Below are 144179 nucleotides of genomic sequence, written 5' to 3'. Positions count from 1 at the left end.
GCAATTGTTGTTTTGAAAGATTTCACAAAAGTGTCCAAGCTGTTAGGTGTAAGAAGGATTGTGTCAGTAAGCATTAAAATTCCTTCTTCCAGTGTGGAGCCAGCTCACTTCCTTATCTTTACTGCTTCTCAAATGAGAATCTATCTATGTCTTATGGCTATATCTTCAGATTTCAAGTGGGTTTATTTTGTTTTTCTTTTTGATGCCAGTATCAAAAAGAAAGGAATTCATTTATCTTCAAAAGTCAACAGGTTGAGGATAGCTTTACTGTTATAAAAAGAACAAGATTAAGGCTTACCTTGAAAGGGCAAAAATTGGAAAAATGAGTCAAATAACTGTTTTTTTACAGATCACATAAACTTACAGTAGATTCAGAAATTATGATGAGGATTCCTAAGCAATGATCCATCAAGCGTTTTATAAAAATAGTGAGAAAGAAAAGATAAAATTTAAAGGCCAGCAGTTGCCCAGGTAAGACATATGGAGGAAAACAGATGCAGAACTAAAATAGGGAAGAGAGGACTAGAAAGGAACTAATTATTTGAACTGACAGCATCTCCATGGGAGATACCAGAAATGTGAGATGGTTGTCAGTAACAATATGACCCTAACACAGGTTTTTAGCAAGACAGTCGTGTAACAAAGCCCTCAGTTTTCTGACACAAATCTGCTTCTACTTACTTTATGTGGGTCTGTCTCACCACACACAAGATACAGTCCAGCTTCCAGGACACTTGTGAAATTAAATTCCTTTTTAATGAGGAATCACAGTAAGTCTTTTGTAAATTACACCATTTTGAGTTAAACTAGCTCTGAATTAACAATTTCACCAGAGTTAACAAGCAACGCTTTACAAACCAAGAAATATTTATTCCTATTTTTGTAAGGAATTTGAAAGTGATCTGTTTCAAATGCAAAACAAGTTAGATGAGATGGTGAGAATGAAATTGGGCCCAACCCTATTCTTTTCCTCAATTTTTTTTGTATTTCCTTACCTTCCCATCTATTCATACCTGTTCCTTGTCTCTCCCCTACCACTGCACTCCATTCCAAAGACATCTTATGGTGTATATAATAAATTCATTCATTATTAAAGACAGTTCATTAACTTGGGAGTGAAAATTTTTTACCTTTTTTACTTTTTTCATTTCAGCCATACATTTTGCTGATGCCCAGCCTGATGATTTATTAGACATTTCTCTATTAAGCATGTTTTCTATTGCTATCTTCCTACTTGCTGTGTTTCACAATAGTCCAAATAGTCCAAATTTTTCTTGAGACATAACTAATACCTGCAGAAGAGAATGCATCCTTGCATTCTCTATGCCTTCAATCCTCCTATGCATCATAAAGAAATCAAGAAAATCAGACTCTTGTGCAGCTGTATAACAACAAATACATTTTTTCATGGAACAGCATGTCCTAATAAATGACAATGACATGAAACCTGTCTCTGATGACGTTTAGGTCTTCTGTACTCCAAGTTCATAAGGAATTCAGCTGTCTGCTCTTCTTAGGTAAGTTGAAAGTACAAGATTACTAGTGCAATATTTTAAAATCATATAAGATGACCTTCGGAATGTAGGCAGGCTCCATAACTCATAATGCCCTTCAATTGTTTTCACATGGAAAAATGGAATCAATAAATGAGCTAATATTATAGCATTTACATGCCTTTAATTATTATTCTTCCCTTTCTCTGTATATTGTTGATCATCTTATACCAAAATAAGTTTTTTTAAATCAAATATTGAGGCATTGGTGAAAGATGAAAAACTTACAAATGTTCAGATTTGAGGTTTTCCATGTGACAGCTGACCACTAAAATTAGAAAAGGAGAAAAGACAATTTTTATATCTGCAAGTCACAAGGTTTTCACATTTTCTATTTGTTTCACCTCAGCAAGAATAGAGATGGGAGATGTAAACCAAGCAGGTGTGTTTGTATCACCTTACTGCCCAGGCTCTGGTCATAACCCCTACAAGCAAGCCATTTGTTAATGAAATAGTTCCCTCAGAATGCACACTGGAAGACAATACCAAGAGATTCAAGTGATACTCATATGTAGGCCTAATATTTTCCTTAAGATAATATAAGGCTCAAAAATCCTTTCCTAAGTAAGGCAAGACCCAATCTGATGGACAAGCTGAACAGGAGCCTCAGGATGCTTACTTAGTGTATTAGCCCCCATAAAAATTTCCTTAGGCTAAAAGAAATGAGGACCTTTTTTCAGTATTATTTTCTATTTTTGATATTTATTATATAAATGTTGGCTTCAAAAGTGTTGCATTAAATTTTTAACATTAAAAATTTTAAATAAAACTTCTACTTGCAGCAATTCCAAGGATAATCTATACTTCTGTTTGTAAACACCTCTTGCAGAGGTGTCTGACTGCAGCTGCATAGAAAATACCTTCTGAATGAGAAATGCTTGGCCACATTGCAGGACTGTTACCAGAATAACTTAAGAAGAGATAACTGAGATTTTCAAAAAGGGTACAATTTCATATAGTCCTCATCATTCACCCTGACAGGCGCTGAGACTTATGCTGTAAAGCAGCTCATCAGTCTCAGCAAGGACAATAATAATAAACAGTCACAGGTTTAGGAGGTTTAAGCTTGTAAAATACACTTCCCCAGTGGCAGGGGTATGATGGCTCTCACACTAAGTATTCAGACATCTAAACTTAGCAAACAACCCTGGTGTATCTTAGAAATAAGGTTCCTGTCTTCCCAGTGAGACCATTTGACTTATTGAGGAGAAGAAGAAAAAAAACTAAAAGGCATCTTTTGGTGTGTTTTCGTGAAGCCTGACAAAATTTCCATAAATCCACATAAGTAGTCCACTGAGGCTGCATGACAATAATGTGGCTGGCAGCTGGAATGGGTGCTGTGGGTAACATCAGTGACCTCAAAATGCATGGATCTGCAGACAGCAAAGGCACACACACAAATGAAGGGAAAGGATGAGAAGCATCATCTCAGAGACTGAATTACTTTAGCCCATAGTGGACTTGACCATCCTCTCTATTTTGCCAATCACTGATCGACTCTCCTGAGCACAGAGCCATAGAAAAGCCTAGGGTGGAAGGGAGTCTGGAAATCACCTGGTTTAATCTTCTGTTGCAAATAGGGCTTTAGGTTATGTTATCCAGGGCTCTATGCAGACAAGTCTGAAATATTTCCTGTGAGAGGCACTCCACCAATTCTCTGGGTAAACTGTTCAAGTGTCTAATTGCTCTCATGAAGAAGAGTGACAAAAGAGTGACAAAAGAACCTCTGTCTTGTCCATAAAAACCCTCCAGTATTGCAACACTGTGATACGATTCCCTCCTCTGAGCATCCTTTTCTCTAGATTCAACAAACCTATTTCCTTCAATTTTTCTTCATTTTTTTCAAGTTCTAGAACCCTCTAATCATCCTGGTAATTCCCTGCTGGATTCTTTCCAGCTTTATAATATCCCTTGAAACAGGGAGACCAAAACTGGACCGTGTTCCATGTATGGCCTAACAAGTGGTTGAGAAGAGCATAAAAATCACATCCCTTAATACCTTGGTTACACTTCTGCTGACACAGCCCAGGCCATGGATGTGTGGATGTGTACACCAGAGACTTAACTACATGTAACTATGTTTACATATATAAAAATTCCAGAAATGGTATCTTGACATTCCCAGCCTGGCTTATTCCTTACTTGGCCTATGGCAAGTTCTTCTATTTTTTGGTCTCCATGGCAATTCAGGTTGTTTTTAATTAGAAGGTTGTTACAGTATCTCCAGGCCGCATTGTGCAATAGTAAAGGAAATGAACTTTGAAAACAGCAAAGGCTTGTGTTAACTAGATTGAGCAAATACTCCTTTTTACAAAAAATAATTTTCTCCCTGTCCTAAATTATAATTGCTCTGGGTCTACTGATTCTATATGAGTTTTAGTTTTGTAGGCAAACCACAAAGCAAATTACATAAATAAATCTATCCACTGTGTACTGAACATCTTACCCAGGGATTGAATAGAATATATGCACAAACCAAGAGAAAAATGTTCATCTTTTTAGAACTACTTAGTTTTGAATCAATTGCCAGCAATGCTGATCTCACAAATTACACTTTTAAGTGACCTATTTCCAAAGGAGCATTTGTGCCACCATGGTAATCCTAAATCATCACCATTCACAATTAGTGATTAGTTACTGATGCTGTACAACATGGAACAGCAACAGCAAAGAAAGTCTAGGAGGCTTAGACCAGAATTCAGTACAGGATATGGCTAGGATATTAAATCAGAAGCTGATCATAAACAGAATTTCTAGTAATCTCTTATACCATCAGATTATTAGAAACCTACTGTTAACCTAGCAACACAAAGAAATCCCTTCACACAGCACAGCCAAAAGTATGTAAAGTATGTCCTTGGCACATGCAGTCCTTTCAATTTCAGTACATCCTGAAGCAGATGGAAGCTCTCCTGATGAGACTTTTCCTTCCTCTGCATAGGAGTCCCCCATATCAAAATAGAGCTGCTTCTTTCCTGTCACTCATTGTTCTGGCCCTGCGGGGTTAGGAGATCATTTTGCAGAGCCAGGCATCTCTATAATTAAAGATATCCTTTTAGGAGATAGCTCCACAGCATCTTCACAAGGGCTAGACTGGGTGGGGTTGGATCAGATATAGCTGATTTTAAAGAGCATTCTCCTTCAGGGCAGCACTATGGCACATCAAAGGAATGCATTTCAAGCTATTGCAGCTTGTGGAGGCATGTGATTACTAAACTACTCAATTGTGAAAGTTTTATTGAGTTGATACTCATATAAACATCTACCGTAAGCCATAAACTTTGACAGGAGGAACTCATAGCTTACACTTTAAAAGCTGCATTTCAATAAACATAAAAAAGTGGAACTGTAAATCTAAGAGCTCCTCTATAGATAACAGAGATGTCTTTTTATGCGCTTGCTCAACCTTTGCCTTTAATATTTACGCTTAAATTTGCATTCCACAATTTAATAACTGTCTTTTTCCTATACATAATTAATAGATTTCCTCTTAAATAACATCTGTTGGAAGGTAGACTCTATTAATTCACTAGTTTAGACTTTCCTGAATTTAAGTGACTAATTTGAAAGACAGCTGTCTCAGCCAGAGAAATGGGTCAAACAGAAATTTAATACACATTGCAAGATGGATTTTTTTATGACTTTACTAAAGATTCTCTGAATCGTTGGTCAAATTCAAAATACCACTATGTTATCATAATTAAAAGTTTTTTACTGCTGGAGTTTGATGTAGAATCTTTAATTACTCAAGGATTACTCAAAAGGTTTCTCATATTCCAAGGTAACTGCTTTTGAATTTTGTGCCTTTCTGAAAAAAAAACAAAAAACCACAAGCCAAACCAAAGCACAACTCAGCCAGCTTCGGTTGTGTTCATAAGTATTTTGCAAAGCTGCATTATTTAATTAGGAAGGGATTGTATGGCATAATATCTAGTTGAGCAACAAAGAGTACAGGCCATTTTTTGTGGTATGTTTTAAGATAAAAGTGGCTTCAAAATGCTGAAGCTTTTCAGCTGAGCAATCTAATTGCATGTCTTTCATTAGCATATATGCCAACTTCACAATAGAGGACCTCAGGACAAAGCCTGTCTTAAAAAACCTGTAGTCTTTCATTGAAAATGCTGAGGTGCTGTGTAAGGAATCTGCACAGGGTTTCACATTTCAAATAATTACATATAATGACATCTAATATTTTACACAATGAAATACACTGACAGCCACATTTGAAAAGCATTATGCTATTATAGAAATTAAGATAATTGGAAAAATTAGGAAAAAAACCCTTTAAAATATTCTGATTCTCTTAACTCCAGGCATTATCTTCAGTGCAATAAGAATGAGAAGGCAGTGGAGAACTTACTGGTGAAAAAGCAAAATGTAGATGGCTGTCATTTAGGTCAAAGATAATTCTTCACTGATTGGCTTCCACAAGCAATGTGAACCTATACAGGTAAACAATATTAATTGTTCTCTATGAGTGACATTTAAAATTGGCTGTTGTGAGATAAATGTATAACCCTGTTGTCCTTGTTCATGGTTTCACTTGCATGTCTTGGACTTTAAAACACAAACGTGCCTCAAAAAAAGCTATGGAAGGATGTGGGGAATCTACCTGGAATTTAGTGTTAACAGAACAAACCATTTCAATGATCAACATAAATACATGGAAGTAGGAGTGGCTATAGAGCAAGCAAAGAGCAGTACCTGAACAAGACTATAACCTTTTCTATCTGTAATTATTGCACATGCAGCTGAAGGTATTCTCTTTGGATCAGCTGTGAGTCAGTTCTCAGTGTACTCCTGACTCTGGCCCTCAGTCACTTCAGAAGTGCTCATTCTATTTTTCTGTCTTTCAGGAGAGTGCAGAGGGAATGCCTGTATTCTCACATCAGCCACAACAGAAAATCCCACACTCTCTGTGGCTGCCTGTCAATGCCTTGGTGACAATGCAGCACAATGCCCTGCACATACCCACAAGGTATCCCAGGAAGGAGCACCCTGGATGCACCCTGGCCAAAGGGGGTGTCAGGAGAAGAGACTGACAAGGGAGCTGCAGTCTGATCTGGGCAGCCATGCACACCAAATTATTGGAGCTCTAGAACATGGTATGTACCCAGAGGCCACCAAGAGATTTTGAAGCCTCAAATTTTTCAAAGAGTGGCAGTCTCCATTTGCAGCGCTGCACTCTGAATGTGGCATACCTCTCAGAATTCTCTGAAGGAAGAAACATGGAAAATCCTTTTATTGTGGTTCTAATTTACTGTGCAAATTGCATTTTTCTGAACAGCTGGTCAAATCCTTAAATGGAAGACCACTAGTGACATTTTCAATCTCTAATTTAGAAAAAAATCCCCAGGAAAGAGAACCCAAAGAGAACCTATTATCTTGTGATAATCCATAGCAATGATTTTGCATTTGGTACAAACATCACAAGGTATCTTTACAAACTGCAGGCCAAACACCACTACAAAGATTTTTAGTATTAATGTTAGACAACTTCTTAACTTCAAATTGTAACAGATTTTTTCAAATGCTCCAGATGTGCATATATCTGCAAGTAGAAAAGAGGGGCAAAAACAATCTATGCCCTTTTTTGAACCTGAAATATTAAAAAAAAAAAAATGAACCTTAAGAAAACAGTGCATGTGTCTGGATTATTTCAAAATCTAATTTACCAAACTTGAATATCCTGTGGGAGATTCCTATATTTTCAGATTTCTTATATATTATATTCCTATATTTTCAGATTTCTTACAAAAATAACCCAAAGACTTTAGTGGGTACAGTTAAAAGCCACCAACAGCTCATGAGAATATTTTGATTCCATTCATAAAGAATATCAAACACATAAATTAGAACACAGGAAGAAATTATTCCCTATGTATTTGTTCCTAAAAACTATACTTATTACTTACTGCCCACTCTACATGCTAAGAATAATTTTAACGTAAATAGTGAACATCTTCTTGGAAATGTCACAAAGTTTATATTTTCTCTCTACTTTAAGAGAAGGTACTAAGCAGGCTGAAGAGAAAGTAGATATCATCTGAAGTGAAGGAGCTGTTGCAGGTATGCTCTCCTTTAAGGTATTATGGAAATGCATTTCATAGGGCACTTTAGGGAAGTAAAAGGACCCTTTTTTGGTACCTAGTGAGACTAATGTTTGAGCTTTACATTGGTAGAAAATGTTATTAGACATAGATGATAAAACTATTTGCATGGTTCATTAAGCAAAGAAATTGAAATATTAGCAGCTAAATTGTCAAGGAAACCAATCTACCAGAAGTAATGCCTTAGAGCTACCTGCACCCTACATACATTGCCCTGTATGTGACTCAGGAGCAGGTGGACTCTGCTGCTGCTGATAAATAGAACATTTTAAACACAGGACAAACACTTTCTGCTCCTTTCTAAAGCAAAAGAATTTTTCTCAGAGGCCAGCACTTTCTCAGAGCATTACTGGCTCCTGGTGAGCAGTCCAGAGCATTTCTACTCCGAGGGACTCCCACAGACTTGCAGAAGGCATGAACAGCTGGCTCAAGACCCTGGACAGCCTTCAAAATAAACCATGAGTACAGTTCTAAGCCAGCAACCATAAACATGTGTAGGGGGAAGGGGTCAGAGAGGCAGTTTGGCATGTGTACAGGTCACTGCACAAGCCCAGGCATAATAAGCACCATTCATACCAAACTCATAATGCAGCTCAACACAAGTTAATCTTCTGACACTGTTGTTTCCCCTGCCTTATTCATTCCTGTCATGCAAAACCAGACTTTAATATAAGTTATGTGGGGATTTTTGGTGGTTTTTGCAATTATTTGGTACCACCAACCAAGATAAACTACTCATTATTTTACATATACATATTTTACATCTTTTAAAGAGAGAAACTTGTTAGAGACTATGGAAGATGTGCATTTAAAACCCTTCTATTACCCCTTCAGCCATTTGCAACATTTCTACTTCAATATGCTGAAGACCAATAGAGAAAAAGGCACCAGCCTGGGGAGAACACAAGAGCAGGCAAGTGTGGTGTCAGCACCTCTGTTCTGTCCAGGACAGATGTGCTGACAGGAACAAGTGGCTTTCCAGCAGCATGGATACTAAATTTGCCTGTACACACTGGAGATAACATGATGGTTCCAAAACCTAACTGTGTGTGAGATCTAAAATAGTCTTTATATACAACGGTCTAAAATTATGGAGCTGTATTATTTACACCAAAAAGGAAAAAAATTTAAATAATTTCCCCGTCTTTTAGAATTATCTAGCCTTGAGGAAAATTCATACAAGCCAGAAGAAAAGAATTTTATCATATACATCATAAATCAATTAACTGAATAATGGCCTGCCTGATGGTGAGGCCGCTTTTAGGCTGCTGTAGTAGCTCTTGAACAAAAATAGTGAGAGGAATTTTGCCTTTTTTTTTTCCTTATTATGGGATATTGATGCATTTTTATGCCACTTGTATACTCTTTGTGGGCTGTTCTTTCTGCTACTGCTCTTATGAAACAAAATATTAAAATGAAGAGCTGCTAGAAATGAGCATATTACAGATTTCCAGATCTAGTATTATAATTGAAATGTGGTATTATGAAGGAAAAGCTTAATGAACAAAATCTGTTTAGACCAATGTTTTTCAGTTTTGAATAAAAATTACTTTAAAAAAATGCCCACATAGAATTGATGAAAAAATATGCAGTTTAGAAATTACTGTATGTGACAATCAATAGGTGGTTCTTAAATCACCATTAAAAGATCCTTGAACCACTCAGAAAATATAATGCAATAACTTCACAAGAAAGACACCTAAGTCCATGTGGTCCAACTGACTTCCATCCAGATTTCTGATGGAACATCAGGGACAGCTGCTTGAGCAATGAAAGCTCTTCCAAATTCAAAAGCCTTCTCTTGTGTGTGCCGTAGCTTAACACAGTTGCTGCCAGCTACAGTTGCTGGGGCAAGGAAACAGCCACTGAAAGAAGCAGGTGCTGGTGTTACAGTGAGATGTAAAGTCCTCCAGAAAAATGTGGAAGGAAGGAAAATGTGTCCCAGGGAGATGGTGCACCATTTAGATTTGCCTTTCACTCTCTGAGATACAAGCACATTTATCTAAATGGCTGCAGAGCTTGGTCATAGAAATGTTTAGTCTGAAAAGAACTTCTGAAGTGTTTCTCATGAATGCTACCCAGATGTCAGTTTTGTGTCATGTATTATGCCAGGCATTAAAAAAACCCGAATATTACGTATTATTCTTTATTCTGTGTGCCAGGAGAGAGATTAAACTGAATCTAATAATATTTTTTTCATATGCTCTCACCTGTTATATAATGTAAAAACATTTTATACAAAGATGTGATCAATATGTTGATCACCAAAGAGGCAAGGACAGGAGTGTAAGTACATGAAGCAGGCATTCACATCACCAAAGCTGTCAGACAAGAGGAGCACAACAGTCTCCCCACTACTCATGAAGGATGACCAGCAAAGCCAAAACCAAGAAGAGCCCTGTGACACCCCTTTGGGAAGGGAGAGGGCATTAGCACAAAAGCATCACACACAGTCAAGGAAAATCAGAGAAGAAGTGATCACCTTGGTCTCAGCTGCTAAGAACCACAAAGGATTTAATCAATAGTCCTAACTACAAAGGACCAGCTCTGCAGTATTGTGTGATCAGTGATAGTTTGCTATAAACCAACAGATTTGTAGAATTAGTAAAGCATAAGGATTAATCATTGACAAGAAGTGTGTTGTTGATTAATTGTTTTGGTAAAGTTAATCTTCTAAATACTCATTACAGCAAACTGTAATTCCTTTTTCTATATCCACATATATGGACCAACAACAGCATTATAATAAAGGTGCACTAGGTGAGCTATAGAATGCATTGGTTGGTCTCCAGTAAATCATTTCAGTGCACAACAAGCTGTCAGCACATCTAGTCCCACTAAATGCAATACAATTATTTATTTTAACAAATGTAGCATTAAGTTTTGCTTGTCATGGGAAGTTTTGATGTCAGATCTTTAATCCTAACATTTTGTCTTTGAATAATCAGAAAAAAAAACCAAAACACTAGGACCACAGAATCACAGTAGTGACAGAGTAAACTCCCACCATGGACCCACCTTCCCACAATAAAAACAAATTAACTCTGCCCCGTAGAGAAGGAACTACAGGATCTATTAATTTTATTATTTTGGATATCTCAAGTTACGATAATTTGTGAGATTACTCTGATGTCTCTAAAGTCTCGTAACTGTAGAAGATTTATTCAAAAAGACAAGAAAAGAATTAAGGAACACATTCCCAAAATTTATAGGCATACTTTCTGCACAATTCCTAGGGAATACTTTTCATCTTATATTATCTCTTGAAACTTAACTTTTGGAACAGTGTCTTGCTCTAGGTAGGGCCAGCATCACAAACTGATTTGAAGTCAAAGCAGGCTATGAACAGGCAAGAGCAAAAGTTAGGGTAGCAGCAGAGAGAAAACCACCAAGCCCTATCCAAACCAGTCTGCACAGGTCACAGTCCTCCACTGAACTGGGAAGGAAAGTAAGGAGACTCCAGCCAGTTGCATATATTTAATTTGTCAGTTTTCAGACCTATTCTCCAGGTGAGCTCAACACAAGCATTCAGTATTAAGGAGCTGAGAGACAGGGGCATGAACAGAGTCACTAACTACAGTTTTAAATATTTTCAGTCTACAGTAGCTACAAAATATCAAAATCATAACACTGCGATTTTGCCAGAGAGGTGAAACAGTAGTTGTGCTCTAAGAATTTAGGGCATAGAAAATTAAAGACATTATTTTGATTTCTATTTCTTGCTGCTTTGCTTTTTTTGGAAATTCTCCCAGGACATTTCGGGTTTGTCTCTTTGCACTTCCTCAATTGGTCTATGGGGATTTCCAAAATCCAAGCTACAAATGAAGACATGTATTTTATTATCACATCTAACACTAGGCACTATTAATAAAGGAAAATGTGATGTGTTTATGTTAGTCAGAATCACTAAATTTACAGGGGCAGACACAGCAGCTCAGGAGGACTGAAAAAAACTGTACTCTCTGTAGACAGAGCATGATTAAAACACTGAAAAATTCTCCCATCTTTTCATAGCATTAGCCAGGGGTCTGATTATAATTTGAAAATTAAGCAGCAAACTCAATAAAAAAACTCCACTCATTCCTTCATCTTTCCTAATACTGTAGTTACACAGAGAGCCCTAAACCTGTTAGAAATCACATGGAATCATCGAGCTTACTGTTGGCTAGCCATGAGAAACTGTTCCAAAGGTTGGATTTTAAATCACTGATTCAGTGGTTTTAAGTAATTTGTTTTACTGAAATGCTGAAGTTTACCAGTTTTCTGTTTCTGGAAAAATGGAATAAAAGGCATTCTAGGATTCAGGAGCAAATGCACTTTTATAGGATGTTTTTCACCTGTCATCTTGACCATTTATTTAATTCCTTATATGTCAGTGTTTCTTACTTTTTCCCCTTACCTGTAGATTAAACTCATTAAGACAGGACCAATCACTTGGAGTTTATGCTCCCCTGCATGGCACAATGCATGCAGGGTCCAAGAGCCAAGTTCCTAAGCACTACAATAACACCATGAAATACCACTGACAGTCATTAGTTGGACTGTATGTCCCTGATGAACACACTGCATCAGTTTAGCTTTGAATGAATGACAGAACAAGGTCAAACTGAAGAGCAGAGCCCACCTTCAATGTAGTGCTTTGTGCCTTCTTTTAAAAGCTGTGCTGGGTTCTAGTATTTTAATGAAGCACAGCAACTATGTACAAGTTTTAGTAAAAGTCCATTTACAGTCGGAATGGCTATAATGTAATTGTGTGGTTCTCCATCAAGAAAAGCATCTAGCCAGAATTACAAGCATGCATCAAATATCCTACAGTTGGAGGAGGAGGGAGGCAAAAGCAAGCCCTTTCCTCTCTCTGTCTGGTATATTAAAATGTAAAGTCTTTAGAGCCAGCTCAGTCTTTTCAATATGCTCTTGGACAGTGCCCAGCACGAAGAGCCTGAGTCTCCAATTAAAGTGTCTATTCTCCATCACAAGAGGAATGAATGGGTATTGAATATATTCAATGGGCATTAATTCACCAAATAGCTTAGGGTGATATTTCTGTTTCCTAAAAGGAGAGCTCGAAAGGAAGTCACTTGGGCTGTAAACAGAATTTTATCATATTCCACTTCCTTCTGTGACGATTTTTCTTTTTATGGCTACTTGATTTATAGCACCATACAAAGCTCAGCTGCCAAGTAAAAGGGAATCTGAGCAGCAGCAGAGGCTCCTCTCCCAGATTTTAACTCCATTCTCACTGTGCCCCACAGTGTCCACGCAGCACAGGTTTGCAGCAAGCAAAGCAGCCTATAGATGGAATAAAGATAATCACAGCACTCAGGAGAAAGACACTGCTTTCCCACATTCTGAGGGTGTGCCTTCCCAAAGAAACAGGAACAAACCACAGAAGCAGCACCTCTAATCCTTTTCTCACTCCAATTCTATGGTAGGAAGGAAGATACAGTTTATGCCAGTGTATCTAACATCTGAACTTTCAACTCACACCGGCACTAAGGCACCTCTAGCCTGATCATCTGCATTTCTGTCTGATAAAAAGAACAGATGGTGATATTTGATACAAACTAATCAGCTAACTTAGCAAAGAGTTGGGTACACATTTTCATAACAAGGTATCTGATGAGGCTTGATAAATAAAATTTCCCATGGGAACAGAATACTGGAAATACCACCCTTATAATAGAAAAATATAACTAATTCAATAAAGAGCAAATGAAGGTAACCTTAATTATAGAAACCTCAGTGCTTACAATCTTTATGCTACTAGAATTACATTTGCAAAATATAATTGCCAAAAGGTGACTTTCCCACAGCTAATGTCAGCAGATAAATCAGTCATGAGTGTTCTGTTCTTTTCCTAGAGAACCCTTTTGCAGTATTACAAGCATTATCAAATAAAATAACTATCTAAAGCTGGTCAGGAAAGTTTCATTAAATGCTCTTCTTCAGAAAGTACTAATTTTTATTATCATTAACATTGGAGATTTTGGCAGAGAAGACTTGATTTATTCATGCCCTCCCCCCCCAAAAAAAGTCCCCAAATCTGAAGTGTCTAATATCTATTATGGTTTTCACAGAGAAAATTAACCCATTTGTTTTTGTTACTTTTGGCTGTCAGAAGAATAGTGATCTAAAAAACTTCAGGGTAACAATAGACAGCTTTGCTTGCTGATTTTCCTCTTTCATTTTAGAACTAAAATATATTTCAAAGATTATTTTGCCCTTCCTTCTGAATGTATTTTTACTCAGGAAAATATTAGAGCTATTATTATGGCATCTCAGCTGTGCTTAGAATGAGTAAAGAAGTTTATTTAGCAAAACAGGATACAATAAAACTTGATTTTTTTTTGTCTGATCTCTTGCATATGAGAGGATATCCATTACTGACCAAGAGCCAACAATAAGTTCAGCTATAAATTGAGTTAGCAGCTAACTGCACATCTCAGAATGCTCAGCTTTCTTCTGTGCACTCTTTGAATGGGCTTTCTCAAATGCACACTCTTGACTGATCAATTCATATTTTAAGTGCTGTTTGTATTATATTCCAGAGCAGCTTAGATTGTTCTTCTCACAGGATATTCAAGATCACAGGGTAAAATTGTTTTGGTGCTGGTGCAAATTCATGAGATTCTGATATTCCAGAGCTGAACACTTAATTGTGCCACTGTCACTCTAGCTGGTCCATTGCTCAGAATGTAGATGAATTTCACCTAAGAAAAACAGGATTTCCCAATGCAACAGCTTTCCTGTCTGCAGACCACAAAAAGGCAACATGAAAACAGTAACTACACAACAGGAGCAACAGCTGACAGGCCCATTTGGTGTTCCATCAGGTTTACCTGTCTAGGATAAATGGATTACTCAGTAATCCATGCAGCATCAAATAATAAAGTCACTAACTGGAAGGAACTTATGGTTGTTTTAGGAAAACCTCCTGCAGAAAAACTGTGTCAGCAAAACATATATTTGTCTTAAAAGATATACAAACCTAGTTAGTTTCCATGGTAACTTTTACCCTTTGAGGCTCTTTAAAACTTGATATCTTTAATACTGAAGACAAGAAGTGAACTAACAGCATCAGTAGAAAGGTCTTCCAAACAAAATGCTATTCTGCTTGGTAGTGTAGTATGACACCTGTTTCTTTGGGCTCATGTACTAACTTCTCAGCAGGAAGGCAAGAAGCAGAGGTATGTTTATTTGAACAGCTGAAGAGCAGTGCAAAGACTTTATGATGGGAAGACCATGACCTACAAAATCTTCTCTACTGCCAGCTGTTTTTAAAACCTGCATCAATTTGAAACTCTATCACAAAGAACTAGGATTTTCTTACTTAGTGAAGATAAAAAGTCTCTACCTGATGTTTTGAAGAGAAATTAAAAACAAAAATTTACAAAACATTTTTTTCTTTTTGTCCCCATGGATCCTATTCTTAGCAGCAATAATCCCCACCAAAATAAAAAGGGTTTTTAGCCTTCTTCACATCTTTCAGCTAGGGATCAAGGTCAGGACAAACAATAAGCTAGGAGAAGGCAAATGGGGTGTACTCTGGTGGACAGCCAGTGCCTACACTTAGATTTAGAATTCTTGGTCACAATGAAGTAGTGCTGAAAAAAATCTTCATGTCCAGGCTCTGTTCTAAATAAAATAAACACTGTTAGGAAAAAAAAAATTTAAAAATTCTACAGAGGAGAATTGATTGCAAATGAAAGAAAAAGTATTGCTGACTCGAAAACAAGAGGAGGAAAGAGTCCTCATTTTACTGACAGAAACATGGCAGAATTAATGACAGTATCTCATAAAACTCCAATTTATGAATGTTACATGTCACATTTCAAACATGAAACGACACCATGGACATAAGCAAGCACCAGATAGATTGCTTCACTTGTGGGAAAAAGAAAAGTGTGGGAAAATACAAATGGGAGGGGTAGTGAAACTAGTGCTGACCTTTGTTCAAAGTTCCCAAGAGTAAATACAAAGCAAATCACAGCTTGCATTGTGGCAACCGTTTATGGTGCCCTACATTTGATTTGTGAACTCTGCTGTACTCAATAAAAACAGCAGAAAAGAGTGAGGATATAATCCCTCTTCAATTCATCAGTAATTCTAAGACAAAACCCACTTAAGTGTGAGCTATTTTGTTTACCACTGCAATGCCCATGAAATTTTTTCTGTTATTCTTTTTTTTCTCTCTCTCTTTTTTCCTTTATTATTTTTTTCTCTCTCTATTTTCCCTTCTTTGGTTACAATTCTCAACAGAATATCAAAATGAACTAAACAAAGTTGAAAAGGAAAAGTTTTGTTCTTTTTCAAGAATGAAAAATAGGCCTCTATTATGCTGTAGCTCACAAGAGATGCATACATCTGCTGCCTATATGCTTTCACATGTGTTAACAGTGTTTAAAAATTATTCTTCATAATTTTGCATTCATTATAATTAGCGTTTCTCAAAGTATATGTGCTGCTGCCTTGAAAATCATCTCTCTCCTAAAACTACTGGATTTTTTGTATTCTATTATTTTAGTTCTCAGAAAACTCACACAATATTCTCAGACACTGAAAACATTAAGGCATAAAACAAAAAAGCCACTGCCCCCGCCCTGCAAAGCCACTCAGCTGTGTACAGAGATCTTCCAGAAGCATTGTTGGTGTTTTAAAACACTTGAATTGCTGCCAGATATGCAAGATATGAAATCAGTTTATTGCTGCAGGGTGAGATTTTCTAGAGAAAGGTCCAACCCTCATGATGTTTACAGGCATTCAATACGACACAATAGAAACTCAGAATGTGGCTAATGTAGATATGAATGAGAAAGGTTTTCTAATAATTAAGGCACATAAACCAATATTTCAAAGAGAAATTACTAAATTCTTCCCAGAACTGGAAAGAGCAAGGAGGTTTACATCTCCTCACAGACAGAAACAGGATTTCTACATTACCTTTCTTGCATCATAATAATTCACTACTGACCAAACAAAGACTTTGCAAACATTTACCATTTCAGACAAGTTTTTTTTTTTCTGCTGTAAAGCTGGAGATCAGATCCTTCCAGAGCTTTTATTCATTAGACATGAAAGACACTGCCTCCTCAGTCACATCATCCTAGTCCACTGGGAGAGGTGTGGACAGCCATTCTCCCAGCACTGTGTGCTATGAAATATACTCCTCCTTCTGGGTCTGCATGCTAAAAGGGGAAGGAATGAGGCAAGCATTTATAGAATCCTCCAAACTGCCAGACCCTTCAGAGATAATCCCCCAAATAAAATTGGATCTAGAGTTCTACTGTTACCTTTTTGAAAACCTGCTCAAAGTTAGCATTCCAAAATAGGGCAATATTTGTCACTCCATTACAAAGCAAGGACAGACCCTTTAAAAAGGATGCTGGCATGCTAAAAATACCAGTAAAAAAAAAAAAAAGGGATAGTGTCTCAAGTGGACAAAGAATCATTATTTCATTTACTTTAGCTTGGACAGCTTAGACAGCTCATGGCTTGGGCTTACTTCATGATGGTTCCCTAAAGAAATACAGTTTCTCACTGAGATTTTTTTCACAGCTCCTCTTCTATGAATTTCACTGCCAGTCAGTATGACCATGCCCAAGAATCCTTTTTACATCATTATTTTTGCAATTATGTATCTGGCATCAAGGTACAAAAACCTGAATAGAACAACTGGTTTCTTAGCAAGTGCCTTTTCTTATTTAACCTTTTCAATAACTTTTGAGTCTATTCTTAAAAAACAGTACAATCCAACAAAAAACCCATAAGGGAAAGACTTCCTTTACCCTCACAAAAAATAAGATCAACCAACCAACTAGAAGACGTTCAGTTAGTTAAAACAGATCAGCTTTCAGTCATTGCAAAGAACTCCAGCCCCCTCTTGTGACAAATCATCAGAAGACAAGCAAAGTCTCATAGTGTGACACTGCACAGTTTGAAGCTGTTTCCATCCCAATAAAATTCCTTTTGAAAGATTGTGAGGGTGGAAGGAGATAACTTGGCTTCCTGCAGTCGCAATCCTCCCTGTCTTAACTTAGATAGAAATGTAACATTCAGATGAAATTGCACCAAGTCTTTTTTTTTACTTGAAAATTGCAATAAATCTTTTTTTTTAACCAACCAGCATTAATTCCTTCCATCTCTGTCACTTAAGGGCTGTTAAGCCTATTGGATATAAAAAGTAGTTTTGGTATAACAGCTTGCTCCAGTGGTGCACAACCAGCACAGCTTTTGGGACCACAACATTAGCAAATTCTCTTTAATCAGAACAGTTGTAGCAGAAATTCTACATGAACATGGTTGGCAAAAGGGCAAAGGACTAAGAAAAGAAGAACACATGGCAAAATGCCCATTAATTTTTGACCTGGTCTGACTAGATATACATCTGTCTAATAATATATACATAAAACTACTTGTAGACTTTTTATCTCAGAAATTACAGTCCAGCAGTGAAGAGAATACCAGCCTGCAACACTGACTGACTGAGTCAACAAATGGAGTATTGGGAAACCAGCGGCAGCCATTTTCACTGCTGTAAAGAAAATGTGTTAGAGACTTATTTAGGGTATGAAAAAGCTAATAATTTTCAGGACTCAGGCAGGATCCCAAACATAGGGTTAACTATCATGGTTCAAAAGGACTGGATTGACCCTTCCTGTATAATATAATTTCTAGTCCAGGATTTCACCCATAGGTAGGTAAAATACATTGCAGATGTTCTGCAGATGCAGAGAAGGGGTTTGTCTCTGCTATGCAGACTTGAAGAAGCATTTGGGGTCCTGAACATGACCAATATTCAGAGCTGTCATGAGCTAACAACTTGTTCAGATTACTGATCAAAGCTAACAAACCTTCTACTGAGCACACCTGGAAAAGAGTCCACTGCATTCAAATGCACAGCAACGTTTAAAGTGCAAACCACTTTCTAAAAACTTTCCAAATACAACTGCTCTGAACCAGCCCCTCAAACACTGATGGTGCTCCAAAGTAATCAATATAACCCTTCATAACAAAGACACATCCATTAAGACAGAAAAGCCCTCTTAGTTATTTCATGTACAGGAAAGTGCAGTCATCAGATGTGTTTGGAAACTTCTGCAGTTCAGAGCATCTCAGCAGCTCCAGCTTGCATGCACATACAGTGCAGAGTTTCACTGGAGGCTAGAGAGATCTGTATTAAGCTGCACAAAGCTTTGAAGAGAATTGCTAAGAATCAGTCTTCTAGAATATCAGAACTGTGATTGTTTAAAACCATTTCTGTGAACTACAGATAGACAAAGATCAAAAGCTTCAGATTAATTAAGATGATCAGTTGTACATACAAACAGGTTACCTACTCACTTCAGATCATATCAAAATTAAGTACCAGATCTCAGCACTTCAAATTAAATTGCTCCATTGACTAGCTTTGCTCAAAGACTGAGCACACAAAAAAATTCAAAAATGGCAGAAGAAAAATAACATAACTAATGTTTATTGTAGAACCACAAGCATAGTCCTCTTCCCTGAGTGAGCAATCTGCTCTGAATAGGCAGTTTAAATGCCAATTCACTAAAAGGTTTCCCTCAGCCTCATCTCTTGTTTCTCAAGTTTCACCATCTGTTTAATTCTGGTCATGTCCTCACTGACACCTTCTATCTTTTACTCTATCAGTGAGTACAGATTATTCAGCACTTGGATTGTAGCTAACACAAAGGGATGCCAAGTACGACTTACAGATTGCTGTAGCAATGGATAATTCAGTTTGAATTCATGGAAAAAGGTATTAGTTTAACTCAAGTTTAAAGCAGATGTGTAATGGCATGGCAATAGGCTTGGCTAAAACTATAAGTGCTATTTAATTTTTCATTCAATATCCTATTTTCAGTTCTGGAGCTTGCCCTTGCTCCTACCTCTAGCCATGCTTGTCACTGGTACAGGTGCATATCTACTCATTATGTCAACACAGCCTCAAGCTCTGTAATGTCATGTGGTCACACATCTCTTTTCCAGCTGGTAGAAAATATTTTATCTATTAACAATCCACTTTCTCTCCCACTTCTTTTCCACCAGCAAAATCCTGACAAAGCTTTCTGATGTGATGTAAACCCAGACATTTACGCATACACAAAGTGTGCAGTACTGATGCAGACCTTAATATAAAATAATGTGGAATCATTCAAGCATTTTCAAGTAAAACAGAAGAGATTTACAGGATTATGGCAGGATGTGACAATGGCTAGGTTATATTCACAGCAGTAACACTACAGTGGAACAGCAAGAGTTACTTGCCATAATGGTCTATTTCAGGATTGAAAGCTCAAGTATTATTGTTACCCTCATTCTCCACCTCAGAGCAGTGACCTAAAGTAGTGCTTAATGCCAGAAATCTTTAGGGACAACCTCTAGCCCAGCTGCTGCCATCCCTTGTGTGAGATGAAGAGTTTTGCCAGCAGTGTCTCTGAACTTCTGTTGCTATAAATACACCATTTCTTGCTCTTGGTGTCCCCTGCCAGACATACAGCCAGCTTAGGAGCGCAGAAGGTTGTGTTTGAGTCACAACATGATCCTGTTTACTCATCTATCACACCTCTTCACCAGACTTTCACAGCTGCTTGCTGTTTCCATCCACACAGCACCCCAAAGTGGAAGGACATGAGCACTGGAAGCAGGATCTACACTTCTGAATTGCAAAAGCTCACATGCTGGTTTCTCTTTTAAAGTAATCTAGTGATCTCAGTAGAGAAAGCAAACCATTTTAAGGCCCTTCTGAAAGTATATTAAGCTCTTGGCATAGCCACTGATAGTGTGAAAAAGAGATCCAACAAGTAGAGAGATGAGATAAATTGGAGTGAGGCACTCACTGGCACTGTATCAGACCAAAGACCCCATTCCTGACTCCCCTGAAGGCATGGACAAGCAGTCAACATAACTCAAGTTCTTTTAGACTTACTCTAGTTCTTTCATACATGACTCTACTCTATTCCCACAGATATCTGTGTTTGTTATTTATGGTGTGGCCTAGAAATTCCAGGTAGAGGCAGTGCATCATAGCAGAGCTTGAAGTGGTCCTTAGAGACAGAAGCTGGAACTCAGTGTGCTGACCTGATTTGTTCTGTGCTGAGCAAAAGCCAGAGGATAGGAACTAATATAATGTATTGGGAAGACTTTCCTGAAGCAGTAAACAATGTACCGGAAGCAGAAGAGAAGCTGCAAATAAACCCAAATTTAGCACTCATTACTGTGGTTCCAAAATACTGGATTATCAGTGCTGATATATAAAGGTTCTTTTAAACCACCTTTCCCATTCCAAAATTACAGAGAGACGGAAAAGGCACTTTTCCCAGAACTATGCTGTCATGACTCACAGCATTTCACTAGATGAGCTTGCTAATATATTGTACATCATTTTATCTTGATACACAACAAACTGTATGTTAAAATGAGGAAACCCAGAACTAATGTAGGGCACCTTCCATCCTGTTTGTTAATTGACAGAGTGAGATTGTGTCTGGTCAGGAGAACTTCACATTCAATTCTTTACCACTTAATCCCACTGCAGCTTTGCTCTCTATTACCTAAGCAATTACTCTTCTAATGCAATGTAGCCCCACCACTGAAGATGATCTCACCTGTAGAAGGTTTAAAATGGATACCTGCAGTTGTTATAACGATATTAAACCAATCAGCAATAGATAACCACCCTCCCTTGAACTGAAACACCGCTAGCATACAGAATGGGATTGTTGGGTTATAGTACTATTAGCTCTATCCTACCTTAGCACAGCTCCCTCAGCTTTTAACCAACCTGACGCTCTTCCTGCATTTGTACTTTGCTGGACACAAGCAGGCTCACAGCTTCCTGTGTGATGGTGATAACATATGTCTGACTTTGTTATTGTCAGCTGGAGTGAAGGGGAAGACAATGCCCTTTGAACTGTGAAAAGCAGTATAAAGCTTATCAGATCCTCTCCAGATATCACTGAAGGAAATGGGCTGGAAGAGTTGGCCCCACATAGGAAATATATATAAAAACCTGTCAGTACTAATCTTTCTGAAATGTCATTAAAAACATACTTTTGAAAATCTGAGTCCCTGCTAGACAATGTCATTTGTACAAAGTGAACTGAAGTAAAAGTGGTGAGGAAGAACTGTACAGCACACATTAAACTTAAGTACATATCACTCAGTAGTCAGTGGTACCAAGACTCCTTCATTTTACAGAGCCAAAGTAAACTTTTCTTAGTGATTATTTCTCTCTGGTCATTTTCTGAAGTCGAGCTTTAAAGGTCATGTACTGTATAAATTATACACAACTTTTCCCACTGAACAGTTCATTCGGGGGTTTTGTTTATCTGCAAAGCCTTCTAGATGAACTGCAGCAAAGTAAGATCATGGAATGACCCTCACAAAAACCCCATACTTAATAAAAAAATATATTTTCAGGCTTGTGTTAGGGTATATGTCCTTACTGCCCTGCCAGATACTGCAGGTAACATTAGTATATAAAACTTTCATATGAATCATGCACTTTTATAATGATAAAACACCTATGTGACTTACCTTGTACTATATAGTACAAAAACAGTTACAGAACAAACACAGAAGTTGTAGAAGAAAAAAAAATCACTTGGACATTTTTATATGATAGTTGGAAAAAAAAAACCAAACAAAATACTAATAAATGAAAAGATTATGAGCAGAGATCCAGGAAACTCAATTGTTCCTTTTGATGTGCTCACTTAGTGGTTATGGCAACACCAGCTGAAAAGCAATTTTTCAGTATCTTCACTGATATAACTGGGGAATATTTCTAGTCAATACAACTGGAGATGAATACAGAGGTGGGGGGGGGGGCAGGGAAGAAAACAGTATAATCCCTATTGCTCAATTTAGGTAACTGAAAAAATTAAACAACCAAATCTGCAGATGTCAGGTGAGGCATGAGCAACAGAAGTGCTTCACAATCTCTCCATAGAAAAGATTTTCATTTGCTATGGGTTTTTGTTGCCCCTATAGCAGTATTAATATACAGTACATAAGAAAACCTTGTGTTTCACACTCAGGACACTCCTTCTATTTAGCAATGATTAAATAATTTAGGAGTCATGAAATCTCACTGGAGATCATTCTGTTGGTGCCTATATAAGAATGTAAGCAAGAGTAAATATTATTCTCCATATTATTTAAAAATACAACCCAGGCAAGTTTATTGGCAGGACAACATTGCAGTGCAAATCTGCCCAATTTATCAATGCTGTTCTCTTTTCCAGCTCTCTGTCACAATGCAAGCTTCATGTTTCCGGTAGAGAGGAAAAAGAGAAGTCAGTTTTTCTGATTTGGGGTCTTTGTTGATTTTTTTCCTTATATTTATAGCTCTTGAAATTATGTGGAAAGAATGCAGCTGGCTGATGTCAGCCAGAGACCTGTACCCATGTGGCTTTGCTCAGAAACTACTGCCCAGTTTCAGGAGCTCAGTGTTCTACTGGACAAATCCAAATCCCAAATATCTTAGGACCACTACTTAGTGATTGTTGGTAAAGCTGGAAGGAGCTGATCAGAACTCCACAGTGTCACTGCCAATATATACTGAGAGCCCTGAAAACCCCTGCTTGAAAGGGGGGATCGGTCTATCAAACCAGGCAGGGAAGAAGGGAAAGGAAACACTCCTGAGATAAAACTGAGGCTCTGAACTATTTTGCTCAAAGCCCCTCAGGAAGCCTATAAAGGAACCAAGATGAGCTTCTCCCTAGTCCTGGTCTACCACAAGGTCATCCTAATTTTTAAGTCTCACAATACCTAGCTTTTTTCGCTGTCTCTGATAGGAGTTATATATTCTGTTTTCATTATTTGCAGGAGATTTCAGAAATATTAGGATTAAATGATTTTTTTTTTCTTTCTTGTATTTTGTTTATTAGAGAGACTTTCTCAAAAAAAAAAAAAAAAAGTCCAAGTGTTCACAGACCAATATATAAAGTAGCAAGGTAAAAAAGTCAACTTTCTGCTCTCTGACCCAATAAATCTTGAGAAGGTGACAAGAGAGGAGCAGGGAACAGGAAAGTTCCCTTTCCTGTATTATTTCACATAGCTTAAATTCTGGAAATCAGAGACATCCCAAGTATACAGAAAATAGAGATTTGACCTTCCACAGAGGTGGGAACTCAATTTTTTCTCTTCATTCTATTTCAAAATGAAATTCAGAACTGGGATCCCACAACATTCAAAATTGCATCCCATGAGGACAAAATAATCCACTGTTACCTGGACACTTCATGGTAAGAATTCAGAGAGATGAACACAGACAGCTGATGCCACTCAGCTGTACCTTTTACACAGCCAACAAACCCCAGGAGTTTAGGAAGCTTTTGTGCAGTGACACTAAATATGAAGCTGGCACTGCCTTAAAGTGCAATAAAAAAAATTAAAAGGCATGTGCCATCTCAAAAAACATTAGGACAAAACCTACAAGAGTTATTACTTTTACACACAGTTATTTCTGAAGACCATTAATGCAAGTGAGACAAACCATGATGGTGCCCATAGTCAGAATATGCTATTCAAGCTCTGCTGGCAAAAATCAGTACAGGCTGATCTGTTCTAATGGGGAATAAACCAGAGTCATTTCAAATTCTGTAATGTTATAAGGGACTGAGGGATAAGAACACTTGTACTCTGAGGCCAGTAAAGCCAGAGAGAATAAAAAGTGAGTAAATACCAGACCAGCTCTGGAATGGGAATAGTTTAAGAGGCAAAGAGTTTGTAAGAACAAATTGATGCATCTTTTATCACGTCATGTAATTTTGTAACTGCAAAAGGGAACTGTTTGTGATGTGTTATATATAACAAACAAAACAACATTCCCTGTGTTCTCACTAAATGGGCTCCCAAGACAATGACTTGGGAAAAACATGTCCAAAATATGCTCAATGCAGCTGTTAATCTGTAACATTTACAGCTTCTTTTCTGAAGCTCTTTCTGTGGAGAAATTTGAAATAATCTGTGACTTAATCATTTAAATGTATTTGTAATTCCATGGTTCAAAAGTTTTGCAAGGTACAAGCATTGTGAGGTACCATTCTCAAACCTAGGATTAAGAATTGAATAAATCACAAGGTCATGAACTGATCTTATTCACTCTTAGGATTCCTCTTCCCACACAGCAGGTGCAAACATTTCTTCATGGATGTTAACTCTATAACATCTCATGCCTAGCAGGGAAAGAAAAATGAAGAATAACTTTTTATTTACTAAAACATAATTCAGGAGAGATGATGCTGTGGTAAAGACAAGGAAGAGAAAATGAACAAGCTGATCCATGAGATTTTACAAGAAGTCTGTGATACATAGCTAAAAATTGTATCTTGAGGACTTTAAGAACTTTGCACCTAGGGATGTTGTCTACTGATCCTCTTCCAGCTCCCTTCCCTCTGTCCTCATTCTGCTGGCAGGATTAGTTTAAAGATTATTTAAAATTAGACTAATGAATTAACTCTGAGGACTATTGGATACACAACTCAGTCAGAAACAGCCACTTCAGGTGCTCCAGTTTGATGTGCCCACTTGAGCTGACTCAAGTGACAGCTGTGAGCAGCTCACCTGGGCTGTTCCCTGTTGTGGCTGTACCAAACCCCTGTGCAGTCGGTGCCTTTCACACGACAGTTCTCTCTCACTCAGGCCCCTCTTTCCTTCATGAGTCTAGCATTCAAAAACCTCTCTGTCTAACCTTGTTCTCACCTCTACACTGATCTGGATTCTGCAGCTTGATCAGCTTTTCTTCATCAACACTTCTCCTTCACCACCTGGCACAGGGAGTGTTTACCCATTTTGGCGTGGCACAGTGACAGAACCTCATCCCGCCTCCTCTGGCATCCCCGAGCCCCTCTGCTGACCCTTCCTGCCTGTCTGGGAGCTCGGCTCCATCTCTGTCACATTCCAGCTGGATCCAGTCACTCCTGAAACAAAAAACCATTTCAGAGAAGCCAAGAACAGGGCAGGAAGAATTTCTTACGCCTTAAAAAACATACATGGGACTGAAACCTCCATTACCACATGATCATAGAATGGTTTGGGTTGGAAGGGGCCTTAAAGGCCATGGCTAGGGACACTATCTCAGGTTGGTCCAAGTCTTGTCCAACCTGGCCTCGGACATTTCCAGGGATGGCATAACCACAGCTTCTCTGGGCAACCTGTGCCAGGGCCTCGGCACCCTCACAAGGAAGAACTTTTTCCTAATATTATATATATAATATATCATTTCCACAATATTATAGTTATTATAATACATATTGTAATACTATACTATATTATCCTATATTTTATTAAATATATTTATTGCATTATATTATATTATTATGTATATTCTATATTATTATATATAATATTTTATATATATACTGTAATATATTATAGGTTATATATACGTGTGTGTGTATATATATATACGCACTATTAAAAACCACACCAATTATATATATTGCTACTATTATACACTGGTGTGTATATGTGTAAAAACTACATCAATTACTCTTTATTACCGAAGGACTGGTAACTATCAACTGGTTGAAGAACTGTTACAAACATTTAAGACGCGGTAAACAAACGCATTTTTGCAGGCTGGAAGGAGTGCAACAGCTCCTCCCAGCGACCGCCGCGCAGAGCAGAAACCCGGCTGGCGCAGGGTGCCGGGGCTGTTCAGCCTTTGAAAAGCACGCAATAAACCACGGTGTGTTTCCAGCGCGTTCCGAGCAGCGCCGAGGGCAGGACGGGCGAGGCGGAGCCCCCTCAGTGCCCGGGCTCGGCTGAGGCCCGGCCGCGCCACAGCGGCCGCGCTGAGGGGCCGCGTGGGGCCCGCCCCGCCGGGACCCGGCGTGTTCCCACCGGGAACGGGGGCTCCGTGTGGGCCTCCGTCACTGAATCACGGCTTCCACCGGGTGGGAAACACCTCCCAGGCCAGCCAGTCCAACCTGTGCCAAACACCTCATGGCCAGCGAGTCTGATGTGTGCCAAACACCTCATGGCCAGAGAGTCTGACCTGGGCCAAACACCTCATGGCCACAGAGTTCGACCTGTGCCAAACACCTCATGGTCAGAGAGTCCGACCTGTGCCAAACACCTCATGGCCAGAGATTCTGACCTGGGCCAAACACCTCATGGCCAGAGAGTTAGACCTGTGCCAAATACCTCATGGCCAGTGAGTCCAGCCTGTGAACACCTCATGGCCAACGAGTCTTACCTGTGCCAGACACCTCATGGCCAGCGAGTCCGACCTGTGCCAAACACCTCATGGCCAGCGAGTCTGACCTGTGCCAGACACCTCATGGCCAACGAGTCCGACCTGTGCCAAACACCTCATGGCCAGCGAGTTCAGCCTGTGCCAAACACCTCTGAGGCCAGCAAGTCCAGCCTGGGGCCTGGCACCAGCGCCCTGACACCAGCGCCACGTCCCATCTTTCCTTCAACACCTCTCTTAGCATCCCATTCCAATGTCTAATCACACTTTATGTGGAAAAATTCTTCCTCATGTCCAAGCTAAACCTTCCCCAGCACAGCTTAAGGCTGTGTCCTCTCATCCTTGAGGTCAGTTGTTACCTGGGAGAAGAGCCCGACGTCCATCCGCCATCCTTTCAGGGAGTTGTAGAGAGCGAAAAAATCTCTGGATAAAAATCTCTGGGTAAACAACCCTAAGTCCCTCAGCTGCTCCTCATCACATTTGTGCTCCTGCTCCTGCCCCATCTCTGTTGAAGTAATAAGGATGTATTACCCACCTCAAAATTCAACAGGCTGAATTAAAACACACCACATCAACAGAAGATTGGTGGGTTTGGCTAGGTTTGTTCTTTCGGCAGTCTGGAGAGCTGGATCGGGTCACTGGAGAAATCAGTGACATGAATATAAGCTGGGAGGGAGACTAAGCCCTTGATTTAAATTTAGTTTTTAAAACTGATTTAAATTTATTAAACTGAATTTGCTACAGTAAGATTACTCAGCTTCTCTCATATAATCATACAATTTCTCTGTAAAACAGTTTAAGACTCTTACAAGGCAGAGAATGACAAATGCATTGATCAGGGAGAAATTGATGAAGAGGATATTTGTCCCATATGTCAGGAGGTGTTATTAAGAAAAATGTTTCAGTTCCCTTATTACAGGTTAGGCACAAAATTTGTCCTCTGACTTGCTACACTTCTAATGATAGAATAAATACACAAGAAAAAATACCTGACAGTTGTTACAGCCCTTTTGCAATCTGGGAAAATGTGGCAATCTTAGAAGCAAAAATGTGGGTGGAGAGGAATGAGGAAAAGAAAAGTGAAGACTATTTAGTATGGCTATGTGATTTTTCTTAATTTTGAATTCATTTTCTGTAGATACATCTGTGGTAATGTTCACATTAAATACATAAAACTTTGGGCCGACCACCAAGATGAACTAGAGAAGGCTCTGCAGTGAAGTGTCCACTTTACAGTGAAAAATGTGCACCTCTTCTTCTCATTCTAATAGAATTTAGAAACTAAACAACTTGTGAATGCAACAGAAAAATCAAGACTGAACAGCCACCTTGGAAACCCTTTTTAGCTTAGCTCCTTATTCTGCCGATGTGCTTTTGTTTGTTTGCAAGGAAATTGTCTCCAAGGTCCAGCTAAAGACTACAAGAAGTTTTTCTTCACAAGAAATAGAATAGAGAATGTGACTCTATTAGAACTGGTAACCTGAAGGAGGATGACATTCTTTTGTAATGGGAATTATGGTGATGACAGAAATACCTTTAATGATATTTGGAAAGAAAGTGTTGAGAGATGTCCCTAAATAACATATGGTTTCAAAGATAAACAAAATTTCAGACATAGATATTTTTTTCAAATTTTTATTATATTGCATAAGCTGTAACATTTTACAAACCTTAGTTACATTTTCAGCAACAGATACACTGATACTGTAGTAAATACAGAGATGAAAAGACACCTCTGACAAAATATAAAAAGGTAGAAATACTTAAAACCAGGATGCTGAATATCAAGAATGTTTTACATAAACAATATCCATACTAGAGAGATTTTGAAAATAATTGCTGAGGTCATGAAGCGTTTGTTGAATATGAGGCTCCAGAATTCAAGGTGGTGAGCACAGTCAGTGCCATGAGTTCACCTGCCTTGCAACACCCAGAGCCAGGCTTTGTATGAGTAACATGCTCTAATGAGCACTAAAATCTGCCTTTCTACACAGTGACATGTAAAAATATACTGTTCTAATGTGGACTGAAGTGCAACAAGTGCTTCAAAGGAACTAAATCCATTACCTGGGGAATAAAGTACCAGGATGTTTTGGGGAGGGGGAATATAGGAATGTTCAGTAAGTCCTAAAACTGACTGAAAAAATTCATTTGGTAAAACAGTTTTCAGACTGAGAGTGAGTGAAAAATGACAGAGTTTTGTCCTGCCAGTCTTAAAAAAAAAACCTGAAGCTTTTTTTTTCAGAACACAATGAATACTGCTTTTAAAAGAAAACAAAGCTCAGATTCAAATCATTTAAACCACATTTCATATAAATTCTTTAACTCAAATGTAGTGCCTACTGCTAGAAGTGTGGCACAAATTAGTACAAATTACTATAAAAGAATGCTCATCTTTAGCTCCGTAGGCATAGTACTGTGTTTTCATAATACCACTGAATTTTTAAAAAAAATTAAAAGCCATTAAAAAACAATGCAGGTTAGGCTCCAAATTGAGATAAAAATTGGTTCTAGAAAATAAGAATTACATACCCATCTCCGTACAATTTCTGCTGCTACTGACAAGCAAAGTTAGCAGCTGAGAAAAGGACTTTTATTGTTATAATAGTATTTGTATATAAACAAACGTTAATTTCATTTTTGAAGTTAATATCCCAGTCAGTTTCATACCTGTAAATCCAGTGACTTCAAGATGCTTGCACTTGACGCACAAAGTTGAATCAGATCCCGTATGAGCATTTTTAAAAGACACTACTGTTCAGATTGCTAAAGATATATTTTTAAAATTTCTTTTCAAACATAAAATACAAAAGCTAGGTTTTACAACAATTACCATCATCATCAACATGCAGAAGTCAGTATTTCAACATAAAAAGCACTAGATCTGCCTCTTAAAATATTATAAAAGCTGCATAATTGTATGAATTCAGGGGGTTTTGGCTAACAGAAAAAAAAAAAAACATAATGTGCTTTTCAGATAGTCAGGTGTCCCACTGATAAAATAAGTCTGATGAAAGAGAAAGGCACTTCAGCAGGCTAATTTATCTCCAGATTTTCCTAATGTAAAGCACTAGACAACAGATGTCGTGCACTGCCTTTTCATTTGCACAGTGTTTGATCAGTAGTGTTGTGAGACTTTGTCACTTTTTAACTAACAAGAATTTATATTGGTGCCAGTTCATTTCATCCTCTTTGGTACAAATTACTGCATAAAAACAAAGGAGACAACTAAACATTCCTACATCCTGTATTATTTTTGGTGTCACCTCTAGCTTTATGGTGGTAAATAATGTCCCTAATCAACACATAATTTTTACTTTCAGGTTTGTAATACCAGAGCTCTATTTTCTGATTGCACTATAAGGACTTTTTTCTCTTAATCAAATGTGATTTTTAAGTGATCCCCCACCTTTTTTTTTCATCTATAATATCTAGCATTTTGGTAACAATCTAAAAATTACTGTCAATGAGCTTGCACTTAAAACTATATGTACATAAATAAGGGCTTCTCTTGCAAAAGCTGACAGCTCAAGAAGTGCCTTGTGAAGAACTGAGACGTAAGTGTTGCAAACATTTGTGTTCTTCAGAAAGAACTGATTCCACCAAAGCACAAACACATACCAGTTTGCAAACTAGCATCAGAAAGAAGCTGTAATCTTTCCAATTTTCCTTATTCATTCCCCTCTCCTTAGAAGGGGCTCACAGGCATTTCTCCCTTCTTATTCTCAAGGTTAGCAACCTCCAGATTCAAAGAAGTGAAAACCTCTGAATGTTTCCCCAGCCTTTCCAAGAGCTGTGTGCCACAAATCCTTACTAATTTTTGTGTAGGCCTTATTCTGGAACCAGCATTTTAACAGTCTGTTAATGGCACAAAGAGCCAACAGAAAAAAAAGTCTCAAAAAATAAATTCAGTGACTCCTATAAATTCATATGTTGAAATCATATAAAGAAATATAGAAAACCATTAGTTTGTGACACTGCACTGTGACATTCTGTCTTCTCCACATGTTACACATGTAGAATGTTTTGTGGAATTCAAATTTTTAGAGCTCAGCATAGTCAAACTCCTGCTTTAAATGCTCTAAAGCGATAAAGAATTCCAATCTCTAGCAGGCTCTACAAGTTTTTCCAGTGCATAAATTCAAACATACAGCTGGAATGTGAAGACTGATATATTTGGAAATATTCTGTATTAATTAAATCGTAATAATTTTAGAGTTGGATTGCTAGTCCTTTTTCTTTAATAACCAGATACTCTGGTTGGCATATCTGTCAGAGAATGAGAACAACAGAGTGCCAAACTTGTTTCCTTTAAAATCATGTAAATAAAGCCATTTATAGTAGTCTGTATTTTTTGATGATACTAGTAAGTTTGAGAAATTAGGTCTTTTTGGTATATACAATGTAAACTGCATTTTAAAAACCTGAAATATTACTCTAGGTGAACAAAATTTAAAGTAAAGGCATATGAACTTAATATGAATTCCTCAAAACCATTATCTTGTCAGGTATTTTCTATTATGTTCAACAGAATTGAAAAGGAAGGCATCAGAACCAATGCAACTCTGCAAACAGGGCAATATTGAACCTCAAGGGCAGCTTTCAGAAGAAATGTTCATATACAAATTGATTCCCACTAATGTATACAACAAAACAAAAGATGAAGTGATCAATATCTGGGCCTAGAAAGCAATATAAAAAAATCCAGCAGAACTGTACTTTAATAAAAAAAATTGTGAAAATGTATTTGGTATTGGACAACAAAATTCCTGTTACCTAGAAAGAGAACCAAAGGCATGCTAATATGACAAGCCATCTTCACATCTGAAATAGATGAATCATAATTAAACCTCTTTTAGGTTCTTGAGGCCAATTTAATTACAGACTTATTTGCACACTGTAGTGGTTTGGCCCTGGCTAGATGCCAGGCACCCACCAAAGCCACTCTTACCAATCCCTTGCACAAAGTGGACAGAGGAGAGAAAATCCAGTGAAAGGTTCCTGAATTGAGATAAGGAAAGGTCATTCACTGAATACTGTCACAAGCAGAACAGACTTACTCACCTTGGGGATATTAACTGAATTTATTACTGGGAAAACCAGAGCAGGATAATGACAAGTGAAATAAATCTTAGAAACCCCTCCCCCCCACCCCTCCCTCTTTCCCAGCTCTACTTCCTCCCCACAGTGACACAGGGAGACAGGAATGGGTCAGAACCATGTGTGGTTCCTGAGACAGGAACGGGTCAGCACATCACATGTGGTATCTGAGACAGGAATGGGTCAGTCCATCACGTGTGGTTTCTGCCACTGCTCAAGGACAGAAGTCCTTCCCCTGCTCCAGCACAGGGTCCCTCCCACAGGAGGCTGCTCTCCATGAACTTCTCCAACTTGAGTCCTTCTCAAGGGCAACAGTTCTCCACAAACTGCTCCAACGTGGCTCACCCTTCCACAGGGTGCAGTCCTTCAGGCACAGCCTGCCTCCAGTCTGAGTCCCCCACAGGCCCACCAGTATTTCCAGGATACTTGCTGCTGGGGCTCTTCTCTCCACAGCTCCTGCCAGGAGCTTGCTGCAGCACAGTTTCCCATGGGCTCACAGCCTCTTTCAGGTACCCTCCACAGGCTGCAGGTGGATATCTGCACTCCATGGGTTGCAGGGACACAGTTGATTCACCATGTGAATTGGGTTTGGGTGGCCAGGTTTTGATAGTGGGGGGTCTACAGGGGTGAGAAGCTGCCAGAAGCTTCCTTGATGTCCAGTAGTGCCAATGCCAGCAGCTCCAGGACAGAGCCGCTGCTGACCAAGGTTGGGCCAGTCAGAAATGATGGTGATAACAGATTTGAGAGGGAAAAGAAGTTACTGTGCAGGTGGCCAGAGAAGAGCAGGGTGAGAACATGTAAGAGGAACAACTCTGCAGACACCAAGGTCAGTGCTGAAGGAGGGGAAGCAGGTGCTGCAGGCACAGGAGTGAGATTCCCACCTGTGATGATGATGCTCATGGATATTGGGTGTGGCTGAGCTGGAGTTCATTCCCCATAGCAGCCTTCCCAGTGCTGTGCTTTGTACTGGGAGCTGGAAAGGTGCTGATAACACACCAGTGTTTTGACTACTGCTGGTCAGGGCTTGCACAGCATCAGTGCTGACTCCCAACATTCCCTGCCAAATAGCAGGCTGGGGGTGGGCAAGATCGTAGCAGGGGACACAACTAAGCCAGCTGACCCAAATTAACCAAAGGGATATTCCATGCCATGTGACATCAGCTCAGATATAAAAACTAAGGAAAGGAGGAGGAGGTGGGGGGTATTTGTTACTTACAAGGTTTGCCTTCTGGAGCAACCACTATAAGTGTTGAAGCCCTGATTCCCAGGAAGCAGCCACACATTGCTTGCTGATGAGAAGTAGAGAACAAACCTATTTTTTTTTTCCTCTTTGTGCACATGAAAACATTTGCTTTTGCCTTAGCGAAATCTCAATCCAGGAGTTGTTTTCCATCTTATTTTCTCTCCCCTGTCCAGCTGGGAAAGGGGAGCGATAGAGAAGCTTGATAGGCACCTGGCATCCAGCCAAGGTCAACCCACCACACACACACCTATCTCAAGCTTAATTTGCACTTTCTTACTTGTGAATTCAATAGGAACATTTTGTTCATGAAGCAAATGCTCAATTTGGACTGATGCATTCCTGGTACCATCCTTGTTACCTTCCATATTCTTTAGAAAAGCACCAGACAACTGACAATCCCAACACCACAGACATAATTCACAGTAATATTTCCTGAGTAAATATTCCCAGAAGCCCAGCTGCATAGGATACTTCCCAACTCTTGAGTGTACTACAGGGCAGACAACCAAGCACCACTCACCTCACAATTCAAATATAGGCATTGCATGTTTGGGTCTTGGTACAGACCCTTAACCAAGCTCTAAGGTAAATATTTATAAAGCTTTTTTAGGATGATTTATAATCAAACTGCCAAAGCCAAAATGCTGGAACTTATTTCACCAGGGAAACAGCCTCAAAGTCACAGAAATACATTCTGTTTACTATATGAAGCACATTAAGAGATGCATCCATTTTTCTGTTAGCCAAAGTTGAAATGATCACTTTGACAAGATGAACATTGAAATTAATGAATATTCTGATGGCCTTTCCTTCCTCTATACATATCTTAGTTACAATTCATGCATTCATGACTTTTGGTAAATTTAACTCTAAGATGAGTCATAAATAGTATTTATATTGCATTATAGACCAAATTTTGCAATCTGCTGTCTCATGCTCATAACCCTCCCCCCGAACTTTTAAAGCCTGTTTAACTCCTCTGCAAACCTAGACAAAAGCAGCTCAGGCTGGCAAAATGTAGGCACATAAACCTCAAATGATCTCTCATTGTTTTAAACATGAAATAAAAAGCAACGGTGCCGAGCTTTCCTGCTCAAGAAACTCTTTCCAAGGCATAATTTGTCTAATCTTGCACACTTCTCCATCATGGGCCAAGCTCTCACTTAGAAACAGGCAGAGATTCAAGGCTGTATTCTGGAGCACAGCTGGCCCAACAGCATACAGAAGAGATGATGTTCACTGACAAAGAAGCCAAAACAAGACACTGGGATCAGGAGTAGCTGCAGCTCCAAATGCTACCAGAACCAGTCCGGTTCTGCTGGACGTGCACCCTTCATAGCCCATGCCAGTCTTCAACATCCACGGGCCATGACAAAGCAGGTCTACACAAAGAAGATGGGCAACACCTTAAGATAGTGGGGACCATGAAGTGCAGTGGCCACACTTGTACACTTCCCCTTCTCCCAGTGTTGTATGGAATTGCACATGGATGGGCACACAGGGAGGGCGGTAATGCTATAGAGCTCTGCTGATAAATCCAACAGAGCTCATCTGCTGGTGTCGAGGGACCAATGGATGAAACATTTCTCATTGTACAAAGAAGTAATAACAGACAGCTAGAAAAGTTCACATATAAAATACTGTACAGATGGTCATGTTGATTAGGAACAAGGCTAGGAATGGCTTTAACTAGGCTACCATTGCATTAGCAACAAGTACAAAAAAACTAAATCATGTGCCTACATTTCTCACTGTGCATTCCCAAAGGTGTGTCCAAGAATGACAGGCTAAGTAAAATGTGGGCCTTCCTCATACTGCCAGTAAAATTAGGAACTGGAAAAGTTTAATAGTAGCATTTCCCTGTTTTCAATTCACATGGACTATCAGTTGCCCAGCTGAAGTGGTACCTCAATCTGTATGCTAAAAAATGAAACTTTTCTTGATACTAGAAAACAACATTTCCCTTGTAAACCCAACACTGCAGAATTACAGAAGCAGGCAAGAGATCAACAACCAGCAGGGAGAGCAACAGCACAAAGCACATTGTGTTTTAATTTATAGGAATAAGCGGCCTCTCCTCTCTTTTCTTCCAGATATTGGTTTTGCTATCCCTTTTCATGAGAGGTGGTCTATCCCTTATTTTAGCAGAAGGGATACCAGATTCATGACTTCCTGGTAGAGATTTTTTCCTTAGACCTTCCTCATTATGTTGTTCTAGGACTGACCCTTTCCCTCCTTCTATAATGTGTCTCACAGCCTGGTCCTCTGGAGTGCAAACTGTGGTCCCACTTTCACTGCTACTCAGATCCAGATCTTCCAAGTAAAGAATCTTAGAATGTGGCATACTTTTAATGAAAGTTTTCTCTCTCTCCAGTTTCCTGTTAGGATGATGCTCATTCATGTCCACACCAGAGTCCAGACTGGTATCATTACTCTCAGTTTTTTTGCCCTTTTTCAGATCTATGAAAGAATGCCTCACTTGAGCAATTGGCTTCCCATCCAAGGACACAAACCATGCTCGAGGATGCGGAGATGGTTTTCCTTTAGAGAGCTCCAGCAGCGTTTGCTCTGAAATCCCTTGAAGTTCGGATGAAAATGGAGTCATTACAACTGCTTCGTTCAGTGTCCCAGGAACAGAGACAGATTCCAGTAAGCTGTTAGTGTACCGGCCCCAGTTGGTTGTTTGGGAGGGCAAGCCCTCTTCACCATCCAGGGCACTGTTCTCATCTCTGCAGGCAGAAGGCTGGGGATGAGAGTGCACTGGCATTTTGGGCAGTGTTTGCATGTAAGTGTCCCGATTCATGGGTTCCATCATGGGGCCATACACCAGCTGCCCTTTCCTTGGCAAAGTTGCTGATTTAGCAGGATGCAGTTGTTCTGGGGAGTGGAAAAGGTCTGAGGTTTGAAGAATAGCAATGGGCTGATTGTAAATATGCATTAAATGTTCTGGGATATGGGAAAGCCCATACATCTCCTCTTTCAGTGAAAGGTACCTATTTTGGTCTGGAATGTCCCTAGGAGCCTGGGAAACAGTACTGTTACTGTGCTTTGGCTGCTGTAAAAGCCTCACTCCAGCACTAGGCTCCACTGAATGGGCTGAATTTCCTGCCTGACCAGTCTGACAGGATGACTGATAAGAAGCATCCTCTGAGTAGATTTTAAAATTGTCTTGTGATTTTCCATCTTCTGTGTCTATGGACAGCCTCCTTTGAGGGCTGTATGAAGAAATCTTCGGTGTATATAACTGGGATTTATCCTCCAGCTTCAGAGACCCTTTGACAGCACTGATGTGATTTATGTGAGTTGTTGACGTTGTCTGGTCTTTTTTTATGACCTCCAGCTTGGTTGAGTTTTTTTCCTTCTTCTGTGTCCGACGACATTTATCCCTATGCAAAAAAGAAGCAAGGTGACTGCAGAGCATATTAGGAAATACTGGATTGTTGACTACCAAAGCTGAAGGTTAGACTTTGGTTGAGAAGTTGTAATGTAATTTGACATCACAAACTTAAAATGAAGTTCTGTAACAACTATAATTTTAAAAAAAATATTAGGCTAAATGTTACAGTTTAGCTAAGAAAACAGGTCTTAACCTCAAAAGACTGTTTTATCAACCTCAAATTCCACTCACAATGAGCTCACTGGAACTTCTTTTGCTTACCTGCAGTAACAAAGAAGAACAGCAAAAAATCCAATGATAATGACAACAGTTCCTCCCAGTATGGCCGTAAGGAACACGGTGTGATACGCTGTTATGTCCTTGGAAACAGCACTAATAATGGATTCTAGATTATCAAACAAAACCAGACAAGCATTAGTTCTTAAAACCAAATTATTCCACTTGATGTGCACAGCTAATAAACTGAACAGTACTTTTCCAGTGATTTTGTGTTCCAATGGCATAATGTTCAGCCTTCCCTCTTCACCTTGCTGTTTCAGCAGGATAGGTGAAAATGACATGTTCATCTTGAATACTAAAGGCTTACCATGACATCTACTTCATTCCAGACAAATTATATTTGTATTAATTGTCCAAACTAACTTAGAAAAGTGGTCTACATTTTCTACCTAGCACTCTGTTGGAGAGCACTGTCTGTTTCTGCAATTAGCCACACTGTTTCTCTGATAGATCCCTTCATGTGAATTTACAAAACATGCAAGAAAATCGCTGTAAGGACTCAAACAAAAGTTATCCAAGTGGAGAAGTTGCATGTCACTTCTCCCTTCCTGCTGTTAAATGAAGCAATCAAACTGACAGCCTTATGGAGCATTCAGCAGTCACTTGGCCAGTTGTTGCCATACCTCTTGTTCCAGGCAGTGGAGCTGCTATCCAGTAGCCCAAGTGCTGAGCAGTGTATGTCCATACTAACTGGCCTTCCAGTTCCTTCACCATTCCTAGCCCACGGTTTACCCAAGCACCTGGGGGGAAAAAAAAGGACAAAACATTGCACATGCCATGCAGGATTCTTCTGTACCTCAAACCACTAGCAACTGGGCCACTATCAAAGATATACAAGGTCACAGGAAAAACTGCAACTTCTCACAGCCACTGTTTATTACACAGCTTTAGCTAAACAGGCAAACTTCCTCTCCTGACATCCGTCTGTAGCCATTTACTTTGAAACAAAGCATCAACATTACTCACTAGAAGTAAACTTAATATGATTCATTTTCTATTAATAACTGTCTTTCACAGATATGCACATAAATAAAACCTATTATACAACCTTCAGCATGCATGAAAGCAAAGACTAAAAAACGAGGGAGCAGGTAACTGATGCATATGAACACAAGTTTAACATCAGCTAGCAGAACTTAGTGGGAAAACATTTTAATCTTATTAAGCCACAATAGGATAAACAATGTTTGTCTTGGATGCTTCTCTCCTCCTCCCTGCCCCGAGGCTGTAACAGTTCAGTTAGCCCAAGGAAATGCTATTGTTAGGACACAGATTCCACACCATCTGTTTGGCAAGGCAACAGAAAGGTATTGTGGTATGCCAGCTTCTGCAATTAATAAAGCATCCATTAGAAGAAAGAGAACTACACTTAATTCACTTAAATATGTTTATTGTGGGCCATTTTTGAAATTCTAAGGACAGAAAACAGCCTCATGTAACCAACCCTATATATTCAACCTGGAAATACTGAGAGGTAGAGAGAACCACCAGCTTTTTTAAAACATCACTAATTAAAGTATGGAAACAGTATAACTCATGTAAGCTTATATGAATTTCAATTTGATTTTCTTCCAGGACCCTTCTTTCAGCAAAGGAAAAGTAAATATGTCCCAGCCAGGAGGTAAAGATGAGGATGGACACCTGCCACAGATGCAGAGAAAATAAAGCATCACTCTTCTCTTGGTGCTTGTGACGGCTGGCAGAGGGGAAAGGCAGCAGCAGTGACCTAGAGCTCTCAAAGTGCTTTCTTAGCCACCTGAGAAATCTTGTCCAGAGTCAGAAGTAATACCAGCAAACCTTGTATAAAAGGCAAAAAAATGGTCTGGATCTCCAGAAGTTCTATCTTGACTGAACAAATCCATAAGAAGCTATACAATGTTTGCTATCCTTTTCAGCAAATTACATCTTCCCCCAATATACTACACAGAAAATACTTGGTATTAAGGAAAAATAGTAAATTGTGATTCATGAGTAAGCCCATTTTCTCTATGGTTTACTGCCATTCAAGCAGAAGGATATAATTTTCAATTTAATGTTGAATGCAAGCTTTGTATTTTTTGTAATTCTATTAAAATCCACAAAGTACTTTTAGCATTAATGCAGCAAAATATTTCCTAAGAAGGAAGCCACACTCAATACAGATGAACAAACTGTGCATTTACAGCAGCTGAGTACAATTACCAAAGCTCATTTTCCAGGAAGTCTCAGTACTCCGCTTGGAGTAAGCCCCAGGAGCACTGCTCAGGCAGACCTGTGAAAGCAGATTCTATCTTTTTCCTGCTGCATGTGGGTCTGCCCACAGCACACACAGAGCTGTTCCCTTGCCACTATCAATGCTGACATGGGAGCCCTGATTACCATCATAACACATTACCCAAGGACTTCAGAGTTAAAAATTGTGTCAGTGTCTTGCTGGGGAGATCCCACATGCAGCATCTTGGAGGCCAGAGCTCATTACCGAGTGCAGCAGGAGCTCTGCATTCAGCTCGGATGGGAGCCTGCTGCTCCGTATGGATGCTCTGCAATGCCTGCTGCAGAGCTGAGGTGTTCAGCTACCCTCAGTCACCAGAACCTTGACTAAAACATGCCTTGCTATTACTCAGTTACCTTGGGAAAAAGTCATTTTGCGTGTGTCAGAACAAAGGTAAAAAAATAAAAGCAACATACTTAGAATCAACATCCAGAAAGCAAAGACAGTTGCAAATTTTTACTGTCAGAGGGAAAGAAATGGGAGAAAAAGTACAAGTTAATTTATATCCCAAAAGTTGCTGTCCTTTTTCACCATCCTTCTGTCCCTCTCCTCAGCAAGCAGCAGTGAACAGTACACCTCAGAGAGCATCCATTAGAAACAGCTTACCTTTATGGAATCTCTGTAAAGTCCATCCCATTGGAGAGGAAGAAACAACTGGTTTTGTTGGGGTTTGGATCAGCAGGCCATGCTCCTGGCTCCTGTTTTACTCCCAAAGCCAACATGCCCATGTAGAGATGCTGAGTAGGACCTTCAACCCCCACATAAACACCTTACACTGGTTTATATCCTAACCTCATCCTGTGCTGCTCCAGTTCTGTCAACTCCTTGTTTAACAACAGTGTTGATTTAGCTTTGTTTAGGGAGGTAAAAAAGCTCAGCACAGGATGAGCACAGGAGCTGGCAAAAGTGGCTGTGGAAATAAGAAATTTAAACCCTGGGTGATATTTTACCACCTGAGACTAAAACCCTCTGAAATGCCATCTCTTTCCACCAATTACCCCTCTAAAGTCTTCTAGGTGTATAGACAGACCGAATCCTCTATGCCAAAACTTATCCTATTTACTTTTTCCCCACAAGACAGCCTAGCCAAATTTTATTAGCACATCCTTAATTCAAATCCATGTTCTTCAGGTTTTTTTTCCTTAAGGTGATCAGTTTCTTTCTTGACCATGTAAACAACACTTTGTTAGAGCTGGTATCCCTCTCCTGTACTTCCAAACACTGAACAAAAGCTTTTTGCCTTGATAAGGAGCAAGATGTGACCTCACTCACTTGCATATTTCAAGCCTGTATATTCAATGTATACTCATATTTCAGGTGTGATGGTGACTGTGAGGTGCAGTGCAGGACAATCAGGACACTAATGCACCCACACCTAATACAGGTCAGCTAAATGGGTTACATGGACATAGCTCATTACTCACTCCTGACTAAAATTAGATGTGAAGGGATGACAAAAGGTTTAGAATGCCTAATCCCCAGCCTCCTCCTCTTTGCATACTGGAAGAACTATGTTGTTCCCTTGGATAACTCTCATTTCCCCTTCATTTCACTTTCTGAATTGTTTTTGTTAACTGAAGCAATATCTATTCCAGTTCTAGCATCAAAAGATCTTTAGAGCTACACTCTAGGAGACAAAGCATCCAAACTTTCGGTTCTGGTTTGCTTTCTTATAAGAAGGAATTCACAAAATTACTAGGCTTGAAATTTAACATCAACTAAAATATATGTTCTCCCATGAAAATAAAAATCCAGTACACTAAATGCAGGCAAGAGGAAGGCTAAGGAATTTTACCAAAGCTTTTTGAACTAATGAAAGCAGGGAAATACCTTTGAACAATTCAAGCTAGTCCATTAAAATAAATGACCACCTATTGACCATCACCTCACAGAATAATGCCATCACTGTTCCATGACCCACAGTGCCATGTGCCCAAACCCACAGGCATGTGCTAGATGGAAAAAATAACAAATAACCCACTTACCAATTTTCATATCAAATGTCCAGGCAGGTACAGCATCTCCTGATTTTACAGTAGTTGTGGGAAGAGGAAGTGTAATCTGAATGGGACCCTTTATGTTCAGTTCTTTCCCAGCCAAAAGAACATTTGCACATATGGCAGCAATAGGAGTTAATTCCATGCTTTTGAAACCTGAAGGCAAGAAATATCTTTTAATTCTCCTTTTACAGTTTATTTTAAAAGAAATACATTAAGAATTAAGCTACTACAGGCAAGTCCTCATCCACATCCAGCTCCACAGTCAGCTGTTACCAACTGGGTCAAATAAAAATCAACATTACTTTTCTTCTGAACTTTTATCAACTTATGATTAAAACAAATCCGAGTCATTTCTATACCAATGCTATGAGAGAAGCACATTTGCAACATCTGGATTATGTGCTGACCACAGAACTAACTGTGAGGCAAAACTTGTTTTGGGGTGGGGGAAGAAGGGTTTTTCTGCTCAGATCATCAGATTACAAAGCCCCTAACTGATGTGAAATACAGATCATACAGGAAATTTGGTATAATCACAATATGCATAACATTGAATGAAACTGAAAGCATATGGAACCTCTCCTGTAAGAATTAATTTCCTAATTTGGCAGCCAGAATTAACTGAATAGTTAATCATGAGGCTTGTCAAAGCACTCAGAGGAAATGTTGCATTTACAAGGCAGCCTGAAAGTTTCTTTCCTTTGTTTTCCTTTCACCAGTTTGCAAATGCTCCAGAATGCCCAGTATGACAGGATGGTGAGAGAAGCTGAAACAGAATTACTAAGTAGCAGAATGATGTTAAATCTATGCAGGCTGTTAGAAGCTGGTTGTGAGAGAACTCCTGGCACATCAGATATCAATTAGCTTCCACCTGCCCTAAAAGGAAGCCTATTCCTTTAGGGGTATATGAATAATTTAAAACACATGCCAGACAGATTGAAGGGAAAACTCAAAGAGGATAAACACTGCTTATTCTTCTCTGCTTCTTTCCTTCTGCCTTCCATTTAAAGAGGTGAAACACAGATAAGAAAGATTTTAAAATATCTTTGTCAAAATATCAGTATATATGCTGCCATTAATGGAATGAAAATCAAAGAATAGGGTATGATGACTTGAAATAAGCCATGTAGTGCCCTCTCCCTGCACCACAATGAATTTAAGAGCCTCATGGCTTCAGAGCCACTGGGAATAGAAAGAAAAGAACAAAAGAAAGATGGAACTGCACACACTACAACCTACCAGAGATCACTGTACCTATACAAATTTAAAAACCATCTGATAGAATGACAGATACTAACAAAATCCAGTGGTATAAGAGCAGAGTTACGACTCATGAAACCACTTAGTGCTTCTCCAGTGAAACAGATGCACAGAAAACATTATTACAGCTGTGCTCTGTACACACAGGAACCACTTGGTCCCAGACTTGCCCATCCTGACTGACTGTGAGCCCAGCAGGGGCTTCCATGCAATCTTTGTGCTGGAGGTAACCCCCAGAACCAATCACCCCAGTGAAAATGCAGGAACTCCACAGCTGAAATTAACTGCTGCTGTTTCACTGATTTCTTTAGCTTGACCTGCTGTACAGTCTGGCTATAATTGCTTTTTTGAAGTGTTTGCTAAACCAGTTCCACAGTCTCATGAAACCCTGAGCATAAATACATATACATACATAAAAATGTAAAAAGCAGATTCTGAAGTTGTATTTCAGTGCAGCAAGATATGTTCTCATGCTGCGTGGCCCAAAATAGAGTAACACTGATTACAAACCCGATGTGTTCATAGCTCACTTCTGAGAGCTATGAGCAACAAAGCTTTCTGATCTACTACAATGGAAGCAGGTTCAGGCCCTCTTAAATTAAGCATATGTTTTTCTGAAACACTGTGCACTCATATGCATTATAATATTATAATCTTTCTTTATAAGAATTCCTAAGCATCATATTCACATACCTGATTTATTTAGAATAATTCCTGTTGTATAGAGAAAGCTGTCCACTTTCAAAAATTGCTCTGGCACTGTCAGATAGGCTGTAACATTTGCAATGTGATTTGTTGGAAGCTTCATTAAAGATTTTGGAAACTGAACACTCGGTTGAGATCTGGCATCTGTAAAAGAGTAATATTTTGTCTTAGTCACAGTAAAACAGACAAACTGTTTTTATTACCCTTCAGAAATCCACTTAACATAATAACCTGTTTTCACCCATTTTCTCCATGATTTGTGTATTTCCAGTCTAGCACTTGTCACAGCCCCTCGTACAGCTACATAATTAAGCCAGAAAATCTGGCTTTAAGTAGATAGGTATTATATGAGAATAAGATGATGCAGAATTTTTTTAACATGTGGGTGCAGATGGCTATCACAAAGTGTTTAGTTACAGTCTGCATGCACAGAACTTACCAGACAGTTTCCCAGTAATTAAGACAGTATCTTCAAACAGCCATATATTAGCTTGACTTTGTGGGAATAATGAGAGCGTCACGGACGAGTAGACTGTGGAAAATGATAATATCTGTTATTACACTGTGCAACCAAAAAAAAAAATCCCCCAAGGTCTCCAAATCTAAAGATCTTTTGATCTTTTGAGAGCAGTTAATAAACCAGAGAGCATATGAAGACTAAATAAGTTACTCCTATTATACAGAGCAGATATATTAGTGTTTAGGCAGAAAGATCTCTGTTGAATGTTTGCTACTGTTTTATACATATGGATAAACAAGTGACTAGAAAGTCACTAGAGAGTGACTTAAAATGTCTCTTTTTTTAAAAAAATCCTGTGCCTTTTTAGGATCATGCAGTAGTTAAACAAGAAAACCTGTGAGGAAACACAGCTGAAGCAGAGCTGTAACAGGTTATATCTGCTTAGAGGAAAAAACCATTGGCATCCCAAGAATTACTCAGGTCAACAGGATTTTTGTCAGGACACATTAACAGCTCTTTGCTAACCCTAGGCAAAAAAAATCTAAGAAATCACTGTGTGTCACAACATAACCCACTTAGTTTTTAAGAGGGCTATTTTCTGCTTTAGAGTAATCAGAATTTTGACAAGTTTAACAGACCGTTCACCCTTAGATCTGCATTGACAGGCACCATCTCCCTTGACTGACTTCACTGCGTTGTGTTCAGCTGACAGCAACTACCCAGACAGCTTAGGAGAGAAATTTAATTACTGCCAGAGAGAGTTTAATAATAGGACCATAAGACGCTTACGTACTTGGCATTCTCGCAGTCTTCCAAGGCAAAGGTGTCAGCAGGTAGCCATCCTTGTATGAGACAATAGTTAGGCTTAATCCCAATTTGTAGGGGACTTTTACCAGCACTGCTCCATTGTTCCCAGTAAGAGTAGAATTTGTCAGGCTGTAGTTAACAAACACCTCTACCACCGCTTGTCGCAGGTACTGATGGCTGATGACGTCATTTACTTGAACTTTTAGGGTAAAAACAGATCCTGGTGACAAAAAGAAGAACAGGAGGTCATGATGATACATCACAGCTAAGGACCATAGTTTTGTAAAGAAGTCCTGGAGCTCAGGTCTTTGCTGTTCGTGCACTGCAAAGTGGATCCCTATCTCTGGCCAAATTATATATCCCAGAGAAGGGGGAAACAAAATACCTTAAGATAAGGCACAAAGGTGTCAAAAAGTTTATCAAACTCAGCAAATATAATAATTAACCAGTTAAAAAAAAAAAATTTGAAACCAAATTTCAAAATTTGTTTAAGCTTGAAGAATGCATCTGTGACAACGTGAGATTTACTGCGCTCTGCAGTATCACACTGATAATACAGATGGTTCTTCTTATCCAACTCTTGGCTTGAGACACACATTTCAAGGTGCACCTTGAGTTTGTAAAGGCAGAGAACCTGATGTCTACAGACAGTGGGACAACACATTTCTGTTTACACGTGTAACATTATTATAAATGCATCCAGACATTATTTTAAGCTGCCATCTCCCACCACACTTGCACTGGGCTACTTTTCACCTTCTTAGATTGCAACTTCTAAACAGTATTTCTCTACTCTAATTAGAGGATCTGATAGTTCATACCATACTCAGTGTGTTGCAGAGATCATAATTACAGTGACTAAAAGTATGTTGAAAATAATCAATCTACTTCAACAGTCTCGAGGTGCTCTGAATCACAATATCTCTCTCACCCTGATGGCAAATAAACAATTAGGGAGTCTTTTCACAGTATATGAAAAGGGACAGAACTCCACATTATTTCCAGAATAATTTGGTTTTAGAAATTAAAATACCTAAAATATTACTTTTAAAAATAGTTTCAATAACAGATTTTCCAGTATTTTGATTACAGATCTACTACTATTCAATATCACTGTACTGCTTTGAATCCTAATACTTTCAAATCCATTCATCATGAATATGTATTTCTATTTAGGTCAAATGTCAAGTTAAGTTATTTGACATGTATCTACCCAAAATCATACTTCAATTTCACTGTGTTGTCCCCACTATAATTGAGATTGACATTGCACCAAGAGATTACTGCCACTGGCCTTGATTGAAATGAATAGGTCTTGAGGAGCCCAGTGCATTCCATCAAAAAAACCTAGTATGTGGTGCAGATGCCCTCCAAGTTGGGAATAAGTATTTATTTAGATCTATTGTATGCATGGAGCATATTGTATATTCATGCAAAAAAATGACCTGCACAAAACAAAAGCTACCCTGGCCTCATTTATGTTTACCACATACACAGCAAAAACTCACCAGCTGTGCCAGATTGATTCTCTGCAATGTTATACAAAAATCTACATCTCCTGGAGCAAACTGATACATATTTTCAGAAAAAAATTTTAATAAACCCAGTGGCACACAAATGTATTTGACAGAATTAATCAAAAAATGCACAATAATCTTGGAACAATGTAATCTGGTTTTTTCTTTTCCTTATGTAAGATATTTCGAGAATAAAACTGCTTTAAATTGCTGTGCTGGAGGGGTTTTAAATCATGCGATAATGGGGGGAAAAAATTATGTCATGTCAGCAAATTACAGGCTCCAAACAGCTCCTCCAGGCATTGATCCAGTAATACAGAGACCAGCATCATTCCAGTGGCTGCCAAAACTTGAAAAACAGGTCATTTGCCCCTGGCCACTGACTAGTTATAAGGCTACAGAGAGGAGGAAACAGGCTGTGTACAATATTATTACCCAGTAATCATTTGGAAGTCAGGAGTCTATCATGAAATGGTATTTAAAAGTAAGAAATACAGTGGTTCAAAATTCAAGCTCATGCCAGTAAGAAGGAACACCAGAAATGCCTGTTATAAACTGGTATTTTAACAGCTGGAGTCAAGTTAGGAGAGAAAGAGCCTGGTTTTAACAGCTGAAATCAGTCATGAAAAATTAAAACCTAAAATGTACTCAAAGACACATTCTTTCAATCATTTCATATTTTAATGAGTATTTCCCATTTCCTGCTGACAAAAAAGCCTAACAAGAAAACACAGGAGAGAGGGCAAAAGCCACAGCCCTTGTGCAGATGTTGGTAAATTCAGAGGTTGTTCTGTGCCAAACTATTTCTTCCTCTCATCTCCTACAGTTACAGCCAGATTAAACCTCAATTTCTTAGAACCTTGGGGTTAAAAAAAAAAAAAAAATTCTGTAAAACTGTAGAAAGCTGTGCTGTTTTAACTCTTATGCTAAACTGAAGAATATGATTGCCTGGTTTTAGCCATGCTGAACTTTGATTAGTTCTTTCTCCCGTGGGTATAGAAATTGCCACAGCATTTCCCCAAAGTGATGCTCTGCCCAGAGGGGTGCTGAGCAGACACAGACATCAGGCTGGAAATGAGAATTGAAATGCTGGGGGTTGCTGGGACAGAGCTCTCCAGTGGCAGCTCTGGAAGAGTCCCCAGCTATGCGACTGTCACACACAGGAGTGCTCACTTCATGGCCCTGAACATCCAGGCACAGATTAAAGGAGACCCAACCCCTGCTTTCAGAGCCTTTGGCCTCATCTTTTGTGCCAACACAAGAATCTCCCTGACAAGAGGGGGTTGTGTCCTGCCTGCACTCGGATTTGCTAATATCAACTAGAATATACTCTGCCAAAAAGTCACTTTAAACTCCCACACAATGGTTTTGGAGAGACTTTTTTTAAAAGAATCCTTCTTTGCACTCCTAAAGAGTAACAGCACAGGAGACACGAGGACATCTCATCATGCCTCTACCCAAATGCTTGTGAAATGATAGCATGTGAAAAATCCACGTGAAAAAAAGCCAGAATCCAACAGTAACGTTTTTCCACTCACAGAGTCACCCTCACCACAGTTTTTCAGACCAGTTGTTGCAGCCCAGTTAAAAGCAGGACATTCCCAGGGCCCCAGAGCTCAGACTTCGTATGCAGTTCTGGTCCTACAGCACTTATCATTGCTTTCCAGTCTTGACCAGCTCCCTCCTCACAAGCCTCACATCCATTCAATGTGCAAATTTATCATTAATTTGTATGCAGTTTGGTCCTACAGCGCTGATCAGTGCTTCCAACCCTGACATCCCCTGACCAACCCTGACATCCCTCCTCGCAAGCCTCACATCCATTCAATGTGCAAATTTATCATTAATTTAATGGCACTCAGTTATTAACAATGTCACAGTAACATCCAAGACACGTAATTTGCCAAGGAAATACTCCCTTTCTTTTTCTTCTTATAAATACCTTAATTTACAAACCTTTAAGGACAATTTTAAGTCTCAGCTATGATGGAAACTGCAGTAGGATTTTTTAATCACGTATAAATATATAAAAGGAAACTCAACCCCTTTCCTTTCATATTGGACTCGACCCTTTTATATATCCTTTCAGTACACATAAAAAATACTGAAAAAACAGTCCAGATAAAAAAAATAATGAACACTTGGTTAGCTTTTTAACAAACCAAAGCTGAAAACTGAAACAATGGATGAACCTTGTGCTTTTTTCTGGTCACTGACATGTGCCAAACACAAGTGGGTCAGCTGTATCTCAGTATTAAACAGGTTTGACAGAACTCCTACAATTAGAAGAAAGAACTCAGTCCTTGCTAATTTGATTTGTGCTGCCTCAGAGGAGGGGATTCCTCTCTTGGCAGGTCCACTGGAAATGCCAGCTCCTGCAGCATTAAAATGCTTCTGATAAAGGTTCATACAAATGCAGCAGTTATTCAGACAGAGGGAAACAAGACCTTCTACCACATTTAGCTACTTCAGAAATGTCCTAGTCAGTAAAATTGATTTTACTGAATTTACACCTGATTTCTTTGAGAAGAAAATATCTAATGCCTGGAATTTGGCTTCATATCACTGTCCTAACTCAGAAATCCTATCACAGAATTACACCAAAGAACTGCTTGGAATTGCAAGCTGGTTACAAATGTAAAAAATCTCAATTATGGTCCATATAATTTGTTCTTAATTCTGCAGACAAGCATGTCATCTGGTTACCATTTATGTGAGATTTAATTAACATGGTCAAGGCCAGAGCCCTCACAGGAACCAATATGTTCCACACTACACTTATCATTAACTGAGATATGGTGGTGAAAACCCACACACAGGGCACTGCCCAGGAGGAATTCCTACACATTCTGCCAGCCATAAACCCCTTTCCTTATTAAACACCAAGTTCCTAGAGCCAAAGAGGTTCTGCAGCTGGAAGGAGGCAGTTGTTCTTCTCAAACTCACAGACAGCAACCCAGTTAGCAATTATCTTATAGGATGAACAATCAAATAATAGCCACAAATAACTAACAATCTAATAGTAACTACAATCAAATTATTCCTCAGTTCCTTCCTTCAGAGAGGGCTCCTCTCACCCTTGCCCAGAGGTGTTTAAACCAACATTTTCTGCCATGTTTAAACCCATGGCAGAAAAGGCACACAGTGATGTGAGCTCTGTGGTTCCCTCCTAACCAGGCAGAGAGAGGGAACCCAGGCTGTGCCATTTCCTTGGTCTTAGCTGACTGAACAACCCTTTTCCCATCTTTTAAATTCATGGAACACCATATTTTTTTGGCTTAGCGCAATTAGGGATATGAAAGGTGCACTGATCTGTAAAGGAAAAATGTGTAATAAGAACAAGGGGTTTTACTGCACATCCAGTATTGCAATGGGTATTGCCAAGGGGGGTGGAAATCAATCAAACACATAATCTAGACAGCCAACACACATCTGGCTCCAGTAGAAAAAGGTCATGCCAAAGCCATCCTCCTGCCCACAACCACCAATTGCTACTTCTTAAAATTCCCTTAAAATTACTAAAAATAATAGCAGTGACAAACTACAAAAGATGGGAGAGAAAAAAGATGGGGAGGGAAAACAAAGATGGGAAAAAAAAAAAAGATAAATGGAAAAAGTAGAAGGCACCTTCAGTTCATTAACAGTCCAAGTAGTTGAGGGGAGCCGTGGCAGCACCTGAGGGCTGGGGGTGACAGTGCAGGGCCAAGCCCCCTCCCCACGGGCACCATCCAGCTGTGGGTACCTCTGTTCTGGAGTCAGGCACAAAGCACTGACACAGGACTGAGCTTGCTGCCTTGCACAGCGCATTAAAATGACATAATAGGTGACCCCTAAACTCCCCTGACTGTTTTATGGGTGCGTTGTGAGAGTTATTGTCAGGCTGGGGTGAGCTCTCTGCCTGGTTTTCAATTATGCTTCTCATAGCTATCAAATAGCCTGCAAATCTAATTAATAACCACTGCAGCCAAATGGAGGCTTCATTTGTTAGCTATCAGTGTTCTTTTATCCTCTCATACTCCATGCAGTAATTTATAGACCCTAGTACAAATGGGCATGTACATGTATAAAGATCCTTCTAACTCTGCACAAATCATTCTATATATTCCAAATTGGTATCAGGATATCTCATTTAGAAACTAATTACGTGATTCTTCAGGAGGATGTTTTATGTGCTACTCCTCTGATTTAAAACAGAAGCAGAAAATAAATAGCAGAACATTATTTTTCCTCCCTAAAATGGAGCAGGAACTCTGCTAAAATAAAAAAATTACACTGCAAGTGTTTTGGTCTGTGCAATTTTCACTTTGTCTTTATTAATTAGTTGTAATTACAATCTGCATATTTCATTTTCGACAACCTAAGACTGAACTGAGAAGCAAAGAAGCTCACACTGTTCACAAAAGGTCTGAGAAATTCAGCAAATACCTAACCAGCTGTAAAAATCAGGAAAAGAGAAGCTTAGATTTAGATAAGAACAACACATGCTTAGGACAGCAAATGCAATCATTCCACCTGGCTACAAAAAGAAAATTGCAACTACTGACAGTCTCACTCTTGCACTTAGCAGGAGGTTAAGTTTGCACCACCTCTCTCCAGAATGACTCTGGGAGTTCAAACTTTCCAGCCAGGGACTCAACACTAACCCCAAAGTGATGGATGAAGAACAGGGGTACATAAGGACAGACAGACTGCAGCAATTGCTAAAAATTGCCTTATTTAGGTTGATCTTTAGGCAAAGAGGCAGCATTATGGCTCTAATTTTAAAGCAAGCGGAGGCTGCACCTTGAAATGCCCTTTGGAGAAAAGATATTGATGTTTTACTGCTTTTAAACAATACAGAAACCATAAAAGAGATTTTTAAACAAACTGAAGCAGAGGTGATCAGCATTTGCTGCATTTGAATATGAACAGCCAATCCACATTATCTATGCAGCACAGTTCTGTAGCTCTGCACTCCCTTAAAATATTTTAATGCAAAATCAAACTTTAGGATGTGTATTTAAGAGAAGCTTTGGAAAACATCTTTGCAGTGACACAGAGCACATTACCAGTTTTCAAGGACAAAGCAGCAAAACAGGGTCTGGAAAGTAGGACACCAGAGTATTCCCACTGCCCTATTTCTGGTCAACCAATTTCCACAGAAAGCATCTACAAAATCTCAATTACGAGGGAGCAAAAGGTAGGTTCCTGGGGGGAACAGGCAGTCCCTTTTACACAGAGAAAGGGTGTTACAGTAATTTTTGCTGTAGTTTAACCCAGTCTTGCCAGATCTAGGTGCTTCCACCAAGCTTCTGCTTCACAGTCAAGAAAAAGTATAACAGACTAGAAATTTAAAAAAATTTAGCACACTGTTGCCTAAGCTTTGTCAGGCTACTCAAGTGAGCTTTTGCTAGGAAAAAAAGCCCAATTATAGTCTAACTCTGAGAGTTTTTCAAGCAAATATATTATTATATTATATAATAATTTATTTGCTTGAGTTTTTCAAGCAAATAAATTATTATATTTGCTTCAAATAATTCTTCATTTCAGATACAGAGAAACACTTCCTTATTTCACCTTATTTCTCTGATGAGAATATCACAGCTATTCTGTGACAGGCACGTGCAGCCCACAGTGTCAGAATTGTCAGGCATCTGTACATGGGCTAGGAGGAAATGGAAATTATTTACTAGAAGCTCATTCATGTCAATACATGCACCATTTCAGCACACACTGCAGTATTCAGGAGGCCCTTCCTCCCACCTTGGGAAAATTAAAAATAGAGCCTAAGAACACCTTTCACACACTATTCTGACTGCTCAGTGCCACATCAAGGAGGGGCTGCATCTCTTGGAACAACTGGATGCTTTTGCTCTTAAGAGCTGAACAAAACAATGCAGGAAGAGACATAAACCCAGCAGTTTGCTGTCATCTCAAACAAAAATACAGCAGCTTTCTGCTCCTTCACTGTGCCCTGAGAAATCCCTTTCCCACCTCCTATTTCCCCTGGCCTTTCACAGTGTCCTCCTTCCTTTGCAGAACTCTGCTCAGTCTCCTTCCTCCACAATCCAATCCATCCTGGAGTTGTTTCTGTGATGAGGAGTCCCTGTAATATTTCAGCCAGTGAGATCACTGATCATGAAAAAAGACTTGTCTAAAGATGAGGTTTTTTTGCAAGCCTCACACTAAAAAGAGTGGTGAATTTATTACATGAAATTAAATGCATTGAATCAAACCCGTCAGGGTGAGCACTTTGAAGGGACACTCCTAATCTAGCAGACTGAAAAACTGCCAGGGGTTTGCCTCTGGGAAATTAGCATGATCCACAGAAAACTTCAAGGTTCTAAGTAAATTAGTAGGTCGAAGACTAGTTATTTATTTAGTTCAAAACAGACCCCAAATGCAGCTTCATATGATAATAAAACTGTTTCAGACAGCATGAGGAAGCTGACTGCCTACTAACACACTGGAGCAAGTGTTGTATATTTTACAGAAAAGAACAAAGCCTTTTTCCCTTCTTAAAGGGATTTTGATGGGAAACAAAAGTAAATAAACAAAGAAAAAAACCCAACACACCAGCAAAATAGAATGTTTATATGAGTCATACCTTGTCCATTTTTTCCCAGCCAAAGTATTCACAGACATGGCACCACTTATATAAGGAGTTAACACTGCATTTTACTTATGTTTTCACAAAAAGAAAGTTATTAGTTGCATTTATTTACTGACAACAATTTTGTTTCACTTCAGCAGAATAATATTTTTTCACTTTAACGGAATACTTTTTCTGTTCAGGGGTCTGTATTTTCTATGGAGTTGTATGCATACATAAATACAAATCTTAAGCAAAAAAACAAGAGGAAAAGGAGATTTGTTTTTTGAAGAGAGAGGTAAAGAAAACTGCAAAACATTCTTACTAGAAATCTTGTCCTTGAATACTTGTTGAAAAAATATTAATTTATGCCTCATTAGTACTTAGGCATTGAAAGAATTTCCCAAGTAGTCAATAGACATTAGGTCAGTGTAAACAATAAACTGTTCTCCCTACAACTTTTGCTATCAGTTCCTCCAAATGCAAAAACAACTGAAAGGCAAGATGAAATTTAATCAGGACTAAATATGGCCAATATCCAACTCTGGCAAATTTGAGCTGCCACACTTGGATGTGATATTTGCCCAGTATAATGACGTCTGTAGTTCCCAACAGACATTAAATTCCCATCCACCTCATTCCATGACACACTTGTACAGGTACTGATTGCAGCACTACCTTGAGTTCACATAAAAAAAAAATTAAAAAAAACCAAAAACAAAACAAAACAAAAAAACCCAAAAAAACATGTTAAAAATGCAAACTTTTAATGCTTACAATTATTTTAATGGATTTGGATTACTTTATAATCTGGATGGTCTCAGTATTCAAAATCTGTATGATTGCCTAGGAATATATAGCTTTTCAATTTGAAGATCTGCTGTATGTATGAGAGGACTGATCTGATGACTTATTTGAATAAATAAACAAAAATAGCCATTTTCTACAAGCAGATGTGTTCTGCCATTAGAAGGGTTACACTTCCACCCAAGGTCTGAGACCAGATGCATAAACAAACTGCATAAGCACAATAATCATTCCACAAACATTGACAGGAACCAAATATTGATGAAATTAAGGTCCTGCAAAATCAATGAAATAAACCAGATGATCATAGGCAGCATCCCTGATGATTACTGCTGCATAATCAATGAACACCTTCCTGGAAGGATCCTGCTTGTAAGAAGTGCAGCAGAATGCCATCAGGCTAATCCATAAAGCTGCTAACCACTCACTCTCCTATCCAGTGGGAACACACCCCCAAGCACTTTGAAGTGCTCCTGGTAAGAAATAGGAAATAGAAGGAAAATTCCCCTTGATATATTTTTATGGGCTACCTAAGCAAGAGCCATGAAATTCAGGCAGGAAAGCAGCCATGAAGGTTAGATGGGATTTCCCCCCCCGTACTCCTTTAACACTGCATGGCATTTATGTCATTTAAAAAATTCACTGGAATAATTTTAAGTGCACAGCATGTACTGCTGCAAGGTACTCATTTGGTAAGGAGTTGCAAGATGGTTTTTTTTTCACCATTTGTGCCTTCTTCACAAATTAAAATCAGACTGTGTCATCACCCGAGCCAGAACATGGGAATTCACAGGACACACTAAACCTATGAGAATTAAAATTGCCATAGCAACTCTGCATTTTGATTTGCTGCTATTTTGTTGAATCAGCCAGCCTGGCTCTCAGAGCTGTGGTTACTATGGAAGACTGAAGCAGAAATTCACCTTCCTGGGGCAAGGGAGACAGACAGCAGACAAGATGAAATGCTGCAGGCTGCAGAGCTTCACTTATTTAGGAGTCATTTATTTTAATATCATCTTCTGTAATTTGATATAAGTGAAATAAATTATTAATATCACAAGAATAAAATCTTAAATAAAATTTACCTTTCAAATTAAGATAAATTTGCAAGTGAAAAAGATTAAAATGAGCAAGCAAATGGTAGAAAGAGCTCCCAAAACCTACAAAATAAAACAGCTTTGCCCAGGCATTTCAGAAGCCATTATAAGGTTATTTTTTTCATTTCAGTTTACAGACTGGGTAATATTAAACCCATAATGCTGCTCTTTCTTTTTTTTTTTTAAATCACTGCCAGTATCATTTTACCTTGCATCAGAGCTCAGGGAATGAAAATATTAAAAATTCAGTTTGTTACAGAATATTGGGGGAAAAAGTACAAAGGGGAATATTAAAAAAATCTTCTTAATACTCTATTTTAAATATGAGGTTTTTATATAAACCCCACAATACATTGTACATCTTCACAGAAAACGAGCAAGTGCCTATTAGAGGGTAAGCCAACAACATGAATTTCCCACTGATGAGCTTTACAATTAAACCTTCAGCATTTACACAGCCAAAATAAATCAGCCAGCAGCAGCATCTTGACAAAATGTGACCATTTCTTGTAGAAAATTTAGAATGATTTGTCAAATCAACCCTCTAACAGTAATACACTTGGACAGAAAGAATATTCCACTACCCTCGCAACATGAATCCTCTTTTTTTTTTTTTTTTTCTTTTTTTTTTTTTCAATCCTAATGGGTCAGGTACAGGATTTGTCTTGTGGAATTCCTAGTGGTGGCTTGTGAGTGGAATTGGCAGAAAAAATCCCTGCAATTTTAAACATACCCTCAATTTGACAGAAGGAGGGGGAAAAAAAATCACAGGAAAACAAAGCAGCACCTGTTCAAACATGACATTTAATGCTGTGAAACCCTAAGACAGATATGCATCCACAGACTCTGTGGCATAATACTCACAAACCAGAAATTCAAACACCAGTGCACATTACTCACTAATTGCAAAGGACAACTACTGTTGCATTCAGAGATGTTTTTCAGTAACAACCTGGTCACTACCCTTGTCTGAGAATACTTTTCTTCCCCTAAAGCTCTAAAATCTCATACTACTCCTTCAATAAAGATATTTGTAATGCTGCTGCAATGTCTGTCTTTCACCTACAGGAAAAGATGCTTTAATCCCTTGGAAGAAGGGCAATGTATAAAGGCATATATGGAGAAAATAGAATTTAAAGTTTGAAGGACAATATTCCCTAAGGGTCGCTCTGTACACGTGCAATGGCAATTTCTTATTGCAAGAGTTAGGAAATCCATACTGCAGCAACAAAGCAAGAGCACCCAACAAGCTACAGTCTCTTTCACATAGAAATGTTCATTAAACTTGAGTTTCATAAAGTGAATGGTCAAAAATCACAAAACAACAAAGAACACAGCAGTTGGTATTAGAAAAATGACTGCAGATTCCTACTTATTTAAAATAAGTATTATTGCTCAGAGTTTAAAAAGGTTTAAAACGAGAGAAAGTTCTGTCACATCAGGTCACAGGCCAGAGCAAAACAAAGGCATCAGCACTGCAGCACAAGAACACAACTGCAGTGGGCCCAGGATGCCATCAGGTGAGTGCCAGTGCTCATTAATGGATTCATTAATGACTCGGGCACTGCTGCTCGGAATCCGTACTGCCTGCCTACAGCTCACCACCACAGCAAGTGCTCCAGCAGCCAGCTGAAGGCCCCAGCTGTGTTGTCTCCTGCACAAACACAAGTTCTCCCTTCCCAGCAGGTGCCCCAAGTCCTGTAGGGAGTAATGGGAAAACGACTTAGCACCATGGAAACCTTTCTAGGAGGGTGGAAATGGTTTTGTTGGCACCAGGCTAAGAACGGGGCAGTAAACAATTTCTTCTCCCTCCAAATACTCAAGATTCATTCAGCACCTCTGAGATTGTGCCAGCTGGACTGGGGGGAAGCAAATCCACTTAAGTATTTCTGGGACAATCTATCCCATGAAACACTGAAGAATCCAGCAGACAGCCTTGTCGAGGGACAGGTTTTCTCTACTGGTAGTGCTTAAGAAAAAACACCCAACAAAAACACAAGATGGGGAGAAGGAAGCTGACAACTAATTAAGAGGCAAACAGCCATGACAGATTCTTTTGCCCAACACTGCACCCAAACTATGCAGGGTCTCACAAATGTTTCACTGGGTCTCATGCTGAATTTAATTAGGGGATTTTCTCAACCTCAGTGGTCTGTAATCCAAAGAAACTCTCTACTGCAGCCCAGTGAGGGCATGTTTTCTCCTTTGCTCCCAGAAACAATGGAATGAGCTTCTGTGATATTTATCACATGCCATAATTCGTGTTATTAACAGTATTTATTGTTCTAAACACCCAAGCTACCAAAATCCTGCATTTACCCAACATAAAACTACTAATTTCTCTTGTTCAGTCACTTAATGAAATGCTTCAAAACAGAGGAAAAATATTTTCCACAATTACACGAAAAACCTTTTTAAAATCCCATTAGAGTCTATAATCGGTGGAGAGGGCAAGCATATCCCTCATCCCAGCAAAATGGACAATATTTTCAAATATCTTGACAGTATAGCTCAGATTAGCACATAGAAATTATCAACCAGATTTGCTACCTCACAGAAAATGACTTCCCCGAGAATGTTCCAATCAGTTTCATTTGGGAGCCTTGCTCATGCAGAGTCATTAATAATGAATAGATTTGGTGTTTTTGCCAAGATTCATAACCATGCTACACGCCAGTATCTATCTCAGCAGACTGAGCCAGCTGCATGCATCACATTTATGAAGCAGCCCCAAACCTGCAGCAGAGGATGTAACCCCACTTTGTCCCGGTTTGCATGCATATGGGGAAGCACAGGAAGGACATGAGCCTTGTTTGACCTCGCACAGGGAAGGTTTTGGGGGCTGATAAAGGGATAAAGGGCCAAAGGCACTGTTGAGATGCATGGCAGGGCAACAGTCCCCAGCTGCAGGCAAGGATCTGACTGGACAAAGGGTTTGCTTCTCTCTCTAAGGATAAACAACCACGGGAAGAGGTTGTCCAGAGAGGTTCCCCAATCCTGCAGCCTTTCATGGCCTGACAGGAAAGAGCTCCCAGGTGTGAGTTCAGTGCCAACCCTGCTTGAAGAATGCCCCTGATGGCCCCTCCAGCCTAAACACCCACCCACATCCTCAGTTACTCTCAAATCACAGACAATAAAACCAACAAGTATCATTTTCACTTATTTCAGCTGCTAATTTTAATACATTTAGCAAATCTGTCTGAAAGTTTTACCTGGAGTACACCATCCTATGATAATTTGGGACTCACAACTGGATGCAAATTCCTTGCTTCATTATGGAAAATGGGGTGAAAATATATACTTTGTCTTGCATGGCCTTACTTGATAACTCTTGCAGTAAGTGAAAACAGTAATGCCAACAATTCTGAAAGTAAAATCAGTTTGAGTAATGAAAGGGTTGCTCAGACCTGAAACTAAAACAACCTACAACACAAACCCTGAAAGCTACATGCACACACCAGTGGGAAGGTTCAAACATTAAATACAGGTGAAAGATTAATGAGAAATAAAGAAAAATAAAAGTATGTGAAATACAAGAAAAATTTTCAGAAGAGACAGATGAACTATTAAGGACCACACCAAAACCCACCTAAATTCAGCTCTTTCCTCCACAATAAGCTGTATCACAATGAGTCAGTGCTCCAGCTGATCTGTGCCTATGGCCACACTGTGTTTAGTGAAAGCACCCAAGCCAGAACTCAGAGGCACAGGCTGGAGCCCTCATCAATCCCACGACACTCCACAGACCTCAGAGCACTTTTGGGGAGCAGTGGGCACATCAATAATGGCTTTCAACCACAGGCTGCTGGGGACATGTGGAAGCAGCTCTGAGAGTCTCTCTATTCTTCTGTTTCATGACCTCCTAATGCACATTGCCTCACACTCATACCTATAAGCACTGCATCATGTTCAACACACACAAAAAATCCCCCAACATTCCCCACCAGAGCTGGCATGCAGCTTAACTTGTACAGCTGCCAGTGGTTCAGGTAAGGCCCACACTAAAACCAGCACATTTTTCAAAATGGGGCAAGGAAAAATCACAAGGTAGAGGGGCAAAACTGGTTTTTGCTCTCTAACCCACCACAAGCCACAATTTATTTCATGTAATCTCAATGAGAGGCCACCTCTTGCCTGTTCCCGTGGTAGAACTGCAGTTTCTTACATAGCTGGCACTGTCACAGTAAATGCAGGATGCTGGAGAAAGGGTCATGTGGAAGTCCAGCAGGAGGAACTGACCCTGCAACTGCCTCATTTCCACATTGTGACAATTGTGCTCTGAAGCCTGACTTCTTTCAGACAGCAGAGGCTCTCTTTGAGTCCATGGGATAAAGCATAAACAGGGAAGAAAAATAAGGACAAGAAATTGAGGGGAATTAATGAGGGTTCATGCCTGCCCTTGGTGAGACTTAGGGGACTTATGCACACACAGACTGGCAAGAACATCACTGCCAAGCCTGAGCTTGCCCACCCCAGTAGGGCACACAGGAGCTACATCAGACATGGCCACACATCACCAAGGGGATGCCATGCAAGTGCCATGAGCTGCAGACCTGTCACTGTGGCATTTACAAGAACACACGGCGTGCTTCCAGCCAGGGTCCTTTGGAAAGTTAGGGCAGCTGGTCCAGCTGAGACTGGAGGAGACTTTATCCACGTCCTCTACAAACAACTCACAGCTGCTTGTGAAGTCCACAGCACATGATTTTTTTGCTGGACAGAACTGCTGGTGCCACACAAGAGCTTTGGAGGGTTCTCCACACACAGGACTGCTCTAGAGCAAGAACCTCACACGACAGTCCATGAGTGCTCTCCTGTACGGAAGATCAAAGAGTCATCCCTTCCTGACCTAAACCCCCCAAATGCCAGGGCAGCAAGCTGCCCAAAGGTTACCCTCTGTAAGCTGCTGTAGATGTGAAAGGGAGATGTGGGGCTGTAGCAGCCTGTGCTCTGTGCTGCAGGCTCAGAGTGTGGAAGGACTGCTCTTTCCCAGGAACCCAGCTCTGCTGAAGGGATCTGGAATGCCAATTCCAACTGAGCACATCTTGAGTGAAACCTGCCCTACTAAACACCCGGCTTAGGGAGCTCTGCAAGACGAATCCATTCCCTTCAACTTTTGCAATCCCAAATTCCCTAGCACAGCTTCTCCCAGCAAATACACTTCCCTGCTTCTGGTAGGAAAGCTGTGCACACTCACAACCTCCACTCAAACGTGTGCTAGCAGGAAAAGTGCTCTCAAACCTGACGTGTTCTGCTACAACCAGTGCCAGAGAAGCAAGGCAGGAAATGCAGCAGCTGCTTTGCAGCCTGCTGAATGCAACTTCTTGCAGCCACGTGTGGAAGGTGACAGTCCAGGGGCACGCAGGAGCTGGCAAGCCAGGATGAGGCAGGAGGAACCAGACCTGGTGGTTTCAGCCTGCTGAACACAGGAGAGTTATTTGAGAGGAAACCAATTCCGATGGTTCCAGGGAAATGGTTGATCACAGAACCTGGGTGCTCCTGCAGCGCCCCAGATGTAAAACCTATGAATTAGGAATGAAACACATTATCAGAGTAATAAAGAGGACACATTTGCTCTGTCACATTGTGCCTCAAGTCCCCACACATTACAGATGGATACAGTGATGTAAAAATATGCAACTTTCAAGACAACAAAGTAACCTGTGCTGTTTTGCTAAGTTTGACACAACAAGAATTGAGTTTATTTTGAATAAACTTTCCTCTCAGATCTTTGCCTGTGCCTTCAAAGACTTCATCTACTGAGCTAGTTCACAGGGAAAGCTTGCTACAGATCCCCAGTGACCCAGATAGCAGCTGCATTCCAAATTCTCTGCCTTTTCCTCAGCCTGACAGTAATTCCGTGAATGTTTTTACATAGCAATTGCCCTTTGATGGTGTACTTTCTGCCAACAGATTGACAAGAAGCAAACTTTAGCAAAACAAATAAGAGCTGCAAAAAACTACCACCTTGCAATAGGTAGCTTCCTGCCATCATTAATCCCTTGTTTCCTGCCACTTCGGACCATGTATCCACGGGCCCTGATTCCATGAATGCTAAAAGACATTGTCTCTCTCAGTTCTTTACAATGAAAGCTACCATCAAGGCAAGTCTCTGGAAATCAAGCTTCCTGAAGTGCAGAGCATGGGGCTGCATAATGTATTACAGGCTTCAGTGAAAGCAAGCTTTCAGCTCAGGAGAGATGTCTCACTCTTCAGAGCTCCTCAGTACGCCTGTGTTTATGCTGATTCTCTTCTCCCAAAAAAATAAAAAGAAAAAAAAAAAAAGAAAAAAGTAGTACATTTTTTTTTAATGTGTGCTTTACCATGAAAAACCCCAAATTCCTCTTTTTCCTGTATTAGTGACCTATATCCTGGAGCACGTGCATTTATGAATATTTCTTTTTCCTTATTCATTCCCATTTCCAGCTGCAGATGCTGTATCCCATCTCAGTGTCCTAATGCCCTCACTGATATTTTGTTACTGAGTCCTAGAACAGCACAGAAAGCTCAGACACTTAAGAACATCATCTCCAACAAATCAGGACATGTCCAAGTCTTGCATTCTTTCTCAGCTGGCTGAGAAGCCATCATTGGAAACACCAGAGGCTGGGAATCCGGAGAAAAATGAACAGCAGATCAAAGGCCATTTTCTGAGTTTATTGCTATAGGTGGAGTTAGCTTAAACCACTAAACCATTTGGCTGGGGTGTGCATGTAACATTTCTAAGTTGAAAATAAACCTTTTCCCTGACACCAGTTATAAACCAGTATCTACAGGATAAGAGGGTTGTGCTGCTGCTTGTGTAAAACAAATAATGCCAGCTCTGATCAGGAGCCTCTACTCAGACAGCCCTGGCTTCTTGAGCAGGAACTGTATCCTACATAACTGCTGAGCCATGAAAATGACTGAATTTCCTTCCTTGCTGGAATGCTAAAGGATCTCCCACACAGCTTTTAATTCCTCACTCATTTTCTTGTGGTATCTGACTGCAACAAAAGCTCTAAAACAAAACTGGATTTATTGCTGTCCTACTAATCCCCAATCCAGTGACTTTGGGGACAGCAAATCAAAGATTATTCCATCAAGTGACAAGGAAGACAGTCACACTGCACCACGGGGTTAAGTGCATTATTATGTGTTATTGCTCAAATTGAAACCCAGACAAACGTAACAAGATATAAGAACCAAATGCTCCTCTAAACACCCAAGTATTACTATCAGCTACACACCAATACACAAGTCATTAGGAAAAATATTCTACAGCAAGAAAAAAGGAACACCATGATTAAAAAAAGCAGTAAGTCACACAAACATGCTGTTGTTTTGGGAAAATATTTCTCTTCAGGTATCTCAAATCAAAGGGAAGCATGAGAAAGTTTCCTCCTACTGGAATGATGAGGAAGAATAAGACAACACAGAAAAGAGTTTAGAAAACTCTGAACCATAAATGACTTGTCTACAGCACAGCTTCACATTCGGCAGCCACTGATCATCACATGCAGGCAGACATGGGCTCAGAACCAAATTCCACAGGCAGCATCCAGGCAGTGAATTTCTGTCCAGCAGGTAAAAAAAGTAACCTCTGATTTTCTTCTGGGTCTGTCAACAATCGAATCACACACTTATCTGCCTCAGCAAACAGGAGTTTGTGTATTAACAAATAAATACACCCAGCAATCCCAAATCCCCCCTCTCCTTTGTTCAGCACCACTGTTAGCTGCTGCAGCTTTTGACTTTCACCCTACAGAACCAAGCTAATCTCCCCATTGCATGCAAAGCCATCTGCTTAAAAAAAAAAAAAAAACACCAAACCGAAAATAAATAACCAAACCCAAATAAACTCTTTTTTCCCTTTTCCCTGAATTCTGGAATGAGAGGCAGATTGGGCATGACGAAAAACACCAAACCCAAAATAAACAACCAAATCCAAATAAACTCCTTTTCCCCTTTTCCCTGAATTCTGGAATGAGAGGCAGATTGGGCATGGTCTATAACAAATAACAGGGCAAGGTTTTTTCTTGTTCATGCTGGGATTACAAAAGGCACAGGAACTACCCATACTTGAAAAGAACACCTATTTTAAAACACTGTTCAAGTCTAATTTAATGTCTGCACACAGTAAAAAACCTCCAGCATGAAGATGCTGTGTGTCACCCTGAGTAAAGTGACAGCTGCCACTGCCACAGCTGCATGCTGTTCATTCAGTAGATGTCAGACCTGCCGCAGAGCTGATCCAGATAACTATCACTTATTCAATTAGTGGTCTCTGCTCTATTTATAGAGCAATATCTGCATTAGAAAGAGAATAATAATAATGCCCCACATCAGGATAGCCCAAGTCTCATGGACATTAAGGAACATAACGCTCAGCTCCTGTAAAGAATGTACCTCAATAAAGATAAAGAAAAGGGAACATGGAAAACAAAACCAGATTGGCCTGGACCAGAGCCAGGACTATAATTCACTGAATTCTGTGCTCAAGCCTGCTGACCTCAATGATGAATATCTGAAGCTCCCAGCAGCTTCTCTTCAATTGCTCCTGCACACCAGAGCCCAGATTTCCAAACTACCGCAAGGAAAATGCAAAATTTCAGTATGAATAAGGAAGAGTCAAGGCAGGTTCTCCCCTCCAGCAATCACCACCCTAACCAGAGAGGCCTGTCTCTCTTGCTCTCCAATTTTTTTTTTTTTTTGAATTTCCTTCTTTAATTTGGAAGAATGCCTGCATCTGTGAGATGAGAGGAGTCAGAATAACTCCATGGACTGGGTCCCTCTTGTATGTGTTCTCTGCCTTGTCACAGAATTTACTTATTTCTCTTGGCAGTGGCAAGTTTATTGTTGTTTTTAAGGGGAAAAAAAGATATGAACAAGAAACCCTTTTCACTCATGATGTGCCACTACCTTCTCCCTGCTGTGTGCACCCCAGACACTCCATACAGCTGTGCTGACTTCAGCATCCCTCCTGGGCAGCACAACAATCCCAGGGGCAGGAGCCAGCTAATCCGGGAGGGAATTGATCTGTAAAACGCTGTAATGAGCTTCGACAGAACAGGGCCATCGATAGGGGAACACACGTCAAACGGAGCAGGCTGTGAACTCCAGCCCTGCTCTGTGCCCTGCCAGCCAGGCAGGATAAACCTCCTCTGCTGGGGCAGCTCTGGGGTGCACGAACCCAAACTCACAGCCTTGACCCTGCACAATCCCAATTTCACAGCCATCACCCTGCAAAAACCCAGATTCTCAGTCTTGACCCTGCACAATCCCAAACTCACAGCCATCAACCTGCACAAACCCTAATTCACAGCCTTGACCCTGCACAATCCCAAATTCACAGCCATCACCCGGCACAATCCCAAACTCACAGCCATAACCCTGCACAAACCCTAATTCACAACCTTCACCTTGCACAAACCCAAACTCACAGCCATCACCCTGCACAAGCCCAAACTCACAGCCTTGACCCTGCACAATCCCAAACTCACAGCCATCACCCCGCACAATCCCAAATCCAGGCAGGCTCCTCCTGGCTGGCAGAAGGCAGAGCCTGCCTGGCAGCTCCTGCAGCTGCAGGAGTGGCCCCTTGCCCTGAGGGATGGCTCTGCTGCCAGTCTTCTGCTGGAAAGGCAACAGCCATTTGTCCCTCCTACCTGGCAGCTGTGAACCATCCGATGGTTATTTAACATAAAAAGACATTAGTATCCATTATATACAAGTCTGGAGTCCTGTTCGCCTTCTAAAAATGTCCAAAATGTCAATAAAGCAAAAATTGCTTACATGCTTTGCTGAAATGCCACACAAAAAACCAAAGGTGCTTAGTAGCTTCTTCAGAGCAATAAAAATTTCAGAGCAGCAATTAGCTTATCTTTTTCAAAGTCTACCACTGGCTGTTTTCAGCTTTTATAGATGAAAAAAATTAATCAAGATCATTTAGAAATCCAGCCAATAAGTGAAATAAACCTTTAACTATATTTGAACCTCACATAAACAAATGCCGACAACCAACTCAAATGATAATTTTTAGCATTCACAAGTTGAGAGTGAACATGAAAGCTGTGGACCAGAAGACACTTTCTGGACTCTCAAACCTCAGAGTGAATCATGCCAAATAAGCAAATAAAAGAAATCAGCAAGAGCTGGGCATGTGGGCCTGCAAAAACAACAGCAAACCAACAGAACAGGCATCAAAACATTAGATACCAACAAAGACCTTGGCCAGGGCTGAAGGAGAGAAGGTAACAGAGCTTCTTGAAAAGAAATCAATACCTGAAACCAAAGAGGATCATTGAATTAGAAAAACTCTCCTTTTTTTTTTTTTTTTTGCCACTCAATTTTTAATGAGCAAAATGTTCACTGCCCAAGTCAGAAATGCTGCCAATGCCTTTTAAGTGGTGTTTGCTGGTGATTAATGGTATATTCTACTAAAAGTATGATAAGAAGCAAACTAATGAAAAATCATCAGTGGAAATTAAAAAAACAAGGACCAAGATGTTCATCAAATGCCCTTCTTCAAAATGCTACAGTTTTAATGTTTGGAAAATAATAATAAAAACAAACCCACCAAAAAAAAAAAAAAAAAAAAAAAAAAAAAAAAAAAAAAAAAAACAAAACTGAAGAGCAAATCAAGGCATTTTAAGAGTGTATAAAGAAAAATTTAAGACTCAGTTCATTTTCTATCAAATCTAGTTACTTGTCCTACATCTTAAAGAAGTTGCAAAGAAATGCTGCAATTTAATATCTTTGCTTGTATTTCCTAATTAACAAATATACTTCAGCAGCTTTGCAAATTGGCCTCAATTCAGGAAAATATTAACCATCTGCCTAAAACTAAGCACATTTTATACCTTCCTGAAGTCAACTGGAAACAGAAGCATGCACGCCTATATGCTAAAACTGAAACATATGCTCCAGTGATATGCTGAAATGGAGCCTTGGTGTGAAAAGGTCTTAATTCATGCTTGAAACCATCTTGAAATTCTTTGGTGAAAGGCAGCATGGCAAGAAAAATACTGGGTTTATCCTCATCTGAGCCACTAAACTTCATACTGTACACATATTTTTTTAACCAGATGACAGTACATCATTCACTCTGGTTCTGCAAAGGGGTACCCCCAAACATTTGATCGCAAAACTAAGGCCTGAAGCTGAAACATGCACATTATTTTCGTGGTCTTGGGTAAGCATCTGCAGAGGGGCTGCAAAAACTAACGAGCTCAGCAGCCCCATCACTCCTTTGACAGGCTCAAGATGCTCACACATGTAGCAGCTGGTTTATTTTTAAAGCGACACAGAAATATACACGGAAATAACCACCCGTCTATGATCCATACGTACATATTTCTATTCCACGGACGCTCGGCTATCTCCCTGTGGCGATTCCTGCCAGCCAGCAGGATTCCCTGGAGCCCGGCTAGCCAAGGCCAGGCTTGTGTGGCCCGAGGTGCGGGTCAGCGCCGCTCCCGGCGGCTGCACTCACACCCGCGGGCTCCCAACACGGATCGCGCTCCAGCCCCACCGCTGGAGCCTTTTGGGGCTCCCGGGGCGAGCGGAGCCCGGGATGGGGAGAGCAGCCATCCCGCAGGGAGGGGACGTGGATGCAGAGGAGGCGTCGGTACCGGATGCAGGGATGAAGTCGGTACCTTATGCAGGGATGGGGTCAGTACCGGATGCCGGGATAAAGTCGGTACCGGATGCAGGGGAAGGTTTGGTACCTGATGCAGGGATGGAGTCGGCACCTGACGCCGGGAAGGGGTCGGTACCGGACACAAGGATGGGGTCGGTACCGGATGCAGGGAAGGGTTCGGTACCTGACGCAGGAATGAAGTCGGTACCGGGTGCAGGGGAGGGTTCGGTACCTGATGCCGCGGCGGGGGCGCCCCCGGGCAGCGCCGCTCGCTGCTGCTGCGGGCGGGTGGCGGCGGCGGCGGCGGCCGGCCGCCCCATCATCATCATCACCATCATCATCATCCTCATCGGCAGCAGCGCGGCCGCCAGCCCCGGGAGCAGCGCGGAGAGGCGCCCGCAGGTGCCCGGCATGGCGAGCAGCCCGCGGGCAGCGGAGGCATATTGCGGGAGGCCAGCGCAGCGCTCCGCACCCGCGGCCCCGGCGGCGGCTCTGCGGCGGCGAGAGCGCTGCTGCGTCCGCCCACGGACGTGCCGGGGCGGGGCGGAGCGGGGCCACCTCCCCCGGGTGCCCGGGATGTCGCCGCTCCGAGGCGGCAGCGCTGGCATCGCCCCCCGGGCCTGTCGTGGGCAGTGCCCGCTGGGGCCGCAGCATCGCCCCCGCTCTGGGAAGCGCGGTGTCAGCCAGCCACGGAACCCACGGAACCCGCTGGGCTGGGAAAGGCCTTCGGGGTCACCGAGTCCAGCCTGTGACCCAAGAGCACCGTGCCAAGCAGATCCTGCCACCTCCAGGCTTTCCTTCAACACCGGCAGGGATGGTGACTCCGCCACCTCTCCGTTCCGATGTCTGATCGCCCTTTCTGTGGAAAAACTCTGATGTCCAGCCTAAACGTCCCCTGGCACAGCTTAAGAGTGTGTCCTCTCGCCCTGTCACTGATTGCTTGGGAGCAGAGCCCGTCTGGCTGCTCCGTGCTTGCAGGGAGCGGTGAGGTCTCCCCTGGGCCGCCTTTTCTCCAGAATAAACACGCCCGGCTCCCTCAGCTGCTCCTCATCCCACTCCAGACCCTTCCCCCAGCTCTGCTGCCCTTCTCTGGCCTCACAAACACGTGTACACACATTCCAATTTTACTTATGTGCTTCCTTAGTTCTAAAAAAATGCGTTCAGGAGAGCTAAAAAATTTTATTCTCTGTATTGCTGATCAGCACGATGTTGGATATCAGGAACTGCTGGTAGGAATAAACATGCACATGAGGCAGAGAGATGGCTGTGTGTAGGATCAAGGCTTCAGGAGATGTAATGTCGTTTTCAAGGCTGTCACTGGAGCACACTCCTGATGAGGAGGGGCTGAGGGAGCTGGGTGTATCCACACAGCCCAGGGCAGGGTAATGGAAAAACCACTGCAGGTGTTCCCAGCGGATAAGGCTGGAAAAACCCCCAAACCCGAGGAAAGGCAGCACATCCAGACAAACCAAAGTGTCCCAGAGCAGGCAGCCACCTGTGTGCCTGGGGGCTGAGCACACACTGGCATCACCCCACGGGGGTCTCACACTGGTGGGGATGAGTGAGCCCATGCCATGATTCCGGAGGGGCCAACATCCCATTCTCTGTGAGCACTCACAGGACAGGTTAACGCTAAATCTTCAGTGTATGTTGAAATGGTGAATAGAAACTTCCTTGGAAAGTATAAAATTACTTGAATTGCTTTTTTACAAACAAAGATCAGTCAAGTAAATGGTTTATTTTAGACACTATGACATACTAGGCCAAATCTTGTTATTTTCAGATTGCAGAAAATTTCTTCATTGCAAGAGAAACAGAGGAATGGAGTCACAAACTATAGCAGGGTATAAATTTGGCCATGCTGAAAGTAAGAATTAACAGGTTACTGTGCATATTTTCAACATATCTCTTATAAAATCTGAAGAAAATATATTTTTCATTATGCCTCTATTCATTCTTTACAGTACAATGTAATTATTTCACTGCCATTAACAATGACTTGAAATAGATTTGGGATTGACATAGAAAATACAACTTGCTTTTATTGCAGTTGCTGACAGTCCATTGGCACCATTTTGGAACAGTCACTGCTCGTAGGATAATGCTGCAGTGGGAAACGCACATCCTCCTCAGCAGGTACTTCTCAGTATTATTCTTTATTGTCAATCTCTTTTTTTCTTCACATCAGCACCAAAAAAATCCTTTGCCATGAAAACCTGTTTTCATTTGACAGGACTTTTCTTGAAAGAAAGCAAAGAACCACAAAAACCAGACAAATAAAACAATCATTTATTTGATGTGAAACTCCTCCAGGAACTCATAAGCAAAAAAAATAAATTCTCTTTTTAGTTTAGCAGACATGCTCAGTGCCTATTTGCTTAATTAACATCCTCTCACCCAGCTTCCTATTTCAACCTTTTATGTGGGCACTGCAAAGGAAAAGTGGCTGTTCCTGCACAGCCACTCTTAGAGCTGAATTAATTTTGGATTCTCTGCAACTGTGTGTGGTCCCAGGTGGAAGAAAGGGACCTACAGGAAACCTACTGCTGCTGCTGCTCTGAGCTTCCTTTGTTCAGGAATTTGTCTGGTGACTGAGGGTGTGGCAGACCACAAATTCATTCCCACATGTTTGCAGACAAGAGCTTTTAACAAGATATAAATTATTTGGAGAGGAATAGTTGAACCAACTTGGCAGGAACATTTTAAATTAATGCTGATGATATAGATATGCACAATTATTCATTTATAAAGTTCTGGGGGGGGGGGGGGGGGGGGGGGGGGGGGGAAATAATCTGTTAAATGTGTGATAAAAGCTCTCTTGAAAATGGCTCCAAAGGGGGAATAACATGTGGAAATAAATTGTCTGTACTACATTTAGAAAAATTACTAGGAAAAATTAGGGTACACAATAACATTCATTTCAGCAAAAATATAATCAAAATCAGGATTTTCTTCTTAAACAAATTTTCTTTAAAGAAATGAAGGTTTGTGGTAATTTGTTTTAATTACCTGAGTATTTTCTTGAGGAACTGTGTCCAGCAGTAACTCCTGCAGTCTTTAAATGTTGCTACACACTCTTCAAACTGTAAACAAATTACAACCATTGCCATCAACCACTGAACATGGCATCTGCTGTTCTGCCAGGGCTGAAAATGTGTGCACAAATGACACAGAAATGTCAGTCTATGTGGACTCTGCAAAACTCCCAAAAGCAGTACCACACAGGCCTGGTCTGCATGTAAAATTACAAATAATGTAAATTACAATGGGGTATTTGACTGACAGTATTCTTCTCACATTTTCAAGGTGTGTGTTGTGCTTTTGTGTCCTGTAAACCTAGTCTTAGCATGTCCTGTGTGTTTGTCAAGAGGGGTAATAATTCAGCACCAGGAGTTTATCAGGAAGATGCAGCAGGACAGATTGATTCTAGGTGAAATACCTTGTGAGAAGATGAGCAGCTGACAGCACTAACCTCAATTCTTTATGTAGATCAGACAATCTATTGATGAGAAGTTCCTGTAAATACTTTTTCAAAGTATTGTTCACAATGTTCTTGAGAATGCCTGAACCAGCGATGTAAAAATATTAATGTACTGACATGCACTAAAGTGTTAATGTATTGGCAATGCATTTACAAGCTAACTAATGATCAAAACTCACAGTGAAGCATCACTCAGGTGTGCAAAGAGTGAAAGTACAGCTACTGTGACATCTGTGGAAGTTGTTAATTAAACCACAAATATCAGATTTTCATCTTTTCTGTCTCCTTTATTACTCTTCTCTTTAGGTTAACAAATTCTCTACTAGCAAGCCAGGGGACTCACTAGTTTGGAGTTTTTCTGAAGTGTTCACAATCACATTTACTTCTCACGGTTTGTTTTAGCAATAAAACACACTCATGAATGCCTTTATTGTGACACAAAATACTATTGTCACCCCACCCACACAGGGGAGTATGACTGGTAATCAGAAAAAATGTAACACTCAGATAAAATTAGACTAATAATACAACAAAGGAAAAAACTCCAGCTCCCTGAGAATTTTCCTGACCTGAGGACAAGATGTCAGCATTTTCAACAGGAATTTGGCACCTATAAAGTCTAAAATATTTATTTCTGGTATGTAGAAATTTCTGTTGGAAATCGGATTTGTGGTGATAGAATATAGTCTGTGACTAGATCATTTTTCTTGCTTGTAATTACAAGATTTTTTGACTCAAGGTGCCACTTGAGGTGCAGACATAAAAGCTGTGTAAATGTAAGGTTTTTGAACTTAGCACATAATTGTGGAGTACAAACATATACTATGAAATATTTTCTGGTGAATTAAATGCATTTTAAGAAATACACCTAAGGGGAAAAAAAAAAAAACCAAAACCAAAAAACCAAAAACAAGCCTACAGCAGAATTTCTGTTGATTAAGAGGTATTTTATTCCAAAATTCTAAATATCAGAATCAAATCAATAATTACATTTTTCGGTTTACCCAATCATAGTATTTTGAAATTGTATATATACATAGAAAAATACAACCTAATAAAAACACTCAAATTTGCATTAGGATGAAAAGAATGAGTTAAAAAGCAAACATAGCTATAATAGCTATATATTTCATATCAGTACAAAATTACTGTGCCACAATACCCACTTCTCTGCACAATTTATAATTTAATACAAAATAAGGTGACTTCAAATGTATATTGCTCTCCTTAAATGTACCGAAGACCTTTGAAACAAGTTCATGGTAACTGAAAATATTCCCATTTATGCTGCAAGTATTTACTGCATGACAAAGAAACATGAATCGCAGCACTCTCGTTAGTATGTTAATTTTCTGCTTGTGCAAATAATGCTCTACTGATTTACTGCACGAGCAAACACAAGAAAAAGGCAAAAAAAATCCATTATGAAGAAATAAAATGTTACATTTTCAGCATATTTGTGTCATAGCAAATACAGGTTTCCTTCATGGACTAGAAAAGCAAAACCTGCACAAGGATTTTTTAAGATGCAAATGCTGCATGAAATCTTCCATTACTTTGCAAAAGCCAAGGGTCGAGTTATTCACCTTTAATGCAGCACATCTGGAGAAGTTCATTGCATGAAAGGTTAGATTTCCTGTGCTATGTTAAAATTCTACACATTGGGAATTAAAAATAGACCTAAATACCACAATCACATGAAACAGCAGTAGTACTACAGACTCAACCCCAGTATTCTATAGTCTCCAGTCAAATTTTCCACAATGGGCTTAAAGAAGGTGGTACCAGTTCTGGAGAACTCAGGAGTTAGTAGTGGATAGACTTTAGAATATACAGCAAGCTTCACCCAATGTGGGTGATCAAAGACTTGCAATAGCATTAACTCATCACCTCCAGCGAGCACGCTGGCTCTGTCATGTCCTCACGCAAAAACAAAAACACCACGGCCCTTCTCAGGCCAGCAAAACCGGGCAGAGAGAGGACTTGGCAGGGAACCAGCTCAGACCATGGCATATTGCACCTGGGGCTGGAGGCTAAAGACTCAGTACCAAGGAGTTCAGCTCCCACAGGAGTCAGCAGAGCTCAGCAATAACCCTGATCCCAGCTGTGGCATCGGGCTGGGACAGGGGCCACGCCAACGGGGCACTCACAGCTCGGCACACCTCAGAAACCAACCAAAATCGTCTCATCTGGGCCCTGCCATCACCTTTTTTATTTTTTGGATTCCTGTTTTTCTGTAATAAAATACTTTTTTTTCCCCAACTCATTAACAGCCAGCAGCGTTGGACACAAAAGAATCACGTTCAAAGGACCACGTTAGTCTGGACCAAAGACAAAAACTGGTTTTTACCAGGGTAATGCTGCTCTGAGACTGTCTGGGAGGGTGTAGGAAAAAAATACTGCAGGGCTCTGTCAGGGTAACCAACAACAAACCCAAATGCTGCAAAAATCTAAGTGCAGCATCATTCCTTCACCAAGTACATGCTGATTATAGCTGAAACATTTTCAAAATACCCTTTAAGACTATTTAAGCATGGACTCAAGTTTAGAAACAACTAAATATTTAATACCTTTGCTTGGAATAAGTGTTTTATAAAGAAAGAGCACACGTAGTAAATTTCAGAAAGTTTCCACAAGCATTATGAGAATTGGAGATCAATGTGTAGATCAAGATTTAAAACAGAAAAAACCCTGATAACTTGGCAAGCAATGTCAGCAAACTTAATCAAAGATTTCAAATTACATTGATAAATATAGCCCGTATTTGACTTTACAGTCATGCTTAAACAAAAGCTATTTCCACAATTTCATAGTTTCTTGAAAGAAATGTAAACCTATAAATTAGGTTCCTTGCTTTACATTTTCTAAATATTGTCAAACATAGTAATAGATAATATGCAGTCTGTAATATAAATCACTTTTCAATATTGATCATGAGATGCTGCATTAATTGCAAACTGGAGCACTTACATAATTTCATATTTCATTATAAAAGATATAGCTCTTTAAAAATGTTTTTTTTTTTTGTCTAAATAATTACATAGCTCTTGATTTTATATTCATAAAAAGTCTGCTCCTGAAACATAGCTCTCAAAAGAGGGCTAATTCTCTGTTACTGTACTTGTATTTTTTAAATGCTTCCAGTATGCACCATGTGCATACCAATTTTGACTCAAGGGCATTAATTTCATTCTAAAATACCTTTTCTAAAGTTTCTCTAAAAGCTTTGACATCATTCTACAGTACTTGCTGCAAGAATACATCAATGCCTGTTAAGTCAGTATAAAATTTATATTGACACAAGTACATACATAATCTGGAATCTTATTGCTGAATCTAGAACACACTATCAAAAGTTTCCTGCACCCCCATTCAGGAAAATTTCCAATTTGGAATCTCCCTGAAACACAAATGCTACTTTAAATTGAATTTGAGGTGTTACATCTATGCTCACTAAGTAACCTGTATACTCCATTTACATATGCAGTGGTCTTTTAATCTAACTGGAAATTAATGGACATGGAAGAAGCAACTATTTGTTCTCATTCTCCAGCAGAAGGCAAGAAATAAAAATCACTTAAATAAGTCTTACTTTATGTAACTTCAAAAATGGAAGATACTTTCTATAGCTACAGTAGTTGTACCAATAAAATGTACCTTCTTATCCTGAAAATCAGCAGAAAGAGTTTCCAGTAAAATTAGGATGCGGTTAGCACAGACATTAGCAATGCTATGGTATCCCATCCCTGTGAGCAGGAGGGATCTTGACCATGCTTTTTTTTTTAAAATACTCTTTTTCACCTCCTAACAAAGCCTACACATGCAAGTAGTCTAATAAATTTCAAGTCACCACGGAGTGTACATGTAATGAAAGCACACACGTAGGAATTAGAGCTATAATCTGTCTGGCAGTCTCTTAAACCTCTTACCCTACTGAGATTAAGGCTGAGTAAAACCAATCTCCTTGCACACAGATAATCAGCTGGCACAGCGTGAGAACCACAAGCCCGTGTAAGTAACTGAAAATGCTGCTCTACCAAAGTCACATTTTGAGGCCAGGATCAAAGCCTGACTCCTGATTCTCTACTACATTACTAGCAACAATACTAAAAATAAGGACAAAAGCAAACATTGGCCACACTGAAGACCTCGAAAGTTCAGTGAAAGCGGAATCATAGCCCTATACCCTTTTGTGTAAACTAATTTTATCTAAACAAACAGTCTAAATCCAACCCATGTAAATGGATAAATATGCAAGCCTATATCTGGCGAACATACTGGCCCCCCAGCCTCAGTGCTCTCTCCCTGAAGGACTCAGATGCCATCACGGATCAGCGAGTAAGAATGGACTTAACAACAAAAGCCATTGGTGGATTTTAAACCTCTGAAAGGGTGCAGAAATCAGAGTTGAAACAAACTGCCCATTTCAGAAAATTCTGGGTTTAGTGGGTACTGCTGTATTTATGGGGGAGATGCAGCTGTGGACAAAAACCCCAAGGTACAAAACCAAACCAGAGCTTTTGCCCTTTCAAGAACTTGTCTACATAGAAATCTCACTGGTGTAAGTACAGTAGAAGTCTTGGAAAAGAGAATAAACACATCTCATAGAAGGCACCTCAGTAATGGTTCAGGTATGTCCTCTGTAGAATCCGTGCAGCTTGTGGTTGCAAGCTGAACAACCTCCTGCTCTGCAGTTCCTTGTCCACTGAAATGCATAGACAATGCTCTTCTCTCAATCAGTGTAAGAAGCTTCCTTTTACTACACCAACAGTGAGGGAAATAAGCTGAGAGTGATGTAAAAGTGTGGCTTTAAACCACTGACCTTTTGGTATGTTCAAAAACCAGCAATGAATCAAGATTCTTAGTGTCTTTTCTGGTAATGAAATGCATTGAACATAATGAAATGTCTTGTGCAATGAAATGCCTTGTGCAATGAAACATGCAGGGCCTGAAACAATGAATGAATCAAATTAGACAAGCCAATGAAACAATGAATGAGTGAAGTGAAACAAGCTGAATCAACCTTTACTTTTTGAACCCTTGTGCACTGCCAGCTCTTCCCTGCTTCATTTGACTCCCTGTTTCTGAGGGCAGGAGGTGAGGGAGGTGTGAGTGTGGCTAAAGTGCGGGTGTAATCCAGATCCATGGATGTGGCTGGCAGAGAGACTGGTCTGAACAGCCCCTGTGTCATTCCATCCTGCACCTGGGCATGGTCAAGCGGGAAAGTGAGCATTAACAGCTTCACCAGGTAACCTGTCACACAGCGTCCCTCCAGGGTTCTGCTAGAAACCAAAATACAATCCAACTAATTTACAGCCTTCACCTCAAACCCTGCATAGGTTTGACTTGTGGACATCAAGGGTTTTCTCAGACACGCCTGTTGGCAGCCACAGCCCAGCACCTTGTCCCTGGCAGGGCATGAATGCATCCATGGTGCCAAGAACTCTGTGGAACACCTGGATCCTGCACTGTGGAAATACACAGCAGAGTCTTGGGATCTTGCCCTGAATCTTTTCCCCAAGTCCCACAGAAAATACGTAGAAGTCTTGGAAAAGAGAATAAACACATCTCATAGAAGGCACCTCAGTAATGGTTCAGGTATGTCCTCTGTAGAATCCGTGCAGCTTGTGGTTGCAAGCTGAACAACCAACTTCCTTTTACTACACCAACAGTGAGGGAAATAAGCTGAGAGTGATGTAAAAGTGTGGCTTTAAACCACTGACCTTTTGGTATGTTCAAAAACCAGCAATGAATCAAGATTCTTAGTGTCTTTTCTGGTAATGAAATGCATTGAACATAATGAAATGTCTTGTGCAATGAAATGCCTTGTGCAATGAAACATGCAGGGCCTGAAAGAATGAATGAATCAAATTAGACAAGCCAATGAAACAATGAATGAGTGAAGTGAAACAAGCTGAATCAACCTTTACTTTTTGAACCCTTGTGCACTGCCAGCTCTTCCCTGCTTCATTTGACTCCCTGTTTCTGAGGGCAGGAGGTGAGGGAGGTGTGAGTGTGGCTAAAGTGCGGGTGTAATCCAGATCCATGGATGTGGCTGGCAGAGAGACTGGTCTGAACAGCCCCTGTGTCATTCCATCCTGCACCTGGGCATGGTCAAGCGGGAAAGTGAGCATTAACAGCTTCACCAGGTAACCTGTCACACAGCGTCCCTCCAGGGTTCTGCTAGAAACCAAAATACAATCCAACTAATTTACAGCCTTCACCTCAAACCCTGCATAGGTTTGACTTGTGGACATCAAGGGTTTTCTCAGACACGCCTGTTGGCAGCCACAGCCCAGCACCTTGTCCCTGGCAGGGCATGAATGCATCCATGGTGCCAAGAACTCTGTGGAACACCTGGATCCTGCACTGTGGAAATACACAGCAGAGTCTTGGGATCTTGCCCTGAATCTTTTCCCCAAGTCCCACAGAAAATACATCAGCCCCAGATTTCTATCCCTCACTTGGTGCTTGCAGGCTCAGTCCCTACAGTAAGAGACCCAGGACATGGAGAACAGTATTTGTAAGGTCTAGAGAGAAACCACAAGACACATGACTGAGCAGGCAGGGGAACCGGTGTCAGCTGTGAACGATTCCACTGAATATTTCCTATTTCTTGAGCAGGAGAAAAAAAAAATCATCATCAGAGCTAATGGGTAAAGAACATTCTTCAGTACTGTAAAACAAGCTACATTCTTTTTTTTTTTTTTGTGCAATTGACTTTCAAGAGCTAGGCGATGAAATGTAGTGTGCTCCAACCAAAACCAACCACAGAATCCAGCCAGCACCTCCGGAGGCTGTTGGCTCCAAGGGCAAATGCAGAATCTGCGTAGCAATTCATGGAGAGTCAAGTCAGTACATGAACCAGAGAAGATGATGCGTCCTGTGTCCCAGCAAGCAGAATCCCAGCTCTGCTGTCCCTGGAGTTTGTCCCTCGGGGTCAGTGTGGATGTGTTAGTGGCAGGCAGGAAGGGGTTAATGCAGGAGGGAGGTTGAAGTGTTTTGCCCTTGTTTTGCACGTGCTGAAGCCTTCTGAGACCAGCAGCTCTGCAGTGGTGAGGGTTTGCTCATGGAGGGGGAAGCCAGTATTTGTAACCAAGATGCAGGCAAGTGTACATTTCAGAATGTCTTACAGATAAAACTCTGCTTAGGCTTCTGATGTTCCCTCCCCGTTCTCATGCGGTTGCAGTTGCTCTCTTTCTTGTTCTTCCTGAGGTGGCCTCACTCGTTTGAAAAAGCCCATCTGTGGTTCAGAGAACAATTAAGAAATTGCATTGTGACTTGCAAAACATACACACATCCTTTTTCTTTCCTTCATGATCAGATCTTAACTGATTAAGCTGTCTTTTCACTCTCGTCCCTCAGTTTTGACCTCCAGTAAATATCAGTTGAAAACTTAAACTGAGTTCAGCACCATCACAGACATGCTCTTTTTTTCAGCCTCTTCCTGACAAAGCTGAAAAGCTTTTACAGTTATTCCAAAAACTTAACTGATTCGGATGATCAGGGGAGCAAGGGCATTTCTGCAAAGTGCTAGTACTGTATGAAATAATACATCACTATCAAAAACTTAACTGATTCAGATGATCAAGGCATTTCTGCAAAGTGCTAGTACTGTATGAAATAATACATCACTAGTAGGGAAAAGCAAATGATACAAAACCCCCAGACACAGAACTTACCCTGTACATGACAAACACTAGAACAGCCAGGAGCAGTAACCCTGCTAGGACGGCCAAAATGATAACCCACACTGGCACAGGCATGGGCTGTGGCTGAATGCCCCACGTAATATTTGTAGCAACCTGATAGAAAAACACAATAAATCACATTTTGCACCGCAGTGATATGCTGAGTTCATCCATGCAGTTTGAATCTTGTATACCGTAATCCTATCATGATTATAATCTTAATCCAGTATAAATTACTTTTTCTCTCCAGAATGAATCAAAAGCCATAGATTCTTGGTGACATAAAGACTTCACTGACCCAAATTTAATAGGATTTTAAAATTAAATTATAGTAAGGGGTTGGGGATTGTTTTGCCTGGGTTTGCCCTTTTGCAGTCAGTGATAACACGGCAACATGTCTTCTGTAATTCTTGATGATTTTCAAAAAACTGTAGGAATGTGGAAATATTTTGGAATTAGAGAAAGATAAGTAAGGGCTTTTCCTTTTTTTTTTTTTTTTCAAAGGAATCTCTTTTTAGTGTATATTCAGTATACTTTGAAACAAAAAATCAACTCCACAAGGCTTGAGAGAAAAAAGCCCCAGCTAATAATAGGCTTTAGAAACCATATTCAAAAATGAGTTAATCACAATCATTTTCTGCCTTTTCCTTAAGATCTCTTAATCCTATAATGCTTACCAAAAACTCTCAATGTGGCAGTCCAAACAAATGGCCTATATCTTCCTTTCTCTTTGCACCCTGTCTCCTTTCCCTTTGAAACCCCCTGGGGCACAGAAGGTCTTTTTGCTCCACCCTCACATATATAAAGTTCATATATAGTGCTTTATATAATCCAATGAAAGTTCATTATTCAAGCTGCAAGTGCTACTACAGTTGAAAACAAATTTCAACTAAAATATTTCTCTAACAACAATGGCATTAACAGGAACACAAGGACTGTTCACCATCATTTTTTTCATTTTCAATTAAGTCTTTCAAGCCACAAATATTGTCAGCTTCAGTCTGTTTTACCCTCAACTGAATGTGCTTTACCCTCAACTGAAATAAATACATGAAACAAATAGCTGATAAAATTAAAATTATACCAAACCATAACAATGTTATTCAACAATAATTTTCTTTGCACTGATTTTGATGTGATTGTATATGGTAACTCAGGCTGGATGCAAATGACTTACAACTGTAGAATTGTGAATATCTTCAAAGGAAAGGTTCTTATAAGGGAACTCTATAACACTGAAGGAAGCAGATGATTTGAGAGAGTAGGAATGATTCTGATTTTCTTTCTGTGTAAGAGAAACAAAATTAGTATTGCATGTGGGTTCAAAAATCACTTTTACTGTTTCAGAAGCAGCGACAGAATATTCCCAGTCACTTACATTCATGAAAGTTTGGGTCCAAAGGCGTGATTTTAAATACAATATTGCACTCTTTCCCCTCTCCAGGTGGCCAACCTGACAGACAATCTTTAAACAGTCAGCAGTTCCACAGCCCTGTGTATAAAAATAGGAAGGATGTTCCAAGTATGAAAATATTTGAAAAGTCCTTAATGGCATTACTTTACCCATATACCTACACTGGCAAAGCACCATAAACTATTAAAATACATTGAATTACCTCCAGTATTGGATAATTACTTACAGCTTGCAGTTACAGAGACAGTGATATGGTAATATGTTAATTTCCTAGTAGAGATTTTTTTCCAGTCATGTTTAGGGAGGAAAAAATCTTCCTCACATTTGCTTTTAAGGACTGTCAGGTGTGGTGTCAGCAGCTCAGTGCTGGGAGCTCACCAGAGTGTGCACGTCCCCCTCCACGGCAGGCAAATCCCTGCGGCTGACGCGGTGCTCACGGTGATCCTCCCTGCCAAGGGTTTCATTCCTGTCATCGTCCTTGGAAGCAGAAATCTAGCACACACCAAGGGAACACAAACAATGACTCAGTATATTGCAGACTTCAAGCTTAAGGACAAGAAAATACCTAACTGCAAGTTTCTCTCTTTCTCTCCTAGCTATTCTTCAGACCCTGGCTGAAAATAAATCACTGCAAGTCATAGAGCAGAAGCACAGGAACTTTGTACTTACATATTCACTGAAGCTGCTTTTTGGTTATCAAAGATACACAAGCATTCTTTGTTGTTCTATACATTGAATATCTTCCCTCAGTCCTTTTTTTGCTCTTGAACTAACATACTGACATTTTCTTGAACTAACATACTGATTTCTTCTTGAACTAACATACTGATTTCTTCTTGAACTAACACACTGACTTTTATTGCTTGTTCTAAACTATCCTAGAAATCAACTCCTCAATTCAACTTGATGGGTTTTATCTGGTGTTTCTTTGCCTAGTCCAGCCCAGGAAAAAAAAGTTTCTTCTGCTCTGTAAATCCCATGTTTTGGTGGCAGTGATAGCTAACCCCTATTGTCCTTTGTGACCTTTGGATAGACCAATAGATAAATTCACCCAAATTGGAAGAATTTTATCCAATTGGATACATAGATAAAATGTAATATAAAAAAATAATACCATTTTCTTCCAAGAAACAAACCCCAGAAAATTTACATAAAGAGTCCAGGAGCATCTGGTTTTAGCTCATGACCACATTCATTATAATTCTGTTTCTTTGGACTTAGAACTCGTATACAGCCTTGAAGCTAAAAAAAAAAAAAAAAAAGAAAAAAACCCCACAATAAAAAGAAACAAGACAAATTGATCTTTGAGTTGACAATTTTCAGCTGCTGTTTACCTTTTATTTCACCTGCTATATACACTGACAGGTAGTGTGGAAAAGTGTAGACTTATTTGTCAGCCACAGATGAAAAACTATCTCAGTTTGTCATATTCTCAGGGATTTGGCTATTTTGAGAACTTACAAAACAACCAGACACACTTCATTCCACTCAAAGGGAAAGTCCTGCTTACCTTAATTTTCAGTGGGTTGATTTCCATGTCAGAAGTGCAGTTCATGGGACCATCAATTTCATACTGCACAATGTACAGCAGCGTGTTGTTTTTATATTTGTAAGGCCACTGCAGAGTCATCATCACCTTGCTGAATGCACTTGGGCCATTGTTTCTCAGCTGATTATGAAAATAAAATTTACAGATGTAAAAAAAATAATGCTACTCTCTCTGTTAATGTGCACATAACTATTACTTTATATTTGAGCCACAAATGTGATACTGCCACTACCCCCGCCCCCAACCACTTATGGCCACAGCATCAAAACTTTACCTAAAAGTGGTAAAACTTTTAACTATTAATATTCACACAACTCTCTCGGTAAGTTTTGCTTAATTACACAATCTAGATTAAATATGTGGTAATTCTTTAAAGGAAATTTTAAATACTTAATTTTTTTCACAGCAAAAGGCTTCAGGGTAGTGATTCAGAACAGATAGAGTACAATAATTAGCAGCCTTAAGCCACTGCCTGAGCTCACATTACTGCAAATGTTTCATCTAGATTTCAAAAGGCAATAAAATAAAATATGTGTAGTTATGTAGGTAATCAACCCCTGTCACACTAATTGCAGGCACTCCAACCCTTTCTTAGATATACCAGTTATTGGCCCAGCATTAAAAAAATAAAATCTCTCCTTACATACAAGACAAAAGAAAAAGAAAATCATAATTTACTCCAGAGTAAAGCTACACCAAAAGATTTATTTTCATTTATCATAGAACCATGTCACAGAAACCAGCAGTAATTCCACACCTCATAGATGTGCTGAACTAGAGGCCCAATATCATCTTCTGTTTCAGGATTCTCCTTTGGCTGCCAGTTTGCAATAGGAAGGAATATGTGATCAGGGGACGACACACTAAACAGCAGAGCAAAGGAGTTGTTATTAGCAAGGATGAAAAAATAAATGTGATTCTCTAGAATATCTAAAGGAAAAAAAAACAACATGCTTAAAATGCAATCTCCACTTCCTCATCCTCTACATAGGACCTGAAAGAATAGAAGTGGTTTAAATATTAAATGTTCAGTTCTGTTCTCTACGTTAAAAAAAGATAAAGGACACTCATGTCATCCAAAAAAAAACCAGTGTGAAATATTATGATAATGAGAAATATTGATGCTGTAGAGCCTTAGCAGTACAGTCCTAAGAGTAATTCAGCCCTGAAAGCAGTGAAGATACCAATCATGCTTTTCCAAGTGTGCCATGCCCCACCTCTCAGATACTGAACAAATTCCTCACAATAATGAATGTCGTGGAAAATTAAAAAAATTATGACTCAGGAATCCAAGTTAACTGGTTAAGCAAGAGGACTTTTAGGGGGGAAGTAGAGGTGATGGAGCAACCAAGTCATTACATATTACTACTATGCTTCAGACTGAAGGTGAGGACATTACAAACTTAAATTCTATAGAATCTGCAACTTTGGTTTCAGAGGTTTTCAGATAAAACCCCAGTCAGTTTGTGAAGGAGAAAAGTAACCTGCAGAAATGTAAAACTACAAACAAGAGCGGTGATTTTTTTCTTCTTCTAAAAAATATCTCTAGTAATGGAGGCACAGGATTCCTTTTTGGAATAAATTTTGTAATTATTTAAGACCCAAAAGTCCAAAAAGTTTTCTTAGTCTCTGGCTAGAGAAAAACATATTGTGATTAAAAATTCCCTAAACCTTCCTGAAAACTTATGCAGACCTGAAAGGAAGTTCAGTGAATATAAAGAAGCAAATGTGCAGAGCTCCTTAAAAGTGTTTATTAAAATAGTATTGCTTACCCTCTAATTTCAACAGCTGCTGAAATAGCAAGGTCAGCCTGATAATATGCTACTGGGCTCAGGTTGTCATACAGGTTGGAACTGCAGGGAAAATAAAAGGTAAATTCTTAAATGAAATAAGCAAAGTGTTTAATTAAAAAACTCTCCACAGTTGAAAGTAACTGTATTTAACATAGGATGACTCCTGAGCCCCTGTAGGAAAGCACAATTGCTAAAAAGCTAAGGACCAGAGTGCAGCAAGCTGTCACCTAAACGCATGGAGCCTCACCCTGTGCAGAGTCTGGGGGAGCCCCAGCAGGGAGAGGTTGGTGGAGGACACAGAGTTAATGCTGACTCTGTTCTACAGCTGTCCTGTAAGAAAATACAGGGAACACTCCCCCCTCAAAGTGTGCTGGGAGCAGACTCTTGATCTCCTTCGACACATCTCATTATTCTCTCCCCCTAACCAAACATTTTCCTTTACAAAGAATCCTGAATCTTCTCACCATTCTTCACTGCTGCTGTAATCAACAATCACCTGCAGCAGTGCTCTCCTCCTGACCTGTAAATACCTCACTCTTTCAGAGACTAGACCTGCTCTGCTGGGAGCTGGGCCAGCACTGGAGATGTAGCTTTGTGAGTTTAAGACAAGCAGTGTGATCCTTAAAAGCTGTCCCAGATAATCCCCCGGTGATGCCTGTCACTGTGAACTGTGATTACTGTGCTCCATGGCACCACTTGCACCCACGAGCCATGGAAGGAATTTTCTTCCATAAAAGGCCTGAAACACGACAGGAACTTCCCTTCTCTTCCATCAGGAGACAAGCATGACTTGAGCAACCTCCCTGACTGTTTCTGACCCCGTGACAGCAGCTGTGACTGCTGCTAGCCTAAGGAAGGTGACAGACACCCCAGAGCAGATCACTTTCTGCAGGGAACAGTCCCATGCCACGGGCACACCTTACCAGCTGATGGAGAAGGGGAAAACCCAACACACAGCAGTGGGAGATCAAAGAGATATTTCATGTGCCAAGGCCTTTGATTGGCATGGCAAAACACTCCATCATTAAAATAGAACGGCAGCTTTAATCTTTCCTAATTCCCATAGATGACAAATGCATATGTGGATGAGATTAATTTATTTACTACATTAAAAAAATAAAGCCCTAAATGGAAAAAAAAATGGTTTTGATCCACCACAGGGAAAAAACAAACCAGGTGTATTCGTACTGTCCATTAAAAACAACATAAAACTGTATTTGGTAAAGATACTCCTAATGATCACATTTCCAACCTTAAATATCATCTCCAGAAGTTACAAATTCAGATTTATATATCAGATTTATATGACAGTGCTCATCTGATAATTAATAGGAACACTGTTTTGTTCCATTTAGTTTTCAGGCTGGCTGATGGTTCACTGCAGGTTGCTTCTGCTCTGACTGCCCCATACACTGCCTGCCCTGAAAGACTCTCCTCCTCTAAATACATGAAGTTCTGGTTTTACATCAGAAGGAATTCAGAGTTCAAGCACCAGTTTTAAAAGAGGGCAATAAACCCAAAGTAATTCTGTGGCACCACAAGTGTCAGCAGAGCACAACGATATGCACGCACAAATCCTCTTAATTTTTCCTGTATTTTAGGAAACCTAACTCAGCATGGTTATTTTTCAAGCCATTACAAGGCAAAGACAAGAGAATTAGGCCAGAGTGATACTGAGTGGTTTGCATTCTGTTTACTGTGTGTGTCCTCTCCCAGGTAAGGTTCATCCTCAGATGTCACCACGATATTTTATGAAAATCCCTTTGCCAGAATTTTTTCTCCTGAGAGGCTGAGAAGCCTCAGAGGAAAAGAAAAACAATAACTATCTGCTGCTGTGGAATGCAACAGGTGCATCTTTGATTGATCCATGTGAGTTGTTTCTACTTAATGACCAATCATGGTCCAACTGTGTCAGACTCTGTCTGTCATGAGTTTTTTATTATTCATTCCTTTCCAGTCCTTTCTAGCTTTCTGATGGATCCTATTCTCTATATTCTTTTTAGTATAGTTTTAGTATAGCATTTCAATATAATATAATATCATAATATAATAAATCCTTCTGAAACATGAAGTCAAGATTCTCATCTCTTCCCTCATCCTGGGGACCCTCAAACACAATGACACTCAGAGATTTCCATACCTCCGGATTTGCAAGTCAAACTTGACAGAGGTGTCCATCTCAGACTGCTGGTGCACGCTGAAACGCAGGCCAGCTAAGAGCTGGGAGAAAAAAAAAAACCCACTGTGGTTCAGTTGGAAGCACAACAAAACACACAATAAAAGCTTCTCAATGCCATTAGGCTACAGTGAAATTGCTTGAGACTCCTGGTGATGAGAGAACACACAGAACTGGCAAATTCAAGTTGTCCAGTTCATCCAGGCTGGAAATGCACTGCCCTCTCTTTAGATTACAGCCAAGGCATCACTGCCATAAAATACAAAATAAGGATTGCATTGTGCTCCCCACCCTTACTTCAGCCATTTCTACACATAACTGAGCCACCCCTGGCATTACAAAAAATATTGTAATCTAAAGAGCAGGGAACACATTAAATATACAAAGTTAATTTCAAGGTTTGGTCTAAGTCAACTCATATTTGCTTTAACATCTGTGCAGTTCAGGTTGATACACTCCAAAAGACATTGGAAATAGCATTCACTCGTCTATATGAGATGGCTCTTGGAAGAAAAGCATAATGAAATTTTTATAATTGTGACTGATTTTCACTTCATTTCCTCAGAAAATAAGAGTTACTATGTCATATCACCTTAAAATCTGCCACACTAACAATTTTTTTAATTCTTCCAATTTCAGCTACATTTGGTGGAATTGTAAAGGTTTCAGTTAGACAAAACTCTGTCCTTCCTCGTGAAAGTAGGCAGAAAAGAGAACTAAGTGAGAAATGTTGAGAGCTAGCTCTTGATTATATCCTAAAAAATACATATCAGATAAATATAAAAAATTCATGAGGGATGAAAGTCCATTAATTTCACTATTTAATGAATGACTCCTTTTGATTTGCATCACAAAACTCATGAACACTCCTTCCAGCCTTTAATTTAGCTGAAAAGTTAAAACCAACTACCTCTGTACTAACCAAACGTGGGCAGCTAAATGCCAGGTCTAATCTTAAATTCCTGGGAGAAAACTTCCTGCCCAAACACTGCTGTGATTAAGGAAAATGCCACCTGCCCCCTGGGTGAGCTACCAGACACCTGTTGGACCAAAGCTTACCTTAGTCCCTGCTTTCATGGGATTGCCCAGGTCACAAACTACCATGCGAGTCTGATTCTCTGTTTTAAAAGCACATGACAGTCTGGCCAAATCCTGCAACAAACCAGAAAGAAACACCAAGGAATGTCATTCTTTACATCTGAGCACCTGGATGAAAGTCTGGAGAGAAGTCCTAGATATGCTGTATTAATTTTAATATCATTTCTCAGTCACATAATAAAATGAAATATAATCTGAGTATGGAAGTCTCCAAGGAAACAAATATTTTTGATACAAGACAGACCTGTTTTCAAGGTTATAAAAAAGAGGGGCTTTGAAAAAACTGATCACTTTTTCAGGGCTTTGCCCTAAGACTGAAATAACAGAAGCCACTAGAGATTTCCAGAGCAGCAGCTGAAATACGACTCCTCAAAAGCAGCTGGAATTTTACCTCGTTGTTGCGAACAACCCCGATGAAATCTGCTTGGGGAGGAACAAGGACGAAGAGTTCTGCTTCATAGGCTCCCTCCCCCTGGTTCTGAGCACTGACAATCAGGGTCAGGGGATTGTCATCACCGATGTAGATCTGCTTCTGATCACTGCAAGAAAACAGAATGAAAGCGAGTTCTGCATTCGGGTTTCAGATTGCATGGAAGTGGCTGGACTTGGAGAAACAGGAGACATTTGAAATTTCAGAAAGACAGTGGAGAAATCTGGAGGCAGTGCCTTTGTTTCAGGAGTGCCAGGAGAGCTCTAAGGTACTTTTAAAAAACCCTGTGTCTATAATAACAAATGGAGCAAGTATACGTTCTTTTATAAGAATCTTGCCTGTAAAACCACAAAACAAAAAACCACAAACACCTTTTTCTCACAAGGAACAAACCATGATGGGCAGCTAAATCCCTGTGCACATTTTGGATTACAGGCCAACTTTGCAGAGGTACAAGCACATATTTATAACAAAACTCAAGGGAAGGCTCAGCTACACAAAATAGAGCCAAGACCCGTGCAATACCTTTGGTTCAGACACAAAGAGATTATCTTAGCAAACGATGTATTTTCATTTCACCAACTACAAGCATGCATCAGGGTATCTGCACTGATGTCAAATGTTACTGAGGTGTTGGCATGAATTAGTGCTTGTGAAGTGTCCTACCTACATACTATGTGCCTATGGCTACAAGGCATTAAAAAACAGATTGAGATAATACAGTAAGAGAGGTTTTAGGCCACACAAAGTAAAAAAAAAGCTCAGAAGCATTAACAAACTACCACTGAAAACTTGTTTCTTTTTTCCAGGTTTGATAAAAGACATTGCCAATACCAACACAATTTTTTTTTTCATACATGCGACAAGAGAGCCCTACTCCTCCCCTTGCTGGATAAAACCACTTTTTCACATGTCTATCTGATATTAAACAACAGAATAGAGATACAATGGCAGCTAGCAGAGGTTTATTCTCACTATACACGTCCAGCTTAGCAAATAAATAAATAAATATGTCCTACTTAGAGTGGAGGCTGGGGTGGGAGTGGGAGTAGTGCATTGCATGGTAAAGACATTAGGTTCCAAAGCAGAAAATAGGTTTTCATTAAAGCATATAAGCCTGAGTTCAGATTGCACACAATGAGGGTCCTGCTTATTTCAACACATCCCTTAAACAAAAGTATTACCAGCTACTGATCTTTAGACTTCAAGTCGGGAAATTGCTTTTCCTTGCATTTTTTGTCAGGTATTTACCTTTCTACTGACACCTCCAGCTTTGGTTTGCAGATATTATCATCCCCACAATCCAGCAGGATATGTGCCTATGGAAAAATCAAACACATACTGTTGTAATAATTCCTTCATCTGTTCTAACATACATTTTCAATAATACTGCTTCACCAGCACATTAAAAATAATTCCACATAGCTGGTAATGAAATGTTTTCATGTCATTAGTCTCAGAAGAGAACAAATGAGTTTTTATATGTGGGGGACACTGTGCCTTATCCTGCCCTACTGCAGTTCTAGGACTTAACTTTAACCATCTTTCCATAGTTTGAATAATCCCTTCATATTAAGGGATTAATGCTCTTTACAAACAAGTGTAAAAATTCGTAAAAAAGGGCAGAAGTAGAAAAACTATTTATATTACCTTGATAGAACTACAGGGCAAAACATAATGTCCATAGAGCAGCACAGTATGAGAATGGATGATAGCCTTCAATATTAACACTTCCAGGAGTACTCTAACTGATTTTCTCCCTAAAATGAACAGTGTTCTGAGTTCTCTCATCCCAGGCTGTGTAAGCAGTGTACCTGTCTGCTCATGTTAGCAGGAGTGAACTGGTTGAGGATAGGGTGCAATCCTGTTGCATCTGCAGCTGTCCTGTAGTCCAGACGATATTCCATGAAAATAGTAATGGGAGTCAGCTTGTCTCTGAACTCAGATTCATCCTGAGGAAACCAAAGTTTCAATCACAATTCAAATGTAGTCGACAGGCCAAAACATTAAAACTTCCGAGCTCTTTTCAAAGCAGAAAAATCTCTTGTCAGAAAACCTGCACAATTTTAGCAGTAACATGCCTGTTTAAAACATGGAAAACTGGAGCATACAGAAATATTAAGTCATGGAAATCCAGTAACAAGGAGCCTAAAGGCTACACAGCTCTGCTCTTTCCTGTCAGACCAACCTCAGTCTGCTTCTAAGATCCCTCACAGATACACATCTTTGGACTTCCAATTTTTCCTTCCTGAAATTATTACTTGGCACTTGGAAGTTGCTGACTTTCATGTTGTTCATTTGAAATCATTCTGCTTATCAAATGTTGATCCTGCCTTTCAGAGAAGCTAAGAGATGGTTTGCCTTCCAAACCATCTCTTAGCTTTACATTTGCCACAGATTTGCTCAGTGTAAACTCTGCTTCATTTCTGAGAGTAATGAAAACTACTGACTCTAGCACAGCTCACTTCAGGATCTTATTTCAGAAGATGTCTTCTATGGGCAGAAACTTATTGATTACCTATAGTTTTAAACTGGTTTCACACCCCATTTTTGATCATTTCACATAGGTCATGTGTCATTACTTTCTTTATTAAAAGATCAGGTGGAAACGTGCTAAATCTTTACTAACCCTGTGGTCTGAGATGTCTAATTCTGTATATAACCCACTCACAAAAATCAGGCCAAAGAAAGTATTACCTACCCTCTGTGAATCCCTAATGACTGCAAGCATTTTTATTTGGGTTTTTTTAGCAGGAAGCAAGTATTGTTAATTTTTGATTTACCAGTGCTCAGAGATAAATCTGAGCTGCATAGAACTTACATAGCTACACACAATGTTTCTTCTACTGATTAAAACTTTTAAATTGTGTTAGCATCTGTTCACACTTGTGGGGATGAATGCAGAAAGACTGAGAAAAAGCAAGCTTAGTACTTCAACTTTCTCCATCTCCTCTGCTATTTGCTTATTTTGGCTTGTCAGTTGCAGGTCCACATTTTTCTTCAATTTTTAATCTTTAAAGTAGAGGGGACAACCTCTGCTTATGGACTTTCATGTTCCTTGGAAATTATAACTAATTTGGTGCCTGGATGACTTATCCAAGAGGTCCAGAAGAAAGTTCTGAATTGAATTTCCAATGCATTTAAGAACCAGGACCTTAGTCACAAGAAGATTCATCATTCATGCTGTGACAGCAGTAATTCAGGACAGATGTATAGTTTTAGTAATTTCAGGTCCATCCACTGAAAACAAAATTTCTCTAGCATATTTTCTGGCCTTTTTTTGTTTAAACCTAACACAACGAACTTGTAACACACAAAGCACCAAAAATTATTTGCCTAAAACATGAATGGCTACTTACCCTCAAGAAGGCATCGAGTTCCTCGCAGTTCATTTTGCCCCCCTTTGTAATTGTCATGTTCTTGGAGTGGCTGGGCTGTCTGCTGTGCAGAAACAGAGCTCTCCTGATAGCTCCTTTCTGCTTCAGCTTGTCCAGCAGCAGCTCCACCTGGAAATCTGGCCAAGCCAAAGGGTTTGGGTAAGGGATATTTCATTCCATTAAACACATTGCAGAATTCCCTCAGAAATTGAGCTGACACTCATTTCAACTACAACACAAACCTAGTGCTTGCCCCTCTTAAAACCTCCAGTTCCTTCCATGTAAAATCTGTCACTACATTAGTTCTCAAGCACTGCTGCTGTCCTAAATTGGATTCTGCTTTTTCCTTAAACACTGGAAATATCTAAGAACACAGATACTTTTGTAATTTGTAATTGCTGTAGAACTGCAAGAACTAAAGTTAGAATTTTTTCCCCTAGAAAACTTAAAACAATCTTGCACATAGCATTTGTATTTTTAAATACTATGGCTAATCTAATTACTTGAGATATCTGATATAGACAATAAAACTTATAATACATAACAGATATTCGTATGAACCTTCCAAAATCACACCACCTCTGTATGTGCCACAGAAAATAAGGAAAAGAATCTGCAATGAGTAGACAAAACCTGATTGCAGCAGTCTGCTTGCCACACTAAAAAATCTCCTGGAGACAACTTAAACACTGGTTTGAAACAATCTTTTCCTGATTCTGATCTGAGAATCTGGTGAAAAAAGTCACTGCTATCAATCAGAAAGTCATGATCTCAACAGGATGTGACAAGTTCCCTGTGGCTTGTCTGTATCTCTCAGGCCTGGCAATGCACATACTTGAATATTCTTGTCTGAAATTCCCCTCAATGAGAGTTACTGGAAATTCTGTAAAACACAAAGGGCTTTCCAAGACTGGTTAACCACATAGCTGAACATATGTTTAAAGTCTCAGATATGGTTAAATGGCTTCTACACCACTACAGCCAAAAAAGCCTGCTGAAGAGTCCCATAGATGTACGTGCCACCCAAGTGGCAGCAGTGGCTGCAAAGGGCATCCAGCTGTTTGTCATGAAAATGACAATGACCAGTGCTCTTTTCTGCAAACAGTGCAACAAGACTTCCAATTTTTAAATGAGCAGAACTTACTGAGTGAGTTCGGGAGCTTTCCTTTGCCATCTGCCTTTAAGCAGAACTTTACTTTGAAGCTGTTTGGGAGGAAAAAAAAATAATTTCACACACTTTTTCTCTCATTTTCTTCTAAAATTCCTCACCATTTATTTATGTTCAGATGTAGCCTCTTTTTGAGACTCTAGCTCATTCCCAAAAGCTATTTTCTACTGATGGAAGAGAAACTATACTCTATTAACAAGTAGGCAGAATTGCAGGCACTGCAAAGCTTTGGAGTCTTGATTCATCTAGGGACAATCACCAGTGGACTGGAATGTTTATTTCTGTAATCAAATGGGTCTGATTTTTAAAGATATCATACTGACCCTGAAAAGAAAGTCAGCAGTAGGAAGGGAAAGTGGGTTGGGATGATGTCCTGGGATCCAGAAGCAAAAGCAGTTTACAGAACAGATCATTGCCCCAGCGTGTGTGTTAGTGGGTGAAACACTGCAAACACCATGTGATGTGCTGACCTCTTGGGAAGACCTTACTCTGCTCAACAGGGACACCTGGGAGTCTCTGCAAGTTTGGAACTCAGCCTGACATCTACTGAAGACAGTGCTGCTCCACCAACTGCTGTCAGAGAGTTCTTATTTTGTATTGTCTGTTCTTTCAGAAACATCTGTGTTTGTCTTCTTCTTATTTTTTTAATTAGCTGACTAGACTTCCTGAAACCTTTCAAAATTAAAACCCAAGAAGTCCCTCCCCTCAAGGAGAAACATAGATATTCTGCTTACCAAGAAACTTTTACATCTCCCAGTGAACAGGCTTTGTTTTCTGGGTTTAGAATGGTTGGATTAACTTCCAGGGCAGCATTTACTCTAATAACTGGTCTTGCCCTGCAAAGAAAACATCCTCTTGAAGAGCACTCAACACCATGTTTGACAATGCCCCCCCATCAAACTGTGCAATATACACAAACACACAGTATTTAGTGCAACCACAAGAAAAACAAGTAACCATTGACTAGATGAAGCTTTTCTGTGCCCTTTCATTTCCATCAGCCACAACATGGACAACTGTGTAAAGAGGAAGTCCTATCTACTTATAGCACAGACCAGTATGTTCTCCCAAAATGAGCAAGCTGGGATGAGAATATCGGGATTGCAGTGCAATAGCTTGCAGCTCTTGTGTCAGAATCTAGAAAACTGTCACTCAGAAAGCCTTGAAGACAGCCTATTTACGTTTTCTCCTTACTACTATTATTGAGAAAAATGAATTTTAAGCAGCAGATAGCTTTACTCATTAATAAAAGCAGTATAGTGTTTTTTCACCTCCAGAGGTTTGGACAGTGGAGTGCCAGATTTCCAGACTTCCCTGATCCTGCTTTCTTTGGTAGCTCCAGAACTCCCCTGAGCTTTCACTCAGGTACAAGCACAGAGGGACCCTTACCTGTACAGGACAGCTGTGTCAACACCAAAGGCTCCAACAATCAAGTCTAGAAAGAGAGGAGACACATCACACATTACAACTTGCTTTGTGAAATAGGCTGTTTCTCAAGGGTGGGGCTGCTACTGAGTTATTGCAAAGTGCCACTTGGAGCAGAGGACCTGGATATCCATTTTTGTCCACATCTGTGGCTCCTTTCAGTGAGTACCCAAAGCTGGGGGGCATAGTGCGAGCGGCCCACTGCCCTTCCAGGACCTGGGATGGGATGGCATTCAAACCACTGGCTCCTCCATTGTAGATATACACAAGTCCTCTCTTGTCCTCTCCACCATATGGTGCAGCAACTGCAACATCTGAAAACCAAAGGAAGAATCATCAACGTCTCCAGATACAAATTAGAACATATTTGCGTTTGCATCAATCAATAATTTCTGGCATTACAGCTTCAATGTGTGTCAGTAGGGAGGAAGTGCAACCAGCCTTTAAAATGCTCATCAATGTTTGTTTGTTTATTACTCCTTTTATTTGTTCTGATTTTTCTTATATTATTGAATGCTGTTTTTTCTACAAAGTACAAATGTTTAACAAGAACATGTCACAGCCTTTTACAGGGAGAGGAAGGACAGAAACAGTTCTAGAAAAACTTCTCCACTTTGGTGGCTTTTTTTGCAGTAAAATCATACGGATTTGGGATGCTTTTGAGATTATTAAAACAAGAATTAGTCACTGTGGGTGCCAAACCACAAAACTAAGCGTGACTCTTCCCATTCCCTTTACATGCTCATGTTGCTCCAAAGGGTGGGACATATTAATAATTCTGGAAAATTTAAATCATCCTAAACCAATGGTAAATATTAAAATGCAGACTATCCCAGTCATGGCTTGGCAGCATGCTTTATGGAGATCTTCCAGTTAGAATAACTGCACTATCTCTTAAATTTAAAAGTACTCACTGTTAATGATTAATAAATGGTAATTAGACTACCTGTAAGGACAGCTTTAAAAGTGCACCTATGATCTAATTTAAACATTTCCACAGACAGTTCAAGGACCAAATATGAAGCACTACTTGGAATAATCACATTTCTCCTTCTTCTTTTCTGAAATTTAGGGAAGTTTGATGAAAAGACTAAGGACTCAAAAGTTTACAGTTTTGTATTTTTGACTCCTATTTACAAAATTCATGAAGTAAAAATTTCTATCTTGTACCATACTGCGACGGAAGGCTTTTTAATTAACACTCCCAAAATGAGGCAGAACAATAAGACCCAAAACAAACAGACTAAATAAGAGCAAAGCAATTTGGAAGAGGCAGCTTTTGCTATGATTCTCTTTCCTACAGTGTATTTCAAATGTATGTATGGTGGAATCAAAAAATGTTTGGGATAATCTCATCAAGTGACTGGAATTTTGCTGTCAGCTCTCCAATGTCTTCTGTAAATAGCTGCAGTGACATTGCATCTTCACACTGATTCTACATCCAGTTAGCAACTAAAAAGGTCCCTTCCAATTTCCACTATGCTGGGAAATTATGACTTCATAAAAAATAAATTAGAGCTACCTGGGAATTTGAAGTAACCATCTATTGTAATTTTTGATCGTACAGAAAACACTTAGCTTGCAAGCAGAATGGAAAAAATTAAGATCTTTGGTGGAATTCAAATTCCCACTACTCTTTAGGCAACACTGGAGTATAATGGGCATTAAAAAGTGTTCTCCCTAGGATTCCTGGAAATCTCCATCCCAACACTACATGATTCTTGTCTGCTTTATTGTTTTTTCATTCCTATCAGAAAGTAACAAGAAGCTTGGGCAAAGGGTTTGAGAGTCTCAGCTCCAGTTGTGTCAGACTCAAGTTTCTCTTGCAGTTACTCACTCAAGACACTCAGCTCTTGGTACATCTGGCTGTAGCTGCTATGCAGTATTTCCACCAAACTCTTCCATTTTGAATAATAAATTAAAAAAACCAAACGCTATTTTCTCAGGAAAATCTTTTTTATATGAACATTTTTAACCAGCAATCTGAAACCAAATCTTCTTTTCTGTCATCACTGTGTTTCTAGAGAGGAAAATGGTCTTTAAACAATGGAAAGAGGAAAATTATGAAGATGTCTGTGGCAGCATTTCTCCTCACAGAGAAAAGCAAGGCACAACTTCCCAAGGATATTTTCTGGGAATCGCAGCGAGGAACCTCAGAGAAAGAAGAAACAATTCTTATCTCATTTGCTGTGCCTGTTTTTGTGCCAAAGCAGAATGCAGTATGGAGATTGTTTACTCAAAGTGATGGTGTTTTGTTTCCTTGGCCCATCAGGGCCAAGTGTGTGTGTGTGTGTGTCGGGACTGTTGGCTGAGAGTCACGAGATTCTGTGCAGTTGTGTGCAGAGTTGAGTGCTTGGTAGATCCAGTTTAGATGTAATGTAATATAGCGTAATATAATATAGAATAATATAGTATAATAAAGTAATCAATTAGCTTTCTGTTATCAGTGGAGTCCTCCTCATCATTCCTCCCTCGTCGGGGACAAAAATATCTACTGTAGATGTCCTAACAGGTCACAGTGGAGGGTCAGGTATTTTATTGAAGTTCCTACTGTGGTCATGGCTTAGAAAGCAATCAGGTGGTCAGTGTAAGAGCTAGAGCAGCCCATGCTGTCGTGTCAATGGTATAGTCTCAGCTCGATGCATCCATGGAACTCCTGTTAGCATTCCTGGGAGTAGCATACAAGCATCGAAGGGAGTCTAGACCTCAGCATCCCACACTCGCTCACGGCTACAGCGCCGAGTGTTTGCGTGCAGGATCCACATTCCCTCTGCTGGCTGGGCTCCCTGGATGCCTTGTGCAGGCTGACCTAGAACACAGACTAGACTGAGCTAAGGAATAAAGCAGGATGCCTCAATGGATCCACCTTGAGTAGCGCAAGAGCCCAGCCAGGGCTACAGCCAAGGTGAACCCAAAATGGTCACAAAATGGACAGCAGGTCACGAGGTCTCTCACTTTTATAAGTTTGGTCCATTTGCATATTGGAGCTAATTGTCCAGTTACAGCTTTAGCTTATAAAGCCCCATCCTTCTTGTTTTTCTCTCTTCAGTTCACATTGTTTATGCTCTTGGGCCTGAGATTTGGATCATTTGTCCTTGGTCCCCAGCTAGAGCAGGAATTGTTTTATCTCCCTGCTCTGTGAAGAGAGCTTCATATTAGATGCCCTAATATGAAGCCCAGACCCACACACTAAAGCAGCACAGAATCTGAAAATTGCTGAGGCATCACCCTCCACAACCTGAGATCCTGAGCAAGAATCAACATCCTACCATTGAAGCCATCCTGATCCAGATCCCCCAGGGGTGCGATGGAGCTGCCGAACCTCGCAAAGATCTCAAAGCCGTTCAGCTTTGCTGTCTGAAACCCTCCAGAGGCTCGCTGAAGGCAGATGGTTACTTGGCCAACCTCCTGAAGCTTCCCATCTGAACTTCGATCCATAAAAAGAGGGGCTCCAATAAACAGATCTGTGTAACTGGACCAAAAAGGACAGAGCTCTTCAGTAGCAGCAGGAAAATTCTTTTCAGCACCTGTTAGCTCAACACTGAAGTCAACACTGAGATGACAGTTCACTATCTTTAAATTCCACTGAAGGCAAATATTTATTGACCAAGTAAGCACAAATATACAAAAATTTAATGGACCTTAAGCATGTGAATATACACATGTATTTATGTAGATAAATACAAAAGAAAACCTACAAATGTTAAAACAAATATGGAGTGTTAGCAAAAGAGTCATGCAGATGTGTTAAAAAAGCAATGAAGACAAATCTCGATTGTGGGAAAGACATTTTAATAAAAGCTATGTTTTTCTTTCTAGAAACAAGTTGGGTGGTATTGGTGAGCAGAGGACACTTACTTGTCCCCGTCAATATCTGTGGCAGCCACTGAATACCCAAAATAGGCAGCCATCTGGAAAAAAAAATTCAAACCAAACCTATGAGTCGTAATGATACAAACAAAAAAGTCTACACAAATCTGTGCACAAAATACATCAGGGAGATGATAATACATGCCACAAATTTTATTTGTTTGTTTTCTTTTGTTTCTCTTCCATACTCTGTTAGAAAATAAACCCATTGATTACTTTTCTGAATTCATGATCCAGTCTCTTTCCCAGCTCTCAAAACAGGCAGCACTTCAGCACTTCCTTTATTGAAATAAGATTAGAATTCCCTCATACTTCATAAAATGTTGCTTTGGCAATCAAGCCAGTAATACACAGACTATTATCTAGTACCCTAAATAGTGTTGCAACATAGGAAAGGCTTCCTGGTCACCCCCCACACTCAGCAGAGCCACCCACCTGCTCTCCAGTGAAGTTGTACATGGAGGACATGTTTTTCCCATTGTAAATGGACACCTGCACGTGGAGAAATACACATTACAGCATACCAGCTATAGTCACCTTTTTTTTTATTTATTGTAAAGTTTAATGTTTCAAATTTTTTACCATGCCCAGAGTTCTTGCTGCCCGTGGGACTCCTGACACAAAGTCTGAAACATAAAGCAAGACACAGATAGCAGTCAGATCCCAAGGCACAGTGACTTTGCTGAACAGAACAGCTCGTTCCTAGCACTTGATGCACTTCCCTGTGCACTGTACTATTGGTTTGAAAGATCTGCCCAGCCTATGATGTTCTTACTGGAGCAAGGGGCTTACCTTCGATGCCATCACCATTGAAATCTCCAACAGCCACTGAATAACCTGCAGAGACAAGAGGAGGCTTTAAAAACGTTATTGAACCTTTCATCTCTCTTTACACTGCGTCTCTGTGCACAGCCCTCCTCTCTTCATCTTAAAATGCACTGGTATAAATATTGCCTTGAAGCAGCTTAGACTATGCAAAACTCCAGGAGTGGCTGTAACTCATCAGTATCCAGGAATTTAAGATCAGAAGATGAAAATTTTAAAATTATCATCCTGGGAATTGTCCTTGCTTTTTTCCTGAGCTTGGTTAGACATACATGAAGCAAAATTATGTCCCACTCCTCATTGTTTTTCTTCTAAATCATAATTCTTTAACATTTTTATTTTGTTTTGCTAGGTTACTTAGAAATAGCTGCTTTTAAATAACAAACAAACAACTACGTATGTGACTAACCTTTCATATAAAAATCGTACATTTGCCATTCTCATATTCAGCCTGAATCACAGAGCATGTAAAATCATGAAAATACTTCCATTTATTTTGTCATTGGGTGCTTTTTGAATCAAGCTAATGGCAAAATAACTACAACAAATAACTACAATTCCATCATCCACAAATGAGTGCATTTTCAGGAATGTAGATGTGGAATTGTTGGTTGTGTGATTTAGATGTAAGCAGGGAGTGTTGCAGGTGGAGCTTTCTCCTTTCCCACCACGTACCCAAGTAGCTGTCATCAAAAGCAGCACTGGCAGGCCTGGTTGCTAGCTGGTCATCATACTTGGTGCTGTAGACTTTGGAGTCATACTTGGCCACAATCTCTGTCACTCGATCAGAAATCAGCTGGCCTAAAGAGAGAGAGAAAAGAGCTGAAAACCACAACCAGAACTCCCTGCCTTCAAAAGCAGCAGCTCTTCCACAGCACTGACCAGAGAGGGGCCAACTGCAGCAGCTCCAGGAAGGACACAAGTGAAAATATGGATCCCACTCCAGCAAAAACTTGTTCACATATTGAATCAAAGGCACACACTGCAGAGGCCAAACTAAGGCAGGACTTAAAAGGCAGGGCTGAGACATCATACACTCATGGCTGAGCAGAACTGAGCCCCTTGCTCAAATACCACAGCAGGAGAGCCTGTTTTGGCAGACAAGAAGCCAATAAAATGAACAAAAATGAGATGAGCAAGGTGCATTGCCATGTTCTCCATTTTCATTTCATCAGCCACTAGGTGGTGACTCCTTTACATTCTTTTCTTCGAGTCTAAATTAAAGCTTGGATCACCAAAAAACCCTATTCAGAATGGCACTTACTTCACATACATATTCATGTGTGTATGAAGGGAAAACTCCTCCAGCAACTCAGCATATGTGGAATAAATTTTAGGATGAAAAATCTTGTTCTCAGAAGCATACTATTGTGTTCTATTCAGAGCCAAGTGGGCTTTTTTGGTAGTAGTAGAAGAGGATGAGGTTGTTCTGGCAGATGAAGTGTCACTTTTGCCAAAAAGCAATAAAATGAATATAGGAACTAATTTATGTGATACTGCATCTGCAGTTTATCTTTAGTAATCCAATTTTGTTTGTAATTTAAAACAGGATTGGAGCAAGCCTCCTGTGCTGCTGCACCTACATGTAGGCTGGCATGATACAGAAAATCTATTAAAAAATGTTAGAAGTTCCATTAAAAGGCAGGCAGCAGAGTTTGGCAGCTGTGTCCTGATTACAGCAGCACCCTCCTTTGAACAGAGAGCTGCAGTTAAAAGCTGAATAATCCTGAATCCCACATGAGCAAAGTATACAGGTAGTGCCAGGTAGAGGTAAAATGTGCCCCACAGCACAAACCAGTTAAGACAAATGCAAAACATCTTTGCCATCAGAGAAAAACAATGACATTTTCTTTAGAGGGGATATTTCTCATTGAAAATGCACTCTTTGTTTGTGTGTCAAATTATGAAACATGTACATAGCAAAACAAAATAAGATAAAGGAAACTTTTCCTGCTGATGAAAATGAATCCCAGGTTCCAGGAAAATGCCTTTGTAAGGATCATGGAATTATTTAAAACAAAAAAGACATCTATGCTATTATTACTACAACCATTATCTGTGCTTGCCTTGATTATTCAGGAGACATTCTTAAGGACAAAGGAACATTTCTGTCGGTTTTCTTACTGACAAAGACTCTGACAGCAGCTGGAAGACTGTGGATCAAAATGACTAAGAGGATAAAGAGAAAAATCATAAAGGCCATCTTCTCTGTGACTTAAATGATATATCTCACCTTGCCAGTAAAAACTTCCAGGTCCTCCAAGCAGCACCCTGTCTCCCTTGGAAGGGAAGAAAGAAAGGAAGACAGAAGGAAAAATTAAAAACACATGAAGCACATCTAAAGCCAGACAGCACATCCTATGTTTGTGGGAAGAAATCCCAGGCATGTACATCACTGCAGCTCTGCTGACAACCACACATTTTCCTTTTTGAAGGAGTGATTAATTAGAAATGCATCTTGCAAAATGCTAACAAAAACCTCCAGTGACTATTTCACCCATTTACAATTCTAGGCAGAATTATTCTGTTTTTATTTTAATAGACCCCTCTTCCCCCATAAACGTATGACAATACAAACACAATTAGGAGAAAACTCAGTGTTACATCATGTTTTGGGGACAGTACACAAAATAGTGTCATCTTCTGCCTCTGCCATTTTCTGTAAGTTATCACTAGAAAAGCTTGATTCAGAATAACTGTGGTGTAATTCCTCCACTCCATATTTCTTGGCACAACTTTCTTTCACAAACCATTTTATGAAACTTTAACCACAGTAGCTATCCCAGGGTTGGGAATTTGCTCTGTAAGTATTGAATTAGGCCATAGGCTTTGCTGCATAATTAAGCCTCTTAATCAGGTTTTAATCCTAAAAACTCCTATATTCACCACTCAGAGAAATCTAGGTCAGACATTTGGAGATACATCCTGGCTTGCCCACTCTAAGGTTTTGGATTAGAGCCCAAAGTTGGTTTTAACCAGGCCTGGAATCTGCACAGTGACTCTGAGGGTGTGTGCAAAATAACCCAAACACTCACAGCCCTCTCCTGCACTTGGCAGTTTCCTCTGGAGGAAAACCAAGAGCAGCCCTGGGCAAAGTGATGGGATATGACCTCATCCTGAGATGTGAGAACCAAAAAAAGAGCACATCACAAACTGGGCTTGCGTGGTCTTAACACGTCCTGACTCTGCCCAACAATTTCACTGTACAATATGAAAGCCTATAGTACCTTCTCAGATCTGTGCACAGTTTTGCTTGGATTTCAAAAGTAATTGTGAATTAAAAAAAAAAAAAAAAAAACGTAGAACAGGCAGGGAAAACACAGAAGAAACACAAGTCAGTTAAAAGCCCCTGTACTTCTGCAGGCTGATGAGAAAATCAAACATGATTCACAAGCACATTGTTTACCACCTCCCTGAGCTGTTATTCCTCAAGAAGTAACAATAGCTGTGCACCAATCCCATGTCTCAAAAATCCTGACTATCACACTGAATTCACTAGAGGACCAGCTGCAGCAGAGGGGTATGGCAGGCAGCTGGGAAAGCAGATTATTTGTTCAGGACATGGTTCCTACAAGAGGGGAAAGTGAGCTGCTGTGAAGATGTAAGGAAAAACAGGTTTATAAAAGCTCTTTCTTTAAATGGTTTCAAGATATATTTTTGGTTTATTTATAAATTTTGTTTGGTTGTGGGTTATCTCCCCACCAGGAAGAGTAACATTTGGTTTCATAATAGCTGTGATTCTAAGTGCTCTGTAGCAGGAGGGTTTGCAAACTTTCAGCTGTCTGCTGACCCACAGAAATGACAAAAAAATCCCATACCTTTGTGAAGTCAATGCTAAATCCACCTTGACAAAATCCCTGTCCATCTGCATCGATAGTTGCTACCAAAGAAAAAAAGGACAGAAAAGAAAGAGGAGAAAAAGAAATAAATTAAGTATTATCAGTACTCCATCAGCTGCAGTACTGCAGATACTTTTCAATGCATCTCCCTACGTAAGCTTGCACTTCTAAACTTGAACCTTGGAATACTTTTCTCCTTAATCAGTATTTTCTCTTTATCAACAACTCCCAACCAAATGCTGTAACAACTTTAGGGCTGGCCAAATAGACAAGTAACATTGGCATGTGTTCTAGCCCAGCACACTCAAGGCAAACAGCAGTCCCAAATTCCTTTCAAAAGTCTTGGGGAAAATATATTTGCAATTTCTATTCAGGAAATAAGATACCTAGAAAAGAGGGGATAAGTTTTTCTTTGGGTATGGAAAAGAAAGCTGAATTGGCTTAAAACAAAAAGAACATACCTGGCTGAAAAAATACCTCCATACTGAGACTGATCCCAGCAAGAGTTGTTATGGCTGAATCAATTTTAGGATTATACAGCTTCAGAGCAGAAATGCTGGGAGCTCCTTATGTGAAAGTGTGACTCTGTAACTAGCATGATTTAATTTAATGCTTACTTATTTAAATTCTTGTTATGCTGGACCAGGCTGGATTTTATTCCTGCTGTTGACAAATGATTTTCAATAAAAAGTCAGTCCTAACTTCAACATCCAAGTTTTAGGTTATAAACTTCTAAATAATCAAGACCAAATAGAGGAAATAAATGCAAAGCATTGGAAAATAAGACTCCAAATATTCCATAGTTAAGATAATTTAAACAATGCATCACCACGCATGTATACACACAGGGACATCAGAACTTATTTTCGCAAAACCTTGTCTTCTAAAACGAGCTTGCACCTTGATGTACTTGAATAATGATAAAATACTTGAGATTCATGAGAATTCCAGAGTTGTTTTTTTGAAAAAGCACTCGCTACACAATTTTGCTTGAGTGATTACTACAGACTTGGTCTCTTCAACAACAGAAGCCCTCAAGCCCAATGATACTTGGACCTAAGATTTTCCTTTGGCCTACAGTGGTGAAAACAAGGTCTGCATCCTGGACCTCAACTGGAGGAGAATACAGATGTCTGGATCTAGTTTTTAAGTTTTGTTCTAGTTGCTATACATGGAAGGGAGAAATAGCTGTAAAACATCCTGCTCCAAAATGTACACAAAATGTGACACAAGAGGAATTCCAAAGAGAAAAGCAGCCTAAGAGCCCTATACTCACTTGACCTGCAGGGAGCATATTCCACAAATTTTGACCCAGCAAGCAGGTAACAAGTTCCTACAGGCTCTCTCTCTTGCTTTGTTTCAGTTCTCCAGTGGTACAGCGGGGCACAGGCCTAGGGAAGAACACACGACAGTGAGGAAACAAACTCCTCTTCAAAATACTGGTGGGTATCAAACAATACAATGAAATTCCAATTTTCCACTGAAAAGCAACAAAAAACCCCCCAAAACTAGCAGATGTATCTCATGTTATTAGAGGATATTTAGACTATCAGCAGTGGGGCAGAATCACCATTAGTTTGTATTTTATAAATAGCTAATTCATATCAAGAATTTTAGAAATAATATTTTCTTAAAGCAACAGCTGTGAAGTGTTTATCAAGAATTTATAACACATTCTAACTTCATCAAACTAATTTTACTACTGTCCTTAAAACTATAAAAAATGCTCCTAGCTTTGTTTATAAGGAGTTAAGCAAAGCCTAGCTAAGAAATTCTGAAGAAAAGACAATTCATTCTGATTAGTGGGATTTTGTTTAAATTCTAAGTTATCTGGATCTCTTCACATTTTCTCCCACTGCAATATCTCAGTACTGATGCATCTGAAGGGCATCAAAGACCTACCAGAATTTTATCATTTTGGGATCTTACAGAGGCTCCAAACCACTGATGAGACTTAAATTCCAGCGGATCATCAGGAGCAAAGTCTCTGTTACCTACAAAGAAAAAAAAAAAAGTATAATTTCACAGGAACCTGTACAGTAAAAATGAAAAAAAAAAAACCCCACACTAAGCCATTGGTTTTGATGCATACAGAGAAAACCAGGAACAGCAACATTGGAGAATATCACACTTTGATGGAACCAGGTTTAAAAATGATTTATTAGTATTTTTTTACATCAAGGGCCCAAAGCTGCTATTTTTGCACACAGGGCATTGGTACAATGCTGATTAGTTGTAAGAGCTCGAAGTTTATAGCATGTTTGACAGCCACACAGTAAATACCTCATAGCTGAGATATTTGACTTCCAAGCAGATTACAGCACTGCTCAAGAAGCAGAGCCAAAGCCCCGTTAGGACTGATGCTTCTAAAAAAAATATTGCCTCGATTAAATCATGTGAGCTTTGGCTAGAATCAGGAATGAGATCCTTCTCCCAATTCCAGCAAGTGGTAACATCTCTATTCTGAGTGTCACTGCAATGCACAAAGCAGGCAATTTGCAAACTTAAAGGATATGGGGAAAGAGAGCAAGGTAAAGGCTGAGTAATTGGCACTGGTGTCTGTTCCACGATGCTGGCTGGTAGAAACACGCAGTATTTCTGCAGGCGTGAATGCTAAAAGTCATAGAATTGTTTGGTGTTTCTTGCGTACTTTCACTGGCAAAATGAGGGAAACTTTGCCAGCATAATGAGAAAATCGATGTAACACTTTGGAAAACATACCTTTGCTTAAAGTTCCCTAACTAGATGGTTTAGAGTGCCTAAAACTACAGGAATTGATGAGGCAACAGCCACACATCACTTGCAGAGTGCCAGGGAATCCCCTAACCCAGCCCTGCTATGAATCAGTGACTATGGCCACTTGAACCAGAATTTCCCTGCTTGTTTTACACCTTGTAAAGAATGCTTTGTCTGCAGAGATTGTGTTACTTCCTTTAGGAAAGTCCCATGGAAAAGACAAAAGAGATTTTAATCTGCCAAGTCAGCCAAAACAAGCAAGTATCTGGACTATTTTTGCTCTCAGATTAGAACTACAAAGAAACCAATGCCAAGCACATTGCAACACAGAGAACTATTGTGGTTTTTTCTAATGTCATCAAAGGTGACTAAAACCTCCACCTCCCTCTGTCATCTCCCCTCCATCTCTTCCTGGGCTGGTGCTAAAGGCTTGGAGGGTCAGCACATGTGCACAGATTCATGTACATTGAACATAAATCATTGCTGATGGTCAGCACATGTGCACAGATTCATGTACATTGAACATAAATCATTGCTGATGGTCAGCACACATGCACAGATTCATGTACAGTCAACCTTTATACTCTCATCCTTGCACAGACTAAAATGTAGCTTGGAGACCTGCATGTCACCTTTTAATGGTACAGAAAAACAAACCCAGATCAGGATGCTTTCCAAATAGGGAACTATCTTTGGCACACTCATTTTTTCTTTTCCTTGTCTTTAATTATGAATATCCACCCACAGACAGTTTTGCTCAAAGGCGTGGCTGGGTGAGTTTCAGATGAAGCTGCCACCCAAAGGGGCAGCAGTTCCCATTTTCTCCTGTCCCAGGGTTCATTCCTGCTGTCCGTGTCTCTCTTGGCAATACTCCCCTGGCCACATCATGAACCACCTAAGGATGAACCCTCCTAAAAAAGTACTCAGCAGGATGAGGTTCCAACCCAGCTGGCTGCATGGGGAGGGGAGCAGTGCTAACCTGCTGGGGAGAAGACAGCAACACAAGGCTGGGAATGATGTCCTTTTTGGCACCAGCAGGGATTTAAAAGCGGTTAATTCATCTTTTAACCACACCCAGGGTTACGTAGCCTGGAAAGACAGATTTGGCTTCTGCCCTCTACTTGTCCAGCTACTCTTGGATACAAAGAAATGTCTCAGCTCTACTTGCCAAACACAGCTTTTAAACAATGTTAAACTTGGGGATAGTTGCAGAGTGGTATTTCATACTTTTCTGTTGGATACTTGTACAGCACTATGTATGCATGGCAAAAATGAAAGCTGGTGCAGCAGTTCCATAGTGTAAAGCAGAATCCTTTGTCCTAGGTACTATAAAGGTGTCCTAGGTACTATAAAGGTGTCCTAGGTACTATAAAGGTCTCTAGGATGCAAATCTCCCTTTTAAGTTTAAAACAACAGGCAAGAAGTAGAAGGAAAGGCTGTGTTGTAAAAGGGAGTAAGCAGCCATTCTGCACTATCAACAACCTGGTTTTGTTTCAGCTGTTAAGGAAACTAGCTCCTTGAAGTCTGGGCTGAATAATAAGAATAAAAAATACAATAAAAAGAAAGCCAAGTATTGGTTACTGGTGCCACCTGCCCATGGTCTATGCTGACTGCTCTGGAGAAGAGGGCAGCCAGCAGAACAACCAGCACAGGCTGCCAAAACAGCTCCTCTCTGCCTTTTCCCTATGCACTCTTCGGCTGCCAAAAAAGATCAGTGTCCAGGACAGCATCTCCCTTGGTGTTTAGGGGACAAAAATATTTTTTTTACAGTATTAAAAAGCCCTGATTCAGCTCTAAATTGAGGATAATATTAGAAATCTCTATGCTTTCAGATACAACCAGAAGCTGGCACACAGAAACCCCAAATCTCCAAAGCGGAAAGCAAACGAACATGACCACAAAGATAATTATGTGCCAAATGGAGTTTATGTGCCAGATGTCATGACTTCAGAAGCCAGCATCGTCATTTCTGAAGGCCTGAACAACAAATGAAGAATTCTTACAAAACCCCACCACCCCACAGAAAAATGTGTTCCATTAGGCAATTTGGCAAGATGGGTTTTATTTATTTATAGCACCTCTATTGCAGAAACAGACTGCAAACATCTCAGTCAAGTTGCCCCGTGTCAGTGCAGACACACATAACAAACCAAGATGTGCTACAAGGCTAAAATGCCTTAGATTGAGGTTTTTCTTGTATTTAAAGCTTCTTTAGAAGCTAAGTGAGGGGTCTTAGGGAGAGGGCCTTGAGTTCAGCTTGAGCATGGCTGCAGCACAGGAAAGTGTGTGAGGACAGAAGATCTAGATCAAGTGGAAAGTATGCACATTGGAAACACTGACAGATGTCTCAGGTAAAAAACTGATACAGGCCAAATCTGATGTTAACTCTCCGTTAGAGAAGAAAAGTAACTTTTTTTTTTACCTATACTCACTCAAAATTCTCCCCAGGAAAAGCTGTGCAAATAGATTATAAGCCTTTCTCTCAGATTCAAAGAGAAACTAATTTTATGAGGAATTCTGGAAAACACCCACTCAACAAAAATCCCCTCACTTTAAACAAGAAACCATTTGAGTTTTTCTTCATGACTGGGAAAAACAAACATTAAAACACTTAAATGTGAACCCTGACTGAAGCAGTTTTAACCACAGTTAAATACTGAGCTATACCATAAAGTAGATGTGTCATGGGAAGGTACAGGACTGACATCAGCATTTCTGTGTTTTATTACAAAGAGCCTGACTTGATTATTATTTTATCTTTGCATAATTTTTAGTGGTAGTTATATATACATATATTTAAAAAAATTTTAAAAAGGAGTGAGCCTTCCCAGATACCCTTTGAAAAACAATACCTGCCTTAAAAGAACCAAACTGTATTACAGGTGAGATTTTAGCATCCAGGGATTTAAAAATCCAGCCCAATGCTTTGATGTATTATAATCAGCCGTAGTACTATAAGGGTTCTTGTAGGCTTATTGTATTTCTTGTAGCCTTTTCTTGTATTTCTGAAATTACAGAGTATTCCAGAAATACCCTACACATGTCTTTAAGCCAATGATGTACATTTTAATGAGAGAATCACAGAATGGTTTGGGTTTGAAGGGACCTTAAAGGTCACCTTGTTCCAACCTCAGCCATGAGCAGGGACACCTTTCACTAGACTAGGTTGCTCAGAGCTCCATCCAACCTTGCCTTGAAAAAGCCTTTAAAAAGGCATTCAAACAAATATATCTAGGCAGGACAAACTATATTCTGACTAGATTTGTTCAAGAAAACATTCAGAGTTTTTATACATTGCCATTTGTCAGACTAAAATGCAGCTGCTACAGGGACTTGTACTTGATGGGTCACTAATTCCAGGATTATGTCATATGACCATGGGGTATTATTTCCTATTTGTAAAGGCAGCTTCTGCCCCGGTCTTTCCCTTGCTCCTTCTGATTGTAGCAGGCATCACATGATGATTTTACATGACTCTTTCCACAGGGAAAAAGGGCTGACATATCAAGCAACAGCGCTGTGTCTCACAAGGTACTTTCTAGGTGGAGGGATGGGGTAGTCAGGACAAGAACAGAATTAAAATTAAAACAAAAACGAAAAAAAAAAAAAGTGCGTTGCTGGTGGACCAATGGAGCACTGTCTTTTCACTATATTCCATAGGATTTGAATTTATAAATGAAAATAAATGTGGTGAGATGCTGGGTAGAAATTGCAGAAAAAGAAAAGAAATCCATCTTCCAAATATAATAAAAAGATCACTTTTTTTTGTTTTGTTTTTGTTTTTCCAGTGATGGATTCCCTTTGACTATCACCTTTGGATAGCTGGCACTTTCTTTTCCCAAAGTAAATGCCATCAGTTACAGGAACAAAGGAGTTACAAGGAAAGTCCTGCTGTTGAGTAAGTGGATCCAGTTGTAACTTGCAGCCTGCCTGTTTTTATGGTAATGAACAAACTGAACTAAAACATCTACCCCCATCTTCAGACAGACTTAACAGAGATGAGCATGAGTCAAGAGGCACTGAACTGATGCAACCTGGTTCAGTGTCATCACACTAAAAACGCTTAAGAAGTTGTAAAATGTAAATAGTCATCCAATTCACAGACCTCTTGTTAAAATAAACCTCTTTGTAACTATGCTGATTCCACGGAAATGAAGTTGCTCTTCTAGGTAAAAGGAAACTATGCCGCTAGCCAAAAGAAAGACAAAGCTATCAAATATGCAAGAGCCCTCTTTTCATAATAGGAGAACTCTATGCAGTGTACAGTATCTTTCATCTATCATTACAACCAAAATCTGAGCGAATCCAAGCTCAGCTGACGCAGCAGGAGCAAGCGAACACAAGCTCATGGAAGCAGCCCATGCTGGGAGGCAGCGGATGCTTTAGCAACCTTGCTTTATCCACAGTGTTTGCAATGACTCAGGCAGAGGGGAATACAGACCTTCCCACTACTCCCCTTCCCTCTCCTGAGGTATGAATCCCGCGTTTTCCCCCGGGCAGTGCTGGAACAAAAGCATCTTTTCCCTTGCCTAATAGAAGTAAGCCGCCTTTTTTTTTTTTTTTTTTTTCTTGTGCCAAGCCGTCATCCCCCTGCGAGCCAGCCACATCCACACAGAGCCAACAGTGTTCATGCAGGACTCTAACCTAATCACTAAAGCATGAGCAGCTCTCTGCTGTCAGCTCTAACAGCACGGGGAGGAGTTTCCATAGGTTCTGCTGCTCTCTCCTGCATGCAGAGCAGCGCCCGGATGCCAAGGCACGCTCCAGTCACCCAGCACAAGGAAAAGGATAACAACCAAACTTCAGGGGGACTGAGCTAATGAGAGATTTAGCCAGATAAAATCAATCCGTTTCACCCCCAATCAATGAATGGTTCTTCACAGGATTTATTGCTTTATTGTTGATGAAATCAATGGCGTCTGAGATTGAAATTCCCCTGTGGATTCTGTGGTGATACCAATAAAGCAATCAGCCAAAAATAAAGCAGCACTTTGTTAGAACAAGCTATTTTCAAAGAACACTGACTTATCCTACACTTCCTTATTTTTTAAATGGAAATGATGGAGTTTTGAACAATTGACTGTTTTGCGCACATGACCAAAATCTCCAGAAGGGAAATGTAAGCTCATGGCACCCTCTCCAGCCATGACTTCATCAGCAGATCTCAGCCGGTGCAGTGCTACAGCTCAAAGCTGCCTGAGGCTGCTAAAATACCCACTTCAAGCTAAATAGGTCACAGATAGATCCAGCCATGCCAGACTGGTGTTTAGGCTTCCAAACAAAGCCTCCTATTGTCTAGGATCACCCACTTGGGGGATAGAAAAAAACAAATCTGCAAACGTAAGGGTAATCAGGAGAGTTCTTTACAGGGGTATTTCCTTTGAAAAGTCTCCTTCTCCTCTTTTAGTACAAAACAAAATATCCAGTCTCCAAGGAATTGTATCCAAAAGCATTTAAGAACTAACAATTTCTCTAAAATTACTTTGTTGCATCAAAGCACGGGAAGGGGGAAGAGGAGGGACAGTACATGGGTCAGTGATAAAACTTTCTCCAGGCAGAGGCCACACTGAATTCTTTTCCCAAAGCAGCAAAAACACACCACACTGAGCTGAAAACATTTGAGATGCTCCTAGTTTCTAGCATCAACAGCTTCTGCAAGCTTGAATGTTGAGATCTGCTGCAGAGAATGAAAGCAGCAGGGAAAGCTTTCCCCAGGAGAAGGAATGACCACTCAGCCATGCATCCCTGGTTTACCACAGGTCTCGGAAAAGCAAAACAATCCATTGTCTGAACAAGCAAATCTTCCTGGGCTAAACACGAAATCTGCTCAAGAAATCTGCAATTCATTAGCATAGAAGTTCAAATTGGTTTTTATGAGCATATTTTCCTTTGTAGAGCTGTCTGCATTTCATCAGATGATTCTAAATGCAGCAGCTCTCGGGGCAGTCTCAGGACTGCCCTTTCTGGGGCTGACACAAAGAGCTACAATTTCAAGCACCTTGGACTGCAGCAGATACGTTTTTCAATTAAAGTTTTCTTTAAAAAAGCAACAGTAAAACTACAATAATTTGGTCAAACTTCTACGAAAAGCCATAGACACATGAGGAAATGCTATTTCTACCAAATAATTTCCCACTGTTCTTGGCTGATGACGAGGTAGGACCCCAACAAGAAAAATAAAATAATGTAAATAATTATGAAGATTGTTTCTTTTTGGAAAGCAAGCACATAGGAAACTTTTGATTCATACTAATTTGCCACATGTGTAGCCTGATTAACTCCAACTGGTTACATGGGTCTCTGACTAATTTTTTGTTTGTTGAAATGAGAACTCAGAATGATCCTCTAAAATTCCAGGGGCAAATAATTGAGGTACTTATCTAGACAGTTAGCTAAGTGTATTAATCCTGCCATTCCATGCATGCCTAAATGTAAAACACAGAAGTAAAAACATAAAGATGATGTGTTGATTTTCCTGAAAAGCACATTTGGCCACCCCTTTCCTCACTGGTTTTGTTGTCTGGCTCAGTGAACTTCTGAGCCTCCTGCTGCACAGAAAAAAAATATGTTTAATTTTACACACAGAAAATGGAGAACTACACAAAATAAATTTAACTTGTGGAATACCCTTTAACTTTGCAGGGATCTTTTTCCTGAGGAAGATTATGAAAACACTGTTGGCAATATGTGGTACTGTCCACAAAAAATTTGCTGTGCCAGTCTGTGAAGGCTGTGGAGATGAAAAAACGAGAGGGAGACTGATACATCATTAAAACAAATGGGTTTGGACCTTGGCCTCAGAACTGATCAGAAACAGAAAATGGGCTGCTGTACTAAATGCATTCCCTTCAGGGTTTACCCACAAGAAATACATTTTTCCTGGAAAAAGCTGCTAAGCAGCTGGCAGAGAAAGCCAAGTGTTAAGCTCTCTAAGAGAGACTGACCACGTCTCTGGTCAGTCTGGTAGAAAGGGCTCAGCCAGGTGTAAAAGCAGTTTTTCCACTATTTGCTTTCCCACATACTTTCTTCTTCACAAAATTCAGAGCATTCCCCTATTTTGATGGATTTAAACAAAAGTTAACTAAATTTTTTGTCACAACATTATCCACTGTGGAGAACAGATAAGAATGAATGGAGATCAATATTTACCTTGAGCTACAACCTGAGATTTTAGTTAATTTGAATGTAAAACATCTTTCAGAGGGGAAAGAATTTATTATCATTGCTTGTGTTCATTAAAATATTGAAGAATATGCTATCTTGAGAATATAAATTTCCCTTCAGTGCTTTTCCTGGTAAAATAGGGCCTCCTACACATTCTGAAAGTTAACTGGGACAGAGGGGAAAAATTCCAAGTATTTTACGTAGCAATTGAATTGAAAATGTGGTCATGCTTTGTCACTTGTAGAAAGAAGACAAGATATAGAAGAAAATCAATGCCAGAAATTTTTAGTTTTGTGACAGAGGCAGGTTCACTGCTGAATTAACAAGGTAAAAAAGAACAGGGTTAAAAAGTATTAAAATCAGACCTGTTCCTATCTAGACTTGCAGGATAACCTGTTAAACTAACAGCAGCACTGCTTCATATTTCAGTTTTGCAATAGGACCAGCAGAGCTGTGCAGGTTAGGAAGCTTGCTGTGATGCTTGGGTTTTTCTTAACCTACTAGCTTGATGTGCTCCTAAGAGCAGAAGTCAGCCTGAAACACTTGCCTAATGACATTAGAAAGTCTTTTTTTTAAAAAAAAGTATTCAATTTCTAGCCCAGTGACACAAGCACATGCAGCACAGCCATGTGCACCCTGAACTTCAGGGCAGACTCTACCACACACGTCTGTCATGCCACTTTCACATAGTCACAACTGTGTTAAATCAAAGGCAACTGATGTCACTGCTAAAAGGCTGAGCAGCCCCACAGCAAAGCATCTTTACATTTGGGAAGTGTTAATGTGCCATATAAACATTTTGCCTTCCAAAGCCACCATATATACCAGAATGTCAAAAGCAATTATTGTAATGTGCACAGAAACACGCAGACACACACAGACAGAATATTCTGCAGTGAATTTTCAGTGAGTATAACCACTGTGCTGAGAGATCCAGGACAAGGGGAGATTCCCTTCCACAAATTCTCCCTGCCCATGGCAGGGGGTGGGAACTAGATCATCTTCAAGGTCCCTTTCAACCCAAACCATTCTGTGATTGCATGAAATAGATTGCTGCTTTAAATGAGAAAATATAAGAAAGAACTTAGCTTTTTTAGCCAGAGGTTTAAAAATTATAATAACTGCTTTTGTTTGATTTTGGTTTTATGTTACAGGCTGATGGGAAGGGCATGAAGAAGAGGGAAATACATGTAATTTCAGCATGAGAGCTACATAAATGACATTGCACAAATGTTCTCCTACTGCCCAACTCCCATCCTGAGAGAGCTGAGCTGTCACCCACAGGAAGGAATACACAAAGTAGTAAATTCTGCAGCACAGGAACTATCAGCTCTGTGACTTATCGCCTTCCTCCAGGGCAGCTGGGGTCAGGGTAAGTGCAAGTAAGCAAGCAATGCTGCTGAACTTCAAGGCTGGAACAACTCTTCCAAAGGTTATCCTTCAGCAGCTGGTACCTTCCCTCCTAGGCTACAGAAGAGCTGTGGCATTTGATCACATAAATGACCACGCTGCCATGCAAATGCAATGTTAAAGCCAAGAACAAGAGCTAGAAAATAAAATCCAGCCCTGTCCAGCCAGCTCAGCATGGTCATTGTACAGATGGGGAAGAGAAATGGACACATAAAGCTGCAGAAAAACTTAAATAAAAAAAAAAAAAAGGATTGTTTAAGAAGAAATTGTCCTAATTAATAGTAATAGAACAACATATAGAGGAAAAAACCTTGCTCGCTGGACCTCTGTAAAAGCCTAGTCTCATATTTATTTGTGATACAAGACAAAGGGACAAACACAACCCTACACAGTCAGAACAAGGCTTGTTTTTTCCTCCATTCCTTTGCCACTTTAGCCTGCTCTGGCATTTCCAGCTGTGCTACCTGGCAGAAGGGAGCAGGAGCAGGAAAAGGGTCATGACTCCTGTTAATTACAGGGCATCCAGCTCCACATACAGAGTTTGGCATCGTCAGGCAAACAGAGGAAAGCCACAAGTACAAGCATTCTCATTATTTTCACAGGTCAGATTTCTCACTGGCTGTAAGCAATTAGAAAATAACTCTGAAGAAACACATCTAAGTAATGATGCAGAACTTGGTTTTTCCAGTGAATCTGGGAGGGAATAAAAAATCTGCCTTGTATGGCAGGGCTAAGCATAATACCTCTGGAGTTACAGATGGTATTGCACAAATGATGAGCAGCGATGGATGAGCCTGGATTCCTGCAGAGGCTGCACTTAGTCATCTACAAAAAGGCCCTTTGCATCAGCACCAGAAGTTAGTGGTCAGATCTTCCACTTCCTGTTTCCCAAAGTGGCTCAGGAGCCTTCCCTAAGCCCTGGTCCCTAACGAGGCAGGGGCAGGCAGGAGCAGCAGCTCCCAGTGCTGGCACTGACTCTGTCACCAGAACACAGGGAACCGAGCATTGTGTTATGCACAAAGAAAAAGACATTTTCTTTTTTGTCTCAGGGCATTTATTATTTTATCAAGCTGAAATACAATGCCCCTTTTTCACCAGGATAATTATTGACAAATGTATTATTCTCCCATTCATTGCCTCAAAGCTGCAGTGAGTTAAAGCATGCTTGAAAGAAATCCTCTTAAGCCCTTATGACCTGCTATTTTTACTGTTAAATTTCAAGCAATTAACATGCCTGTTCCTTAAAGGCAAATGAGGAGCAAAACACTCTGTTTGCCCAGGGGCATGTCCCTTAAGCAGAGACAAGCAGGAAAGCAGTGTGGCCTCTATCAAATCCATCTGGCACATGGAAAAGCCTACTGCAAATGTTCACTATAAACTCATAAATGCACCGTAATTCCCATTGGAAGATGTGTCTAGAACCTACAAGTGTGGCTCATCTTACCCCACCAGAAGTTTTTGGCTATGATACTAATGATGATTATTAACTAGGAACACCAAGATTCTTTCTTAAAAGTACCCAAACTAACAAAAAGCACACTTGTATTCTAGTAAACAATAAGCCCAAAGAACAGCAACAAAAAGAAGACAGTTATAATCTGGTTTTGCTGCCTTGACATTGATGCAGAAAAAAAATTCAGACTTTGCAGCTTATTGGAGATTTTTAGTAATCTGACAGATATGCTCCTATAGAATGATATGAGAGAATGATAAATGAATGAAGGAATGATAATGATTTGAGGTTTGTGGGTGTCATTGCATACTTTTTTCCTTTTTGTTTTTTGCAAAGAAACTGGTGACATAGTGGTTTTCACAAAAAGAGATGAAGATATCAGAAATCTGAGCACCAACAAGATTTTGTGGCATACCTTGACAGTGAAATTGGAAGAAGGGCTTCTCCACTCTACTGCACATGATTTTAAAAGCTGCATCAATCTAGCAACTTTTAGGGGGCCAAGTCAAAATACTGGCAGAAGCAAGAATGAATTACAAGCAACCAGACCTTCAAGGCACAGGTGTTTCCTCTGCCTTACCACATGGGTCTTGCTAATCCCCTCCCATGCCACGGGGAAGTTTTTCCGCTGCCCTGAAACATGCTGTGGAAAACAGGATGCAGCACGGAGTGGCTGGAGCAGAAAAGCACATGCAGTGCATTCTCATGACCTGCCACAGCCTGTGGAAATCACTGTGTGCACCAGAGCATGAAGAATGACTGAAATATTTCATGCCCACACTGCTGCTGCTCAGCTCTCCTGTGCTTCAGCAATGGGTAAGGAATGCCTGCGACCTGCGTGCTGCTATCATAGAAGCCACAAACACTGTGGAGTTATATCTGAGGGGGAAAAATTTAAAAAGACATTTTTCTACAGTTTTTCAGTCACATTCCTGGTTTCAGATGAAACTTCTGGGTATTTCTGCCTAAACCACCTTTGCTGATATTGAAAAGTATCTTTCCTCATATGACACGATCTTAATAGGAAGAAAACCCCTCGGGGTCCATTGGGAATTAGGCTGCCAAATGTTTTAGGATTGCTGAAAAGTACAGAGGAGAAATATAAATAGGTTAAAACACAAGAAGAATAATGTTTGCTCACTCAGGCTTTCAGCACACACCAGCGACAACAACTCTAAAAGAGAGGAGAGGAAAAGGAGAGCACAAGCAAACCTTGACTAGCTGCCAGTCAAAAACCAGCCGCACTCACACTGACCATGAAAAAATCCCTGAAACCTTTCTGCTTCCCCACAGCAGCATCAGAGCAGGGACATCCCATCTCCCCCACAGTGCCCCACAGGTTACCTGTGGCATCAAACACAATGGGCTGGCAGTTCCTGTTGGAGTTCCAGTTACATTTGAGCACCTGCCCTCCCTCTATGATGTTGTGCTGGGTAGTGTTGGCTTTCGGAGCTCCCACCAGAAGATATGTCCTGCAGGAAAAAGAAGAAGCAAAACAAAGGTTTCAACACCTAAGGCACAGCTGTTATAACTTTATGACATCTCAAGAGTTAATAAAGCAGAAGTCTTGCCTTCTCTGATCTAAATCCAACTCGAACTACTCTCAGTTACAGAGAAATTCATATGAGGTTCTCTTTTCTGTCTGCAAAAGCTTGCAAAAAAAGCCAACCATCCATTTACCAAAAAAAGAGAGAAAAAAGATATGACAAATTTAAAGTATCCACTCCTCTTTAGGATTATATTGTAAATGAGAGAAACACCTTTTATATTATTTTTTCCTTTCAAAAATATGTATGTGTACAGCAGAACAGGAAATTGTGTACTTCTGTACCTTATGAAAGCCATCAGGTGGCATAATTTCTGTTAATTTTGTGAGTAAGGGTAATTCGAGGAAGTCAGTCAAAAATGGAAACAACGTATAAACAAAGCAGCAGCGCTCGGGGAGCTCAGCATGTACTGACCGTGATGAGTCAGCCCTGCCTGAGCAAGTGCTCTTGTGAAAACAATCTCCAAGTGCCAGCCACTCCGAGCCACAGATCTGCATGTTAATGAATCCTTACCCACACTCACTGCACAGTCATCATTTTCTCATTAGCATCTGCTGTGCCTCTCTGCATCTCTGCTTCTACAGACACTTGTTGGGTGCACCCCGAGCAGGAACTGCCTCCACACTGTTCCTGCACAGGTGGCAAAATTCAGAAGTGTCAGAGTAAGAAACAGACTGAACAAGGCTCTTGGTGTCTTCCAGGAGCCCCAGCACCTCTGAGACCCACTTCACTCATCAGCACTGGACTGAGAAAGCCAATGTGAAGCGTGAAGTCATGCTTAGAAGACAAAATCAAGTGCTTCCTTTCATCAGAATCAGTCTGCTCTGTCTCTTCCCTTTGGACTGCTTAAGAGGGAATGCAGCCTGCAGGAGCAAGTCTTGTCAGGCAGTACAGTTCTCTAGCTTGGAAACTGGGTATTAGCTGAACAAGCTGCAGGACTGGTTGGAGAGAATGTCTACAGGCAGGCAAATCCAGGCTTATCAAACTTGCTCTGGTTTTCAGAGTCATCTCCAGGCTCCTTTTTAGTAGAGATAAGCATAGGTATAAACATGCAGCACCTTGCATGAAGACCTACCAGTTTTCAACCTGTGTGAATTTTCAGAACCTTAAAAATGTCCTGGCATGGACCCTGATAGAAAATCCAGGCTAGCTGGCAATCCATTTGTTTTCCTTAGTTGCCATTCTCAGACTGTCTAGATTTTTAGAAAAGGAATTTGAAACACTTTAATCAACATAAAATCAGCTCCTGGGCAGAACAGAAATGCTTAAAAATGAACATTATAATGCCAAGTAAAGAAACATATAAATTATTATAATTGCAATCTATTAAACAAGTGGTAGTTTACCTCCCATTTTACTCCTGTACCACTGACTTTTGAGAAGTCCCCCAAATGAAGCACTTCTTTAAAAGATTTATTCATTCCCATTCTAATTATATATTTTAAATTTTTCTAAGCTAATATTTGTGATGAAGTTTAATAAAAAGATTACAAATAAAGGAACCCTTATGTGGCTCCACAAAGGTCTTTTCCCCAAATAAAAAAATGCGTTTTCACCATCAGAGACCAAGCAAGCAGATTTTGTCACAGCTCTTATAATAATATGCAAATTACCTAAATACTTAGAAATCTCTAATCCACATACTTTGGGAAAGAGGGAATAGAGGGACAATTGTATTTCCATGGGAATACACCAGCAATGCTTCGATACTGCCAATTTCCTGAATCATGTTCCTGATCTATCCACCCCATCCCAACGCTGGGGCAACACTAGGAGTGTTCTGGCACCTCTGGTGTGCCTTTCCAGGGCTTTCCATGGAAAAAAAAGAAACTGGGGCTTCCACGGAGGTGCATCCTGGACTATCAAGGGCAGCTCCTCTGAAGCAGGGGGTGTGTGAGAAACCTATAAAAGCTGTGCCCACTGTCAGGCACCCTGACACAACACCACCACTTCCACTCCTGGAATGGGATTTTCACCCTGGACTTCTAAATATGCTTTAGTTTGGCATCCAGCAGGTCAAAATAGACTGTGAAACAGCAGCTTGAGTGTTCAGGAACTAACAGCATGCCTTTGTTGTCAGGCTGGGCAATCCAAATAGCTTTAGCCCAACAAGACTGACTTAATAATCTCTGGTACTGATGTATAAAACAGGTGATGAATAAAAGCTCTAAAACAGGTGATGAATAAAAGCTCATCAAAGCAAAAAGAAAGGCATAGAAACCACGTGATACCCCATAAGCCTGGACACTGCATACAAGTATTTCTGGCTATTTCAGGAGGCAAAATATCAGTATCCATAGGCATAAACTGAAAATTGAACACCACGAGAGCCTGTTCCTGTGAAAGCTGCAGAGCTACTTGGTTCAATTACAAACTTTAATGTAGAATAAAGTGTTTAGGTTAGCAGGTACAAACAAAATTTAGTGATGACAAAAAAAAACAAAAACCAAAAACAAAAACAAACCAAAAAAACCAAACAAGCAGAGAATTCCCTTTGAAATATACAGAAGCTTTTCATGCTGCCTGACAACCACACTGTTTTCTTTAACAGCAGTGCACTTGGAGGTCAATAGTTCTTATAAAAATAATGGAAAGGTTCCAAATAGTGATTTCATGGAGAGCTGTGTCACATAATTCCTTATCAGAAAGCAAGGAAGAAAGTTTATTACATCCATTTACCAGTCTCTTGATAAATCTGCAGCCACACATGCTGACTTAAAAATAAAGGGCGGGACAAAAATAGAAGCTTTTTTTCTTTTAGTACCAAGACTTACAGGATTAAGATAGCAGAGAAAGATGGTGCAACATGTGCAAGTTAAGACAGGATGGCTTCTAATATATGCAGGTAATAAAAAAATGCAAACAAAGCCAGATGATGTACTGCAGAAAGTCTTGCTCAATATCTGTACGATTTGCTTATAAAGTTTCACAAGCTAAAGATTAACGGGGGAGAGAGAATATCCCTTCAGCAGGATGAAAGCCAGCAGCTTTTCCAATCTTGCAGCCCTTAAGATGGGAGAGGAGTGGGGGGAAAGCGACAAAAGCTGGATATTACTGTAGCCCGCATTTCAGAGCCAGAGCCTGATTCATTCTGGCAACACCGAGGCTGTGCAGTTAGAGACTCAGTTAGGATTCAAAGGTCTGAAACGCAACAGCGACTACACACTGCCCAGTCTTTAACGTGAAACGGGAACATATTCAGGAAGCAGACGTGGAGAGTGCTTACATGGAACTTTTCCTTCTCTAGACTCCTCAGCAGTTTGGAGACTCGCACAGACTCACCACAACTCAAACACAGCACTCCCGCAAAGCACACTCAAAGAGAGAACAGCAGATCTTCTGAAATGCCACGGGACACAGCTTCAGGAACCAAAATACCATAACTACATCTTTCCACACTGTATTTACCACCACCACCATTTGCACGGGACCAGGCTATGCAGAGAATCCCGCAGCACAAGGTTCCCGTCCCACCGGAGCCGCCGGCCGCTCGGGATCGGCTTTGGCTCCCGGGCCAGGGCGTCCCGGCCGCCGGAGCCGCCCCGGCGGGGCAGGGATGCGGAGCGGTCCCTGCTGGGCACCGCCGGGGGCCGGCGCCGGCTCCATCCCCGCTCCGGGGCCTGAGCAAAGCCGCGTCCCCTCCGAGAGCCGCCCCGGCCCGCCCGGCACCGGCTCGGCTGCTGAGGGAGCGGGGGCAGCTCCGCATCCTCCGCCCCGCGCCGGGACAGCGCCGCGGGGAGCGGCTCGGCGGGGCACGGCGGGGCGCGCACTTACGAGAAGGGGTCGGGGGCGAAGAAGTCCACGGCGAAGCCGAAGTAGCTGCCCGCCGGGCCCGAGTAGACGGCCGGGCGCTCCACGTCCAGGTTGAAGGCGCTGCCCGGGGCCAGCGCGGCGCCCAGCAGGACCAGCATCACGCCCAGGCGCGCCATGGCCCGGCCGCGCTGCTCCGCGGGCGCGGCTCTGCCGAGACGCGCCGGCCCCGCGCCGAGGGGGCGGAGGGGCCGCGCGTTTCCCGCGGCGGGGCGGGGAGCGCGGCGCAGTCACTTCCCCTTTCTCGCCGGGACGGGGGCGGCAGGAAGGAGAGGCGGCATCATGTGGTGCCGGGGGCGGGCCCTGGCCGCTCCGCGCCCGGGCCGCCGCTCTCTTCCGCCGGGAGCGGCCGGCACAGCCCGGCACCGCTGCCTGGGCTCGCTCCAGGCATCCCACTCTTATCTCTGCACGAGCTAAAGGCTGGAGCAAGGTCAAGGAAATTGTTTCTTGTGACCGTGGTAAAGCCCTGGCACGGGTTGTTCAGAGAAGTGAGGCTGCCCCATCCCTGGAAGTGTTCAGGGATGGGACTTGGAGTAACCTGGGATAGGAGAAGGTGTCCCTGCCCATGGCAGGGGGTGGGATGAGATGGTCTTTAAGGTCCCTTCCAACCCAAACCATTGTACCATCCCATGAAGGACTGCTAGAAATTTGAAGAGGGGGACACGTCCGTGCGAGGTCTTACCAAGTCTGCTTGGTGAAGCCTTTCTGAACAAGTCTTTCAGGAAAGCTGCTAAGCAAACAATGGAGTGCCAGTGTGGACCCAGCCATGGAGGAAGAAAATTCTGATTTTCAAACACATAGACTATTAAATGAAGTCATTTTAAATCCCAGGATCCCAGCTTCTCCCCAGCCACAGGAATGCCGAGCAGCAGGTGCAAGGCTGGGAAGAGGGAACCTGCAAATCCTCCCTGATGGAGATCTCTGTTACTGTTGCACCCCTGCACTGCCCACCTGGGGAAGAACCGCCCCGTGCAGCTCCAATCCCTTCAGTTGCACTTTGTAGCTCTTGTATCATCTCTCACTAATAACACTTTAGCACTATCATCCTGGCTCAGTTGGCTGTAGCCTCGTCCTCCTCTGCCAATATAAGAGTTCAACATCTGCTGAGTATAGCAGTCTCTCAGGTAAAAGAAAACACACTGAACACCTACAAAGAGCAAATAATTCATATTAATGCAAAATATTAATTTCTGCAAATTAATATTAATATTAATATTTTAATATGAATGTTTAATATATAACAGGACTGGAGTTTATTGACACCAAAAGTCTAAACTTTTTGCTTTCCTCATTGTGAGCATGATAAAAAGCAACAGAACAAATAATGAAGTTTCAAGCACTGGATAAAAGTTAAAAATACCATGTTTACCAAGGGACTGATTTAGTCTAATGGGAATCCCAAAAGAAAAATATTTCTACAATAAGCAGAGGAAAACCCAAATAGCCACCAGCTACTCCTGTGTTCCATTCACTTGTTCTTGTTATTAATTATAATTTCTTCAGGAAGCCTCTTAAAAATTCTATCAAGAAGGGGAATTCCTATACATGATACTTGTTGCTAATTTTTCTAACATTGCTGCCTCCTCAACAGGTTAAAAAGAAACCACCCAACCAAACAAACACAAACTCCACATTACTTTTATTGTTATTTACTACCTTAGATCAGAGCTTTTGTACTAGAGACCTGATCAAAGCAAAACTGCAGATGAGTTAATAAGTTTCTAAACTCTAGTAAAGAGGGCAATAAACTAAAAGAGTGGTTTACGAGTACTTTGATCAGTAACTTAGGGAAAAGGAGGATTGATTTGCTCTACTTGGTTGCATAACCTTACAAAATCACACAAGCAGTGAAGGATAAGTTATCTGTAAGACACTAGAATTTTTTTACCAAATTATCAGTTTTGGCTTCCTAGGGACTGTATAACCTTACAACACCACACAAGTAGCAAAGGATAAGTTATCATTAAGATACTAGAATTTTTTAACCAAATTACCAGTTTTGGCTTCCTAGGGACTGTATAACCTTACAACACCACACAAGCAGCAAAGGATAAGTTACCTTTAAGATAGTATAATCTTTTTACCAAATTATCAATTTTGGCTTCCTAGGGACTGTATAACCTTACAACATCACACAAGCAGTGAAGGATAAGTTCTCTTTAAGATACTAGATTTTTTTTTTTTTACCAAATGATCAATTCTGGCTTCCTAGGGACTGGCCGTGCAGCACTTCTTGCTGTCGGAAATTGCAAAGCCAGTCCATAGGAGCGGCCCAGAGTCAGGGGTACTCATCCCTCATCCCAAAGGCTTTCCTCCCTTTAAGAGGGCTGTTCTCTCGCAGCTGCTCCGTGCCCCTTTGGGCTGCCCAAGGTGAGCTCTCCTCTCGCTCCCTGAGGCTCCCAGGGCTGAGTCACGGGCTGCGGGCGGAAGCGGCGGCGCTGCTGTCTGGCCCTAATTCACAACACGAGCGGAGTCAACCCGTCTAGACAGCCCCGGAGCCCAGGCACAGCTCCCTGTATGGCATCACAGCCCCCAGCCTCCACGTGGGAAAAGAGAATGAAGTGTACGGGCTTGGGATGCACTTCTAAGCAAAGGCAATCTTACTGGAAAAGAGGGAAAGTGCTTTCTGTTACAGGAGAAGCTGAATTATTGATTCCATTGCTTGCATCGAGCGGGCTGTGTATAGCCCTGGCTGACAGGGTATCTGACAGAGCTATTGAGGTATCTGTCTGACAGAATCCTGGACAGAAGAGTGAAAGTCAAACCCAGACTTTGCTCTTTATGTAGAGCAGCAAACACCCTCCCAGTGAGGATGTGATTTTCTTTCCTCGTTGGTTTAGCTCTCAGCATGACTAACAAATAGATAAGGGACAGCCAATGAGATCATATTGCAGAATGTAAACAAGTTAATTATGTGTTTCCATATTTACTTGTTACCTGTTGCTTTCAGTTCTCAGACTAAGATATCCAGCGGTGAAAATCAACAACTGAGAAGCAGGCAGGACTCAGATTCCCTCCAAGCCACCAAACTTTTTGTCTGCATTCAAAACAGCATATAATTATTTTGGAATTGATTGGAGTCTAAAGACTCCAACTCTATCCAACAGATCAAATTCATATTTCTGCTATCAGTTACTGGTCTTGTTAGTTTTTATTCAGACAACAAGCTGTTAACGCAGCTGAATTAAACTTTGCAAGATGCAAAGCACTTTTGGTAGGCAGGTATTGGTTTTTTTGCTATTCCTGAGTGTCCAGCCTGGAACATAACAATATTTCAGAATGTCTCTCCTTTGAGTCTCCACCTCATGACATGAAAGGCAGCAGCAAAAAATGGACAAAGTGCCACAATTCAGTAGAAACTGCAAACGTGCAAACCACTGTGGTCCTACTTCAAAGGGCCAGCAAGGGGTCCTGTATGTAAGTAATAAACTTCAGCCTCTATGTGGATTCAGTGCTTTACAGTACCAGCAGAATGAATATCTGCAGCAAAGAAAGGATCACCACTCATTTGTTCATCCAGACAACTATTAGTGTCCCAGAAAAGCCTTCATCGATGTGAGAGTTTTAGTAAATATTTTGCTCTTGTGCCACATCCAGACATTTGGACTTTCCAAGAGGCTTAGCTGCTCTGAACAGACCTTTTAAGAAGTCAGTTTCTAACAAGGTAATAGAAAAGAAAGTAAAAGATGGACTTCACATAATAGTTTGCTTTGGTCAGTTTCTGCCTTTTTATTTCTATTTTGTTTAATATTAATATCTTTGTTATTCATTGGGAAAAATCAAACATTACATCTGAAAACTGTGGAAGCATTCAGTGGTAAAACACGAGGAAACCACTAGAAATGTTTAGGCTTGATTTGCTGTACTGCTCCTATGAGCAATTCCCACCAGCCAAATCTCACTGGGTTGTTAGCAAAAGCTGTCCTTAGCCCGGGGCTATGGGGCAATGCTTTCACAACAAGGGTATGGCTACATTTGTTAACCCAGCTCCTAGCACCCAGGCTGAGATCCCCCAGATCAAAAGGAAGTGAGCTGTACCAGGTTTTTTTCTGATTTGCTCAATACTGATAGCTGTGTTACTCCAGCCTTAGTCAAAGTCTTCTGTACCAGGTTTTTTTCTGATTTGCTCAATACTGATAGCTGTGTTACTCCGGCGTTAGTCAAAGTCTTTCTGTAATTCCCTTTTCGTGTTTTATAGAGTGCTCATTACTCACCAGGCCTTTTATTTAAACATTAGGATTTCATAGCGCCTAATTCAGAGACAGCACTGCTTGATTTACCCAAGGATTCATATTTCTTCAGTCTGACAAAGTTGGTCATTATAAATCACATGTGACTCAGACTTTGCTTCACAAAGCACTTCAGCAGATTACCAAACAAATAAATCCAGATGCTGCTCAGTAACACCCCCAAAGACTTAGATATTTTTAAAAGACATTTTTAAAGAGTACTTCCCCCCTAGGACAAAAACTTTGACAGGAAATAATGCAATGTGGGGAGAAATGGATCAGGAAAAAACCCAAACAACAAGCTCCACAGTATTCTCTGCACCATCTCTCCGAAAATATTTTCATAATATGCGTGCATATAGAAGATGTAACAGAGACAAAAAGCTAAGTACCACCCTACTCTGTTAAGGAAGAGGGTGTGGGAACACACCAGCCCAGAGGGAAAAGCCTGGGAAGTCACCACACCTATCCCAGAAGGAGTGCAGTGCTCTTGGGTAATCACAGTGACAGAGCTCCCAGGAGAAAGCCAGGGAGATATGGGGCTCTTGGGGCTTCTGGTGGGAAAGGTCTCAGGAAAGCCTTCCAGAAGGGGATGGGGAGAATTTGCTAATCTAGAGAGCGTGATGGAACTGGCTTTGTGCTCCTAGAGTGGGAAAAGAGATGAAGCATTGAAATCAACAGGCTGTGCACTTGTCTCACATGGAATATGTGTATTGTGAATGAAAGTTCTGTACTTCTGCTTCTCCATTCCCACTGAAATGTCTGACCTGGCACAGCAGCTGTGCAGCCCATGAGATGGAAAGCTCCAGCTTCCATGTGAGTTCCTCCTGCAGTGACTTGTTCCTTTACAGGCCAATTCCATCACCCAAAACTGCACCTGGAGCTGCACTTCTCCCCAATCCACCTTTCTGCCTGTACCCAGCAAAGCTTGTAAACACACAGCAGTCACAATGAGTACAGGAGTGCTAACAGTACACTGGATTAAACAAAGAATCATCTCTCCCATCTCTTCATCACTCTCTCCTCCACTTCTTTCTGCCTTTCCTGGAAGGAAGGTCCATTGCTTGCTGGATGCCATGAAATTTAACTCAATATATCTTTTTACATTCACAAAGACCCTCTAGAACCTGCTGCTTTTATGCAGGTCCCTGAAGGTGAGGAAGAGATTTATTTATTCTGCCATCATTACATCTTAATCTCCATCCTAAGAATCTTTTCCTTCTTTTGCCTGCCACTGTTCTCATACTATTTTAGGTACTGTCATTTCTGCTGAGTCCATCATCCATAGCAAGTGTGCACATAGGTTTTATTTAGAAAGTGGAAGTGCCTATGTCTGGCAGAAATTCTTGTGGAACAGTATTCTGCTGGGACAAAGTGAAACAGAGCACTTCCCCTCACACAGGCTCTATAGGCACAGAGGATGGGTCATTTTCTGGTTTATTTCCATTTATGGAAAATTTCCAGATGACAAGAGGCACTTCCTAGGATTCTTACATTCTTAACTGCTTCTGGTTATACAGAAATACCAGAGACCACTGCTTCCTGTTGTATCCCTGAGATATTGTTATCCCTTTCTTTAGTGTAAATCATCTCCTATTTAGTACAAATGACAGCTTCTTATGTACAACTTTTGAATCTTTCCACTTTCTAGTTTTTCTGGGTTTGTATACTTCTGATTTTTTTCTGTGGTGTTTTTCAACATGCATTTTCAAAGGAATCTAACAAGGCTCTGACTCACAGAGCAGTCTGTTGGTTTTTTAATTGATCATTCCAGGCACATAATGCCACATCTGCCTTGAAGCATCTGTCCTCCAGTGCTCCTGTATTACAGTAATGCTTCCACATTCCTGCTGAATGATTTGGAACAAAAACAAGTTCAAAACTTTCAAATTCCCTGGGAAAGGAATAATTCTTCAGGCTCTCTGTTCTTAGTAACAAGCTCAGACTTTAAACATGTTGAAGACTTAGATAACAAAATAATAACAGGATGCCGAGCAAGTAGGATTGAAAGGCAGTGGAGGAATAGAGACAAGTTCTTTTGTATCCAATACTCTGAATATTCTTTTACTCAGATACAAAAGCACTAAAAGATGGTGATAACATGATCTGACACTGAGAGATATTTCCTTCCCCTTGTGCCTCAAGAAGCATTTCAAGTGTTTGAGCCCAGGCATTCTCCATGTTGATGCACCAGCTGAGCCATCAGCTCCAGCCTCTTGCCTTCAGAAGACACCTTACCATCTTAGAGCATGCCCCGGAGTTCAAACTTCCTCCCTCTTCCCTCAGCAGAAATGCCCCTTTCTGCCCAAAGAACCCCAACTCACCCTCACTCTGATGTTGAAGCCATGATATTTTGATCCTCTGTGTCCAAGGAATCCTGTCCTGTCTGGCATTAATATTAAACCATAGCATGCCCTTATTTATAAAACACTGTACATTGGTGACTATGCCATTGTTGAGTAACATAACAACAACTTCCCTCAAGCAATAAAACTAAACATAGACCAAGACATAATCAGGCCTTTATCCATTCTAAAAGAGGGTTTGGCCAGGGCAGTGAGGGCTGGGGATGTTTGGTTTGTTTTCAAATTTGTCCTATTTGCTTCTAAGCCATCAGCTTGCCATTGCCAGGGGTCACTCCAGCAGAGTGCCAGCTGTGAAAGAACTATTTTTGCATCTATCAAACAGAAGTTAATGCTGACAACAATTATCAGTGGTGGAAACTACAGACACTTCCATGCCCTGAATAAAGAGCACATTGAAGCTCTTCCATTTTTGTCTTCTTGGGGGAAGATTCTTCATTCCACTTGTCCTGGCTGCCCTTATATACAAAGAATGGGCAATTATTCATGTACAGCAACTGTTGTGCAGAACTGGAACTTGGTATTTGTGTGTGGAAGGCACTGTGTGGGAACAGCCATGTACAGAATACAGACTTCCATTGACAAGAAAACGACTGAAGAGCTCATGGTGTAGGGCTGATAGTGCTGACAAAGTGCAGCTCTGCCACCTCCCAGGTGCTCATTCAAGGAAATAGCTCACAACAGTGAGACCCTTACAGTTTATAGTTCTCTCTAATTTTGACTTCAGTCTGTCAGACATTTGAAGAAATAATTTTTGCTCTGTTCCTTCTGACCAGCTTTCCTAATCTTCCTTGTCTCCATTTGATAAACAAACCCCTGAAATGTTAGGAAATGTTAGTCATGTTAGGAAGGCACACTGCTGAGGATACCATGCCCACAGGGAGAAGGCAGCAGTTGCCTCCACAAGGACTGCTGGGCTAGCTGATATGGATTAGAGAGGTCAGTCAGAAAAGCCTCCCTTCCCCTGTGTTTATACTCAGCAGAGAGAAAAGACAGCAAAACAAAGTGATGAAGAATGAAATTAAAGGTTTCTTACCTAGAAACTTGGCTGTCATCTCATTTTAAGGAGGCATTAAGTTGCAACTACGGAATTTTTGAAGTGGAAGTCCATTTTTTTCTGAAGCAGTCTACTGCTCCCAAATGAAAGAACTAAACTACCTGTCATGTCAGAGATCACTAAGATTGATAGAAAACAGTGAGTGAGAGCTTGCAATGGATTTTGATTACTGTGCAGAGACCAAACTACCACATCCTCTTTGATCCCATCTGTGCCTGCCTTGTGCACAGAGCACAAGGGAAACCATGGAATGAAACAGAAGCGGAGCTGGAACATGAAGAGGACAAAAATTCTCCTAGAAGAGCAATCCTGTCAAAATGTATTGTAGAAGCCTGAGAAATAAAAGTTATAAGCTGATTTCCTGCCGGCTATGTGCTACACCCATATTAAGTGCTGACAGACAGTTTCATTCATGCACAGGCCCAAGGATGCAGCCTCCACAGAACATTTCCCTAATGGCTGATGGTACAAAGAACATTGTTTTGCCTTGGGAACCTTCTATAGTAACCTTTGATCATCTCTTTCCTTCAGGATTGCTTCTGCTTTTCTCCTTTTCAAAAGGAATGCTGTGATGCTTTCTTTTCCATGGTTTCTTTCTTTAATTTAGGAGTCTGTCTCATTTCCGAAGTCTGATTGGGTAACTCAGGGAATGCCTCTAAGTTTTAGGCCAGCCTTGCTCAAATTTAGGTCCAAATGTATTACAACACCACATTTTCAACCACAAATGTAAGATAAAGAGATTACCTCCAAGGTCTCTTTCCCTAAACACAGATGAGATGCTGCTGCTGCTATTTTATGATTGAAAGAACTGATTATTTTTGGCATTCATTTCAATAATGTGCTATAAAGGAGCCTATTGTGGTCACATATCAGAGCTCTAACATCATAAATGAATAAAACATCTTGGCCTTATTGCTAACACCAGCAACAGCTGCTCTCTGTAAAAAGACAGAGCATCCATTGAAAGGAAGAACTAAGTGTGACAGGCAAAGCCAAGGTCACTTCTAAGCCTGCAATACCAGTGTGGGGGAAAAAGAAAAGGGTCATGTGCACATATCACAGTAAAAGCACTTCAGGTGATCACAGCTCCAAAAAATACACCTGGTACCTAACCAGAAGCAAAGACTTCATTCGAATGCTTCATGAAGCATTGGCTTCACAAAAGATTCTACTTATTAGAAGCCCATTTGTAGCAAAAATCTTAAGTATGTAAAGAGAAAGCTTTGAATTTTGAAAAAAAACCTGTTTCTAGCACTTAAGTACATTAAGATATTGTGTTCTTCACAACTGAAAGGCATCAGCTTCTCTTTTTACACCACCCTTCTCTGTTTGGCATGAAGTCAAAGCAAAGCACAGGATAGGACTTCCTGGAAGAACCCGAGCTAGCAGGAGTCATGTTCCAAACGAGATGTAACAGGGGTGTGCAACTCCCGAGTTTCCAAAAGTTGCCTGGAAAGTAGAGGGATTTAAGGGGGAAAGAGGGAAGGTACTCTGAAGAGAAAGGCCCCACAGGCTCCATCTAGCAGAGGAAATGTTCCAGATTAGGAATTGTTGGAAGCTCTGTAAAAGAAGTGCTCCTGAGCAGTGCACAGGCCTGTCCTTATCCCACCTCTTTGTTCCTCAGGTGTCTTGTTTTGGGAGTGCCATGAACAGTCCCTTGGTCTGACACAGCACAGCTGTTGTTACATGGTTTTTGCAGCTCCTCTGGCCTTCCCACATCCCATTTTTCCAATTCTGTTCTATTCTTATTCATATTATTCAGGGCCTAATTGCTCCTGAGACACTTCAGGTGAATATGTATGCGAAATTTGCATATGAGAACAATCCCTTCCTGTCAGCTTAGGGCTGTAACAATTTCACTGTGAGGAAAAGAAAGACCCAGCCTTGTAAGGTTTTTAGTTTAGTTGCTTAAACACTCTGCAGTTTTAGTAGGTTTTTACAAAGCAGCACACGGAACAGGAATAACAACTGATGTTTATGAAACCTCCAAGCATGTTATTTGCAAGATAGATAAGCTTACCAAAATTAAGCCTGCATTACTTACTACACTCAGGTAATTTTTAAAAGGGGCATTAGCATTGCAAAAGAATTAGAATTTAGCGTTCAGAATGTCTTGAATTCAGCACTCAGAACACAGTTTTTGACAGCTGTTATTCCACATCCAACTAAACTGTGAAAGAAAGCATTAATAAAAACAAACTGATTTGAATGTGTACATTCTTTCTGTAACCAACACATTAAACAAACACAATCTATTATGAGAATACTAAATTGCCAAGTTAAGTACCACTGCTTGGTCCCAGGTTTTATCAATAATAAAGCCTCCTCTTGATAAAAACAGTTGGGGGGCACTTTCCATTAACAAATGGCAACACTTCTATTACAAACAACTCACAGATAATGTAATATTTAAGGTCAGTCTGGGCAGTTAATGCTAAATATTTTTCCAGGCCTTCGTGAACAGCGTTCATTACCAAAACCAGCAGGGAGCTGTGAGTAACAAAGCAGTGGCAAGCATAAAATTTAACCACACAGGCTTTAAAAAACTCCCAGAACTTCAAAGAATTTAAAGCTAACCAGTTTCAGCAGTTCACACAGTTTGTGTGTGTGTGACTGAAATGGGATTTGAAACACACCAAAACTGAGAACCAACCAACACTACTCCCACAACAGCCAACACCAGGAAGCAAAGGCATGGGTTTACTGCAGCACCTTTCACTGCTTTTGTCCACACACACATCCAGTACCAAAGGTGCTTTCAAGGCAGTGCTACACCACTGTGCTCCCTCAAGATTTGCTCAGGCCACAGCTGCATTTCTCACCTAGTGCTCACCTAAGTTAGGAGCAACACAGGGTGATACAAACACTGGCCCAGGCTGCAAGGGATAGAAGGCAAGTTTATTGCAAAGGTGTTTCTGACCTGGCTTATGATGCTTTACAGCCTGATCTCAAGACAGCAAGTGTCCTGCACTGAGCCTGCCTGCTCTTTTAACAGTGAAATACTGTATTTTTGACCCATACAGACTGAGTAGCCACTGAAATGAAGATATAATTATTTTTGCATTGAGATTGCATCTCATTCTTCCAGAAGTGACTCATTGACTTTTATCAGAGTAATTTCAGGAGGAATTTCAGAGGAGTTATCAGTAATTTATCAGAGGAAATGTGCATCAGTAAGAACAACTTAGTGACGTCACATCCAAGTGAACTCCCTTCTATCACACTGCTCATTTCCTGAACATCAATAATTCATCTACCCAAAGCAATGCCTTGGCATTCATTTCCAACTGAGCATTTATTGACTGAAACCCCATTAGCTACAAATCCAAGGCTCTTTAAATGATGAAGAACTTTTAGCAGCCCCTGTGAAAGCAGAAGGAACACACAGCAGCATAGGGTTCCCCACCCTCAGAAGTCTGAATGCTCCCCTGCCAAAGGGCTCCTGAAGAGCAGTCACTCTGCTTTCATGGTGGGAAATGTGGGCAGAGGAAGCCCAGCCAGGAGCTGTGCCAGAGTAAGTGGAGAGGAAAAAAGAGTGAAAACCAAACAGGGACAGCCAGCTATTGTTTCCTGCCCACGTGAAGTCATCTGTCAACAGCTACTGCCTAGGACAATCAGGTTTTCTTCAGCTGGCTTACAGATGTTCAGTGGGTTTCAGCGTTCTGCAAGGTGACTGTCTGAATGTTTAAATGACACCTGTACAAAGGAGGTGTGCACCACAACCATCCTTTTAGACCCAAAAGAGCACACAGGCACTCTCTGCCTATCCATCAGGGTTTTATTTGCTGAAATTAATGAGTCACCCTGACATTCCTTCACTGTAAAACTCAAGTAAAATGAACAAAACCGTTGGCAAAGATTTAAGCTATTTACATCAGTGAAACAGATAAGTATTATCAAGTGAGTATTATATACAAGAAACCAACCCCTAAGACACAAAACATAGACATTTTCTTCCTTGATAATGATTAAATTACTTTTATTCCCATTTAAAATATACAACTTTGAAAAATTATGCAACATACATTCAAATGAATTGCATTCTTAAGTGTCCTGACAGCCAGGTATTCTATTGCTGGCCAGCATAGTACAATAATCCATCAACTCTTGTTTATTTATGGCCACAGGAGAAAAATCTGCATAAATAAATATTTCAATCTGATAGTGCAGCTTTTCCTTAAACACTTACATTTAGAAGTCAATTTCAGTAGGCCTCTTTCTCCCAAGCACTGCTTCTTGCTCCTACAGGAAAAAACGAATTCCACAAAGATCCCAAAAAAGGCCAACAATTCTGAGTCTGCTATTTTAGAAATAGCATTCAGGAGTCAACTCAGCAGTGCCAGAAATAACCAGTAAAGCTAATATTACCACCCAAAAGCAGTTTGGGAAAACTCACTAACAATGCCATAACTCTTACTGGTCTGGAAGTAGTGATTTAAGAGCTTTAGAAAAATCAATACAAAGGGCATCATCAGTACAGCAGGAGTGTGGCAGACACCACGGGGAGTTATGGCAAGGAGGAGCAGCCCCCTGGAAAAGCACCACTGCTGAGAAATCTTTGTGGCAGACACTCAATCCACTGGAAAAGGACACAGTGACTTGAATGAAGTGCACTCTGCAGGGTACAGCACCTGAGGCAACTTACCCCTGTACAACCTCCTGTTATCTAGAGGACACCAAAGGGATGACAGGCATGTTTTGGACTGTAACATCCCTGCTCTGCAGAGCCTGAAGTCTTCACTAATCTACAAAAGACAGTGGGGAGAGAATGAGACTGGAATAGCAGTCAGTGATGTACAGCAGGTATTACATCAGTTAATGGGTGGGCAGGGAATAAGAACAGCAAGGGAGAAAAGCTGGCTGCTGAATTTTACACTGCATCAAGAGTAGACAAAAAAATTGTAATGGCAGGTAGCCCAAATGTAACCGAAGCCAACACCATCACTTCTGTATCAATACTGCAGAGAAAAACATCTACCATTCTATTAGAAAACCCAGCTCTTTACAGTTTGATATGATATCCTAACTTAACAGAGAAAAATCAACACAGGTATTTTAAAGTTGATGATTTTTATTTACAGATTTATTGGCAAAAGGTGGTGGGAAAGTTTAAAACATTTTAAACAGAGGGCACCGTACTGGTATTGTATGAAATATCAGTTCACAGTCTTCAGTATCCAGCTGATCAAATAAAGCTAATCACCACTTAAAGAAGCATAATCTGCATCAGCTCCATTAGAGTACCCTGCCTAAAAACCACTTCAGGCAGTTTCTAAATCAAAACAATCACTAATAAAAATGCAGTTTTTGTGAAGAATGTATACTTGGATTTTTGTACTGTACCTGATATCAAATTGCCCACTTGCATACTGGCAAAGCAGTTACACTTCCTACTCTTAGCTGGAAGTTTGAATCTCACTGTCTGCAAATTCAGCTGTCGGGTAATTCTGAACTACTCTGAACGTTTTACTGTGAGCATAGCCAAGACTGGAGTAGATGAGATTGAAGAAGAACATTCCTGAAGAAGAACATTCATGTGCCCATCTTATTCAGCTGCATAACCATAAACATCTTGTTTAAGAATTCTATTCAAAAAGAAGAAAAAAATGTAGTCAGTTTCCGCATAGGTTTAATTCCTCACTGGAGCTTTTTAATTCATTCTTCTAAATCAAGAGTGTTTAGTTCTTCTTCTAGTTCATCCAAGTCCTCTCCAGTAAACAGATTTTCATCAACTGGAACTGCATCAATGACTCCATTTTCGAATTCCCCATCTCCATCATTATCTTCATCTAAATCATTTTGCTCGCTGTTGTTTACATCACCACCAGAAGCTTCACTTAATTTATTATCTGAAAAAAAACATAATTCTTAGGCATCTCAGTGTCACAAATTTCTTAATCACCAACTCAATTCACAATACTACTAAACATGCTTTCAAATTTTGAAATTAAGAAGAAACTACTTTATTTGAAATTCACACAGATTTATACTGGCCAAATTGCATGTACCTGGTTAATATGCAAGTCTGGATAATCAACTATGAAAGCAGGTTGGAAAAAATAACGACTTACCATCTTTTTCTATTGAAGTGTATGTGCTGAATCTCTCTGGACTAGCCACTGTAATACCAGTCTCCTCTACTGCCTTGGGGACATACAGGTTCAAATCTACATCATTTATGCACACAGGGTCTTCTGTCTGGAAAATAAACCAAGATACTCTGCATGATTTACCTTTCCACAAAAATCCTCACTTCTGCAAGATGTCTACTGTCACACTCATATTTTCTGAAAAATCCCTTTGCCCAGGATTCTTCTCCTGGGAAGCTGAGAAGTCTCTGAGAAAAGGGAAAACAATTATCTGATTTGCTCCTCCTGTGTTTTGCTGCTTTGGAATGTGTTTGGACATTGCTTACCAACAGGTGATTGTTTCATTGGTTTTTGCTGTGAATTGTTTTGATTTATTGGCCAACCAGCGCCAAGCTGTGTTGGACTCTGGAGAGAGAGAGTCACATGTTTCATTATTACCTTTTTAGCCTTCTGCAAGTATCCTTTCTGTATTCTTTAATATAGTTTAGTTTAGTATTGTTTAATATAATACAGTATCTTAAAATAATAAATGAGCCTGAGAACATGGAGTCAGATTCATCATTCCTTCCTGCCAAGAGGGACCACGCAAATACAACAGTCTACAACATCTGTCACCTTCAGCAGTAACCTTCTGACAAAATATACTCTGTGGCAGTATTAAAAACCAAGCCAATTAATTTCATTGTAAGGGCTTTCAAACTGACATTTTTCAAACTTGAATGCAATTAAAACATTCCTTGATTTAATCCTGTTTCTTTTACCTCATCATCATCGCCTGCTCCTTGAACATAACGGGTGTCATCTGCTTCTTCATCATCTGCATCAACCAACTCTGGCCGGAACTCAAATACTTCACGTCCACTAATCTATTCACAGCAAAAGAAACCTTCAGTTATCACTTCATGGAATTTATACTGCTCACAAAAAACCACAAACAAATCACAAAAAAGTAAACAAAAATGACACACAGTAATAATAAGCAAAACAATTTCAGGCCAGCTACCTCTTCACAAAACTTTATTTACTTGCTCTTCTTACATGAAGAATTGGACGTAAAACTTACCACCAATGCTTTGCCAGCTTTAAAATCTGCTTTCCTCCTCTCCATATCTTGCTCAGCCTTATCAATTTTTTCTTGTCTTTTTCTTCTCTTCCATGCAATAAAACACTCTAGAGTAATTTTGGTAACATTTGGTCCTAAGGCAGCACGCTGTCCAGAAAAGAGAATGATTAATGCTAGAAACTCTTTCCAAAGGCTACAACAAATTGCATATTTAATTACTCTTTTCTAGAAACTAATTGAAAACACTTCTTTCCAAGTCGCTCATGGGATTTTCCACTTAGTGAGATGAGTTGGAATGGAAATCAATAGGAAAAGTGAAGGAGAAAAAGTAAAGACAAGAGCTTAGCTCTGCTCAAGTGACACTGCCAAGCAATGGTGACAGAAAGAAGCAGAGCAGCAACACCTTCAGAAGGCCTTGTGCTCTTGATGTTAGTGCCTCACTGGAGAGCTAAGGAGACACTGAGCTGGGCATGAGAAAAGCCACAGGAGCAGTTGTAATGGATAAATGAGACACAGCAGTTCATAGAAGCCTCCTAAAAAAGGGTAGCAACAGCTGCAGGAAGTATGCGGCTATAGTTAATTCTATTCACTAAGTAATAGTTTCTAAACAAAAACATGAAACAATGCTTTGCATCCTTTGCCCTCGCTCATACAGCTCTAAAAACATCTAATAGATTTTTATTATAAATCAGCAAATTTTTTACGTGTCTCTTCAGAGTAATGAAAACAACTACCACCAAAAGATACCTAACAACTTTACCTCTTTTTCTATTAGATCTTCTAATGAAATTTCATCTTGCTTTTCTTCTTTCTTTTTGTCTTTTTTTAATACAAAGCCTGGAGGAAGGGCATGGCGATACATACAGTTGTCTCCTCCACCGGGACAGACCCAAAACCATCCATATTTGTTGTTTTCAATAGCATCAAGGAAGTATTTGCAGACCTGTATAAAAACAGTAGTTGTTAGCACTGTGTCCTCTTTCTATCCCCAGCATTTTACACTCAAAATCTCAAAAACTCAGTCAGTCCAAGTCAGCGGTGCGCAGAACAGAAGGAACATGTGAAATGCATTGCTACTTAAAATAGTTGACAATGTAGCGCAACTGAGTATCTAAAACTCATGTAGTCAACAGCTTTTTCTCTCTCAATAGGATCCCAAATAAAGAAGACAAGAGGACAGAAGACTGGCAACTCTGCACTTCTGTAAAACCAGCAGCACATCTCTTTTTGCTCACCAACATCGGTGCAGCTTTAAACAACATAAATTGCATCTGCCTCGCATGTTGTTAAACCTTCCAGCTCCCGATCCTGAGGTAAAGATGCCATCCTTGGACCTTAACAAGCAATTCACAGTTTATATTTAACCACAGCAATGCTTAACTTTTGCAGATTTAGGCTGTACCAATAGACTATTTAATTGCTTGGTATTGAAAATGAGGTGAAATAGTCCCAAAGAATGAAAGCGGGATTAACCCACTATGCCATTTAGTGCAGAACTAAAAAAATATTGTTGAACTTAGAGCCCAGGAATTACAAATTACTTTCAATTCATAAATTAGCTGAAAATTTAAACACTTAGAATGCTTGTATGTCACACAGTACATAGATAAGTCAATACATAGCACAGTCACTGCAATAACAGATTTCACTAATCACAATACTTGGGATTTTCTAAGCAATTAAGAAGTATCAGATATACTGCTGAAACCTTGAACATTTCTATAAAGCACTTCACCTAATATCCATTTGTAATGTACATGAGAAAACTTTGTATGGACAGAAAAGAGCTGTTGGGTTGTGGTTTTCTTTGTGGTTTTGGTTTTTTAATTTTTAAAGATATTACAAGAAATACTATCAGACCAGCCGTCTACTCAGAACATTATTATTATAATATTCCATTCTGAATTTTTACACCATGATAAAACACATATAATGCCAGACTGCACTGCACTTAATTCCTTCTAGCAGAGCTCAATATTAAAAAAAAAAAAAAAAAAAGGAAGAAAGAAAAGAAGACATACTATTTGGGTTTTGGGTTTTTTCTTTTCCGCCTCACCATGCTTCTTGTTCACCACTTCTTCCAGCTTCTTCTCATCCCAGTTATCCATTGTATCTAGAAAAAGACAACAGATGGTTTCACAAAAAAATCCAAATACTGAACACTACCAGCAAGCTGTTCTTCTGCGCAGTAACAGTTTTAATAGGCAATTCTTACACTTTAAGTAGCATATACAAGGGAAAATAAATTTAGGATCTTAAAATACTGTTTTCAAACTCCTATGGCATTCAAAAGACAATTACCTCAAAAGCCCCAGAAATTTTAATTTTGAAATGCATAAAGTGTTTTTCAGTTAAACACACTCAATAATGTGTCATTCCATCTGTACAGCACGGAGTGTGTACAAGGGAAAAGAAGAAAAACAAGACAACTGAACAAAAGAGAAGGTTGGAGGGCAGCATCCAGAAACACAGCTAATCTAACTTGAGGCTTGGAAGAGATAATACCAAATTATCTGTGTTAAAGTTAAAAGAAGCTTCCACCAAAAGAAGCAAATCACCAATGACAACGTTAACAGTGAATCTGTGGAATCCCATCACATACGTTTAGGATGACAGAGGCTAAAATTCAAATAAAGACTGAGACATGAGGAAATGTGAAAAAACCAAGTTCAATAAAATCTCTAATCCCTGCTAAATAAAAGTAAAATCCAGAGTACTTAGCCAACAAGTCATCTGGGGAGAGAAAGTCAGAAAAAATTCCCAAGTACCCCTGAGTGTAGAACTTGGACATTTGGCCAAACATTAGTATCAGTTCTGGAAGGCAACTCTGGTTGCTCATTGCACTTCCCTCTTTCCCTTGTACAGAGCTTAAGAGGGAAACAGCAACTGCAAGAAAGGTCACATACTGCTCAACTTGCAACTTGTATGACAGAATACATGACACTGCCATAGTCACTGGTCTTCAGGATCATAACCACAATACAGAAGACACTTAAACTTAAAATTCCAGTTTCAGAATCAGAATAGCTTAGCTGTAACTTTCTTCAACTATTATACCTTTTTCAAGGTCTTCATCTCTTGCATCAATGTAGACACTTCGTTTTTCACACTTTCTTTCCAAGGACAAATCATGAGAAAACTTGCACTTGTCTCCTTTAGTGCACTGACCTTGCTTGAAGAAAGCACAAACTACAGATTTTGGGTCAGCACCTGAGTGAAGGAAGTTTTTATATTTTAATACTGTTTTTAAGCAAAAGTTATACATTAGAGATTCTGAGAATACTGACGATAAGTAGAGAACGAAAACACGTTTTAAAAATGAAATTTATTTGAAGTGTTCATGGTAAGTACATAATTCATGTTCTGAACTTGCCAAATTTACTTTTACTGCGTGGAATTTACATTAAGTATCAGAGCTGCCACTGAACTATTTAAAGAAATAAATATGGTGTGCCTGAGCAAATTATTCATTTGTGTATTACAATACATCAGAGAGATCATTCTGTGCAACTTCTTCCCTATACATGAAGCTATTCTTGCCTCTAGTACACAGTAAAAAGCATCTTCTGGATGTCAGCCTTTTCCCAGCAGATCAACAACACACTACAATAAATTACAGTAATTTAACCCACACTCACTCAAGCCACTTTCCTCCTTTAATAACAGAAAATGGCTGATCAGAGACCCCAAAATAAGCAACTGCTGTTCTAGTATGAACTATCCAATCATCCTAACCACAGTTCAAGTAAAAATCATCCTACTAAAGAATCATTTGACCATCAGGAGGTCATTAGCAATGAAAGAAGCAGGTCTAAGTTTATTTATGACACATGACTAAATCAGAAATACTTCACTTGTATTAATTAAGTTTTCATGGAAGATTTTAGGGTTGAGTTTTTCACAGGATGCTTCACTTTTGGTTTGACTGAAAGTGATTTCAGTATGTACAGCAACACCTGTATAAAATGTAATCTAAAAATCTGGGTAATATTAGTTTTCTGAAATAACTCTAAGTCAAAAACTGCTTGATTTAGAGAAAACTTATACGGAAAGCTGCAGGTCACAAACAGAAAAGTGTCCTTGGCTGCTGATCAGTGCCACAGTGAGTAAATATCAGGTTTACTTCAAATATGTGTAAATCACATCTCTTTTGTCAAAAATTATTTCACATAAACTCCAGAGGATTGGTCAGTAAAAACTTGGTTACATCACAAAATTTGTTTGTTGAATAACCAACCTCAACAGAGACCCAAACCAAATGCTACTGCTAATTATGAGGTCAGATACAAGTAACTGGAAAGTATTTACTGTTCTGATCTGAGTACAAGTCTTCTGTTAAGACAACAGTGATGATCTTATATTCTTTCTTTGGATGTTCACACTTCCCTGGGGAAACAGGCTGTTTTAAACAAATACCATCACAAACACACTAAAATCATGACACACATCCAGAAGTATCTAACTGATGAATCAGAACACAGCCAAGTATCTTCAATATCAATGTAGCTTTTGGTATTCTAACGATCTACCGACCCCAGAAGACTTCCCAAAACAATGTCAAGTCATGACTGACAAAATACTTGGCACACTAGATGGAGGAGGAAATAGTCACATCTATTTCATTAAAATAACTGGTTATTGAAGGGTTATTGAAGGGTTACTATACCTTAAGTACTTACATGAATAAGAAAACATAAATTAAGAGAAATCTGTTAGTCATACCTTTGCTAATTTTCTGTGCAGCAACCACAGGCTTGAAGAGCTCATTTAATTCTTGCAATTCCTTTTTCTTATCTTCTTTCTTTAATTTCTTCTCACTTTCTGATTGAGCAACCTATAAACATAAAAGCAGTATGCCAGGACTCCACACAAACTGCACATTCAAACAGCCAATCATTCAAAATCAGCTTACAAGGGCAGGAATGGAGCAACCTGTGATGCCTGCAAGGCTCAGAACTGCTGCTCTTGTGTGTGCAGGTGGTGCCCTTTACTGGCCTGTCCCACAGGAGGGACAGCAAAATATTTAGCAGAGTAAATCTGCCAGAGAGGAGAGGTGCTGGCAGGTACCTTTAGTGTCACAGTGACCCCTACTGCACCTTCACTGGTAGGAAAGCCAATGAGAGGCATTGAAATTTCTCTTTTTGCAGTGCAACTACTTCTAGATCTGCACAAAAAAAAAAGCCTCTCTTGAGTCCCCTACATGTTGCTTTGCTCTTCCTTCTGATCTATACAACAGGCAGAAATTCCAGGAAATCTGTCCACAGAAGTTGGAAGCGCATTTAGAACATAATTTCAACTTGGATCGACTCAACATATGAATATTTCATTGCTTAACTAAGGACCAAAGACAGGAAAACATGCTCATGCAGGGAAGGAAAACTGCATGTATAACAAAAAAAAAACTTACTCTGCCTCATCCTTCTTTGGATAACCCAGAGCAGGTGTGTGTCTATACCAAAGTGGGATGAAAACACATGAAAGAGGACATGGGAGAAACATTCTTAGATCAGAAATGAAGGGAGGTTTTAGCAAGGTGGGGCTCCATCTCTTTTTCAAGGTAACAAGTGACAAGACAAGAGGAAATAGTGTCAAGTTACCCCAGACAATGTTTAGATGAGATTTTACAAAACATTTCATCACTGGAAGTGTGGGTCAAGCACTGGTGGGCTCACCATCCCTCTAAGTGTTCCAAATGTGTGGATGTGGCTCTTGGGAACACGGTTTAGTGGTGAACAGGCAGCGCTGGGTTAACGGCTGGACTCAATGATCTCAGAGGTCTTCTCTAACCTTACAGATTCTGTGTTGATTTAACTCTGGTCCTTATGGGAAGCCAGTGAGACCAACACCACAAACAAGGATGTGGGTACTATTTTCTAAAATACAGTGTAATATTAAAAAAGGAGCTTTGTTCTTCTGGTGAACTTGGCAAAAACACACCAGATTGTTTTAGAAAGGAATTAGCAGCTTGACTAGTTTTCCCACTCACAAATGCTATTTTAAATAACACACAGACCCACAGAAAATTGTACTTTAAGAATGCTTTTGTTTATCTTCAGAGCTCTAAAAGCTTGAAGATGAAGCTTGTCTTAAAAAAAAAACCCAACAAACCAACAAAAAACAAACAAAGCCCCCCAAAACGTAACACCACAGAAATAAAAACACCACAGAAACAACAACAAATCAGAAAAGGAGAAAAAAAACCCCAAAACCAAACCAAAAAGACCCACCACAAAGCTAAAACTCTGACAGCATTTCCATTTTAACCTCATGACATGAGGAAAATAGTTTTAAAAAAAAAAATATTTCTCAGGGACAATCCTAACTGAAAGCTATTTTATAAGGTAACAGAGGTATAATCAGGTTTAAAAATTTGGTCCTGACATCCAACAGTGGGTAACTACCATAATTTGAGAAATAATATAATTTTAGGCTGGCTATTTTACATATTGGTATTTGTATATGTGCCACAGATCAAGGATTTTACACACAAGTTTCAGAACTGTTTGAATAACACCAATGATTTTGAAGTGATATCAAAGTATCTTTTCCACAACAAAAAAAAGTATTAGATTTAATGACCCAAATACCAACTTTACTTTTCAAGTTGGGCTTTCCATCCTAGTTCATTCTTGTTATGCAAGCAATGTATCATGACATCATGAACTGAGCTCATGTAAATGTTATTATTTTACAGGCTTATTCACAGGACAGATAGCTGCGTAAATATGTAACAGCTTGCTTTCCAAGCACTGGAGGAATAAGAGACCTGGATTATTTTCATTAAATCCATGCTTTCTGACTGAGTATAATGTAAACATTGAATCTCATTTGATTTCATCATACAGAAGAGCCAAGTTGCACACCGCAGCCCAAAATTTCAGTTTTTTTGACCAAAGAGTTCACCAAATAGATGGAGACTGGACAGACTTGTGTCCACTTAAAATTGCAATAAATACTTCTGTAAGTAGAAGAATGAGAACATATAGGTTTATACTTCCATCTTCTTTCAAGTCCAGTTTTATTAACAACTCTTGTTAATTTTAATTGCTCACTATTTCTCAAATAAGGTGGGAATTAAAGAGAAAAAAGAGAAAGAAGGTGCAACTGTATTTGCTGACAGCCAGTACCTACAATTTCATTTCAGGTATACCTTAAACTGAATTATGCAACTATGAGAACACTGTGGAGACAAATGCTCACCCTGACTATTTGAGTTTGGATGGGATGTAGTTCTTTTTTCACAACAAAAGCCAGCCAAACAACAAACTAAAACCCAACAAACCCCCATACTCTGTACTACCTTCACACAGGTACATCATTTACAGCATGACAACTGTTAGCAAGATCTGTGCCAGTCACAGGAGGCAAGGAACAGCTCAACTGCCTTCTCCTTCAGTACCTGATCTTCTGTCCACAGAGTGAAAGATGATTTGACTATGCAGTGGGAAAACATTCCACAACAAATTCTTACCTGACGTGGATTCTGCTGACCAAACTTAACCTGGTGAGTCACAGCCTTGATAAACTTCTGCTGCTTTGCACCTTTTTTATTCTTTAGGCCAAATGTTTTGTCCTAAATCAAGAGATAAACACAGCCATATTAATTTAAAAAACCCCCCCAAACCATCAAAACAACAGAAACCCCACCCCTGCCACTCCTCTCAGGCTTTCAGTAAAACACAGATTATTTCCTCTGTGAACACAAGAAACATTAGGGACAAAAATTAAGAGTCCTCATATCATTCAGAAGTGGATTTCAGCAGAACCTCCAGAACGTGGCCCCTGTGTGAGCTCTTGTTTCCATCAGCAGAGCTCTTTGTGCCCGGTATCAGTGTGAGAGTGGACACACAGCACTCTCAGACCTCTCAAGGCAGCAGGACAAGAAGTTTTTGGAGACTACCCAAGGAACAGCTGAGGAAAACAGGTCAACTGATTAGCCATAGCTAGTGCTGGTTTCTCTTCCATGTACCTGAAATCACTCATTAGTTCTATCTTCAACTATTCAGATAGACATCTATATAACATACATCACTGTTCTTCTATGTTACTTTTTATTTTCAAGTATTGGAAGCTTTTTCTTTTCCAACTGTACAAATCTGAAGTTAAGTCTTTATCCTACAGCAGGTCTGGACAGGTGTCTCTACTTCCCAAAATCCACTGCTTGAAGTTTCTGTTTACTGCCTAAATCAATTCTTCCTCTGTATCTTCAGCTTTACTCTTAAGGAGAAGTTTCTATACCAAATCTATGAAAAAAAAAAATCACAAAAAAAACCCAAAAAAACAGCTTATTTTCACATGAGTAGCTGAGGCAGAAATTATTTTTTATAACTGAAATACCTGCCTTAAAAACTTATTCATGCCTTTGATTGGATACCAACATTTTCCTCCTTGAAGGAAAAAGTAACAGATGTTCATCCAGCGGAAATAGCTCAGTGCAAATGTGGTTTTGGGAGTCTAACAATTCAAAAGCATATTACAAATCAATTACAAAGTAAACAGGCCCAAGTTTCCAGACTCATGCTGGTTTCACTTACAACACGTTCCCTATGAACAGCAGCTCCTCTGCTAATTGGTGCTAACTGGAGAAGTCAAAACAATTAGAAGGGAAAGAAAATTTATCATTTACACACTTGATTTCCACTGTAAGTACAGCATGGAAAATATAATCCCTGTCCCTTTGATTTATATAAGAATCTATGGCTAACAATCAATGTCAGCTTTTCCCCTTTCAGCTATATTTTTTTGTAATAAAATACAGAATTTTTCCAGGGCAGCTGCATTAAGCAAGAACCTCAGGAACTCCAGTGTCAGGACAAGACCAACTGCTCTAACCTGACCTTTCCAAAAACCACAGAAACAACAAGCCACAACCTCACATTTTAAAGGTACACGTTCATTACACGGGTATTTCACCTGAGCAGCATCCTTCATGCCAATAATTCAAGAAAATATTTAAATTTCTGTAACTACCCTGCTTGTACTCAGCATAAATTCACACACCCCTCAGCATAGACAAACACACACACCCCTCTAGCAGGTTGGTTGTTTTTTTTCCAATCTGGTCACACGGGTCAAATTGTAAAAGAACCCACCGCAAATCTGAATGAATCAATAAGGTGTGAAGGGATTTCTGGAGAGATCTGGTCCTACCCCCAAAAGCACAAGCCTACACCCCAGGCAGCCGTTGGGGCACACACACTCCGGGCACACACGGACACCAGGATGAGCACGAGAAAGGGCGAGTTAAAAACACACCCCAGCAGGGCTGGCACATCACGCTCAGGCCCAGTATAGCTCGAGCCTGGCAAGGTCCCGGCCACAGCGGGGTCCAAGCAGCGCACAGAAGCCAGTGCTACCCGGGCACAGACAGGCTCCGGGCCCGTGATCCTTCCCTCGGCCGGGGAGCCGCAGGGAGCGGCAGGGCCCAGCCGGAGGCCGCGGCGGCCTGGGCCTCCTCACCTCGATGATCTTCTCCTTCTTCTTCTGGTCCGCCTTCTTGCTGCCCCCCGTCGGCTGCTGCTGCTTCTTGGGGGGCATGGCGGGGCGGGCCGGGGCGGCTCCCTCGGGGACTCGGGCCGGGCAGGGCCGGGACGGGCTCGGGACGCGCCGGAGGCGCAACGGGTCCCGCGGGGCACGCTGGGAACGCGCCGCCGGCCGGCCAATCGCCTCCCGGCAGGCAGCGCGCGCCGCGCGGCGTCACCGAGCGGGGCGGTGCGAGGCGGTGCGATGTGCGTCACGGGTGGGGTGGGGCGAGCTGCGTGACGTCACGGGGGGTGCGTGGTGTGCGGTGGCGGGAAGGGCGTGAGGGAATAGGGCAGTGCTGTACTGGTCGGAGATGGGGGTGTCCGTGTGAGGGAATAGGGCAGTGCTGTACTGGTCGGAGATGGGGGTGTCCGTGTGAGGGAATAGGGCAGTGCTGTGCTGGTCAGAGGCGGGGATTTCCTTGTGAGGGGAACGGGACAGTGCTCTGCGGGTCAGAGGTAATGGTTTCCTTGTGAGGGGAAAGGAACAGTGCTCTGCGGGTCAGAGGTGATGGTTTCCTTGTGAGGGGAGAGTGACACTGCTCTGCTTGTCAGAGGCGGGGGTGTCCCTGTGAGCGGAAAGGGACACTGCTCTGCGGGTCAGAGGCGATGGTTTCTGTGTGAGGGGAAAGGGACAGTGCTCTGCTGGTCAGCGGTGATTTCCATGTGAGGGAGCGTGAGGGACAGTTCTCTGCTTGTCAGAGGTGATGGTTTCCATGTGACGGGAAAGGGGCCCTGCTCTGTTGGTCAGAGGCGATGGTTTCAGTGTGAGGGGGAAAGGGACACTGCTCTGTGTGCAGAGGCGATGGTTTCAGTGTGAGGGGAAAGGGACAGTGCTCTGTGTGCAGAGGCGATGGTTTCAGTGTGAGGGGAAAGGGACACTGCTCTGTGTGCAGAGGCGATGGTTTCCGTGTGAGGGGGAAAGGGCTGCGAGTGTCCTCACAGCGCCGCGGTGTGAACGGGCCCGGCAGCTTCTGGGAGGATGGGTGTGCGGGTCATGTTTGTTGCAAAACCCAGCACAGTCTGAGCTTTTCAACTCTAGGAAAAATGTGTGGGCTTAATAGATTTAGGAGTATTAACTTCTTCGTCCAGGGGTGGGCTTAAAGCTAATTGTAATGGTCTTGCGATGCGGGAGGATCCATGTTCGGGTAGGAATATGCAGAAGGCTGTACCTTCCTGTGCCTCGGGCACTGAGGAAAAGGAGTTTGGGATTAAAGGAATATGTGTGCTCCAGAAACTCTGGAGAGACCCCAGAGGGGTATGGCACAGTGGGTTCTCTCCCTTTATTCCAATAAAATTGATTCTTGCCGGACTCTGCTGTCTTCTTCCAGGACACTGGCTTTTTGCAGCGTGATTTTCCACATGCTTAAGATTGTGAGAAATGGAGTGCAGGCTAAAGAATTTTTGTAAAAGTTTAACATGGGATAAAGTAAGAGACAAAAATCCAGCGCTGGGGTGCTCCTGGCCACCTGCCAAAGAACATACTGGTATATACAAACTTATCTTTACATGGTTACATCACATGCATACATCACACGTGTTTCAGACAACATTCTTGCAAACTTTCTGATGTTTTGGGAACTCCTTTGTTTGGCTTCTTCACACTCTGGCTTGTCT

At 40.4% G+C, this 144179-nt stretch overlaps 3 protein-coding genes across 5 annotated transcripts; all 3 read right to left on the bottom strand.

Annotated features, from left to right (window-relative positions):
• Positions 1-35129: 35129 nt before the first annotated feature.
• On the bottom strand, positions 35130-44632 carry FAM171B (family with sequence similarity 171 member B). Its single transcript, XM_041487634.1, has 7 exons — positions 44359-44632; positions 43545-43637; positions 43094-43249; positions 41126-41293; positions 37513-37629; positions 36872-36995; positions 35130-36599 (listed from the first exon to the last, which is right to left on the bottom strand). The coding sequence occupies exons 1-7, from the start codon at positions 44630-44632 to the stop codon at positions 35264-35266; spliced, it is 2268 nt and encodes a 755-aa protein (XP_041343568.1). The 3' UTR covers positions 35130-35263.
• A 24328-nt stretch (positions 44633-68960) lies between these two features.
• On the bottom strand, positions 68961-118479 carry ITGAV (integrin subunit alpha V). 3 transcript variants are annotated; one of them, XM_041487577.1, is made up of 31 exons: positions 118205-118479; positions 114228-114355; positions 102023-102114; positions 101397-101511; positions 100100-100161; positions 98515-98560; positions 96957-97082; positions 96249-96293; positions 96039-96082; positions 95892-95948; positions 95445-95497; positions 94856-95058; positions 91709-91900; positions 91551-91596; positions 90896-90997; positions 90138-90196; positions 88976-89130; positions 87431-87568; positions 86868-86935; positions 85578-85725; positions 85148-85240; positions 84053-84132; positions 81892-81972; positions 80877-80982; positions 80081-80239; positions 78949-79062; positions 78535-78648; positions 78334-78441; positions 77148-77270; positions 76599-76708; positions 68961-69067 (listed from the first exon to the last, which is right to left on the bottom strand). In XM_041487577.1, exons 1-30 carry the CDS (start codon positions 118357-118359, stop codon positions 76613-76615), a joined length of 3108 nt encoding a protein of 1035 aa, XP_041343511.1. In that variant the 5' UTR covers positions 118360-118479; the 3' UTR covers positions 68961-69067; positions 76599-76612. The 3 variants fall into 3 exon arrangements, with proteins under 3 accessions (XP_041343511.1, XP_041343510.1, XP_041343509.1); XM_041487576.1 differs by lacking the exon at positions 68961-69067 and adding an exon at positions 75003-76290; XM_041487575.1 differs by lacking the exon at positions 68961-69067 and having other exon boundaries at positions 75003-76708.
• A 12463-nt stretch (positions 118480-130942) lies between these two features.
• Positions 130943-142694, bottom strand: ZC3H15 (zinc finger CCCH-type containing 15). Its single transcript, XM_041487613.1, has 10 exons — positions 142501-142694; positions 140513-140614; positions 137764-137875; positions 136099-136251; positions 135063-135154; positions 133802-133984; positions 133042-133188; positions 132740-132844; positions 131961-132087; positions 130943-131738 (listed from the first exon to the last, which is right to left on the bottom strand). Exons 1-10 carry the CDS (start codon positions 142576-142578, stop codon positions 131545-131547), a joined length of 1293 nt encoding a protein of 430 aa, XP_041343547.1. The 5' UTR covers positions 142579-142694; the 3' UTR covers positions 130943-131544.
• Positions 142695-144179: the final 1485 nt, after the last annotated feature.

Source organism: Pyrgilauda ruficollis, unplaced genomic scaffold (genome assembly GCF_017590135.1).
Source record: "Pyrgilauda ruficollis isolate IOZ18807 unplaced genomic scaffold, ASM1759013v1 scaffold81, whole genome shotgun sequence".
In the NCBI taxonomy this organism is placed as follows: Eukaryota; Metazoa; Chordata; class Aves; order Passeriformes; family Passeridae; genus Pyrgilauda; species Pyrgilauda ruficollis.
This window is presented reverse-complemented; position numbering and strand designations above follow the sequence as displayed.

Bases quoted from the DNA above. Each gene is read 5' to 3' on its own strand.
- ITGAV (XM_041487577.1), bottom strand. From the start codon at position 118,359: ATGGCGCGCCTGGGCGTGATGCTGGTCCTGCTGGGCGCCGCGCTGGCC. The intron at 97,083-98,514 runs GTGAGATATATC...CTCTCTCTTTAG, and splicing joins TGGAAGTTTTTACTGGCAAG to GCCAGCTGATTTCTGATCGA. The intron at 96,294-96,956 runs GTACGTGGTGGG...TTGTCTCTGCAG, and splicing joins TTTTGATGACAGCTACTTGG to GTTATTCAGTGGCTGTTGGA.
- ZC3H15 (XM_041487613.1), bottom strand. From the start codon at position 142,578: ATGCCCCCCAAGAAGCAGCAGCAGCCGACGGGGGGCAGCAAGAAGGCG. The intron at 140,615-142,500 runs GTGAGGAGGCCC...CTCTTGATTTAG, and splicing joins AGAAGGAGAAGATCATCGAG to GACAAAACATTTGGCCTAAA. The intron at 132,088-132,739 runs GTAAAAGAAACA...TTTATTTTCCAG, and splicing joins GAGCAGGCGATGATGATGAG to ACAGAAGACCCTGTGTGCAT.
- FAM171B (XM_041487634.1), bottom strand. From the start codon at position 44,632: ATGTATCATCATGACCTCCTGTTCTTCTTTTTGTCACCAGGATCTGTT. The intron at 43,250-43,544 runs GTAAGTTCTGTG...ACTCTTTTACAG, and splicing joins AATTACTGGGAAACTGTCTG to ATGCCAGATCTCAACCGAGT. The intron at 36,600-36,871 runs GTAAGCAAAAGA...TTTTTTGCATAG, and splicing joins GTTCTTCTTTGTTACTGCAG to GGATAAATGTCGTCGGACAC.